This window comes from Neolamprologus brichardi, chromosome 23, assembly GCF_056152115.1.
Source record: "Neolamprologus brichardi isolate AB-2024 chromosome 23, ASM5615211v1, whole genome shotgun sequence".
Classification (NCBI taxonomy): Eukaryota; Metazoa; Chordata; class Actinopteri; order Cichliformes; family Cichlidae; genus Neolamprologus; species Neolamprologus brichardi.
In genome coordinates this window covers 29,790,855-29,935,033 of record NC_142125.1, presented here as the reverse complement: position 1 = coordinate 29,935,033, position 144,179 = coordinate 29,790,855, and the positions used below count along the sequence as shown (strand labels likewise).

At 39.4% G+C, this 144,179-nt stretch overlaps 2 protein-coding genes across 4 annotated transcripts; one reads left to right on the top strand and one right to left on the bottom strand.

The window, feature by feature from the left end:
• The first annotated feature begins 49,602 nt into the window (after positions 1-49,602).
• On the top strand, positions 49,603-76,393 carry hectd1 (HECT domain containing 1). The gene is given in 30 exon segments (XM_087836380.1): positions 49,603-49,757; positions 50,307-50,456; positions 50,557-50,791; positions 52,210-52,437; positions 52,984-53,265; positions 53,358-53,672; positions 53,735-53,996; positions 54,300-54,474; positions 54,769-54,907; positions 55,943-56,113; positions 56,197-56,419; positions 56,502-56,765; positions 56,932-57,143; positions 57,240-57,386; positions 57,794-57,888; positions 58,622-58,727; positions 58,835-58,969; positions 59,344-59,483; positions 62,152-62,364; positions 63,963-64,073; positions 64,158-64,324; positions 64,575-64,751; positions 67,852-68,859; positions 70,571-70,792; positions 71,832-71,965; positions 72,105-72,261; positions 75,093-75,163; positions 75,609-75,760; positions 75,841-75,895; positions 75,986-76,393. Coding segments are annotated over 29 exon segments (6,144 nt in total). The 5' UTR covers positions 49,603-49,757; positions 50,307-50,316.
• Positions 76,394-77,511: 1,118 nt separating this feature from the next.
• On the bottom strand, positions 77,512-139,400 carry LOC102779054 (dedicator of cytokinesis protein 9-like). 3 transcript variants are annotated; one of them, XM_087835916.1, is made up of 53 exons: positions 138,881-139,400; positions 116,135-116,251; positions 113,556-113,645; positions 111,827-111,909; positions 110,476-110,545; positions 108,623-108,718; positions 105,737-105,871; positions 105,417-105,591; positions 105,070-105,128; positions 103,787-103,861; positions 103,550-103,690; positions 102,648-102,992; positions 102,475-102,557; positions 101,767-101,889; positions 101,595-101,674; positions 101,312-101,499; positions 100,681-100,746; positions 99,946-100,038; positions 99,299-99,410; positions 99,011-99,129; positions 98,584-98,670; positions 98,379-98,468; positions 98,120-98,235; positions 97,937-98,006; positions 97,714-97,839; positions 97,254-97,325; positions 97,008-97,154; positions 96,704-96,787; positions 96,501-96,612; positions 96,230-96,408; positions 95,962-96,075; positions 95,710-95,821; positions 95,333-95,463; positions 94,573-94,827; positions 94,150-94,264; positions 94,003-94,069; positions 93,409-93,456; positions 92,812-92,948; positions 90,079-90,194; positions 89,866-90,003; positions 89,552-89,734; positions 89,260-89,373; positions 88,797-89,012; positions 88,639-88,696; positions 86,324-86,430; positions 86,053-86,175; positions 85,796-85,909; positions 81,854-82,000; positions 80,860-81,070; positions 80,293-80,483; positions 80,093-80,193; positions 79,782-79,920; positions 77,512-79,158 (listed from the first exon to the last, which is right to left on the bottom strand). In XM_087835916.1, the coding sequence occupies exons 1-53, from the start codon at positions 139,040-139,042 to the stop codon at positions 79,024-79,026; spliced, it is 6,567 nt and encodes a 2,188-aa protein (XP_087692042.1). In that variant the 5' UTR covers positions 139,043-139,400; the 3' UTR covers positions 77,512-79,023. The 3 variants fall into 3 exon arrangements, with proteins under 3 accessions (XP_087692042.1, XP_087692040.1, XP_087692041.1); XM_087835914.1 differs by lacking the exon at positions 94,573-94,827 and having other exon boundaries at positions 138,881-139,399; XM_087835915.1 differs by lacking the exon at positions 94,573-94,827 and having other exon boundaries at positions 105,070-105,125; positions 138,881-139,399.
• Between the last annotated feature and the right edge of the window lie 4,779 nt (positions 139,401-144,179).

Sequence of the window (144,179 nt, the reverse complement as noted above, 5' to 3'; positions counted from 1 at the left end):
CTATACTTTGTTTCGGGCGAGCTCCCCATTCAAATGCATGTAATCGTAAGAAAAGCACTGGCTTGACGAAAAAAAGCGTTTTTTTACAACTTCATATAAATAGCTGTAACTTTGGATAGAAGACTCAGACACACATATTTATGGCTTTATCTAATAGACTTCTATATCCCCGTGCTGGGCACACAGGTTTTGAAGCTGTTTGAGCTAAGATTTTCAAGTTATTCACATAATGAAAACCTATACTTTGTTTCGGGCGAGCTCCCCATTCAAATGCATGTAATCGTAAGAAAAGCACTGGCTTGACGAAAAAAAGCATTTTTGTACAACTTCATATAAATAGCTGTAACTTTTGATAGAAGACTCAGACACACATATTTATGGCTTTATCTAATAGACTTCTATATCCCCGTGCTGGGCACACAGGTTTTGAAGCTGTTTGAGCTAAGATTTTCAAGTTATTCACATAATGAAAACCTATACTTTGTTTCGGGCGAGCTCCCCATTCAAATGCATGTAATCGTAAGAAAAGCACTGGCTTGACGAAAAAAAGCATTTTTGTACAACTTCATATAAATAGCTGTAACTTTGGATAGAAGACTCAGACACACATATTTATGGCTTTATCTAATACACTTCTTTATCCCCGTGCTGGGCACACAGGTTTTGAAGCTGTTTGAGCTAAGATTTCCAAGTTATTCACATAATGAAAACCTATACTTTGTTTCGGGCGAGCTCCCCATTCAAATGCATGTAATCGTAAGAAACGCACTGGCTTGACGAAAAAAAGCGTTTTTGTACAACTTCATATAAATAGCTGTAACTTTTGATAGAAGACTCAGACACACATATTTATGGCTTTATCTAATAGACTTCTATATCCCCGTGCTGGGCACACAGGTTTTGAAGCTGTTTGAGCTAAGATTTTCAAGTTATTCACATAATGAAAACCTATACTTTGTTTCGGGCGAGCTCCCCATTCAAATGCATGTAATCGTAAGAAAAGCACTGGCTTGACGAAAAAAAGCGTTTTTGTACAACTTCATATAAATAGCTGTAACTTTGGATAGAAGACTCAGACACACATATTTATGGCTTTATTTAATACACTTCTTTATCCCCGTGCTGGGCACACAGGTTTTGAAGCTGTTTGAGCTAAGATTTCCAAGTTATTCACATAATGAAAACCTATACTTTGTTTCGGGCGAGCTCCCCATTCAAATGCATGTAATCGTAAGAAACGCACTGGCTTGACGAAAAAAAGCGTTTTTGTACAACTTCATATAAATAGCTGTAACTTTTGATAGAAGACTCAGACACACATATTTATGGCTTTATCTAATACACTTCTTTATCCCCGTGCTGGGCACACAGGTTTTGAAGCTGTTTGAGCTAAGATTTCCAAGTTATTCACATAATGAAAACCTATACTTTGTTTCGGGCGAGCTCCCCATTCAAATGCATGTAATCGTAAGAAACGCACTGGCTTGACGAAAAAAAGCGTTTTTGTACAACTTCATATAAATAGCTGTAACTTTTGATAGAAGACTCAGACACACATATTTATGGCTTTATCTAATAGACTTCTATATCCCCGTGCTGGGCACACAGGTTTTGAAGCTGTTTGAGCTAAGATTTTCAAGTTATTCACATAATGAAAACCTATACTTTGTTTCGGGCGAGCTCCCCATTCAAATGCATGTAATCGTAAGAAAAGCACTGGCTTGACGAAAAAAAGCATTTTTGTACAACTTCATATAAATAGCTGTAACTTTGGATAGAAGACTCAGACACACATATTTATGGCTTTATCTAATACACTTCTTTATCCCCGTGCTGGGCACACAGGTTTTGAAGCTGTTTGAGCTAAGATTTCCAAGTTATTCACATAATGAAAACCTATACTTTGTTTCGGGCGAGCTCCCCATTCAAATGCATGTAATCGTAAGAAACGCACTGGCTTGACGAAAAAAAGCGTTTTTGTACAACTTCATATAAATAGCTGTAACTTTTGATAGAAGACTCAGACACACATATTTATGGCTTTATCTAATACACTTCTTTATCCCCGTGCTGGGCACACAGGTTTTGAAGCTGTTTGAGCTAAGATTTCCAAGTTATTCACATAATGAAAACCTATACTTTGTTTCGGGCGAGCTCCCCATTCAAATGCATGTAATCGTAAGAAACGCACTGGCTTGACGAAAAAAAGCGTTTTTGTACAACTTCATATAAATAGCTGTAACTTTTGATAGAAGACTCAGACACACATATTTATGGCTTTATCTAATAGACTTCTATATCCCCGTGCTGGGCACACAGGTTTTGAAGCTGTTTGAGCTAAGATTTCCAAGTTATTCACATAATGAAAACCTATACTTTGTTTCGGGCGAGCTCCCCATTCAAATGCATGTAATCGTAAGAAAAGCACTGGCTTGACGAAAAAAAGCGTTTTTGTACAACTTCATATAAATAGCTGTAACTTTGGATAGAAGACTCAGACACACATATTTATGGCTTTATCTAATACACTTCTTTATCCCCGTGCTGGGCACACAGGTTTTGAAGCTGTTTGAGCTAAGATTTCCAAGTTATTCACATAATGAAAACCTATACTTTGTTTCGGGCGAGCTCCCCATTCAAATGCATGTAATCGTAAGAAACGCACTGGCTTGACGAAAAAAAGCATTTTTGTACAACTTCATATAAATAGCTGTAACTTTGGATAGAAGACTCAGACACACATATTTATGGCTTTATTTAATACACTTCTTTATCCCCGTGCTGGGCACACAGGTTTTGAAGCTGTTTGAGCTAAGATTTCCAAGTTATTCACATAATGAAAACCTATACTTTGTTTCGGGCGAGCTCCCCATTCAAATGCATGTAATCGTAAGAAACGCACTGGCTTGACGAAAAAAAGCGTTTTTGTACAACTTCATATAAATAGCTGTAACTTTTGATAGAAGACTCAGACACACATATTTATGGCTTTATCTAATACACTTCTTTATCCCCGTGCTGGGCACACAGGTTTTGAAGCTGTTTGAGCTAAGATTTCCAAGTTATTCACATAATGAAAACCTATACTTTGTTTCGTGCGAGCTCCCCATTCAAATGCATGTAATCGTAAGAAACGCACTGGCTTGACGAAAAAAAGCGTTTTTGTACAACTTCATATAAATAGCTGTAACTTTTGATAGAAGACTCAGACACACATATTTATGGCTTTATCTAATAGACTTCTATATCCCCGTGCTGGGCACACAGGTTTTGAAGCTGTTTGAGCTAAGATTTTCAAGTTATTCACATAATGAAAACCTATACTTTGTTTCGGGCGAGCTCCCCATTCAAATGCATGTAATCGTAAGAAAAGCACTGGCTTGACGAAAAAAAGCATTTTTGTACAACTTCATATAAATAGCTGTAACTTTGGATAGAAGACTCAGACACACATATTTATGGCTTTATCTAATACACTTCTTTATCCCCGTGCTGGGCACACAGGTTTTGAAGCTGTTTGAGCTAAGATTTCCAAGTTATTCACATAATGAAAACCTATACTTTGTTTCGGGCGAGCTCCCCATTCAAATGCATGTAATCGTAAGAAACGCACTGGCTTGACGAAAAAAAGCGTTTTTGTACAACTTCATATAAATAGCTGTAACTTTGGATAGAAGACTCAGACACACATATTTATGGCTTTATCTAATAGACTTCTATATCCCCGTGCTGGGCACACAGGTTTTGAAGCTGTTTGAGCTAAGATTTTCAAGTTATTCACATAATGAAAACCTATACTTTGTTTCGGGCGAGCTCCCCATTCAAATGCATGTAATCGTAAGAAACGCACTGGCTTGACGAAAAAAAGCGTTTTTGTACAACTTCATATAAATAGCTGTAACTTTGGATAGAAGACTCAGACACACATATTTATGGCTTTATCTAATAGACTTCTATATCCCCGTGCTGGGCACACAGGTTTTGAAGCTGTTTGAGCTAAGATTTTCAAGTTATTCACATAATGAAAACCTATACTTTGTTTCGGGCGAGCTCCCCATTCAAATGCATGTAATCGTAAGAAAAGCACTGGCTTGACGAAAAAAAGCATTTTTGTACAACTTCATATAAATAGCTGTAACTTTTGATAGAAGACTCAGACACACATATTTATGGCTTTATCTAATACACTTCTTTATCCCCGTGCTGGGCACACAGGTTTTGAAGCTGTTTGAGCTAAGATTTTCAAGTTATTCACATAATGAAAACCTATACTTTGTTTCGGGCGAGCTCCCCATTCAAATGCATGTAATCGTAAGAAACGCACTGGCTTGACGAAAAAAAGCGTTTTTGTACAACTTCATATAAATAGCTGTAACTTTGGATAGAAGAATCAGACACACATATTTATGGCTTTATCTAATACACTTCTTTATCCCCGTGCTGGGCACACAGGTTTTGAAGCTGTTTGAGCTAAGATTTCCAAGTTATTCACATAATGAAAACCTATACTTTGTTTCGGGCGAGCTCCCCATTCAAATGCATGTAATCGTAAGAAACGCACTGGCTTGACGAAAAAAAGCGTTTTTGTACAACTTCATATAAATAGCTGTAACTTTGGATAGAAGACTCAGACACACATATTTATGGCTTTATCTAATACACTTCTTTATCCCCGTGCTGGGCACACAGGTTTTGAAGCTGTTTGAGCTAAGATTTCCAAGTTATTCACATAATGAAAACCTATACTTTGTTTCGGGCGAGCTCCCCATTCAAATGCATGTAATCGTAAGAAACGCACTGGCTTGACGAAAAAAAGCGTTTTTGTACAACTTCATATAAATAGCTGTAACTTTTGATAGAAGACTCAGACACACATATTTATGGCTTTATCTAATAGACTTCTATATCCCCGTGCTGGGCACACAGGTTTTGAAGCTGTTTGAGCTAAGATTTTCAAGTTATTCACATAATGAAAACCTATACTTTGTTTCGGGCGAGCTCCCCATTCAAATGCATGTAATCGTAAGAAACGCACTGGCTTGACGAAAAAAAGCGTTTTTGTACAACTTCATATAAATAGCTGTAACTTTGGATAGAAGACTCAGACACACATATTTATGGCTTTATCTAATACACTTCTTTATCCCCGTGCTGGGCACACAGGTTTTGAAGCTGTTTGAGCTAAGATTTCCAAGTTATTCACATAATGAAAACCTATACTTTGTTTCGGGCGAGCTCCCCATTCAAATGCATGTAATCGTAAGAAACGCACTGGCTTGACGAAAAAAAGCGTTTTTGTACAACTTCATATAAATAGCTGTAACTTTGGATAGAAGACTCAGACACACATATTTATGGCTTTATCTAATACACTTCTATATCCCCGTGCTGGGCACACAGGTTTTGAAGCTGTTTGAGCTAAGATTTTCAAGTTATTCACATAATGAAAACCTATACTTTGTTTCGGGCGAGCTCCCCATTCAAATGCATGTAATCGTAAGAAAAGCACTGGGTTGACGAAAAAAAGCATTTTTGTACAACTTCATATAAATAGCTGTAACTTTGGATAGAAGACTCAGACACACATATTTATGGCTTTATCTAATACACTTCTTTATCCCCGTGCTGGGCACACAGGTTTTGAAGCTGTTTGAGCTAAGATTTCCAAGTTATTCACATAATGAAAACCTATACTTTGTTTCGGGCGAGCTCCCCATTCAAATGCATGTAATCGTAAGAAACGCACTGGCTTGACGAAAAAAAGCGTTTTTGTACAACTTCATATAAATAGCTGTAACTTTTGATAGAAGACTCAGACACACATATTTATGGCTTTATCTAATAGACTTCTATATCCCCGTGCTGGGCACACAGGTTTTGAAGCTGTTTGAGCTAAGATTTTCAAGTTATTCACATAATGAAAACCTATACTTTGTTTCGGGCGAGCTCCCCATTCAAATGCATGTAATCGTAAGAAAAGCACTGGCTTGACGAAAAAAAGCATTTTTGTACAACTTCATATAAATAGCTGTAACTTTGGATAGAAGACTCAGACACACATATTTATGGCTTTATCTAATAGACTTCTATATCCCCGTGCTGGGCACACAGGTTTTGAAGCTGTTTGAGCTAAGATTTCCAAGTTATTCACATAATGAAAACCTATACTTTGTTTCGGGCGAGCTCCCCATTCAAATGCATGTAATCGTAAGAAAAGCACTGGCTTTACGAAAAAAAGCGTTTTTGTACAACTTCATATAAATAGCTGTAACTTTGGATAGAAGACTCAGACACACATATTTATGGCTTTATCTAATAGACTTCTATATCCCCGTGCTGGGCACACAGGTTTTTAAGCTGTTTGAGCTAAGATTTTAAAGTTATTCACATAATGAAAACCTATACTTTGTTTCGGGCGAGCTCCCCATTCAAATGCATGTAATCGTAAGAAACGCACTGGCTTGACGAAAAAAAGCGTTTTTGTACAACTTCATATAAATAGCTGTAACTTTTGATAGAAGACTCAGACACACATATTTATGGCTTTATCTAATACACTTCTTTATCCCCGTGCTGGGCACACAGGTTTTGAAGCTGTTTGAGCTAAGATTTCCAAGTTATTCACATAATGAAAACCTATACTTTGTTTCGGGAGAGCTCCCCATTCAAATGCATGTAATCGTAAGAAACGCACTGGCTTGACGAAAAAAAGCGTTTTTGTACAACTTCATATAAATAGCTGTAACTTTTGATAGAAGACTCAGACACACATATTTATGGCTTTATCTAATAGACTTCTATATCCCCGTGCTGGGCACACAGGTTTTGAAGCTGTTTGAGCTAAGATTTTCAAGTTATTCACATAATGAAAACCTATACTTTGTTTCGGGCGAGCTCCCCATTCAAATGCATGTAATCGTAAGAAAAGCACTGGCTTGACGAAAAAAAGCATTTTTGTACAACTTCATATAAATAGCTGTAACTTTTGATAGAAGACTCAGACACACATATTTATGGCTTTATCTAATACACTTCTTTATCCCCGTGCTGGGCACACAGGTTTTGAAGCTGTTTGAGCTAAGATTTCCAAGTTATTCACATAATGAAAACCTATACTTTGTTTCGGGCGAGCTCCCCATTCAAATGCATGTAATCGTAAGAAAAGCACTGGCTTGACGAAAAAAAGCGTTTTTGTACAACTTCATATAAATAGCTGTAACTTTTGATAGAAGACTCAGACACACATATTTATGGCTTTATCTAATAGACTTCTATATCCCCGTGCTGGGCACACAGGTTTTGAAGCTGTTTGAGCTAAGATTTTCAAGTTATTCACATAATGAAAACCTATACTTTGTTTCGGGCGAGCTCCCCATTCAAATGCATGTAATCGTAAGAAAAGCACTGGCTTGACGAAAAAAAGCATTTTTGTACAACTTCATATAAATAGCTGTAACTTTGGATAGAAGACTCAGACACACATATTTATGGCTTTATCTAATAGACTTCTATATCCCCGTGCTGGGCACACAGGTTTTGAAGCTGTTTGAGCTAAGATTTCCAAGTTATTCACATAATGAAAACCTATACTTTGTTTCGGGCGAGCTCCCCATTCAAATGCATGTAATCGTAAGAAAAGCACTGGCTTTACGAAAAAAAGCGTTTTTGTACAACTTCATATAAATAGCTGTAACTTTGGATAGAAGACTCAGACACACATATTTATGGCTTTATCTAATAGACTTCTATATCCCCGTGCTGGGCACACAGGTTTTTAAGCTGTTTGAGCTAAGATTTTAAAGTTATTCACATAATGAAAACCTATACTTTGTTTCGGGCGAGCTCCCCATTCAAATGCATGTAATCGTAAGAAACGCACTGGCTTGACGAAAAAAAGCGTTTTTGTACAACTTCATATAAATAGCTGTAACTTTGGATAGAAGACTCAGACACACATATTTATGGCTTTATCTAATACACTTCTATATCCCCGTGCTGGGCACACAGGTTTTGAAGCTGTTTGAGCTAAGATTTCCAAGTTATTCACATAATGAAAACCTATACTTTGTTTCGGGCGAGCTCCCCATTCAAATGCATGTAATCGTAAGAAACGCACTGGCTTGACGAAAAAAAGCGTTTTTGTACAACTTCATATAAATAGCTGTAACTTTTGATAGAAGACTCAGACACACATATTTATGGCTTTATCTAATAGACTTCTATATCCCCGTGCTGGGCACACAGGTTTTGAAGCTGTTTGAGCTAAGATTTTCAAGTTATTCACATAATGAAAACCTATACTTTGTTTCGGGCGAGCTCCCCATTCAAATGCATGTAATCGTAAGAAAAGCACTGGCTTGACGAAAAAAAGCGTTTTTGTACAACTTCATATAAATAGCTGTAACTTTGGATAGAAGACTCAGACACACATATTTATGGCTTTATCTAATACACTTCTTTATCCCCGTGCTGGGCACACAGGTTTTGAAGCTGTTTGAGCTAAGATTTCCAAGTTATTCACATAATGAAAACCTATACTTTGTTTCGGGCGAGCTCCCCATTCAAATGCATGTAATCGTAAGAAACGCACTGGCTTGACGAAAAAAAGCGTTTTTGTACAACTTCATATAAATAGCTGTAACTTTTGATAGAAGACTCAGACACACATATTTATGGCTTTATCTAATAGACTTCTATATCCCCGTGCTGGGCACACAGGTTTTGAAGCTGTTTGAGCTAAGATTTTCAAGTTATTCACATAATGAAAACCTATACTTTGTTTCGGGCGAGCTCCCCATTCAAATTCATGTAATCGTAAGAAAAGCACTGTCTTGACGAAAAAAAGCGTTTTTGTACAACTTCATATAAATAGCTGTAACTTTGGATAGAAGACTCAGACACACATATTTATGGCTTTATCTAATACACTTCTATATCCCCGTGCTGGGCACACAGGTTTTGAAGCTGTTTGAGCTAAGATTTTCAAGTTATTCACATAATGAAAACCTATACTTTGTTTCGGACGAGTTCCCCATTCAAATGCATGTAATCGTAGGAAACGCACTGTCTTGACGAAATAAAGCGTTTATACAACTTCATATAAATAGCTGTAAGTCTTGATAGAAGAAGCATACACACATATTTAAGGCGTTATCTTATACAGTTCAAGATCCCCGTGCTGGGCAAACAGATTTTGAAGCTGTTTGAGCTTTGATTTTCAAGTTATTCACATAATGAAAACCTATACTTTGTTTCGGACGAGTTCCCCATTCAAATGCATGTAATCGTAGGAAACGCACTGTCTTGACGAAATAAAGCGTTTTTGTACAACTTCATATAAATAGCTGTAAGTCTTGATAGAAGAAGCATACACACATATTTAAGGCGTTATCTTATACAGTTCAAGATCCCCGTGCTGGGCAAACAGGTTTTGAAGCTGTTTGAGCTAAGATTTTCAAGTTATTCACATAATGAAAACCTATACTTTGTTTCGGACGAGTTCCCCATTCAAATGCATGTAATCGTAGGAAACGCACTGTCTTGACGAAATAAAGCGTTTTTGTACAACTTCATATAAATAGCTGTAAGTTTTGATAGACGACTCAGACACACATATTTAAGGCGTTATCTTATACAGTTCAAGATCCCCGTGCTGGGCAAACAGGTTTTGAAGCTGTTTGAGCTAAGATTTTCAAGTTATTCACATAATGAAAACCTATACTTTGTTTCGGACGAGTTCCCCATTCAAATGCATGTAATCGTAGGAAACGCACTCTCTTGACGAAATAAAGCGTTTATACAACTTCATATAAATAGCTGTAAGTCTTGATAGAAGAAGCATACACACATATTTAAGGCGTTATCTTATAGAATTCAAGATCCCCGTGCTGGGCAAACAGGTTTTGAAGCTGTTTGAGCTAAGATTTTCAAGTTATTCACATAATGAAAACCTATACTTTGTTTCGGACGAGTTCCCCATTCAAATGCATGTAATCGTAGGAAACGCACTCTCTTGACGAAATAAAGCGTTTATACAACTTCATATAAATAGCTGTAAGTCTTGATAGAAGAAGCATACACACATATTTAAGGCGTTATCTTATAGAATTCAAGATCCCCGTGCTGGGCAAACAGGTTTTGAAGCTGTTTGAGCTAAGATTTTCAAGTTATTCACATAATGAAAACCTATACTTTGTTTCGGACGAGTTCCCCATTCAAATGCATGTAATCGAAGGAAACGCACTGTCTTGACGAAATAAAGCGTTTATACAACTTCATATAAATAGCTGTAAGTCTTGATAGAAGAAGCATACACACATATTTAAGGCGTTATCTTATACAGTTCAAGATCCCCGTGCTGGGCAAACAGGTTTTGAAGCTGTTTGAGCTAAGATTTTCAAGTTATTCACATAATGAAAACCTATACTTTGTTTCGCGCGAGTTCCCCATTCAAATGCATGTACTCGTAGGAAACGCACTGGCTTGACGAAATAAAGCGTTTTTGTACAACTTCATATAAATAGCTGTAAGTTTTGATAGACGACTCAGACACACATATTTAAGGCGTTATCTTATACAGTTCAAGATCCCCGTGCTGGACAAACAGGTTTTGAAGCTGTTTGAGCTAAGATTTTCAAGTTATTCACATAATGAAAACCTATACTTTGTTTCGGGCGAGCTCCCCATTCAAATGCATGTAATCGTAGGAAACGCACTGGCTTGACGAAATAAAGCGTTTATACAACTTCATATAAATAGCTGTAAGTCTTGATAGAAGAAGCATACACACATATTTAAGGCGTTATCTTATAGAATTCAAGATCCCCGTGCTGGGCAAACAGGTTTTGAAGCTGTTTGAGCTAAGATTTTCAAGTTATTCACATAATGAAAACCTATACTTTGTTTCGGACGAGTTCCCCATTCAAATGCATGTAATCGAAGGAAACGCACTGTCTTGACGAAATAAAGCGTTTATACAACTTCATATAAATAGCTGTAAGTCTTGATAGAAGAAGCATACACACATATTTAAGGCGTTATCTTATACAGTTCAAGATCCCCGTGCTGGGCAAACAGGTTTTGAAGCTGTTTGAGCTAAGATTTTCAAGTTATTCACATAATGAAAACCTATACTTTGTTTCGGGCGAGTTCCCCATTCAAATGCATGTAATCGTAGGAAACGCACTGGCTTGACGAAATAAAGCGTTTTTGTACAACTTCATATAAATAGCTGTAAGTTTTGATAGACGACTCAGACACACATATTTAAGGCGTTATCTTATACAGTTCAAGATCCCCGTGCTGGACAAACAGGTTTTGAAGCTGTTTGAGCTAAGATTTTCAAGTTATTCACATAATGAAAACCTATACTTTGTTTCGGGCGAGCTCCCCATTCAAATGCATGTAATCGTAGGAAACGCACTGGCTTGACGAAATAAAGCGTTTATACAACTTCATATAAATAGCTGTAAGTCTTGATAGAAGAAGCATACACACATATTTAAGGCGTTATCTTATAGAATTCAAGATCCCCGTGCTGGGCAAACAGGTTTTTAAGCTGTTTGAGCTAAGATTTTCAAGTTATTCACATAATGAAAACCTATACTTTGTTTCGGACGAGTTCCCCATTCAAATGCATGTAATCGTAGGAAACGCACTGTCTTGACGAAATAAAGCGTTTTTGTACAACTTCATATAAATAGCTGTAAGTCTTGATAGACGACTCAGACACACATATTTAAGGCGTTATCTTATACAGTTCAAGATCCCCGTGCTGGGCAAACAGGTTTTGAAGCTGTTTGAGCTAAGATTTTCAAGTTATTCACATAATGAAAACCTATACTTTGTTTCGGGCGAGTTCCCCATTCAAATGCATGTAATCGTAGGAAACGCACTGTCTTGACGAAATAAAGCGTTTTTGTACAACTTCATATAAATAGCTGTAAGTCTTGATAGAAAAAGCATACACACATATTTAAGGCGTTATCTTATACAGTTCAAGATCCTCGTGCTGGGCAAACAGGTTTTGAAGCTGTTTGAGCTAAGATTTTCAAGTTATTCGCATAATGAAAACCTATACTTTGTTTGGGACGAGTTCCCCATTCAAATGCATGTAATCGTAGGAAACGCACTGTCTTGACGAAATAAAGCGTTTTTGTACAACTTCATATAAATAGCTGTAAGTCTTGATAGAAGAAGCATACACACATATTTAAGGCGTTATCTTATACAGTTCAAGATCCCCGTGCTGGGCAAACAGGTTTTTAAGCTGTTTGAGCTAAGATTTTCAAGTTATTCACATAATGAAAACCTATACTTTGTTTCGGACGAGTTCCCCATTCAAATGCATGTAATCGTAGGAAACGCACTGTCTTGACGAAATAAAGCGTTTTTGTACAACTTCATATAAATAGCTGTAAGTCTTGATAGACGACTCAGACACACATATTTAAGGCGTTATCTTATACAGTTCAAGATCCCCGTGCTGGGCAAACAGGTTTTGAAGCTGTTTGAGCTAAGATTTTCAAGTTATTCACATAATGAAAACCTATACTTTGTTTGGGACGAGTTCCCCATTCAAATGCATGTAATCGTAGGAAACGCACTGTCTTGACGAAATAAAGCGTTTATACAACTTCATATAAATAGCTGTAAGTCTTGATAGAAGAAGCATACACACATATTTAAGGCGTTATCTTATACAGTTCAAGATCCCCGTGCTGGGCAAACAGGTTTTGAAGCTGTTTGAGCTAAGATTTTCAAGTTATTCACATAATGACAACCTATACTTTGTTTCGGACGAGTTCCCCATTCAAATGCATGTAATCGTAGGAAACGCACTGTCTTGACGAAATAAAGCGTTTATACAACTTCATATAAATAGCTGTAAGTCTTGATAGAAGAAGCATACACACATATTTAAGGCGTTATCTTATACAGTTCAAGATCCCCGTGCTGGGCAAACAGGTTTTGAAGCTGTTTGAGCTAAGATTTTCAAGTTATTCACATAATGAAAACCTATACTTTGTTTCGGGCGAGTTCCCCATTCAAATGCATGTAATCGTAGGAAACGCACTGTCTTGACGAAATAAAGCGTTTTTGTACAACTTCATATAAATAGCTGTAAGTCTTGATAGACGACTCAGACACACATATTTAAGGCGTTATCTTATACAGTTCAAGATCCCCGTGCTGGGCAAACAGGTTTTGAAGCTGTTTGAGCTAATATTTTCAAGTTATTCACATAATGAAAACCTATACTTTGTTTCGGGCGAGTTCCCCATTCAAATGCATGTAATCGTAGGAAACGCACTGTCTTGACGAAATAAAGCGTTTTTGTACAACTTCATATAAATAGCTGTAAGTCTTGATAGAAGAAGCATACACACATATTTAAGGCGTTATCTTATACAGTTCAAGATCCTCGTGCTGGGCAAACAGGTTTTGAAGCTGTTTGAGCTAAGATTTTCAAGTTATTCGCATAATGAAAACCTATACTTTGTTTGGGACAAGTTCCCCATTCAAATGCATGTAATCGTAGGAAACGCACTGTCTTGACGAAATAAAGCGTTTTTGTACAACTTCATATAAATAGCTGTAAGTCTTGATAGAAGAAGCATACACACATATTTAAGGCGTTATCTTATACAGTTCAAGATCCCCGTGCTGGGCAAACAGGTTTTTAAGCTGTTTGAGCTAAGATTTTCAAGTTATTCACATAATGAAAACCTATACTTTGTTTCGGACGAGTTCCCCATTCAAATGCATGTAATCGTAGGAAACGCACTGTCTTGACGAAATAAAGCGTTTTTGTACAACTTCATATAAATAGCTGTAAGTCTTGATAGACGACTCAGACACACATATTTAAGGCGTTATCTTATACAGTTCAAGATCCCCGTGCTGGGCAAACAGGTTTTGAAGCTGTTTGAGCTAATATTTTCAAGTTATTCACATAATGAAAACCTATACTTTGTTTCGGGCGAGTTCCCCATTCAAATGCATGTAATCGTAGGAAACGCACTGTCTTGACGAAATAAAGCGTTTTTGTACAACTTCATATAAATAGCTGTAAGTCTTGATAGAAGAAGCATACACACATATTTAAGGCGTTATCTTATACAGTTCAAGATCCTCGTGCTGGGCAAACAGGTTTTGAAGCTGTTTGAGCTAAGATTTTCAAGTTATTCGCATAATGAAAACCTATACTTTGTTTCGGACGAGTTCCCCATTCAAATGCATGTAATCGTAGGAAACGCACTGTCTTGACGAAATAAAGCGTTTTTGTACAACTTCATATAAATAGCTGTAAGTCTTGATAGAAGAAGCGGACACACATATTTAAGGCGTTATCTTATACAGTTCAAGATCCCCGTGCTGGGCAAACAGGTTTTGAAGCTGTTTGAGCTAAGATTTTCAAGTTATTCACATAATGAAAACCTATACTTTGTTTCGGACGAGTTCCCCATTCAAATGCATGTAATCGTAGGAAACGCACTATAACTTCATATAAATAGATGTAAGTCTTGATAGAAGAAGCATACACACATATTTAAGGCGTTATCTTATAGAATTCAAGATCCCCGTGCTGGGCAAACAGGTTTTGAAGCTGTTTGAGCTAAGATTTTCAAGTTATTCACATAATGAAAACCTATACTTTGTTTCGGACGAGTTCCCCATTCAAATGCATGTAATCGTAGGAAACGCACTGTCTTGACGAAATAAAGCGTTTATACAACTTCATATAAATAGCTGTAAGTCTTGATAGAAGAAGCATACACACATATTTAAGGCGTTATCTTATACAGTTCAAGATCCTCGTGCTGGGCAAACAGGTTTTGAAGCTGTTTGAGCTAAGATTTTCAAGTTATTCACATAATGAAAACCTATACTTTGTTTCGGACGAGTTCCCCATTCAAATGCATGTAATCGTAGGAAACGCACTGTCTTGACGAAATAAAGCGTTTATACAACTTCATATAAATAGCTGTAAGTCTTGATAGAAGAAGCATACACACATATTTAAGGCGTTATCTTATACAGTTCAAGATCCTCGTGCTGGGCAAACAGGTTTTGAAGCTGTTTGAGCTAAGATTTTCAAGTTATTCACATAATGAAAACCTATACTTTGTTTCGGACGAGTTCCCCATTCAAATGCATGTAATCGTAGGAAACGCACTGTCTTGACGAAATAAAGCGTTTATACAACTTCATATAAATAGCTGTAAGTCTTGATAGAAGAAGCATACACACATATTTAAGGCGTTATCTTATACAGTTCAAGATCCCCGTGCTGGGCAAACAGGTTTTGAAGCTGTTTGAGCTAAGATTTTCAAGTTATTCACATAATGAAAACCTATACTTTGTTTGGGACGAGTTCCCCATTCAAATGCATGTAATCGTAGGAAACGCACTGTCTTGACGAAATAAAGCGTTTTTGTACAACTTCATATAAATAGCTGTAAGTCTTGATAGAAGAAGCGGACACACATATTTAAGGCGTTATCTTATACAGTTCAAGATCCCCGTGCTGGGCAAACAGGTTTTGAAGCTGTTTGAGCTAAGATTTTCAAGTTATTCACATAATGAAAACCTATACTTTGTTTCGGACGAGTTCCCCATTCAAATGCATGTAATCGTAGGAAACGCACTATAACTTCATATAAATAGATGTAAGTCTTGATAGAAGAAGCATACACACATATTTAAGGCGTTATCTTATAGAATTCAAGATCCCCGTGCTGGGCAAACAGGTTTTGAAGCTGTTTGAGCTGAGATTTTCAAGTTATTCACATAATGAAAACCTATACTTTGTTTCGGACGAGTTCCCCATTCAAATGCATGTAATCGTAGGAAACGCACTGTCTTGACGAAATAAAGCGTTTAAACAACTTCATATAAATAGCTGTAAGTCTTGATAGAAGAAGCATACACACATATTTAAGGCCTTATCTTATACAGTTCAAGATCCCCGTGCTGGACAAACAGGTTTTGAAGCTGTTTGAGCTAAGATTTTCAAGTTATTCACATAATGAAAACCTATACTTTGTTTCGGGCGAGTTCCCCATTCAAATGCATGTAATCGTAGGAAACGCACTGTCTTGACGAAATAAAGCGTTTTTGTACAACTTCATATAAATAGCTGTAAGTCTTGATAGACGACTCAGACACACATATTTAAGGCGTTATCTTATACAGTTCAAGATCCCCGTGCTGGGCAAACAGGTTTTGAAGCTGTTTGAGCTAAGATTTTCAAGTTATTCACATAATGAAAACCTATACTTTGTTTCGGGCGAGTTCCCCATTCAAATGCATGTAATCGTAGGAAACGCACTGTCTTGACGAAATAAAGCGTTTTTGTACAACTTCATATAAATAGCTGTAAGTCTTGATAGAAGAAGCGGACACACATATTTAAGGCGTTATCTTATACAGTTCAAGATCCCCGTGCTGGGCAAACAGGTTTTGAAGCTGTTTGAGCTAAGATTTTCAAGTTATTCACATAATGAAAACCTATACTTTGTTTCGGACGAGTTCCCCATTCAAATGCATGTAATCGTAGGAAACAAACTATAACTTCATATAAATAGATGTAAGTCTTGATAGAAGAAGCATACACACATATTTAAGGCGTTATCTTATAGAATTCAAGATCCCCGTGCTGGGCAAACAGGTTTTGAAGCTGTTTGAGCTAAGATTTTCAAGTTATTCACATAATGAAAACCTATACTTTGTTTCGGACGAGTTCCCCATTCAAATGCATGTAATCGTAGGAAACGCACTGTCTTGACGAAATAAAGCGTTTATACAACTTCATATAAATAGCTGTAAGTCTTGATAGAAGAAGCATACACACATATTTAAGGCGTTATCTTATACAGTTCAAGATCCTCGTGCTGGGCAAACAGGTTTTGAAGCTGTTTGAGCTAAGATTTTCAAGTTATTCACATAATGAAAACCTATACTTTGTTTCGGACGAGTTCCCCATTCAAATGCATGTAATCGTAGGAAACGCACTGTCTTGACGAAATAAAGCGTTTATACAACTTCATATAAATAGCTGTAAGTCTTGATAGAAGAAGCATACACACATATTTAAGGCGTTATCTTATAGAATTCAAGATCCCCGTGCTGGGCAAACAGGTTTTGAAGCTGTTTGAGCTAAGATTTTCAAGTTATTCACATAATGAAAACCTATACTTTGTTTCGGACGAGTTCCCCATTCAAATGCATGTAATCGAAGGAAACGCACTGTCTTGACGAAATAAAGCGTTTATACAACTTCATATAAATAGCTGTAAGTCTTGATAGAAGAAGCATACACACATATTTAAGGCGTTATCTTATACAGTTCAAGATCCCCGTGCTGGGCAAACAGGTTTTGAAGCTGTTTGAGCTAAGATTTTCAAGTTATTCACATAATGAAAACCTATACTTTGTTTCGGGCGAGTTCCCCATTCAAATGCATGTAATCGTAGGAAACGCACTGGCTTGACGAAATAAAGCGTTTTTGTACAACTTCATATAAATAGCTGTAAGTTTTGATAGACGACTCAGACACACATATTTAAGGCGTTATCTTATACAGTTCAAGATCCCCGTGCTGGACAAACAGGTTTTGAAGCTGTTTGAGCTAAGATTTTCAAGTTATTCACATAATGAAAACCTATACTTTGTTTCGGACGAGTTCCCCATTCAAATGCATGTAATCGTAGGAAACGCACTGTCTTGACGAAATAAAGCGTTTATACAACTTCATATAAATAGCTGTAAGTCTTGATAGAAGAAGCATACACACATATTTAAGGCGTTATCTTATACAGTTCAAGATCCCCGTGCTGGGCAAACAGGTTTTGAAGCTGTTTGAGCTAAGATTTTCAAGTTATTCACATAATGAAAACCTATACTTTGTTTCGGACGAGTTCCCCATTCAAATGCATGTAATCGTAGGAAACGCACTGTCTTGACGAAATAAAGCGTTTATACAACTTCATATAAATAGCTGTAAGTCTTGATAGAAGAAGCATACACACATATTTAAGGCGTTATCTTATACAGTTCAAGATCCCCGTGCTGGGCAAACAGGTTTTGAAGCTGTTTGAGCTAAGATTTTCAAGTTATTCACATAATGAAAACCTATACTTTGTTTCGGGCGAGCTCCCCATTCAAATGCATGTAATCGTAGGAAACGCACTGGCTTGACGAAATAAAGCGTTTATACAACTTCATATAAATAGCTGTAAGTCTTGATAGAAGAAGCATACACACATATTTAAGGCGTTATCTTATAGAATTCAAGATCCCCGTGCTGGGCAAACAGGTTTTTAAGCTGTTTGAGCTAAGATTTTCAAGTTATTCACATAATGAAAACCTATACTTTGTTTCGGACGAGTTCCCCATTCAAATGCATGTAATCGTAGGAAACGCACTGTCTTGACGAAATAAAGCGTTTATACAACTTCATATAAATAGCTGTAAGTCTTGATAGACGACTCAGACACACATATTTAAGGCGTTATCTTATACAGTTCAAGATCCCCGTGCTGGACAAACAGGTTTTGAAGCTGTTTGAGCTAAGATTTTCAAGTTATTCACATAATGAAAACCTATACTTTGTTTCGGACGAGTTCCCCATTCAAATGCATGTAATCGTAGGAAACGCACTGTCTTGACGAAATAAAGCGTTTATACAACTTCATATAAATAGCTGTAAGTCTTGATAGAAGAAGCATACACACATATTTAAGGCGTTATCTTATACAGTTCAAGATCCCCGTGCTGGGCAAACAGGTTTTGAAGCTGTTTGAGCTAAGATTTTCAAGTTATTCACATAATGAAAACCTATACTTTGTTTCGGACGAGTTCCCCATTCAAATGCATGTAATCGTAGGAAACGCACTGTCTTGACGAAATAAAGCGTTTATACAACTTCATATAAATAGCTGTAAGTCTTGATAGAAGAAGCATACTTTGTAGAAGCTATACTTTGTTTCGGACGAGTTCCCCATTCAAATGCATGTAATCGTAGGAAACGCACTGTCTTGACGAAATAAAGCGTTTATACAACTTCATATAAATAGCTGTAAGTCTTGATAGAAGAAGCATACACACATATTTAAGGCGTTATCTTATACAGTTCAAGATCCCCGTGCTGGGCAAACAGGTTTTGAAGCTGTTTGAGCTAAGATTTTCAAGTTATTCACATAATGAAAACCTATACTTTGTTTCGGACGAGTTCCCCATTCAAATGCATGTAATCGTAGGAAACTCACTGTCTTGACGAAATAAAGCGTTTATACAACTTCATATAAATAGCTGTAAGTCTTGATAGAAGAAGCATACACACATATTTAAGGCGTTATCTTATAGAATTCAAGATCCCCGTGCTGGGCAAACAGGTTTTGAAGCTGTTTGAGCTAAGATTTTCAAGTTATTCACATAATGAAAACCTATACTTTGTTTTGGGCGAGTTCCCCATTCAAATGCATGTAATCGTAGGAAACGCACTGTCTTGACGAAATAAAGCGTTTTTGTACAACTTCATATAAATAGCTGTAAGTCTTGATAGAAGAAGCATACACACATATTTAAGGCGTTATCTTATACAGTTCAAGATCCCCGTGCTGGGCAAACAGGTTTTGAAGCTGTTTGAGCTAAGATTTTCAAGTTATTCACATAATGAAAACCTATACTTTGTTTCGGACGAGTTCCCCATTCAAATGCATGTAATCGTAGGAAACGCACTGTCTTGACGAAATAAAGCGTTTTTGTACAACTTCATATAAATAGCTGTAAGTCTTGATAGACGACTCAGACACACATATTTAAGGCGTTATCTTATACAGTTCAAGATCCCCGTGCTGGACAAACAGGTTTTGAAGCTGTTTGAGCTAAGATTTTCAAGTTATTCACATAATGAAAACCTATACTTTGTTTCGGGCGAGTTCCCCATTCAAATGCATGTAATCGTAGGAAACGCACTGTCTTGACGAAATAAAGCGTTTATACAACTTCATATAAATAGCTGTAAGTCTTGATAGAAGAAGCATACACACATATTTAAGGCGTTATCTTATACAGTTCAAGATCCCCGTGCTGGACAAACAGGTTTTGAAGCTGTTTGAGCTAAGATTTTCAAGTTATTCACATAATGAAAACCTATACTTTGTTTCGGGCGAGTTCCCCATTCAAATGCATGTAATCGTAGGAAACGCACTGGCTTGACGAAATAAAGCGTTTATACAACTTCATATAAATAGCTGTAAGTCTTGATAGAAGAAGCATACACACATATTTAAGGCGTTATCTTATACAGTTCAAGATCCCCGTGCTGGGCAAACAGGTTTTGAAGCTGTTTGAGCTAAGATTTTCAAGTTATTCACATAATGAAAACCTATACTTTGTTTCGGACGAGTTCCCCATTCAAATGCATGTAATCGTAGGAAACGCACTGTCTTGACGAAATAAAGCGTTTTTGTACAACTTCATATAAATAGCTTAAGTTTTGATAGACGACTCAGACACACATATTTAAGGTGGTATCTCATACAGTTCAAGATCCCCGTGCTGGGCAAACAGGTTTTGAAGCTGTTTGAGCTAAGATTTTCAAGTTATTCACATAATGAAAACCTATACTTTGTTTCGGGCGAGTTCCCCATTCAAATGCATGTAATCGTAGGAAACGCACTGTCTTGACAAAATAAAGCGTTTTTGTACAACTTCATATAAATAGCTGTAAGTCTTGATAGAAGAAGCATACACACATATTTAAGGCGTTATCTTATACAGTTCAAGATCCCCGTGCTGGGCAAACAGGTTTTGAAGCTGTTTGAGCTAAGATTTTCAAGTTATTCACATAATGAAAACCTATACTTTGTTTGGGACGAGTTCCCCATTCAAATGCATGTAATCGTAGGAAACGCACTGTCTTGACGAAATAAAGCGTTTATACAACTTCATATAAATAGCTGTAAGTCTTGATAGAAGAAGCATACACACATATTTAAGGCGTTATCTTATACAGTTCAAGATCCCCGTGCTGGGCAAACAGGTTTTGAAGCTGTTTGAGCTAAGATTTTCAAGTTATTCACATAATGACAACCTATACTTTGTTTCGGACGAGTTCCCCATTCAAATGCATGTAATCGTAGGAAACGCACTGGCTTGACGAAATAAAGCGTTTATACAACTTCATATAAATAGCTGTAAGTCTTGATAGAAGAAGCATACACACATATTTAAGGCGTTATCTTATACAGTTCAAGATCCCCGTGCTGGGCAAACAGGTTTTGAAGCTGTTTGAGCTAAGATTTTCAAGTTATTCACATAATGAAAACCTATACTTTGTTTCGGACGAGTTCCCCATTCAAATGCATGTAATCGTAGGAAACGCACTGTCTTGACGAAATAAAGCGTTTTTGTACAACTTCATATAAATAGCTGTAAGTCTTGATAGACGACTCAGACACACATATTTAAGGCGTTATCTTATACAGTTCAAGATCCCCGTGCTGGGCAAACAGGTTTTGAAGCTGTTTGAGCTAATATTTTCAAGTTATTCACATAATGAAAACCTATACTTTGTTTCGGGCGAGTTCCCCATTAAAATGCATGTAATCGTAGGAAACGCACTGTCTTGACGAAATAAAGCGTTTTTGTACAACTTCATATAAATAGCTGTAAGTCTTGATAGAAGAAGCATACACACATATTTAAGGCGTTATCTTATACAGTTCAAGATCCTCGTGCTGGGCAAACAGGTTTTGAAGCTGTTTGAGCTAAGATTTTCAAGTTATTCGCATAATGAAAACCTATACTTTGTTTGGGACGAGTTCCCCATTCAAATGCATGTAATCGTAGGAAACGCACTGTCTTGACGAAATAAAGCGTTTTTGTACAACTTCATATAAATAGCTGTAAGTCTTGATAGAAGAAGCGGACACACATATTTAAGGCGTTATCTTATACAGTTCAAGATCCCCGTGCTGGGCAAACAGGTTTTGAAGCTGTTTGAGCTAAGATTTTCAAGTTATTCACATAATGAAAACCTATACTTTGTTTCGGACGAGTTCCCCATTCAAATGCATGTAATCGTAGGAAACGCACTATAACTTCATATAAATAGATGTAAGTCTTGATAGAAGAAGCATACACACATATTTAAGGCGTTATCTTATAGAATTCAAGATCCCCGTGCTGGGCAAACAGGTTTTGAAGCTGTTTGAGCTAAGATTTTCAAGTTATTCACATAATGAAAACCTATACTTTGTTTCGGACGAGTTCCCCATTCAAATGCATGTAATCGTAGGAAACGCACTGTCTTGACGAAATAAAGCGTTTATACAACTTCATATAAATAGCTGTAAGTCTTGATAGAAGAAGCATACACACATATTTAAGGCGTTATCTTATACAGTTCAAGATCCTCGTGCTGGGCAAACAGGTTTTGAAGCTGTTTGAGCTAAGATTTTCAAGTTATTCACATAATGAAAACCTATACTTTGTTTCGGACGAGTTCCCCATTCAAATGCATGTAATCGTAGGAAACGCACTGTCTTGACGAAATAAAGCGTTTATACAACTTCATATAAATAGCTGTAAGTCTTGATAGAAGAAGCATACACACATATTTAAGGCGTTATCTTATACAGTTCAAGATCCCCGTGCTGGGCAAACAGGTTTTGAAGCTGTTTGAGCTAAGATTTTCAAGTTATTCACATAATGAAAACCTATACTTTGTTTCGGACGAGTTCCCCATTCAAATGCATGTAATCGTAGGAAACGCACTGTCTTGACGAAATAAAGCGTTTTTGTACAACTTCATATAAATAGCTGTAAGTCTTGATAGAAGAAGCGGACACACATATTTAAGGCGTTATCTTATACAGTTCAAGATCCCCGTGCTGGGCAAACAGGTTTTGAAGCTGTTTGAGCTAAGATTTTCAAGTTATTCACATAATGAAAACCTATACTTTGTTTCGGACGAGTTCCCCATTCAAATGCATGTAATCGTAGGAAACGCACTATAACTTCATATAAATAGATGTAAGTCTTGATAGAAGAAGCATACACACATATTTAAGGCGTTATCTTATAGAATTCAAGATCCCCGTGCTGGGCAAACAGGTTTTGAAGCTGTTTGAGCTGAGATTTTCAAGTTATTCACATAATGAAAACCTATACTTTGTTTCGGACGAGTTCCCCATTCAAATGCATGTAATCGTAGGAAACGCACTGTCTTGACGAAATAAAGCGTTTAAACAACTTCATATAAATAGCTGTAAGTCTTGATAGAAGAAGCATACACACATATTTAAGGCCTTATCTTATACAGTTCAAGATCCCCGTGCTGGACAAACAGGTTTTGAAGCTGTTTGAGCTAAGATTTTCAAGTTATTCACATAATGAAAACCTATACTTTGTTTCGGGCGAGTTCCCCATTCAAATGCATGTAATCGTAGGAAACGCACTGTCTTGACGAAATAAAGCGTTTTTGTACAACTTCATATAAATAGCTGTAAGTCTTGATAGACGACTCAGACACACATATTTAAGGCGTTATCTTATACAGTTCAAGATCCCCGTGCTGGGCAAACAGGTTTTGAAGCTGTTTGAGCTAAGATTTTCAAGTTATTCACATAATGACAACCTATACTTTGTTTCGGACGAGTTCCCCATTCAAATGCATGTAATCGTAGGAAACGCACTGTCTTGACGAAATAAAGCGTTTATACAACTTCATATAAATAGCTGTAAGTCTTGATAGAAGAAGCATACACACATATTTAAGGCGTTATCTTATACAGTTCAAGATCCCCGTGCTGGGCAAACAGGTTTTGAAGCTGTTTGAGCTAAGATTTTCAAGTTATTCACATAATGAAAACCTATACTTTGTTTCGGGCGAGTTCCCCATTCAAATGCATGTAATCGTAGGAAACGCACTGTCTTGACGAAATAAAGCGTTTTTGTACAACTTCATATAAATAGCTGTAAGTCTTGATAGACGACTCAGACACACATATTTAAGGCGTTATCTTATACAGTTCAAGATCCCCGTGCTGGGCAAACAGGTTTTGAAGCTGTTTGAGCTAATATTTTCAAGTTATTCACATAATGAAAACCTATACTTTGTTTCGGGCGAGTTCCCCATTCAAATGCATGTAATCGTAGGAAACGCACTGTCTTGACGAAATAAAGCGTTTTTGTACAACTTCATATAAATAGCTGTAAGTCTTGATAGAAGAAGCATACACACATATTTAAGGCGTTATCTTATACAGTTCAAGATCCTCGTGCTGGGCAAACAGGTTTTGAAGCTGTTTGAGCTAAGATTTTCAAGTTATTCGCATAATGAAAACCTATACTTTGTTTGGGACGAGTTCCCCATTCAAATGCATGTAATCGTAGGAAACGCACTGTCTTGACGAAATAAAGCGTTTTTGTACAACTTCATATAAATAGCTGTAAGTCTTGATAGAAGAAGCGGACACACATATTTAAGGCGTTATCTTATACAGTTCAAGATCCCCGTGCTGGGCAAACAGGTTTTGAAGCTGTTTGAGCTAAGATTTTCAAGTTATTCACATAATGAAAACCTATACTTTGTTTCGGACGAGTTCCCCATTCAAATGCATGTAATCGTAGGAAACGCACTATAACTTCATATAAATAGATGTAAGTCTTGATAGAAGAAGCATACACACATATTTAAGGCGTTATCTTATAGAATTCAAGATCCCCGTGCTGGGCAAACAGGTTTTGAAGCTGTTTGAGCTAAGATTTTCAAGTTATTCACATAATGAAAACCTATACTTTGTTTCGGACGAGTTCCCCATTCAAATGCATGTAATCGTAGGAAACGCACTGTCTTGACGAAATAAAGCGTTTATACAACTTCATATAAATAGCTGTAAGTCTTGATAGAAGAAGCATACACACATATTTAAGGCGTTATCTTATACAGTTCAAGATCCTCGTGCTGGGCAAACAGGTTTTGAAGCTGTTTGAGCTAAGATTTTCAAGTTATTCACATAATGAAAACCTATACTTTGTTTCGGACGAGTTCCCCATTCAAATGCATGTAATCGTAGGAAACGCACTGTCTTGACGAAATAAAGCGTTTATACAACTTCATATAAATAGCTGTAAGTCTTGATAGAAGAAGCATACACACATATTTAAGGCGTTATCTTATACAGTTCAAGATCCCCGTGCTGGGCAAACAGGTTTTGAAGCTGTTTGAGCTAAGATTTTCAAGTTATTCACATAATGAAAACCTATACTTTGTTTCGGGCGAGTTCCCCATTCAAATGCATGTAATCGTAGGAAACGCACTGTCTTGACGAAATAAAGCGTTTTTGTACAACTTCATATAAAAAGCTGTAAGTCTTGAAAGAAGAAGCATACACACATATTTAAGGCGTTATCTTATAGAATTCAAGATCCCCGTGCTGGGCAAACAGGTTTTGAAGCTGTTTGAGCTAAGATTTTCAAGTTATTCACATAATGAAAACCTATACTTTGTTTCGGGCGAGCTCCCCATTCAAATGCATGTAATCGTAGGAAACGCACTGGCTTGACGAAATAAAGCGTTTATACAACTTCATATAAATAGCTGTAAGTCTTGATAGAAGAAGCATACACACATATTTAAGGCGTTATCTTATAGAATTCAAGATCCCCGTGCTGGGCAAACAGGTTTTGAAGCTGTTTGAGCTAAGATTTTCAAGTTATTCACATAATGAAAACCTATACTTTGTTTCGGACGAGTTCCCCATTCAAATGCATGTAATCGTAGGAAACGCACTGTCTTGACGAAATAAAGCGTTTTTGTACAACTTCATATAAATAGCTGTAAGTCTTGATAGACGACTCAGACACACATATTTAAGGCGTTATCTTATACAGTTCAAGATCCCCGTGCTGGGCAAACAGGTTTTGAAGCTGTTTGAGCTAAGATTTTCAAGTTATTCACATAATGAAAACCTATACTTTGTTTCGGGCGAGTTCCCCATTCAAATGCATGTAATCGTAGGAAACGCACTGTCTTGACGAAATAAAGCGTTTTTGTACAACTTCATATAAATAGCTGTAAGTCTTGATAGAAAAAGCATACACACATATTTAAGGCGTTATCTTATACAGTTCAAGATCCTCGTGCTGGGCAAACAGGTTTTGAAGCTGTTTGAGCTAAGATTTTCAAGTTATTCACATAATGAAAACCTATACTTTGTTTCGGACGAGTTCCCCATTCAAATGCATGTAATCGTAGGAAACGCACTGTCTTGACGAAATAAAGCGTTTATACAACTTCATATAAATAGCTGTAAGTCTTGATAGAAGAAGCATACACACATATTTAAGGCGTTATCTTATACAGTTCAAGATCCCCGTGCTGGGCAAACAGGTTTTGAAGCTGTTTGAGCTAAGATTTTCAAGTTATTCACATAATGAAAACCTATACTTTGTTTCGGGCGAGTTCCCCATTCAAATGCATGTAATCGTAGGAAACGCACTGGCTTGACGAAATAAAGCGTTTTTGTACAACTTCATATAAATAGCTGTAAGTTTTGATAGACGACTCAGACACACATATTTAAGGCGTTATCTTATACAGTTCAAGATCCCCGTGCTGGGCAAACAGGTTTTGAAGCTGTTTGAGCTAAGATTTTCAAGTTATTCACATAATGAAAACCTATACTTTATTTCGGACGAGTTCCCCATTCAAATGCATGTAATCGTAGGAAACGCACTGTCTTGACGAAATAAAGCGTTTATACAACTTCATATAAATAGCTGTAAGTCTTGATAGAAGAAGCATACACACATATTTAAGGCGTTATCTTATACAGTTCAAGATCCCCGTGCTGGGCAAACAGGTTTTGAAGCTGTTTGAGCTAAGATTTTCAAGTTATTCACATAATGAAAACCTATACTTTGTTTCGGACGAGTTCCCCATTCAAATGCATGTAATCGTAGGAAACGCACTGTCTTGACGAAATAAAGCGTTTATACAACTTCATATAAATAGCTGTAAGTCTTGATAGAAGAAGCATACACACATATTTAAGGCGTTATCTTATACAGTTCAAGATCCCCGTGCTGGGCAAACAGGTTTTGAAGCTGTTTGAGCTAAGATTTTCAAGTTATTCACATAATGAAAACCTATACTTTGTTTCGGGCGAGCTCCCCATTCAAATGCATGTAATCGTAGGAAACGCACTGTCTTGACGAAATAAAGCGTTTATACAACTTCATATAAATAGCTGTAAGTCTTGATAGAAGAAGCATACACACATATTTAAGGCGTTATCTTATAGAATTCAAGATCCCCGTGCTGGGCAAACAGGTTTTTAAGCTGTTTGAGCTAAGATTTTCAAGTTATTCACATAATGAAAACCTATACTTTGTTTCGGACGAGTTCCCCATTCAAATGCATGTAATCGTAGGAAACGCACTGTCTTGACGAAATAAAGCGTTTTTGTACAACTTCATATAAATAGCTGTAAGTCTTGATAGACGACTCAGACACACATATTTAAGGCGTTATCTTATACAGTTCAAGATCCCCGTGCTGGGCAAACAGGTTTTGAAGCTGTTTGAGCTAAGATTTTCAAGTTATTCACATAATGAAAACCTATACTTTGTTTCGGGCGAGTTCCCCATTCAAATGCATGTAATCGTAGGAAACGCACTGTCTTGACGAAATAAAGCGTTTTTGTACAACTTCATATAAATAGCTGTAAGTCTTGATAGAAAAAGCATACACACATATTTAAGGCGTTATCTTATACAGTTCAAGATCCTCGTGCTGGGCAAACAGGTTTTGAAGCTGTTTGAGCTAAGATTTTCAAGTTATTCACATAATGAAAACCTATACTTTGTTTCGGACGAGTTCCCCATTCAAATGCATGTAATCGTAGGAAACGCACTGTCTTGACGAAATAAAGCGTTTATACAACTTCATATAAATAGCTGTAAGTCTTGATAGAAGAAGCATACACACATATTTAAGGCGTTATCTTATACAGTTCAAGATCCCCGTGCTGGGCAAACAGGTTTTGAAGCTGTTTGAGCTAAGATTTTCAAGTTATTCACATAATGAAAACCTATACTTTGTTTCGGGCGAGTTCCCCATTCAAATGCATGTAATCGTAGGAAACGCACTGGCTTGACGAAATAAAGCGTTTTTGTACAACTTCATATAAATAGCTGTAAGTTTTGATAGACGACTCAGACACACATATTTAAGGCGTTATCTTATACAGTTCAAGATCCCCGTGCTGGGCAAACAGGTTTTGAAGCTGTTTGAGCTAAGATTTTCAAGTTATTCACATAATGAAAACCTATACTTTGTTTCGGGCGAGTTCCCCATTCAAATGCATGTAATCGTAGGAAACGCACTGTCTTGACGAAATAAAGCGTTTTTGTACAACTTCATATAAATAGCTGTAAGTTTTGATAGACGACTCAGACACACATATTTAAGGCGTTATCTTATACAGTTCAAGATCCCCGTGCTGGGCAAACAGGTTTTGAAGCTGTTTGAGCTAAGATTTTCAAGTTATTCACATAATGAAAAGCTATACTTTGTTTCGGACGAGTTCCCCATTCAAATGCATGTAATCGTAGGAAACGCACTGTCTTGACGAAATAAAGCGTTTATACAACTTCATATAAATAGCTGTAAGTCTTGATAGAAGAAGCATACACACATATTTAAGGCGTTATCTTATACAGTTCAAGATCCCCGTGCTGGGCAAACAGGTTTTGAAGCTGTTTGAGCTAAGATTTTCAAGTTATTCACATAATGAAAACCTATACTTTGTTTCGGACGAGTTCCCCATTCAAATGCATGTAATCGTAGGAAACTCACTGTCTTGACGAAATAAAGCGTTTATACAACTTCATATAAATAGCTGTAAGTCTTGATAGAAGAAGCATACACACATATTTAAGGCGTTATCTTATAGAATTCAAGATCCCCGTGCTGGGCAAACAGGTTTTGAAGCTGTTTGAGCTAAGATTTTCAAGTTATTCACATAATGAAAACCTATACTTTGTTTTGGGCGAGTTCCCCATTCAAATGCATGTAATCGTAGGAAACGCACTGTCTTGACGAAATAAAGCGTTTTTGTACAACTTCATATAAATAGCTGTAAGTCTTGATAGAAGAAGCATACACACATATTTAAGGCGTTATCTTATACAGTTCAAGATCCCCGTGCTGGGCAAACAGGTTTTGAAGCTGTTTGAGCTAAGATTTTCAAGTTATTCACATAATGAAAACCTATACTTTGTTTCGGACGAGTTCCCCATTCAAATGCATGTAATCGTAGGAAACGCACTGTCTTGACGAAATAAAGCGTTTTTGTACAACTTCATATAAATAGCTGTAAGTCTTGATAGACGACTCAGACACACATATTTAAGGCGTTATCTTATACAGTTCAAGATCCCCGTGCTGGACAAACAGGTTTTGAAGCTGTTTGAGCTAAGATTTTCAAGTTATTCACATAATGAAAACCTATACTTTGTTTCGGGCGAGTTCCCCATTCAAATGCATGTAATCGTAGGAAACGCACTGTCTTGACGAAATAAAGCGTTTATACAACTTCATATAAATAGCTGTAAGTCTTGATAGAAGAAGCATACACACATATTTAAGGCGTTATCTTATACAGTTCAAGATCCCCGTGCTGGGCAAACAGGTTTTGAAGCTGTTTGAGCTAAGATTTTCAAGTTATTCACATAATGAAAACCTATACTTTGTTTCGGGCGAGTTCCCCATTCAAATGCATGTAATCGTAGGAAACGCACTGTCTTGACAAAATAAAGCGTTTTTGTACAACTTCATATAAATAGCTGTAAGTCTTGATAGAAGAAGCATACACACATATTTAAGGCGTTATCTTATACAGTTCAAGATCCCCGTGCTGGGCAAACAGGTTCTGAAGCTGTTTGAGCTAAGATTTTCAAGTTATTCACATAATGAAAACCTATACTTTGTTTGGGACGAGTTCCCCATTCAAATGCATGTAATCGTAGGAAACGCACTGGCTTGACGAAATAAAGCGTTTATACAACTTCATATAAATAGCTGTAAGTCTTGATAGAAGAAGCATACACACATATTTAAGGCGTTATCTTATACAGTTCAAGATCCCCGTGCTGGGCAAACAGGTTTTGAAGCTGTTTGAGCTAAGATTTTCAAGTTATTCACATAATGACAACCTATACTTTGTTTCGGACGAGTTCCCCATTCAAATGCATGTAATCGTAGGAAACGCACTGTCTTGACGAAATAAAGCGTTTATACAACTTCATATAAATAGCTGTAAGTCTTGATAGAAGAAGCATACACACATATTTAAGGCGTTATCTTATACAGTTCAAGATCCCCGTGCTGGGCAAACAGGTTTTGAAGCTGTTTGAGCTAAGATTTTCAAGTTATTCACATAATGAAAACCTATACTTTGTTTCGGGCGAGTTCCCCATTCAAATGCATGTAATCGTAGGAAACGCACTGTCTTGACGAAATAAAGCGTTTTTGTACAACTTCATATAAATAGCTGTAAGTCTTGATAGAAGAAGCATACACACATATTTAAGGCGTTATCTTATACAGTTCAAGATCCCCGTGCTGGGCAAACAGGTTTTGAAGCTGTTTGAGCTAAGATTTTCAAGTTATTCACATAATGACAACCTATACTTTGTTTCGGGCGAGTTCCCCATTCAAATGCATGTAATCGTAGGAAACGCACTGTCTTGACGAAATAAAGCGTTTATACAACTTCATATAAATAGCTGTAAGTCTTGATAGAAGAAGCATACACACATATTTAAGGCGTTATCTTATACAGTTCAAGATCCCCGTGCTGGGCAAACAGGTTTTGAAGCTGTTTGAGCTAAGATTTTCAAGTTATTCACATAATGAAAACCTATACTTTGTTTCGGGCGAGTTCCCCATTCAAATGCATGTAATCGTAGGAAACGCACTGTCTTGACAAAATAAAGCGTTTTTGTACAACTTCATATAAATAGCTGTAAGTTTTGATAGACGACTCAGACACACATATTTAAGGCGTTATCTTATACAGTTCAAGATCCCCGTGCTGGACAAACAGGTTTTGAAGCTGTTTGAGCTAAGATTTTCAAGTTATTCACATAATGAAAACCTATACTTTGTTTCGGACGAGTTCCCCATTCAAATGCATGTAATCGTAGGAAACGCACTGTCTTGACGAAATAAAGCGTTTATACAACTTCATATAAATAGCTGTAAGTTTTGATAGAAGAAGCATACACACATATTTAAGGCGTTATCTTATACAGTTCAAGATCCCCGTGCTGGGCAAACAGGTTTTGAAGCTGTTTGAGCTAAGATTTTCAAGTTATTCACATAATGAAAACCTATACTTTGTTTCCGACGAGTTCTCCATTCAAATGCATGTAATCGTAGGAAACGCACTGTGTTGACGAAATAAAGCGTTTTTGTACAACTTCATATAAATAGCTGTAAGTTTTGATAGACGACTCAGACACACATATTTAAGGCGTTATCTTATACAGTTCAAGATCCCCGTGCTGGGCAAACAGGTTTTGAAGCTGTTTGAGCTAATATTTTCAAGTTATTCACATAATGAAAACCTATACTTTGTTTCGGGCGAGTTCCCCATTCAAATGCATGTAATCGTAGGAAACGCACTGTCTTGACGAAATAAAGCGTTTTTGTACAACTTCATATAAATAGCTGTAAGTCTTGATAGAAGAAGCATACACACATATTTAAGGCGTTATCTTATACAGTTCAAGATCCTCGTGCTGGGCAAACAGGTTTTGAAGCTGTTTGAGCTAAGATTTTCAAGTTATTCACATAATGAAAACCTATACTTTGTTTCGGACGAGTTCCCCATTCAAATGCATGTAATCGTAGGAAACGCACTGTCTTGACGAAATAAAGCGTTTATACAACTTCATATAAATAGCTGTAAGTCTTGATAGAAGAAGCATACACACATATTTAAGGCGTTATCTTATACAGTTCAAGATCCTCGTGCTGGGCAAACAGGTTTTGAAGCTGTTTGAGCTAAGATTTTCAAGTTATTCACATAATGAAAACCTATACTTTGTTTCGGACGAGTTCCCCATTCAAATGCATGTAATCGTAGGAAACGCACTGTCTTGACGAAATAAAGCGTTTATACAACTTCATATAAATAGCTGTAAGTCTTGATAGAAGAAGCATACACACATATTTAAGGCGTTATCTTATACAGTTCAAGATCCCCGTGCTGGGCAAACAGGTTTTGAAGCTGTTTGAGCTAAGATTTTCAAGTTATTCACATAATGAAAACCTATACTTTGTTTCGGGCGAGTTCCCCATTCAAATGCATGTAATCGTAGGAAACGCACTGTCTTGACGAAATAAAGCGTTTTTGTACAACTTCATATAAATAGCTGTAAGTCTTGATAGAAGAAGCATACACACATATTTAAGGCGTTATCTTATACAGTTCAAGATCCCCGTGCTGGGCAAACAGGTTTTGAAGCTGTTTGAGCTAAGATTTTCAAGTTATTCACATAATGAAAACCTATACTTTGTTTCGGACGAGTTCCCCATTCAAATGCATGTAATCGTAGGAAACGCACTGTCTTGACAAAATAAAGCGTTTATACAACTTCATATAAATAGCTGTAAGTTTTGATAGAAGAAGCATACACACATATTTAAGGCGTTATCTTATAGAATTCAAGATCCCCGTGCTGGGCAAACAGGTTTTGAAGCTGTTTGAGCTAAGATTTTCAAGTTATTCACATAATGAAAACCTATACTTTGTTTCGGACGAGTTCCCCATTCAAATGCATGTAATCGTAGGAAACGCACTGTGTTTACGAAATAAAGCGTTTTTGTACAACTTCATATAAATAGCTGTAAGTTTTGATAGACGACTCAGACACACATATTTAAGGCGTTATCTTATACAGTTCAAGATCCCCGTGCTGGGCAAACAGGTTTTGAAGCTGTTTGAGCTAAGATTTTCAAGTTATTCACATAATGAAAACCTATACTTTGTTTCGGGCGAGTTCCCCATTCAAATGCATGTAATCGTAGGAAACGCACTGTCTTGACGAAATAAAGCGTTTATACAACTTCATATAAATAGCTGTAAGTCTTGATAGAAGAAGCATACACACATATTTAAGGCGTTATCTTATACAGTTCAAGATCCCCGTGCTGGGCAAACAGGTTTTGAAGCTGTTTGAGCTAAGATTTTCAAGTTATTCAAATAATGAAAACCTATACTTTCTTTCGGAAGAGTTCCCCATTCAAATGCATGTAATCGTAGGAAACGCACTGTCTTGACGAAATAAAGCGTTTATACAACTTCATATAAATAGCTGTAAGTCTTGATAGAAGAAGCATACACACATATTTAAGGCGTTATCTTATACAGTTCAAGATCCTCGTGCTGGGCAAACAGGTTTTGAAGCTGTTTGAGCTAAGATTTTCAAGTTATTCACATAATGAAAACCTATACTTTGTTTCGGACGAGTTCCCCATTCAAATGCATGTAATCGTAGGAAACGCACTGTCTTGACGAAATAAAGCGTTTTTGTACAACTTCATATAAATAGCTGTAAGTCTTGATAGAAGAATCATACACACATATTTAAGGCGTTATCTTATACAGTTCAAGATCCCCGTGCTGGGCAAACAGGTTTTGAAGCTCTTTGAGCTAAGATTTTCAAGTTATTCACATAATGAAAACCTATACTTTGTTTCGGACGAGTTCCCCATTCAAATGCATGTAATCGTAGGAAACGCACTGTCTTGACGAAATAAAGCGTTTATACAACTTCATATAAATAGCTGTAAGTCTGGATAGACGACTCAGACACACATATTTAAGGCGTTATCTTATACAGTTCAAGATCCCCGTGCTGGGCAAACAGGTTTTGAAGCTGTTTGAGCTAAGATTTTCAAGTTATTCACATAATGAAAACCTATACTTTGTTTCGGACGAGTTCCCCATTCAAATGCATGTAATCGTAGGAAACGCACTGTCTGGACGAAATAAAGCGTTTTTGTACAACTTCATATAAATAGCTGTAAGTCTTGATAGAAGAAGCATACACACATATTTAAGGCGTTATCTTATACAGTTCAAGATCCTCGTGCTGGGCAAACAGGTTTTGAAGCTGTTTGAGCTAAGATTTTCAAGTTATTCACATAATGAAAACCTATACTTTGTTTCGGACGAGTTCCCCATTCAAATGCATGTAATCGTAGGAAACGCACTGTCTTGACGAAATAAAGCGTTTATACAACTTCATATAAATAGCTGTAAGTCTTGATAGAAGAAGCATACACACATATTTAAGGCGTTATCTTATAGAATTCAAGATCCCCGTGCTGGGCAAACAGGTTTTGAAGCTGTTTGAGCTAAGATTTTCAAGTTATTCACATAATGAAAACCTATACTTTGTTTCGGACGAGTTCCCCATTCAAATGCATGTAATCGTAGGAAACGCACTGTCTTGACGAAATAAAGCGTTTTTGTACAACTTCATATAAATAGCTGTAAGTCTTGATAGAAGAAGCATACACACATATTTAAGGCGTTATCTTATACAGTTCAAGATCCCCGTGCTGGGCAAACAGGTTTTGAAGCTGTTTGAGCTAAGATTTTCAAGTTATTCACATAATGAAAACCTATACTTTGTTTCGGACGAGTTCCCCATTCAAATGCATGTAATCGTAGGAAACGCACTGTCTTGACGAAATAAAGCGTTTTTGTACAACTTCATATAAATAGCTGTAAGTTTTGATAGACGACTCAGACACACATATTTAAGGCGTTATCTTATACAGTTCAAGATCCCCGTGCTGGGCAAACAGGTTTTGAAGCTGTTTGAGCTAAGATTTTCAAGTTATTCACATAATGAAAACCTATACTTTGTTTCGGAAGAGTTCCCCATTCAAATGCATGTAATCGTAGGAAACGCACTGTCTTGACGAAATAAAGCGTTTATACAACTTCATATAAATAGCTGTAAGTCTTGATAGAAGAAGCATACACACATATTTAAGGCGTTATCTTATACAGTTCAAGATCCTCGTGCTGGGCAAACAGGTTTTGAAGCTGTTTGAGCTAAGATTTTCAAGTTATTCACATAATGAAAACCTATACTTTGTTTCGGACGAGTTCCCCATTCAAATGCATGTAATCGTAGGAAACGCACTGTCTTGACGAAATAAAGCGTTTATACAACTTCATATAAATAGCTTTAAGTCTTGATAGAAGAAGCATACACACATATTTAAGGCGTTATCTTATACAGTTCAAGATCCCCGTGCTGGGCAAACAGGTTTTGAAGCTGTTTGAGCTAAGATTTTCAAGTTATTCACATAATGAAAACCTATACTTTGTTTCGGACGAGTTCCCCATTCAAATGCATGTAATCGTAGGAAACGCACTGTCTTGACGAAATAAAGCGTTTATACAACTTCATATAAATAGCTGTAAGTCTTGATAGAAGAAGCATACACACATATTTAAGGCGTTATCTTATACAGTTCAAGATCCTCGTGCTGGGCAAACAGGTTTTGAAGCTGTTTGAGCTAAGATTTTCAAGTTATTCACATAATGAAAACCTATACTTTGTTTCGGACGAGTTCCCCATTCAAATGCATGTAATCGTAGGAAACGCACTGTCTTGACGAAATAAAGCGTTTTTGTACAACTTCATATAAATAGCTGTAAGTTTTGATAGACGACTCAGACACACATATTTAAGGCGTTATCTTATACAGTTCAAGATCCCCGTGCTGGGCAAACAGGTTTTGAAGCTGTTTGAGCTAAGATTTTCAAGTTATTCACATAATGAAAACCTATACTTTGTTTCGGGCGAGTTCCCCATTCAAATGCATGTAATCGTAGGAAACGCACTGTCTTGACGAAATAAAGCGTTTATACAACTTCATATAAATAGCTGTAAGTCTTGATAGAAGAAGCATACACACATATTTAAGGCGTTATCTTATACAGTTCAAGATCCCCGTGCTGGGCAAACAGGTTTTGAAGCTGTTTGAGCTAAGATTTTCAAGTTATTCAAATAATGAAAACCTATACTTTGTTTCGGAAGAGTTCCCCATTCAAATGCATGTAATCGTAGGAAACGCACTGTCTTGACGAAATAAAGCGTTTTTGTACAACTTCATATAAATAGCTGTAAGTCTTGATAGAAGAATCATACACACATATTTAAGGCGTTATCTTATACAGTTCAAGATCCCCGTGCTGGGCAAACAGGTTTTGAAGCTGTTTGAGCTAAGATTTTCAAGTTATTCACATAATGAAAACCTATACTTTGTTTCGGACGAGTTCCCCATTCAAATGCATGTAATCGTAGGAAACGCACTGTCTTGACGAAATAAAGCGTTTATACAACTTCATATAAATAGCTGTAAGTCTGGATAGACGACTCAGACACACATATTTAAGGCGTTATCTTATACAGTTCAAGATCCCCGTGCTGGGCAAACAGGTTTTGAAGCTGTTTGAGCTAAGATTTTCAAGTTATTCACATAATGAAAACCTATACTTTGTTTCGGGCGACTTCCCCATTCAAATGCATGTAATCGTAGGAAACGCACTGTCTTGACAAAATAAAGCGTTTTTGTACAACTTCATATAAATAGCTGTAAGTCTTGATAGAAGAAGCATACACACATATTTAAGGCGTTATCTTATACAGTTCAAGATCCCCGTGCTGGGCAAACAGGTTTTGAAGCTGTTTGAGCTAAGATTTTCAAGTTATTCACATAATGAAAACCTATACTTTGTTTCGGACGAGTTCCCCATTCAAATGCATGTAATCGTAGGAAACGCACTGTCTTGACGAAATAAAGCGTTTATACAACTTCATATAAATAGCTGTAAGTCTTGATAGAAGAAGCATACACACATATTTAAGGCGTTATCTTATAGAATTCAAGATCCCCGTGCTGGGCAAACAGGTTTTGAAGCTGTTTGAGCTAAGATTTTCAAGTTATTCACATAATGAAAACCTATACTTTGTTTCGGGCGAGTTCCCCATTCAAATGCATGTAATCGTAGGAAACGCACTGTCTTGACGAAATAAAGCGTTTTTGTACAACTTCATATAAATAGCTGTAAGTCTTGATAGAAGAAGCATACACACATATTTAAGGCGTTATCTTATACAGTTCAAGATCCCCGTGCTGGGCAAACAGGTTTTGAAGCTGTTTGAGCTAAGATTTTCAAGTTATTCACATAATGAAAACCTATACTTTGTTTCGGGCGAGTTCCCCATTCAAATGCATGTAATCGTAGGAAACGCACTGTCTTGACGAAATAAAGCGTTTATACAACTTCATATAAATAGCTGTAAGTCTTGATAGAAGAAGCATACACACATATTTAAGGCGTTATCTTATACAGTTCAAGATCCCCGTGCTGGGCAAACAGGTTTTGAAGCTGTTTGAGCTAAGATTTTCAAGTTATTCACATAATGAAAACCTATACTTTGTTTCGGACGAGTTCCCCATTCAAATGCATGTAATCATAGGAAACGCACTGTCTTGACGAAATAAAGCGTTTTTGTACAACTTCATATAAATAGCTGTAAGTTTTGATAGACGACTCAGACACACATATTTAAGGCGTTATCTTATACAGTTCAAGATCCCCGTGCTGGACAAACAGGTTTTGAAGCTGTTTGAGCTAAGATTTCCAAGTTATTCACATAATGAAAACCTATACTTTGTTTCGGACGAGTTCCCCATTCAAATGCATGTAATCGTAGGAAACGCACTGTCTTGACGAAATAAAGCGTTTATACAACTTCATATAAATAGCTGTAAGTCTTGATAGACGAAGCATACACACATATTTAAGGCGTTATCTTATACAGTTCAAGATCCCCGTGCTGGGCAAACAGGTTTTGAAGCTGTTTGAGCTAAGATTTTCAAGTTATTCACATAATGAAAACCTATACTTTGTTTCGGGCTAGTTCCCCATTCAAATGCATGTAATCGTAGGAAACGCACTGTCTTGACGAAATAAAGCGTTTTTGTACAACTTCATATAAATAGCTGTAAGTCTTGATAGACGACTCAGACACACATATTTAAGGCGTTATCTTATACAGTTCAAGATCCCCGTGCTGGGCAAACAGGTTTTGAAGCTGTTTGAGCTAAGATTTTCAAGTTTTTCACATAATGAAAACCTATACTTTGTTTCGGGCGAGTTCCCCATTCAAATGCATGTAATCGTAGGAAACGCACTGTCTTGACGAAATAAAGCGTTTATACAACTTCATATAAATAGCTGTAAGTCTTGATAGAAGAAGCATACACACATATTTAAGGCGTTATCTTATACAGTTCAAGATCCTCGTGCTGGGCAAACAGGTTTTGAAGCTGTTTGAGCTAAGATTTTCAAGTTATTCACATAATGAAAACCTATACTTTGTTTCGGGCGAGTTCCCCATTCAAATGCATGTAATCGTAGGAAACGCACTGTCTTGACGAAATAAAGCGTTTATACAACTTCATATAAATAGCTGTAAGTCTTGATAGAAGAAGCATACACACATATTTAAGGCGTTATCTTATACAGTTCAAGATCCCCGTGCTGGGCAAACAGGTTTTGAAGCTGTTTGAGCTAAGATTTTCAAGTTATTCACATAATGAAAACCTATACTTTGTTTCGGACGAGTTCCCCATTCAAATGCATGTAATCGTAGGAAACGCACTGTCTTGACGAAATAAAGCGTTTATACAACTTCATATAAATAGCTGTAAGTCTTGATAGAAGAAGCATACACACATATTTAAGGCGTTATCTTATACAGTTCAAGATCCCCGTGCTGGGCAAACAGGTTTTGAAGCTGTTTGAGCTAAGATTTTCAAGTTATTCACATAATGAAAACCTATACTTTGTTTCGGGCGAGTTCCCCATTAAAATGCATGTAATCGTAGGAAAACGCACTGTCTTGACGAAATAAAGCGTTTATACAACTTCATATAAATAGCTGTAAGTCTTGATAGAAGAAGCATACACACATATTTAAGGCGTTATCTTATACAGTTCAAGATCCCCGTGCTGGGCAAACAGGTTTTGAAGCTGTTTGAGCTAAGATTTTCAAGTTATTCACATAATGAAAACCTATACTTTGTTTCGGACGAGTTCCCCATTCAAATGCATGTAATCGTAGGAAACGGACTGGCTTCACGAAATAAAGCGTTTATACAACTTCATATAAATAGCTGTAAGTCTTGATAGAAGAAGCATACACACATATTTAAGGCGTTATCTTATAGAATTCAAGATCCCCGTGCTGGGCAAACAGGTTTTGAAGCTGTTTGAGCTAAGATTTTCAAGTTATTCACATAATGAAAACCTATACTTTGTTTCGGGCGAGCTCCCCATTCAAATGCATGTAATCGTAGGAAACGCACTGTCTTGACGAAATAAAGCGTTTTTGTACAACTTCATATAAATAGCTGTAAGTCTTGATAGAAGAAGCATACACACATATTTAAGGCGTTATCTTATACAGTTCAAGATCCCCGTGCTGGACAAACAGGTTTTGAAGCTGTTTGAGCTAAGATTTCCAAGTTATTCACATAATGAAAACCTATACTTTGTTTCGGACGAGTTCCCCATTCAAATGCATGTAATCGTAGGAAACGCACTGTGTTGACGAAATAAAGCGTTTTTGTACAACTTCATATAAATAGCTGTAAGTTTTGATAGACGACTCAGACACACATATTTAAGGCGTTATCTTATACAGTTCAAGATCCCCGTGCTGGGCAAACAGGTTTTGAAGCTGTTTGAGCTAAGATTTTCAAGTTATTCACATAATGAAAACCTATACTTTGTTTCGGGCGAGCTCCCCATTCAAATGCATGTAATGGTAGGAAACGCACTGGCTTCACGAAATAAAGCGTTTTTGTACAACTTCATATAAATAGCTGTAAGTCTTGATAGAAGAAGCATACACACATATTTAAGGCGTTATCTTATACAGTTCAAGATCCCCGTGCTGGGCAAACAGGTTTTGAAGCTGTTTGAGCTAAGATTTTCAAGTTATTCACATAATGAAAACCTATACTTTGTTTCGGGCGAGTTCCCCATTCAAATGCATGTAATCGTAAGAAACGCACTGTCTTGACGAAATAAAGCGTTTTTGTACAACTTCATATAAATAGCTGTAAGTCTTGATAGAAGAAGCATACACACATATTTAAGGCGTTATCTTATACAGTTCAAGATCCCCGTGCTGGGCAAACAGGTTTTGAAGCTGTTTGAGCTAAGATTTTCAAGTTATTCACATAATGAAAACCTATACTTTGTTTCGGACGAGTTCCCCATTCAAATGCATGTAATCGTAGGAAACGCACTGTCTTGACGAAATAAAGCGTTTTTGTACAACTTCATATAAATAGCTGTAAGTCTTGATAGAAGAAGCATACACACATATTTAAGGCGTTATCTTATACAGTTCAAGATCCCCGTGCTGGGCAAACAGGTTTTGAAGCTGTTTGAGCTAAGATTTTCAAGTTATTCACATAATGAAAACCTATACTTTGTTTCGGGCGAGTTCCCCATTCAAATGCATGTAATCGTAGGAAACGCACTGTCTTGACGAAATAAAGCGTTTTTGTACAACTTCATATAAATAGCTGTAAGTCTTGATAGAAGAAGCATACACACATATTTAAGGCGTTATCTTATACAGTTCAAGATCCCCGTGCTGGGCACAAAGGTTTTGAAGCTGTTTGAGCTAAGATTTTCAAGTTATTCACATAATGAAAACCTATACTTTGTTTCGGGCGAGTTCCCCATTCAAATGCATGTAATCGTAGGAAACGCACTGTCTTGACGAAATAAAGCGTTTTTGTACAACTTCATATAAATAGCTGTAAGTTTTGATAGACGACTCAGACACACATATTTAAGGCGTTATCTTATACAATTCAAGATCCCCGTGCTGGGCAAACAGGTTTTGAAGCTGTTTGAGCTAAGATTTTCAAGTTATTCACATAATGAAAACCTATACTTTGTTTCGGGCGAGTTCCCCATTCAAATGCATGTAATCGTAGGAAACGCACTGTCTTGACGAAATAAAGCGTTTTTGTACAACTTCATATAAATAGCTGTAAGTTTTGATAGACGACTCAGACACACATATTTAAGGCGTTATCTTATACAATTCAAGATCCCCGTGCTGGGCAAACAGGTTTTGAAGCTGTTTGAGCTAAGATTTTCAAGTTATTCACATAATGAAAACCTATACTTTGTTTCGGACGAGTTCCCCATTCAAATGCATGTAATCGTAGGAAACGCACTGTCTTGACGAAATAAAGCGTTTATACAACTTCATATAAATAGCTGTAAGTCTTGATAGAAGAAGCATACACACATATTTAAGGCGTTATCTTATACAGTTCAAGATCCCCGTGCTGGGCAAACAGGTTTTGAAGCTGTTTGAGCTAAGATTTTCAAGTTATTCATAATGAAAACCTATACTTTGTTTCGGGCGAGTTCCCCATTCAAATGCATGTAATCGTAGGAAACGCACTGTCTTGACGAAATAAAGCGTTTTTGTACAACTTCATATAAATAGCTGTAAGTTTTGATAGACGACTCAGACACACATATTTAAGGCGTTATCTTATACAGTTCAAGATCCCTGTGCTGGACAAACAGGTTTTGAAGCTGTTTGAGCTAAGATTTTCAAGTTATTCACATAATGAAAACCTATACTTTGTTTCGGGCGAGTTCCCCATTCAAATGCATGTAATCGTAGGAAACGCACTGTCTTGACGAAATAAAGCGTTTTTGTACAACTTCATATAAATAGCTGTAAGTCTTGATAGAAGAAGCATACACACATATTTAAGGCGTTATCTTATAGAATTCAAGATCCCCGTGCTGGGCAAACAGGTTTTGAAGCTGTTTGAGGTAAGATTTTCAAGTTATTCACATAATGAAAACCTATACTTTGTTTCGGACGAGTTCCCCATTCAAATGCATGTAATCGTAGGAAACGCACTGTCTTGACGAAATAAAGCGTTTTTGTACAACTTCATATAAATAGCTGTAAGTCTTGATAGAAGAAGCATACACACATATTTAAGGCGTTATCTTATAGAATTCAAGATCCCCGTGCTGGGCAAACAGGTTTTGAAGCTGTTTGAGCTAAGATTTTCAAGTTATTCACATAATGAAAACCTATACTTTGTTTCGGGCGAGTTCCCCATTCAAATGCATGTAATCGTAGGAAACGCACTGTCTTGACGAAATAAAGCGTTTTTGTACAACTTCATATAAATAGCTGTAAGTCTTGATAGAAGAAGCATACACACATATTTAAGGCGTTATCTTATAGAATTCAAGATCCCCGTGCTGGGCAAACAGGTTTTGAAGCTGTTTGAGCTAAGATTTTCAAGTTATTCACATAATGAAAACCTATACTTTGTTTCGGACGACTTCCCCATTCAAATGCATGTAATCGTAGGAAACGCACTGTCTTGACGAAATAAAGCGTTTTTGTACAACTTCATATAAATAGCTGTAAGTCTTGATAGAAGAAGCATACACACATATTTAAGGCGTTATCTTATAGAATTCAAGATCCCCGTGCTGGGCAAACAGGTTTTGAAGCTGTTTGAGCTAAGATTTTCAAGTTATTCACATAATGAAAACCTATACTTTGTTTCGGACGAGTTCCCCATTCAAATGCATGTAATCGTAGGAAACGCACTGTCTTGACGAAATAAAGCGTTTTTGTACAACTTCATATAAATAGCTGTAAGTTTTGATAGACGACTCAGACACACATATTTAAGGCGTTATCTTATACAATTCAAGATCCCCGTGCTGGGCAAACAGGTTTTGAAGCTGTTTGAGCTAAGATTTTCAAGTTATTCACATAATGAAAACATATACTTTGTTTCGGACGAGTTCCCCATTCAAATGCATGTAATCGTAGGAAACGCACTGTCTTGACGAAATAAAGCGTTTATACAACTTCATATAAATAGCTGTAAGTCTTGATAGAAGAAGCATACACACATATTTAAGGCGTTATCTTATACAGTTCAAGATCCCCGTGCTGGGCAAACAGGTTTTGAAGCTGTTTGAGCTAAGATTTTCAAGTTATTCATAATGAAAACCTATACTTTGTTTCGGGCGAGTTCCCCATTCAAATGCATGTAATCGTAGGAAACGCACTGTCTTGACGAAATAAAGCGTTTTTGTACAACTTCATATAAATAGCTGTAAGTTTTGATAGACGACTCAGACACACATATTTAAGGCGTTATCTTATACAGTTCAAGATCCCCGTGCTGGGCAAACAGGTTTTGAAGCTGTTTGAGCTAAGATTTTCAAGTTATTCACATAATGAAAACCTATACTTTGTTTCGGACGAGTTCCCCATTCAAATGCATGTAATCATAGGAAACGCACTGTCTTGACGAAATAAAGCGTTTATACAACTTCATATAAATAGCTGTAAGTCTTGATAGAAGAAGCATACACACATATTTAAGGCGTTATCTTATACAGTTCAAGATCCCCGTGCTGGGCAAACAGGTTTTGAAGCTGTTTGAGCTAAGATTTTCAAGTTATTCACATAATGAAAACCTATACTTTGTTTCGGGCGAGTTCCCCATTCAAATGCATGTAATCGTAGGAAACGCACTGTCTTGACGAAATAAAGCGTTTATACAACTTCATATAAATAGCTGTAAGTCTTGATAGAAGAAGCATACACACATATTTAAGGCGTTATCTTATACAGTTCAAGATCCCCGTGCTGGGCAAACAGGTTTTGAAGCTGTTTGAGCTAAGATTTTCAAGTTATTCACATAATGAAAACCTATACTTTGTTTCGGGCGAGTTCCCCATTCAAATGCATGTAATCGTAGGAAACGCACTGTCTTGACGAAATAAAGCGTTTTTGTACAACTTCATATAAATAGCTGTAAGTCTTGATAGAAGAAGCATACACACATATTTAAGGCGTTATCTTATAGAATTCAAGATCCCCGTGCTGGGCAAACAGGTTTTGAAGCTGTTTGAGCTAAGATTTTCAAGTTATTCACATAATGAAAACCTATACTTTGTTTCGGACGAGTTCCCCATTCAAATGCATGTAATCGTAGGAAACGCACTGTCTTGACGAAATAAAGCGTTTAAACAACTTCATATAAATAGCTGTAAGTTTTGATAGACGACTCAGACACACATATTTAAGGCGTTATCTTATACAATTCAAGATCCCCGTGCTTGGCAAACAGGTTTTGAAGCTGTTTGAGCTAAGATTTTCAAGTTATTCACATAATGAAAACATATACTTTGTTTCGGACGAGTTCCCCATTCAAATGCATGTAATCGTAGGAAACGCACTGTCTTGACGAAATAAAGCGTTTATACAACTTCATATAAATAGCTGTAAGTCTTGATAGAAGAAGCATACACACATATTTAAGGCGTTATCTTATACAGTTCAAGATCCCCGTGCTGGGCAAACAGGTTTTGAAGCTGTTTGAGCTAAGATTTTCAAGTTATTCATAATGAAAACCTATACTTTGTTTCGGGCCAGTTCCCCATTCAAATGCATGTAATCGTAGGAAACGCACTGTCTTGACGAAATAAAGCGTTTATACAACTTCATATAAATAGCTGTAAGTCTTGATAGAAGAAGCATACACACATATTTAAGGCGTTATCTTATACAGTTCAAGATCCCCGTGCTGGGCAAACAGGTTTTGAAGCTGTTTGAGCTAAGATTTTCAAGTTATTCACATAATGAAAACCTATACTTTGTTTCGGGCGAGTTCCCCATTCAAATGCATGTAATCGTAGGAAACGCACTGTCTTGACGAAATAAAGCGTTTTTGTACAACTTCATATAAATAGCTGTAAGTCTTGATAGAAGAAGCATACACACATATTTAAGGCGTTATCTTATAGAATTCAAGATCCCCGTGCTGGGCAAACAGGTTTTGAAGCTGTTTGAGCTAAGATTTTCAAGTTATTCACATAATGAAAACCTATACTTTGTTTCGGGCGAGTTCCCCATTCAAATGCATGTAATCGTAGGAAACGCACTGTCTTGACGAAATAAAGCGTTTATACAACTTCATATAAATAGCTGTAAGTCTTGATAGAAGAAGCATACACACATATTTAAGGCGTTATCTTATACAGTTCAAGATCCCCGTGCTGGGCAAAAAGGTTTTGAAGCTGTTTGAGCTAAGATTTTCAAGTTATTCACATAATGAAAACCTATACTTTGTTTCGGGCGAGTTCCCCATTCAAATGCATGTAATCGTAGGAAACGCACTGTCTTGACGAAATAAAGCGTTTTTGTACAACTTCATATAAATAGCTGTAAGTTTTGATAGACGACTCAGACACACATATTTAAGGCGTTATCTTATACAGTTCAAGATCCCTGTGCTGGGCAAACAGGTTTTGAAGCTGTTTGAGCTAAGATTTTCAAGTTATTCACATAATGAAAACCTATACTTTGTTTCGGGCGAGTTCCCCATTCAAATGCATGTAATCGTAGGAAACGCACTGTCTTGACGAAATAAAGCGTTTATACAACTTCATATAAATAGCTGTAAGTCTTGATAGAAGAAGCATACACACATATTTAAGGCGTTATCTTATAGAATTCAAGATCCCCGTGCTGGGCAGGGGCGATTTTAGCCCATTTTTGGGGGTGCTTCAGCACCCCCAAAATGAATCAAAGCACCCCCAAAGATTTCTTACTTTTTTTGACAATATTTGCTGTTTGTGTGACACCCTACTAAAAATATAAAAAGCATACAGTATGTACGTGTTTGAGACGAAACATTTTAACAACAAAAGTATAGATAACCCACCCCCCCCTCCCAAAATGGTTTGTTCCAGCTCTCTCCAGCTCTGGCTCTAGCGCTCTTGCTGCCAGAGCGATGGTGGCTGAGACACAGCGGAGCGGAGGTGTGAGTGCCTGGCTTAAAACAGGACATATTAGCTGCATTTAACCTTCAGTTACTCTTTATATAGTTAGGTAGGAGTCAGACCATGTTTCTTTTTAACTGAAAAACATTACACCCAGGTAACCTGCAGTGTTGAAAACGTGTTTTCCGACAATGTTTGCTACCCTACAATCCGTCCTGCTCTGTAGTAAATTCAGCGACATTTCACCGTCCTGTTCCTCCCATTGAAATGTATACAGCCTATTTAAAAATCTAAAACTTTAAATTTTCCGTAGCCTAAAGTTGTTACCACTGTCCTGTTTTAAATGGATACTAACTAGGTAACTGACTGAATGCCCATTAACCTTATAACTCCTGTTGTGTGTGTGTGTGTGTGTGTGTGTGTGTGTGTGTGTGTGTGTGTGTGTGTGTGCGTACAGAGAGACAGCCAGGTTCATAATGGATATGAAGAAGTTTTTTCAAAAAAAAGGAGCCACATTCAGGTAAAAGTGTAAAATCAAATGATCCGTCAATCAAGAATAATGTTGGATCAGTGTTTCAATATTTATATCTTTTATTAGATGTTCATGTGGTTTGGTTATTTGCCTTTTGGTTGAAAGTACACTGAGAGAGGACTTTTTTATTAGTGATCTTAATAGTAATTTTTTCATATTAATTTAATTTTCATCTAATTTAATACAATCTATTTGTGTATGATTGTCAGTTCAAAGAGGGAGAGAGGAAAGAGGGGAACATGAGGAGAAAGTACAAGGTCAGGAAGAACCAGGTAAGAAAACAGACAGGGAACAGTGACAGGCACAACAGAAACTCACACAATCTGGAAGTTGTGTCCTCCCTATATTAAAGCTGTTATACAGAATCTGCAAAACAAACTGGGTTGAAACATTTTGACCCTCTTTAACAACATTCCAACATAACATTATAATTGATTGGGGAGATTAAAATTAATGATATATTTTATGTGGTTCAGCCACAACTCTACTAAAACCTCAGCCAGTAATAGGTAGGCCAGCTTTTGGACCGTCCAGTTGTCTGTATGACTGCCACAGTACGTACATCACATTTGCACACTATCAGAAAGTGCCAAACAGCCCTGGTGGAGTGAGGAGCTGTAAAGAGAAGCAGATGCTCTGTTTATATTCTAAAAATGTTTTAAGCTTGTTTCAAAGATTCTGTACAGCAGCTTTAAATGTTTTCCAAAAGCACACATACACTTCTCAGTGTTTCTCAAACTTTTTACAGTGTGTACCACCTGATAAAATGTCAAGCTCTCCTAAGTACCACTATGAAAGCATGAAACTCATAAATCTTACAACAGAAAATTAGTATTATTAAATTAGTAAAATTAGTATCTGCATACATTGTACACATTGTATACATTCTGCCACAGGCAAAGTTGCCTCCATTTTTATAGTTTTTATTAATATTATGTAATAATTTATTTGTAACAATTTATTCTGTTTCGGGAGTGTTTTTTATGTATCTGTATTATATTATACATACACATTAAATGTGAATCTCTGTCCAAAAAATGCACTCAGTTTACTTCTTACTCACTATGAGCATCATTCATTATTCTCACCCAGTAATTAAGGTTAGAATATGTATTTTTTTTATTCCAATCCATTCTTCTTTAGCAGCATTTAAATAACCTTGATCAGATTTGATGGTTTTGTTACAGACTTTTCAAAAAAGTGTTTTGCTTTTCTTTCACAAATGTGGGGATTAAATTGTGTTAAAATGTACAAAACAGTGATGTCATGTTTTGTGACGAGGACCCAGGCACAGAGAGACTTGATGAATTTAAGAATCTTATGATTTAATAAAGAAATTTGCAGACTTACACAGAGATGGTAAAATTATGATGACTGATAATGGAGATGAATACAACAGACGATGAGGACAGGGAGGAACAGGGGTTTAAATGCACCAAAGTGACAGTCAGAGAAACTCGGGACAACATTTAAGGATGCAGGGACTGACAGAGACAGGTTTATCTTGCCTGGCTGGGCAGCTTTCTGGGTGCTCAGCACCCCCAAAGCTCTGATTCTAGAATCGCCCCTGGTTTGAGCTAAGATTTTCAAGTTATTCACATAATGAAAACCTATACTTTGTTTCGGACGAGTTCCCCATTCAAATGCATGTAATCGTAGGAAACGCACTGTCTTGACGAAATAAAGCGTTTTTGTACAACTTCATATAAATAGCTGTAAGTCTTGATAGAAGAAGCATACACACATATGGTCTTGGTTGTTATATATAGTGGATTTCACTATCTAATGTTTTGAACAGTAACCAATGGTTTTAGACTAAAAAGTGGTTTCTATGAGGCATCCTTCCAATTCTCAGCTACACTCAAAGAGCCTAGACAGACTCCACAGGGTAAGCTTTGGTCATGAACAGGAAGAATGAGAAAGTGTTTTCTATCACACTGTGTAATTCCCAACTTCTGTCTGGACTTGGACAATAGAAACACTATCAGGGGTTAAAAGGTGTTAGAGGGAGGGCCAGCCAAATTATGTCTTGCTGTGGTTGCCCCATGGTGGTGGTGGGGGTTGAGAAGAGGTCAGGATGCACAGGATGCCAGTTGTGATGATTAATCTGTGGATAAGAGGATCTGCATCAGCACAGCCTGTTTATATCCAGACAGTCAAACAAGCAAGCAGACTTCAAATTAGCCACTAATCAACTTAGGGTGCAACCAACAGACTCTCAGCAGGGACTGATGCATGGTAATGCTTCTGAACAAAGCCTCTGGTTTGAAGACGTATTTAACAATAAAAAATTCTAACTTGGTATTGAGTTTTGCATTGTCACAGTAAACTTAATGTTTATAGGCTGCTGCTTTCAGTCAGTGGCTGGTAGGAGTATAGTTGCAACAATAGTCAAGATTTCAAAGCCTTAATATAAGTGCTTTGGCAGCTGCCATTTGTATTTTTTTCTTTTTTTGGGAGCCACAAGTGACCGCGAATGAAAGGGTGGAGTGCCAAGTTTATCAAGCTACATCCAGAAACCTATTTGGATACAGTGTACAGATACAAGTAGCTGCTGGTGGGTACTAAATAACAGACTAATGAAACTGAAAAGTTTCACTCACCAAAACAGAAGTACAAATGTGGATGGTCTGTACCTCAAAGGTGGCCTTAATATCAGTCAGTCAGTTCCATTTAAAGGCACCAACATCACAAATGCTTTTGAGAGGTCCAGTAAATCAAAGCAGCCACAACTGTTATCCAGATGGATGAGTTGTAAAAACATTTAACCTCCCACTTTAGTTATAAAATAGTAAATATATAAATGGATGAAAATATGTGTTGTTGTATTTTTTGGGGGTGGGGGTTAATGCTGTAACATGGGACTGACATGGGAGTTGGTGTGGCTGGACCCCAATTTGTGTCCATTAGATGAACTGCAGTTTTTCTTTTTTTTGCCACCTTTACTTTAGCATTGGTTTTCGGCCCTTCTGTTTTTCTAAATGTGGATCAGATAATCATTTTAGTGTGTTTCATGTACAGACAGATGAATGTCAATTGAGCCTTTCTCCTCTGTTCTTCCTGTTTGCAGGTAGAGAGACTTCATGTCCCAGAAATCCCTGTGAACGTCAGCACTTCCTCTTAAGTGTGTTCCCTTTCCCATTCTCTCTCTCTGGTTGGTTGGATGAGTCCCAAACAGCGACACAACTGAGTGGGTGTTGAGCCAGACCGGGTAGCCAACGGGAAGCTAGGTGAGGCTTTCATTTTGTTTGTTGGTTATTTGTTTTTAAATTATAATAATTTATTTTACTTCCAGCACACTGATTGCACACAAAGTCCACATAACAGACACCAAAAAACTGATACGATGCAGATCGTATTTCACTTAGTGACATCATTGTCAAGTAAGGAAAGCGTTGAAAAATGCTGTTACAAATGAATGGCAAATTGATACAAACCCCCAAAGGTGATATACCTGGCAAGTAAGTTTTTTGTTACCCCCCCATTGGTACAAATTAAAACATGATCAGGATCATATAGCTTGGGTAAGTTACAGCGAGCTGGCCAACAAAATCACATTTAATAGGAAGTGCTAACACTTTTAATTATATCTAACAATAAATAAACCATCCAAATCAGATTTGTTTAAGCATTAGTACAGTAATAGCTTACACGGGGGCTCGGTTAGCTACTTAAATGTAGCTAAATTATGCATCTTTCATCTCTGCTTTGATTGCTTGCTCATAAATGACAGCTGTGAGTGACAGTAATAAGATTTCTGTATATTTCTGTTGCTTTAGGCTAGCCATCATGGCCGATGTGGACCCAGACACCCTGCTGGAGTGGCTGCAGATGGGTCAGGGTGATGAGCGTGACATGCAACTCATTGCTCTGGAACAACTCTGCATGCTACTGCTCATGTCAGATAACGTCGACCGCTGCTTTGAGACGTAAGTTTGTGTATTTGTCTCACAAGCATTCAGTTGGTGGTCATGATTTCAGAATTCAGCATTCTCTCTTCCTCACTGTCATCCCTCTCTTATCTGCCAGATGTCCTCCTCGGACATTCCTTCCAGCGCTCTGTAAGATCTTCTTGGATGAGAGTGCTCCAGATAACGTGCTGGAGGTTACAGCCCGAGCAATAACCTACTACCTGGACGTGTCGGCAGAATGTACCCGCAGGATTGTGGGGGTGGATGGGGCCATCAAAGCGCTGTGTAATCGACTGGTGGTAGTGGAGTTGAACAACAGGACTAGCAGAGACCTGGCTGAGCAGTGTGTCAAGGTAGGAGACAACTGACTATAAGAGAGAGGCCCATTTCATTTGTCTGATCTGTTTCTTGTCTTATGGTGGTTGTTGACAGCTTTTAAACATAAGCCAAAAGCCTCAGTCCAGCTTGCTTTGCTGGGCTTTCAAATAAATCCTCAAAATTGGAACGTACTTCCTTATATAAGAGGAAGTCTTGTGATCTGACATGACATCTGTCACACATTGAAAGTCCATATGTGAAGGAAAGTTGTATACATAGTTGCTCATGTAATATAGTAATGTATTAACATTTGGAACAATCATTGAAGTCAGTTAATTTCTCAGAAAAAGTGGACTCTGTAACTGACCAGATCACACCTCCTCACTTCACCACTAAAATCTTGTATCACGACATGAATTGACTGAAAGTATATGTTCTGTTATAGTTCTAACACACTACCCTGGCTCATCAGAACAAGGGTAATATCAGTCGTATGCAGCTGATCCCACTGCTGTACAGGAGAACCAGACATAATGCACAGCATGTGCTGTTACATATGTCTTGGTTAAACTTGATTATTGCTGTTGCAGCAGTTGATGAAATAGTTACAACCTTTAATCTATTGAACTAAATTACAGTTTCATGTTTTCCTACTGGGCTGACTGTCAACACGCTCTTCAGTGTCTCCAGCTGTTTCCTGCACACAATTGTCACAGATTTTCTCAAAGCATTGGGCTGTGTGACACGCATGTGATTTTTACACTTTAAGCGGTATGATAGTGGAGCAGGTAAAATTTGTGGAAAATAATAATACTAATACAAAAAAGCCAAATACTTGAGTATTTAAAACCTCAGAGGGGTTTAGTTTCTTTTTTCTTTTTCTTTTTCCTCAATGGAGTCTAATCAGAGAGGAGGGCATCTCCCTGATCTGTTGCTGTGTTATTGTCCTGAACAGAAAGCTAACACATGAGATGAACTTTTGATCAGCTCAGGCTGCTTCTCTGTTTGGGTGGGGTTCCTTGGGGTTTGGCGACAGGGCTATGCCATAGACATGAGATCACAACAATCTGCTGCCAGATGTTTATTAATTATTTTCCCAAACAGTGGTGTTTATTCAGGCCTTACTTTGTCACCAGTCTAATGTGTTAGATCAGACTTGTGCTAGAGGCCCAGAGGGGTTCTTTATCCACTAGATTTTCTGTTTTTCTGTCATTTGATCCTGTTATTTTCAATTTTTCAAATTCTTTTTTTTGATCTTCTGAGAAAAGGTAGAAATATCAATTAGTGAGGATCAGTCTCTATGTTGAGTGCTTTAAATAAATCATTGACTCACCCAAAAAATTTTATCTAATGGCATAGTTTGGAGAAGTCTGTGATTCAGGTACACCAAGATTTGGAGTTACATATTCCTTCTAGAGATTAAGTTTGAACATATGTTTTCGTGTTTCTCCAGGTGCTGGAGTTGATCTGTACCAGAGAGTCTGGCGCAGTGTTTGAGGCAGGCGGGCTGAACTGTGTGCTGAGTTTCATCCGAGACAGTGGGCACCTTGTTCATAAAGACACTCTGCACTCAGCCATGGCTGTTGTGTCCCGCCTTTGCAGCAAAATGGAGCCCCAGGACTCTTCGCTGGAGACCTGTGTGGAGTCTCTGTCTAGCCTCCTCAAACACGAAGACCACCAGGTAAATATAGAACAGGGGTTGCATCCAGTTAATGCATTTTTCTGATTACAAATACATGGTATGAAAGAGACTTTGAAATAGTTGCTGCCCTCCCTTCTTATTTGTGTTATTTGCCACTTTTCCTAAACTGAGGGTGGTCATAAAAGGGGTGGAGCTAAAACTGCTTCTTTCTACTATATGAAGAGGGTGCACCAAGTATTGAGATAACTGAAGTTTCAGAGTTTGGATTGTCTCTTTCTCTATGAATAGATATTACAATGAAAGATTAGGTTTTTGTTCTCTCCTAATGCTGTAACAACTCCTAGCTTCAACACAGAAACTATAGCTTTGTGCCTGTGAGAAAAATGATTTAAAGAAAGAAGCAGTGGGACTTTTAGAACTAATTAAATTATAATGTTTTGTTTAAAAGGTACCGTGTTGGAACATTAATAACTCGAATTTCCTTTTAGAAGCTCATTAAAGAGGGAAAATTGTGAAAAGCATTGCTAGATCTTTAACCTTGTTCAGGCTGAATATGCTATAACTCAAAACTCTCCTCTCCTGCAGGTGTCAGACGGTGCTTTGCGCTGCTTTGCCTCACTTGCTGACCGGTTCACACGTCGTGGTGTAGACCCTGCCCCTTTAGCCAAACATGGCTTGACAGAGGAGCTGCTGTCCCGCATGGCGGCTGCTGGAGGCACAGTGTCAGGCCCCGCCTCTTCCTGCAAGCCAGGCCGGCCTTCAGCAGGTGCAGGCCCCTCGGCTTCTGACTCGAAATTGAGCAACCAGGTGTCTACCATTGTCAGCCTGCTGTCAACACTCTGCAGGGGGTCTCCGCTAGTGACACATGTAGGTCAAAACACCTTGAATGAAGACGTATTTATTACTTTATTAAGTAAGAAGTCTGATCAACATTAAATGTTCTCTTTCTGGGTGTCCAGGACTTGTTGCGTTCAGCACTGCCCGATTCGATGGAGTCAGCACTGGGAGGAGATGAGCGCTGTGTACTGGACACCATGCGGCTGGTTGACCTCCTGCTGGTGCTCCTGTTTGAGGGGCGAAAAGCGCTGCCAAAGTCCACAGCAGGGTCGACGGGCAGGATCCCAGGGCTGCGACGTCTGGACAGTTCTGGGGAGAGATCACACCGACAGCTCATCGACTGTATCCGTAGCAAGGACACAGATGCTCTCATCGATGCCATTGACACTGGAGGTAATGATGCAAACTAATAAATATTACAGAAGCCATGAGTCTGAGTGTTGATAGTTTGGAAAAATTTCATCACACTTCCTTTTAACTTTTTAATCATATCAGCTAGCTCCTAAGGATGAAATGCACGTTTAGTCCTGCAGTAGTCCAGTTTTCTGAAACATTTTTTTTTCTGGAGTAATGTGTTTTGCTGACTGATTTTTTTTTTTTTTTTTTTTTTTTTTTGCATTGCTTCCTTTGTAATGTGTGTGTGCAGACTCTCCTGCGTCATGGGGCCAACCCTGACCTGAGGGATGAGGATGGAAAAACACCTCTGGACAAGGCTAGGGAGAGGGGACACAGTGAAGTTGTAGCTATACTGCAGTCTCCTGGTAAGTAAACCAGGACTATGCAAGACCACTACTGCTATTGCTGGTTCAGCTGCTATATCATTTCATTGTAACGTGCCTTTTCTGTCTCTGACTTGTGTTAATTTTGCACTTTTGCCTTTCTTATGCCAAAAAGTGAAGTTTCCTTGCAATGTCTACAAAAAAACTGAAATTAACCCAATTAACCAGGCCCTTTGCACCTACAGTAGATGTGCTTTATGCTTACCTGCACTTGGTTTTGCTGTGAGTGAGAGTGATGCACAAATGTCTATCGGTCTCAAAAGGCAAACCATCTGTGTGTTTCAGGAGACTGGATGTGTCCAGTGAACAAGAGTGATGACAAGAAGAAGAAAGATCTTAACAAAGAGGAGGAGGAGGGCAGTGAACCCAAAGGAGACCCAGAAATGGCTCCTATCTACCTAAAGAGACTTCTGCCTGTTTTTGCACAAACATTTCAGCATACCATGCTGCCTTCTATTAGGTAAATGACAGTGTCTAAGCACTCTGCAGCAGCCATTCATTCACCTTAATTTACCATTGTTTACTGGGCTACATCAGATAAACTGTAAATATTGTCGAATTTACATGAGTTAATCAAATCATATTACATTGTGTTCTTTCTGTTCTGAATCAAACTTCACTACTATGTCCAGTGCAAATCTTAATTAAAGGAGCAGAAGTGGACATAAAAGGAACTGCTGTCTATAATTAAAACCAGGCTGGGAGTTCTCACTAGAAAAATGAAGTTGCATGTTTCTATTTTGATGGTTTTCAGGAAAGCTAGTCTGGCTTTGATCAGGAAAATGGTTCACTATAGCAGCGAAGTGCTGCTGAAGGAGGTGTGTGACAGCGAGGCGGGACATAACTTGCCCACGGTGCTGGTGGAGATCACAGCTACTGTCCTCGATCAAGAGGTACAAACACTCAAATACACAGACACAGACATGCTTTTGGGTCTTATTTGTCAAACCTTCCAAAACCCAGAATCTTAGCAGGACATACCTAGTTAGAATAGATCTAATTTTAGCCCAACAGAGAATGAACACTAGCTTAAGCAGATGCTTAATATGCCATTAATTAATTACAATTATTAAAACGCTGCCGTGTATATACTACAAAGGCCCAAAGGTGATGATCACATTGACTTACATGGTTTTGGTTTTGGGTGCTTGAGTGCCACACAGCACAGTGGTCCAGTGGTGAGCATTTCTCCTTCAGCTGATTAAGGCTGTGTGAATTTTCTCAACGAAGCTGGGCTACCTCCCACAGTTAATTACATGTTATGTTAACTAACTCTAAGTTTTAAATCTTTTTTTTTTTTTGGCTACACCATAGATCTGGAGGTTATTTTTTTCCATCACAGTTCTTCAAGTCCGCTATCTTATCCTGCATTTCAATGTTCTGTTTCAGCAGTGTATGTTTCATTTACAAGGAGCTTGCAAAGAAGCTCCTTTGACTACGATGACCTGGATGACTGAGAACCTTCACAGACATATTTCATTTACAAGCAGTCTGATTCCAAATCTGTTGTCCATGTTTGTGTTTTTGAACAGGGAAAGGTTTTCCTTTGTAGTTTTTGTAAATTTAATTTAATTTAATTTTTTGTAATAAGTAAATTCACTAATGTGGCATCCCAGATATTGTTCAAAGTCTCTCAACTCTTTATAAAGTAGTGTCACATTTCTGAGCAGTGTGTTATGGTTAACGCAGCTTCTTCCCCACTCTAGACAGCCTGAGGAAAAAAGAGATGCAAAGATGTGCAACACAGGGATGATAAAGACTAAGGAACCACTTTAGTGTTTTGAAAAAAACACAACATTTTTCACCATAATGTCGTACTGTTATGTGACAGTCTAAGCATGCCTACACACTACATGCATTTTTTTTTCTTCTTTTAAGGAGGGATGTGATAACAACATGTTTTCTTGCTTTCTCTCTCCCTGTGTCAGGACGATGACGACGGTCACCTTCTGGCTTTGCAGATCATAAGGGATCTGGTGGATAAGGGTGGAGATGTTTTCCTTGACCAGCTGGCTCGACTAGGCGTCATCAACAAAGTGTCGACTTTGGCTGGACCAGCATCTGATGATGAGAACGAGGATGAAGCAAAACCTGAGAAGGTATACACTGAGGGGACGATGAGATGAAGCTTAAGATTTAGTCTTCAGTATGTGTATATCATATACATACATTTTTCTCGTAGGAGGAAGAGGTGCAGGAGGATGCTAGAGAGATCCAGCAGGGGAAGCCATACCACTGGAGGGACTGGTCCATCATCAGAGGCAGGGACTGTCTCTACATCTGGTCTGACGCTGCTGCCCTTGAGCTCTCCAATGGCTCCAATGGCTGGTTCAGGTTCATCCTGGATGGGAAACTAGCCACCATGTACTCCAGTGGAAGTCCAGAAGGGGGATCGGACAGCTCCGGTATGAGTTAACATGCTTATAATGCACTTGCATAGCTGTCATTTTGTTCTGCTGACAATGGTCCATCTCTTTTGGGCTGCAGAGTCTCGCAGCGAGTTCTTGGAGAAGCTACAGCGGGCACGGAGTCAGGTGAAGCCAGTAACAGCCAGTCAGCCCATCTTGTCCAGTGTTGGCCCCACCAAGCTGACCGTAGGGAACTGGTCTCTGACCTGCCTGAAGGATGGAGAGATTGCTATCCACAACTCAGATGGGCAGCAGGCCACCATCCTGAAGGAAGACCTGCCTGGCTTTGTCTTTGAGTCTAACAGAGGAACCAAGCACTCTTTCACAGCAGAAACATCCTTGGGTGAGTCTCATTGTCTAATAAGCAAAATGTATACAGGTAAGCTATCAAACAAAGGAAAATATTCTTCCAGTTGAAATTTACTAAACAGTACAAACGTGTTCAGCAGCATTGTTAAATGTCTCATTTTCGTGTGTGTCTTTGTGTGTGTGCGCATGTACCTGAGTAGGCTCAGAGTTTGTGACTGGTTGGACGGGGAAGCGAGGCAGGAAGTTAAAGTCAAAACTGGAGAAGACAAAGCAGAAGGTGAAAAGTATGGCAAGAGAGCTATATGATGATCACTTCAAAGCTGTAGAAAGTATGCCCAGAGGAGTGGTGGTTACTCTCCGGAACATTTCAACACAGCTGGAGTCTGCTTGGGAGCTGCACACCAACAGACAGGTACACAAGTACACATTAGTAGACAGACTCTCATTGGATTGCAGTAATAAACAGTAATGTAAATGCTTACATGCTTATCACTTATATTGTTAACAGTGTATTGAAGGGGAGAACACATGGAGGGACCTGATGAAAACCGCTCTGGAAAACCTGATTGTAGTTTTGAAGGATGAAAACACGATTTCTCCGTATGAGATGTGTAGCAGTGGCTTGGTCCAGGCTCTGTTTACAGTCCTTAACAATGTGAGCTAATTCTAAATCTCTCATTCATCTGATTATTTATTCTTTATTGAAATATTCTAAGGTACTGGTTTTCAAATAAAGGCCTTAATTAGGAGATATATATATATATATATATGAATTTATGCTAGTTCTAGAGGTGAAGGGGGACCACCCTTGTAGTAGAAAGTTGTACCTAATAAAGTGACATAGTGTAAACAGCAGTAAGTGTATATTGATAATGGCTGTGTTGGACAAAGGCTGTGTTTTTCTTGAAGAGCTCTGTATAGCTGGCATTGAAACTTGAAAGCCTTAACAATCTGTGCCTTCTACTAATAGTTCATTAGAATCTAGTGTACATCATATATTCATCTCTTACATAGCACTGTCCTTAAAGATGAAAATTTGACATGCCTTATGCTTCTGTGTAGAGTGTGGAACTGGACCTGAAACATGATTGTAAGCCTTTAATGGAAAGAATCAATGTCTTTAAGGCGGCTTTCAGCGAGAATGAAGATGATGAAAGGTAATGTCATGCTCATATTCTGAATTCGATAAATGAAAACAAAGCACTCTTATGCATAATGATTTATAGGACAGTATACTTGTTTTGTTCAAAGAGAGACAAGGAAAAGAAAGATGGGGATAAATGAGGACATTTCTACATGAAGTAGACCCAAAAAATTTTATTTAAAGAGAAACGATATACAGAGAATGACAAAGGGCAGACAAAGTTAGTCAGAATGACAACTATAAAAGTGATAGCTTAGTCACACTAGAGTACAAATAGGATGGCAACCTCCTTCGGACTAGGACAAAGTATGTGGTTGCCTGGTGATCACGAGAACAATTGCAAGTAGTTGAGGTAACCAGCTGGTTGCCCAGAGGTTGAGGGTGTTGACTGCTCAATCACTTCTGATTGTAAGGCAATCACAAGGTTTACTAAACGCATAAACGCAGACAGTCAGAGTTGGTCTGCACTGAACAGTCTAAATGTGTACATTTTTCAAAGCAAAAATGACAAATGCAGTGAAATCCCAAGTTCATTACACACAGTTGCTGTAATTTTGTTTGCGCTGTAGTGTCCAGCCTAGTTTGACTGAAATATAAAATCATTATGAAGAACTGAAGGATCCTTTAGTCTCCTTAGTTATCACTTGGATTCTACTCGGTCACATAGCACTGTCGAAGATGTTTAAACTGCCTATGTTTTGTTTGAACTGATTAAAGTTGATAAATGATTCTGTGTGTGTGTTTAGCCGACCAGCTGTTGCCTTAATCCGTAAACTGATAGCTGTCCTGGAGTCAATAGAACGCCTACCTCTGCACCTGTATGACACTCCGGGATCCTCATAAAACCTGCAGGTGAGTCAACGTGTGTTCAAGGTCCTGGTGTGTTATTTGGAGAAGCTCTCAGTAATGTTGCTTGCCATAATCACAGCGTGTGATTAAAATATGTTTCTGTGCTTTAGATTCTTACACGGAGATTGCGGTTCCGGCTGGAGCGAGCGCCGGGAGAGACGGCCCTGATCGACCGGACAGGTCGTATGTTGAAGATGGAACCACTTGCAACTGTGGAGTCTCTGGAGCAGTACCTGCTGAAGATGGTGAGGAGACACTAAAAATGCATTCAACCAAAATACACCTAGGTCTGGAAATACTTGGACAGTGGGGTGGGGGGGAAATCACAACTTTGGTACTCTAAGTCAAGTTTATTTATGGCCGTTCACAGACAGCATGCCCAAGTCTGACTTTCGTTAAATCTTTTTTTCATAAGAAAAATTATTTTTTTTCTTATGAAAAAAAATCATTTTCATATTTTTTTTCTTTCTTATGAAAAAGAACCAAAGGATGAAAAAGAACCCCCAACCCCTTTGGGAACCAATGTGTTTTGATCTTACTTTTTTTTTTAATGTTGTGTATCAACCTGATTCCAGATGATTTTTGACTTCCCTTCCTCTTTGGCCTCTTCTTCCTCTAGGTGGCAAAGCAGTGGTACGACTTCGAGCGCTCATCCTTTGTCTTTGTGCGGAAGCTGAGGGAAGGGCAGACCTTCACTTTCAGGCACCAACACGATTTTGATGAAAATGGTATCATCTATTGGGTCGGAACAAACGCCAAGTAAGAGCAACTTCAGCTAGCTATAAATTTAACATGAGGCTTACTGGTCGCTGATTTGCATAAATGATTTGCATCTTGCACTGCAGGTATAAATTTAATGTTATCAAATTTGTGGTTATATCATGTTAAACTAGTGTTCCTCTTACATTTTATTCAGCATACACCTTTTAGGATGAATTTAGCAGATTTTAAAATGGTTTATGTTACTGTCTTGATAGCTTGCTCAATCATCCAGATAAAGAAATCCTAGAAAGTTGATTCTGTTCATCTAGACCTAGCTTTTTCAGTATGAGAAACGTTTCGTCACTCTAAGACTACATACACACTAGCCCGGATAAATTTGAAAACGGCATTTTCGTCTGAAAACGCTCCACGTCCACACTAGCGGTTTCAGAGAGTTGTGCGTTCACATTGAAACGGCCGAAAATGCTAATGTTCCAGTACTGCGCATGCGTGAAGCACAAGAAGATTTGACCTACCTCATTTCTGTCTGCCGTTTATTTACTTTCCGGCTCGTTGAAACGTTGCGGCAAAAGGTCGAGAAAAAGCACAGAGTTTTTTAAATGGACTAACAATGAGGTGGAGTTGTTGCTGCGAGTAACACAAAAGTACAAAGTTGCCAAAGCGAGTGAGAATTAAATAATTTAAAGAAAAGCTATCTGGAGCATGTATAAACTAATATTAAATCTTTAATAGGGCTGTCAAAATTTGAGCAAACAAAACAACTGCTGTATAATGTCCTCTGCTATCTTTGTTTAATTGGTCACATGACTGCATCACATGACTAAAATGCATCATTGTTTTAGAAAGTCTGCCTTTTCGAGTGTCCACAATGCGACGAGACAGCTCCGTTTTGAAATGTATGCATCTTCGAGAGCGTTTTCAAAACGCTGCGTTTTTCCTTGGGGAAAACGTCAGTGTGGACGGGGGGCCAAAACGGAAAGAAAATGATGGGTTTTCAAACAAAAACGCATTAGTGTGGATACCTAAGTGACTTCTTCAGTCTCCGCTGACTGCAGGTTCCCCCACACTTATAGGGGTTTGGAGTTGATGTCACGCCGCAGTGCATTGTGGGATCGGGGCGCCATGCCAGAAGGCCACAAATCAAAACAAACACACTGTGTTGGAAGCAGGACTGTCAGAACCATGCTTAAAATCAGCACAAAAGACAAAGGGCTGTATCGCGACCGATTACACCAAGAGACGGTACTTGGAAAAAATAGCGTGCATCCGTAATGTGGACCCGTATGAAATAAGGCAGTGGAGTGGAAACCCAGACAGCCTACCGCCGTTGTCCTATTCTGATATTTTCGTGTACCTTGTCCGTGGAGTCAGCGCATAGCCGCATACACGGCGAATAAATAAATTATAAATTCCTGCACATAACATTGACTTCTCCTCAGCAGCTGCCCCCCAAATTGCTCTAGATGAACGATTCACGATTGATGCCAGCTGTGCGTTGCCATGTAAATAGTTTGCATTTCACGTGTACCTGCACATGTACTTGCTAAGTACATGTGAACAGGTCTTGAATAAAAAATAAATAAAATAAACATACTTTTCATTTCTGTTTTATTGAAACCACTTTACAGAAAGTACAATTATTTACAATGAACTGTACATGCAACACAGCAGTTTTATGAATATTCAACAAGAGCAAGTTTCATTTGGCCCTGGTTTGACAACCACACTGGGGCACATATTCACCAAAACACAGCACACCTTAACATTCCTATCAAGCAGTGTCGTGTCTTCACCCTCACATAATATGAGTAACTCCTGTCCACAGCCTCCGTGACATGGTGATTTTGTTGTTGGTCTTCTGTCAGATCTTCATCTATTACTTCTGCACTGGGCACACCTTCATACTCTGCAGCTGCATAATGAAAGCATGTAAAATAAAATTAATGCATACACATAAGGTAAATGTACACCAGTATTCCAGGTGCGTGATTCATCTGAAGGTTATGTGCAGATTAGCGTACAATGATCGCAATTTTGTATGTTTTTGGGGCGGGGGTTACCTCCAATGAGGTAACCCCAATTTTTCGCTTTCGTTGCACTCGCCTTGCGTGCTGGTCCGAGTCTCACCGCTTCAATCCAAGCCTGACGTCTTTGTTTAGTAAAATCGGATAAATGAGATCCCTCCCGTTGCCTCCAGGAGGGGAAACGATGAAAAGAGAGCCCATTTCCAGCTGCTTGCCTTCCCTATCGTGTGATCTAACGTTGCAACCAACAACACAGTACGTACGAATCATAGCTGACGCTTCCGTGTGCTCCGTTTGGCCTACTGTCATGGCGGGAGGGGGCGCTCCAAAGCCCTATAGACGGTACATTTGCATAATGACTGAAACTAGCACCACTGACTAACAGTGGGCCATCAGGTCAGACTGAAGGAAGTCACTTGGATGAGTAATGAAATGTTTCTCCCAATGAAAACTATATGTCCAGATAAACAGAATCAAGTTTCTAGGGTTTGTGATCATTTTTCTGTATACTTGCAATCAATGTAAAATGCTATATTTCACACTTTTCTGTTCAGTCCTTCGGTTCTTTTAAAAAGTAATGCAACGTTTTAGATGTTTACATTTAGAGCTAGGGGAGCTTTAGTGGAGTTTTGTTTTGTTTTTGTTTTCTTTCTCAGTAAACCAATATTTGTTTTCTTCAGGACTGCCTACGAGTGGGTAAACCCCGCAGCTTATGGCCTAGTGGTGGTGACCTCTTCAGAGGGCCGGAATCTCCCCTACGGGAGACTGGAAGACATTCTCAGTCGGGATAGCTCTGCTCTGAATTGCCACACGAATGACGACAAGAATGCCTGGTTTGCTATCGACCTCGGCCTGTGGGTCATTCCCTCAGCATACACTCTGAGGCATGCCAGGTAATAAGATGGGCGCATCATATGATGTAACACATATATCTAGATGGTAATATAGAATCTGAAATATCATGAAGGTGTTATTTACTCTCCAGATCTAACTTTGGTTTATCTAGGAATGTTGGGTGTTGGCAACGTCTGATTGCCTCTAACTGGCGTAAATTATCCTAAGCTAATCAGTTTAGATGCAAGATATTCAGTTAGGTGTTTACTTGTGTCTGGCACCAGATTACAAGTGTAAAAACTGAGCCAAATCTTGAGCTGCACAAGGCGGCTAAAAACGTAATCCAGGCTAAAAAAAACAACAACAAATGGCTGGGTAAATTGTAGTTTTGGTCACTGCCACGGCATTAATGCACAAGTAGATCTGAATGTAATTACAGTTGTGTACTCTAAGAGATTACATTTTCTTTTATCTTTTCTTATGCCTTGATGGCAGTTTCAGCATTACTCTTTCAGGCATTCACTAGTATCAGTGCAACATTAAAATCTATAAACTAGGTCCAGAAAAATGACTTGAATTCATTTAAAATTGTCTGAGGCAAAGTTAAACACTGACCTTCTGTTTGAGCAATCTAAAAAAAATGTTTAAAAAAAATCAATGCAGAGTCCTCTGTGAAATACACAGAAGATCTACACATAGTTCAAAGGTTATTCATGATGGTGCCATATATGTGCAAGTTATCCATGCCAAAATCACCCCGTGTATATATTTGTTTTGGAGTAACATGTGTGTCATCCAGATAAAGCCATTTTTAGAAAAAAAGGCCCTGCTAATTTCAGCAAGTTATTGCCAAAAAGCCATTTACATGCAATTCTAATTATGGCTTTGTAGCAAGAGTCTGTCTGCTAACCCACTAAGTATTTGCTGTGATAAAATCAATAAAAAGTCTTCAAGCAAGAAACTAAGCATACCAATTAGTAATCTTAACAGAGGAGTTGATGAAACCTTGTGAGAAACATGCTCCTGTCTCTTAATTTTTTCTAACATACCGGCATCAATATCGCCATCATCATCGTTTTTCAGGATTATTTCGTATAGAAAAATAAAACGTTGTCTGCCAGTTATTACCTCACGTTGTAGTGTAGAAACTACTGAAGACATCTGGAAATAAAACCAATATACCACCTGACCAAGTTGTGTGGTAACAATTCTACACCTCTTGGGGGTTTAACGGCAGCTGGCATCCTTGTACATGCAGTGCTGCCATCTTCTGTTTCAGTCCGTTATTACACTCTTAAATCCTACTACTTATTCCTGCGTCTTTTGGGATCTTACAAAGCTTCAAACGACACGTCAACTATTAAATTTGTCGTCGACGATTTTAATAGTCGACGTAATCATGACTAGTTGACTAATCGTGGCAGCCCTAAACAGAATGACACAATGAGACATTATTGAATAGAATGGGCCTACCTCCTGAGAGATATTGGATGATAAATATAATCCATTCCATGCAATAAAACACTGAAACTGCAGGGGGGAAGAAACAAGTAGACTTTAAGACATTATGCATCCTATAACTAACATACACAGATCCTGACAAATGGCAGATATGAAATTAGCATGTCTAATTTTTAAAATATTAATCCTCCTGCAGGGGTTATGGCCGCTCTGCGTTGAGGAACTGGGTCTTTCAGGTGTCCAAAGATGGTCAGAACTGGACGACTCTTTACACCCACGTAGATGACAGCAGCCTAAATGAACCCGGGTAAGACTTTTCTCTAAATTCATTTAAACTGCTGAAAAACCAAAGTCCATAGATGGTTGAAATTTTATCTAACTGTTTTCACAGGTCGACAGCCACGTGGCCTCTGGACCCATCTAAAGAAGAGAAGCAGGGCTGGAGGCACATCAGAATTAAACAGATGGGAAAGAACGCCAGCGGCCAGACACACTATCTGTCACTATCTGGACTTGAGCTGTATGGCAATGTCACTGCAGTCTGTGAGGACCAGTTGGGTGAGAACTTTGCTTCAGTTGCAGTTTGCTTCTAGTGATTGACAACCAGAGGATTTTAGTTGTTGGTATCATTTTTGAAAATTATGTCAGTAGCTTAACATTTTATGAACCTTATCTTAAAGCCTTGCATTACTGCTCCTCCTCTATCAGGGTTTGATTTGTTTTCTTTTGCTGTTTTGGCTTTTTGTCTAAGTAACTGTCAAATTGGTTAAATGTGAGATTTTAATTTGGCTGCCTCTTTGTCCTACAGGTAAAGCTGTGAAGGAGGCAGAAGCAAACCTTCGCCGCCAGCGCCGCCTGTTTCGTTCTCAGGTGATGAAGTACATCGTACCAGGGGCACGGGTTGTTCGGGGCATCGACTGGAAGTGGCGCGACCAGGATGGAAACCCACCTGGAGAGGGCACAATTACTGGAGAGGCTCACAATGGTAAGCAAACACACAAGACCAGATGAAACAGAAAGTGATGAACAGAAAAAAAAACAAACCAATGCACCGTTTACCCAACAGCTGGTGGATCCCGGCCGGTTTAACTGCTGTAGTGCATTTTCCAAAATGTTTTGCAGGAGTCCAGGGCCTGTACTATGAAGCGGGCTCAACCTGTTATTTCTCCTGTGCGTCCGCATGAAAGGGGTGGCGATAATGTCTGACCAGTCTAAAAGGGAGGTTTCATGGGTCGAGTGACACCTGATGAATACAGTTAAGACACGCAGTGCTACTGTGAGCTATAAATTGCACAAAAAATGCCAGATGTAGCAAAATGATACATATTAAAACTCAAATATGCACTTAACTAATAACACTTAAAAAAAAAAATCAGAATGTTCAATAAACACTCCAGTTTCCAAATAATTAGGATATTCTGGCAATTATTTCAGACATCAGGCTTTACAGGGTTATTGATTAGACAGGTATTCTTGATTTGTGTTCTGTGCTCTATGGCTGCAACTCCACTAGTGTAAGATGACTTAAAATTAGAATAAAGTACAACAAGATTTTACACATTTTCGAAATGGGTAAAACACTTAAACATACTTACGACATGCTGTAAAGGCATCAGTGAAAATGTGTCACAAAACCTTAGACCCTTCTTCTAGCAGCACACGTTGATAGTAGAAGCTGCTATTATCTGAGGACTTGATTGATCAGTGGATAGTGACTTTATACATGTTGATCTCCACCTTTGTGGTGCAGAAAACCCAGGATTAACCCTGAAGATACCTGGATAAGATGAAATCCTGCTTTGTAGTACAGGCCTCAGCCCTGTTGTTTCTGTCTTCAGGAACTAAAATCTAAACCCTGGCTTCAGCCTCCCCACCCAGGTTTTTGTACTGTGTAAAATATGTTTTAACACAGCAGGTTACTGAACAACTGTGTTTACACTTTTCTCCCTGCTCCCTTCTTCACCTTGAGATGTCAGAAGGATGATGTGTCAGCGGTGTCTTTTTTTTTTTTTCTTTTCTTGTATTTAGCTTCATGTTCACAAGGCACATGTCACTGGTTTAATTGATCTCCACAGGGGACTGTGGTTACAGTAAAAGGTAAACAGCCAAGTGGAATCTGCATTTAGGAAGTGGTCTGTGGATAAATACCTTTCAGTTTAAATCTGTCTGTGATAGGCTGGTAGAATGAAGGGTTGAGTGTGAATTGTTGAATCTAGGATAATTGGACAGCTCCCTGATTGTGGTGACTTATCTTATTGGCTAAAGTAGGTGAAACTTACGCATGTACACATCATTAGTCAGTTTCCCTAACAAAAACTGACGTGATGAAGCTGGCAAGTGAGTTATAACTTAATTAGATTGTAATGTTTTTTGTAACTTTAAGCAACAACATTATATCCAGCTGAGTGTTTTTTGAAAGGGCCAAATGGGGAGGAATGGTTAGTGTTGGAGTGGATAGATTATGGAATGTCTAGTCATACTGAAAGAAATGGGTCCTTTTCCTTCTGTAAGGTGTGAAATTAGTGAAAAATGACATAAAAATTTTAGAGATAATTTTGTTTCAGGATTTCTGGAGTCTTCCCTTTTGGCTTCAAAACCAGAAATTGCAATTCTACAATTTAACCTGGAGAGTCAGATAAGGGCAAACATACTCTCCTCCTCCTCCTTCTCTTCTTCTCCTCTTCTTTTCCTCCTCTTCCTTTCTCTTCCTATCCCATTTGTGCTTCTCACGTTTATTTTTTACCCAGATCTGATGCCATCTCAGTGAGCTGAACAAATGGATACACCACCAGCAGCTCCATTTTTTTCCCCATTTCTTTTTCTTTAAAAAAAATCATTACAAGCCAAGATGACTGTCATTATTTGAGTTTAATTCCTTTCATCTTTGATGCTTTGCATTTGCCAGAAGTATTTTCTACTTTTGCTTTGTCATTTTCTATGATCATGTCCATATTCTTCTCTCTTGTTGCTCCACCTGCACCCAGAACCCCACATTAGAAATTTAAACAGACAACATCAATGAGTGTGCTGTTCTTTAAAATCAAATGAAATGGCACCCTTATAGGGAATTACATGATATTTTTGCAATGTTATTTTATGTTCTGTACATTTTGTTTGTACAATACACAAAGGAAGGAACAGATGGGTTCAATAGGTTTATATTGCATGAACTCTACTCAAGAAACATCACTTAAATATTTAGTATATTTATCAGGATAAAGTAAAAAACAGTACAGCAAATATTCACTTATTATTTATTTATTATTTAGTTAATGTTAATTATTTTATTTTTTAAAGTTTTATTTATTTATTTTTGAGGAATGTAGTTAAAACTGTTCAATCTGTCTTTAAAAAAACTCTTGACCAAACCCAGAGCCAATGCTAGAGCTAGTGCTCTAAAGAGCCAGTACGTGGTTTGATTCAGTTTCCTGCCCATTATTCCTAGTTGTGACATGTAAATGATGACCCCGCAGGACCAAGGAAGCATACTGACAGAGCTTGGAGGAAGTGTAACTGTTGTGGAGTGTAGCTCAGCAGATGCTTGGCTCTCAACTCCTAAAACTGCAACAACAACAAAAAAACAAAACAAACAAAACTGAAAACCATATGATGGCACAGGTACTTGTCAGTGTTGATTTAAAAAGAATGGTATATTAATGAAAATCTGTTTATGTATAGTTATTGGTTAGTTAAAATAACACCCCTTCCTCTTTAAAAATTGGTTATTTGGACACATTGTTGGATCTAAGATGGGAATGTGGTAGTCAGTTAACAACTCTTTTTATCAGGCAAAAGATGTTTTAACACCCACACCCACAAACCCCCCAAAGCCAAACACTCAAGTATAGTAATTTTCTCTCACTGTACTATACTATATTTTCTCTCAGGCTAGTTAGTGCTTTGTTTCATTGTGACTCTAAAGCAATATTTCATGTAAAGTATTTGATCTGGCCCAGTGTGGAGCTGCTCTGACTGTAAGCTGCTTCTCTGCTGTCTACTTCTCTTACTGTCTCTCTTTCTCTGTCTCTCTCTCGGGTCTCTGACATCTATCCGTCCGTCTCCCTCCCATCTCTCTGTCCATCCAGGCTGGATTGATGTAACCTGGGATGCTGGCGGCTCTAACTCTTACCGTATGGGCGCTGAAGGGAAGTTTGACCTCAAGCTTGCTCCAGGGTACGACCCTGAGTCGGCTGCCACAGCGCCGTCACCCAAACCTGTCTCATCCACTGTTTCAGGCCCCGCCTCCACCACGGTGGGACCCTCTGTGACGCAGGCGGCGAGCGGCAGCGGTACCACCACCACCACCTCATCATCTTCCTCCTCCACATCGTCATCCTCGCTTCAGCAGTCATGGAGCAGTCTGGTTAAAAATAACTGTCCTGATAAGGGCGGGGCCTCATCGCTTGGGGGTGCCAGCTCCTCCAGCAGAAAGGGGAGCAGCAGCTCTGTCTGCAGTGTCGCCTCCTCCTCTGACATCAGCCTAAGTTCCTCCGCTGGTTTTCCAGGTGCAGGAGGTCTGCGACTGGAGAGAAGAACTGACGGGCTAGTGCTTGACCAAGGAACCGGGATAGGAGGAGTAATGGGAGGCGGGGTTGGCTCTGATGGACATCAGCAAGAGCCAATTGTCGTTCTGTCCTCTGCAGAAGACGGCGGATCTGGTTCAGCATCCAGCTCAGGCACACTTACTGGTGATGCATCCACCACAGCAGATGAAACCAGAAACAAAGACTCATCCACAGCAATGGCCACCACTGACCCGGCAACAGCGATCTCCATGGGGCTAGTGAGCGTGAGCTCCCCTGATGTCAGCTCGGTGTCGGAGTCATCTAGCAAGGACACGCCTTCCCAGAGGCCTATGTGCTCGGTGGCTAATGCCCGGCTATCGGTCAGCTCCCTCTTGGCTGCCGGCGCTCCCATGAGCTCCAGTGCCAGCGTCCCTAATTTGTCATCTCGCGAGGCCAGCTTGATGGAGTCCTTCGTCCGCCGCGCACCCAACATGTCGCGCACCAATGCCACAAATAACATGAACCTGAGCCGCAGCAGCAGCGACAACAACACCAACACGCTGGGCAGAAACGTCATGAGTACTGCCAGTGAGTACAGCAGGATTACTGCACTAATACTACAATATTCTTACAACATACCATTAAAAGACTGGTATTACACCTCAGTCCACTATCACGGAACATCACGGGTACTGCCAGCAAGTAAATAACTTGAGTATTACAATCTAATTATCTTTTGAGTTGGAGCTGGGGCGTATGGCAACATCGTTCAGCTGAATGGTGATACATGGTGCATATAACTTATTAAATATTTGCCACAAAAGCAATATATGAGTCGTCACAGGCACCGATTCTGAAATGCACTGATCGGTATAAAATGCAAAAAACAAACTCATGGGTAATACTTCAAAACATTTTTTTTTTTTTTTTGTCTGGACCTTCTTCAATTTTTAGTAATCTTGGTAAAATTATTTTCCGTATTTCATTCTCATGTTTAAAATGTTAATCATTTCATTGTTTTAAAATTCAGGTCCACAGTTGGTGTGTTACCTAGAGTCGACGATAATAGAAACCACCACAGCAGTCAGCCCAACCACAGCCTACTGCTTTGAGAATAATCAGTGGCAGTACTTCTTCCACTAAAACGTTGCACAAAGTAGACCAGGAGATGCCTGTGAAGGTTCTCAGTCATCCAGGTCATCGTAGTCTAAGGAGCTTGGAAAGAAAAGCGTCTGGACTTCTTTAAGTTGCTTGAAGACGTTTCACCTCTCATCTGAGAAACTTCTTCTCAAGACGCTTTTATTTCCAAGCTCCTTACACTAGACCAGGAATTTAAAAATCCTTTTTTCTCTCTCTCTCTCTCTCCTTTTTTTAATTTTTTCCTTCTAGTTAAGTGCACTTTCCATGAGTGTGGCGTACGTGTTAATGTGTTAGTATGTCATTATCACAAATCAGCAAATTTATAGTAAAACATGCAACTCTAGCATTTACTTAATCCATTGTCCATTGCTGGACTGGCACTGTGTAACCCACCATAGTGCATGAGAGAAACCTTAAAAAAATAAATAAACTGGGTCAACATGGCATGTTTGTTAATACAGAGATACATACGTTATGAGTTATTGACTTGAGTTATTTTTACACATCGGCCAGCATCTAGCCAATCCACCACCTTTCACTGTTTATACCGTTACCCCCCCCCCGCCCCCCCCAAAATAAATAAATAAATAAATAAATAAAATAAATAAATAAATAAATAAAAATCAGCCCATAAAAACGAAAAAACACCCTATAGTCGTGCCATCAGTTAACCCTTGGCGTGCCAGCTGTGGCACGTGTGCCCAGGTTTGCCGACCCCTGTACTAGATGAATAATGGAGTGGATTAGAGTTTTACACAAAGTAATAATGACACTTGGTAACAAATAAAGTTCCCAAACTGGGTCAGTGAGACCACAGGATGTGTGTTTAGAATTGATTTTAAAATTAGGAACGGATGCACTATTTACTCAGAGGGCACGATTCAGTAAGCTGAGTTTGCTGTTTGAATGGCTGTGTGAAGATGCTTGTTCTCAGCTTCAAATATTATCTCGTAGTATTTTTAAGTCCAAAGTTACTCAGACCACATGTGGAGGATCATTCCTCTGGATCACTGGGTAAACCGCATGAGCTGCCTCCAGCCAATCAGCTGTTTCCAGTTAGATGACTGGAGCATAACGAGCTTCACCTGCTGCTTTGTTTCTTTGGTTTCTGACAAACTAACCACCATTTGTTTGTTTTTGTGTGTGTGTTTGTTTGCAGCTTCTCCTCTCATGGGTGCTCAGAGCTTTCCTAACCTCACCACCACTGGCACCACCTCCACCGTTACCATGTCCACCTCCATAGTAACCAGCAGCAATAATGTAGCCACAGCCACCACGGGTTTGTCGGTGGGCCAGTTACTAAGCAACACCCTTACAACCAGCCTGACGTCTACATCCAGCGAGAGCGACACGGGCCAGGAGGCCGAGTTCTCTCTCTATGGTTGGTGACCACACTCTCACTCACTCACTGAGCCTGCTTCAGCTAACTTGTGCTGCCTATTGTCTCTCATATAAGTCAGCACACTGGTTACCTGAACTGTGTAAAAGTTAGCAGATAGGAACTTAGAGCTTAGCCTTAATTTTATTTGTAAATATAACAGAAAATAAAAACATAGAAATCATTTTCAGCTTGATGGTGAAAATCCCCTTGAAAATCTTAACAACTGGCATCTTGGAGACGGGTTGTTTCGCTCTCGTCCTGTGATGCCCTTACAATGCATATCTTGACGCAAATCTTTAAACCAAGTAGTTTTGCTTTTAAACATAATCCTATATTTAAGCAAAGTTATTAAAGGCAAACGGTGACACTAACACGATCCCAGGTTCACGATCACGTTACTACAGCGGTCCCCAACCCCCGGGCCTCGGACTGGTACCGGTCCGTGAGTCGTTTGGTACCGGGCCGCGAGAGTTGAGGCTCAGGTGTGAAATGTATGGTTTTCAGGGTTTTTATCGGTTTTCAGCATTAGTTTTGTTATCGTTTTTATCGTTAACTCGGTTTTCCTGGGTCTTTTCATGTGTGTTATGAATAAATCTTCTTTTTTTCGGTACCGGTACTAGTTTTACTTTGTTGTATTTATCCGCGACACCTTAAAGGCCGGTCCGTGAAAATATTGTCGGGCATAAACCGGTCCGTGGCGCAAAAAAGGTTGGGGACCGCTGCGTTGCTACCTCCCTGCTTGTGTGTGTACATGCTCTTTAGAACAAGTCATAACACCAGCTACATCTTTATTATAGAAAACGTGCAGAGATCATTAAAACACATAAACATTGATCATTTAAGACTGTCTTTGCATGTCTTTGTATAATATGTATAGTAACTGGTTGGATTTGGATAAACCGGACCAGAATTAACCAAACCTAAGCTCATGTTTCTAGAGTTTATCAACATGTGTGCCAAGCGCCATCTTCCCCTCTTTCCCTTATTCTCAGTTGTTTAACCGACTTCATGTCCATCCGCTCATTTTCTCTCCCTTTAGACTTTCTGGACAGCTGCCGTGCCAACACACTGTTGGCTGAGCTGGACGATGAGGAGGACCTCCCAGAGCCTGATGACGATGATGACGAGAACGAAGATGACAATCAGGAGGATCAAGAGTATGAGGAGGTCCTGGTACGTAAATCGATCTGGGCTTATTTTAAAGATTTGGGGTTTTTTCCCCTGATGATTCAAAGATGATCTCTCGCTGTAGCTGTGGATGTTTTGTACGAAAGCCCTTCAGAGGGGTGACTGTGTCACTGCTGTTCTGCAGGAAGAGGAGGAGTATGAGACCAAAGGAGGACGCAGGAGGACATGGGATGACGACTTTGTCCTAAAGAGGCAATTCTCTGCTCTGGTTCCTGCCTTTGACCCCCGACCAGGAAGAACCAATGTCCAGCAGACCACAGACCTGGAGATCCCTCCTCCAGGTAAAAAAAAAAAAAAAATGAAAAGGAGGAAGTGTTCGCTCATCACAGGACTTTCAGCTAGTTTCTGTAAATGCTGTTGTTGGCATTTATTTGTTATTTTGTTAGTTGTCAAAGCTTTGACATCACGGCAACATAACTGATTGGTGATAGTTCTGCAGCAATGCTAATATCATCATCATCGTTTATTTATATAGCACTTTAAAAACACACAAGGCTGACCAAAATGCTGAACAATAGAAACATAATAGATACCATAAGAATAATAAATACGATAAAATAATAAACATAGCGAAAACAATAAAATACAAGTCAGTCAACCACTGAGTCAAAAGCCAGTGAATAAAAATGCGTTTTCAATCTGGATTTAAAAAACCAGCACTGATGTCGATTGCCTAATGTGAAGAGGAAGATTATTCCAAAGCTTAGGAGCCACGATAGAGAACGATCGGTCTCCTCTCAGTTTCAGCCGTGATTTGGGGACTGAGAGCAACAGCTGCTCAGCTGACCGGAGCGAACGAGTGGGGACATCGGGCTTCAGCAAATCAGACAGATACACAGGTGCCAGACCATTTAAAGATTTAAAAACCAATAAAAGAACTTTAAAATGAATCCTAAATTCAATTGGAATATATGATTTTATTTAAACAACAATTAATATTAGAAAAATATTACTTCTAATGTCACATATCCTATTCTTCTGTGGTGTTTTAATGACACAGACTGGTGATCAGTTAAATGGCAGGTGCCTCCCGTTGTTTATCTGACCAACTACTGAACTAATAATTGCATTACAGGAAATTAGTTTTAAGTTCATTTTTCATTTTGTTGAATAAAAGTTCTATGTTATGATGGACCCAACTGATACGTTTCCTCTTGTTTTCTCAATGTAGCATATTCTGTTTAACACCTTGTTGATGTTAAAGGCTGAAACGGGTAGAGAAAGTATTTATGGATATTAATGGAATAGTATAAATAGAAGATACAGTGGGGCAGAAAAGTATTTAGTCAGCCACCGATTGTGCAAGTTCCCCCACTTAAAATGATGACAGAGGTCAGTAATTTGCACCAGAGGTACACTTCAACTGTGAGAGACAGAATGTGAAAAAAAAAATCCATGAATTCACATGGTAGGATTTGAAAAGAATTTATTCGTAAATCAGGGTGGAAAATAAGTATTTGGTCAATAACAAAAATACAACTCAATACTTTGTAACATAACCTTTGTTGGCAATAACAGAGGTCAAACGTTTACTATAGGTCTTTACCAGGTTTGCACACACAGTAGCTGGTATTTTGGCCCATTCCTCCATGCAGATCTTCTCAAGAGCAGTGATGTTTTGGGGCTGTCGCCGAGCAACACGGACTTTCAACTCCCGCCACAGATTTTCTATGGGGTTGAGGTCTGGAGACTGGCTAGGCCACTCCAGGACTTTTAAATGCTTCTTACGGAGCCACTCCTTTGTTGCCCGGGCGGTGTGTTTTGGATCATTGTCATGTTGGAAGACCCAGCCTCGTTTCATCTTCAAAGTTCTCACTGATGGAAGGAGGTTTTGGCTCAAAATCTCACGATACTTGGCCCCATTCATTCTGTCCTTAACACGGATCAGTCGTCCTGTCCCCTTGGCAGAAAAACAGCCCCATAGCATGATGTTTCCACCCCCATGCTTCACAGTAGGTATGGTGTTCTTGGGATGCAACTCAGTATTCTTCTTCCTCCAAACACGACGAGTTGAGTTTATACCAAAATGTTCTACTTTGGTTTCATCTGACCACATGACATTCTCCCAATCCTCTGCTGTATCATCCATGTGCTCTCTGGCAAACTTCAGACGGGCCTGGACATGCACTGGCTTCAGCAGCGGAACACGTCTGGCACTGCGGGATTTGATTCCCTGCCGTTGTAGTGTGTTACTGATGGTGACCTTTGTTACTTTGGTCCCAGCTCTCTGCAGGTCATTCACCAGGTCCCCCCGTGTGGTTCTGGGATCTTTGCTCACCGTTCTCATGATCATTTTGACCCCACGGGATGAGATCTTGCGTGGAGCCCCAGATCGAGGGAGATTATCAGTGGTCTTGTATGTCTTCCATTTTCTGATGATTGCTCCCACAGTTGATTTTTTCACACTAAGCTGCTTGCCTATTGTAGATTCACTCTTCCCAGTCTGGTGCAGGTCTACAATTCTTTTCCTGGTGTCCTTCGAAAGCTCTTTGGTCTTGGCCATGGCGGAGTTTGGAGTCTGACTGGTTGAGGCTGTGGACAGGTGTCTTTTATACAGATGATGAGGTCAAACAGGTGCCATTCATACAGGTAACGAGTGGGGGACAGAAAAGCTTCTTACAGAAGACGTTACAGGTCTGTGAGAGCCAGGGATTTTCCTTGTTTGAGGTGACCAAATACTTATTTTCCACCCTGATTTACGAATAAATTCTTTACAAATCCTACCATGTGAATTCATGGATTTTTTTTTCACATTCTGTCTCTCACAGTTGAAGTGTACCTCTGGTGCAAATTACTGACCTCTGTCATCATTTTAAGTGGGGGAACTTGCACAATCGGTGGCTGACTAAATACTTTTTTGCCCCACTGTATTTAACCAAAAATACAAGTCAGGAAATGAGGACTGAAAGAATCCTTGAGGCTATAGAACTTGCACAGAAATTTTGACTACTGGTGTAGAAATCTTTTTCAGAGTTCAGTTGTTTATTTGAGATCTTAGTTATGCTGAAATCATCATTCTTTCAAAGAAAAATAAACTCTTTTAAGAAAGGTCTGCAGTGTAATGTTCCATCCATGTTTTTAAAAAGGGGTTTCTCTGTCTCCCTTGGTCCAGGGACTCCTCGATCCGAGGTTCAGGAGGAGGTGGAGTGTGCTCCCTCTCCTCACCTCGCTCTCACCCTTAAGGTAAGATAAATTACTTGGTGCTCAAATGAAATGTTTTTTTCCCCTTAAAATAATTATTTCAGATTAATCAGCAGAAGACTTTGAGTATATTTTGTAGGATACAGTCAGTTCCTTTCCCAGCTGTCATTGGTGATTCATCCACAGAATACTCTTCCTTTTGCCCAGTCTATCAGTCTGTCTGTGCGATCACAGGATGGTCACAATGTTTAAGCACGTTTGTATCCTCAGATTTTTGCAGTGCTGTGCAAAAATTGCCATGGTAGCTGATTTAACAAACAAACAAACAACAAACAAAAAATACCCTCATGTTGCATTTAAAATGAAAGATAATTGGTACCAAAATAATTTTAGGAACATATTCAGTTTTATATAATTTATCCTTTTCCTTCATTGCGTGTATATTTTTGGAAAACAGTTGCTGTATCTGTCCTGTCTGTGTGTTCAGGTGGCTGGGCTGGGTACAACCCGGGAGGTGGAGCTTTCTCTTACCAACTACAAGTCCACCATCTTCTTCTATGTCCAGCGGCTGCTGCAGCTCTCCTGCAACGGAGCTGTCAAGACGGATAAACTGAGGCGCATCTGGGAGCCCACGTACACGTAAGAGAGGAGACATCTGATGCAAACTTTACTGCATTTGACAGGTCTTGGACAATTTTTGACTTCTGTTTTTAATGCAGGATAATGTACAGAGAGCTGAAAGACTCTGATAAAGAGAAGGAGAGTGGAAAGATGGTGAGTCTATCCAAGTTTTCTCTTTATGTCTGACGGATGTCTGGATGTCTGATGTCTCTTCATTGACCTCGATTCTGTTCCCCTTGACAGGAGTTTTGTGAACACAGCATTGGGGTCGGGGGCCGTTCTGGTGGCCTGAGCCCCAGTTCAGTTTCAGCCAATCACAGCAGTGAGATTCTGGGTGGTGCCAGAGAGGTTGCGCAGGCGAAGGCAGGATGCAGCCAGAATGCCTGTGGAGTGGAGGATGTCCTGCAGCTACTGCGGATCCTCTACATCATCGGAGGAGACTCGGCTGCTAACACGCGCACGTTGCAGGAGGGTACGAAAACACTCAGTTGCACACTGGAACACACTGCATTTATGCTACTGGGTCTAATGTACATGCGCATTTTCCTTAAATCTGTAGCATCTTTGGGGACTTTTGGGACTGCAAAATATATGAAAACAAAACAGTTTATTCAACATTTCCACTTTAACCACATTAATGATTATATGTAGTACCTGCATTTGGAACGAAATTGGGTAAATGAGAACGGAGCGTTGGACAATCCTTAGGCAAATGAGAATTTGTTGCTTTGCTCACTTTGGTTTGGTAGTCAAACCAAAACACAAAGCAAAAAATGCTGGAGAAAAAGCCGAATTAGAACTCAGTGGGAAATCCACATGCCAGCTAGTGGTGGCTAAGAACAACGTGGACAATTAAGCTTAGCTTTAATTCAGCAGACAAAAGAGCTAACTAGCAGCAGTGATCTAGCCTGACTTGGCAGAGGACTTCTTAGAGAAGTGACGAACGTAAGAACTGATGGAATACTGTGATGACAGAGGTGTATGGGTGCAGACAAGGCTGTACATATGTCATCACAGGTCATCAGGTGTGAATTAGAAGCACAAAGTTACCATTTCTGTATAAAAGTAAAAACAACAAAAAGCATATAGAAAGGACAAAGAAGTATGAATCCCTGCACTTCATTAAAGACAATCACACACAGCATGAAACATTAGCAGGACTCACAGCAGACACATGATGCTCAGCTGCCCAAATCTCTGAATGACACCATGAGGAGTTTGTTCAGCAAACAAATGAGAGGTTGTTTTTGTGGGGGGCGGGTTTTTTTTTTTGGGTTTTTTTGGTGTGGTGGTAGTGTTGTTGAGGGGATGGGGGATAGTAGTGATTACAGGTAGGATTAGTTGGCCTTTTACAGGGCAGTGTGGATTTTACCAGAGTCGCATCCTAAATTCACTATGAACTCTTCAATGAGCGTGCCACCAACTGCAGCACAGGCATCCATTCACTTTCACACTGAAAAACCTGGAAGAAAATTTAAAGGGTGAAGGCATGAAAATAAGAAGTGTCAGTTTCATTGCTTAAGTAATGACCCTATGAAATTCAATTATATTTTATTAGTACCCTACTACAACACTTACTTCCACTGCTGTAACAAAAGAATTTCACAAATATGGTTAATATATAGTGTTTTCTTATCTAGCCAAAATACAACGGAGTAGAAAAACTACTGTAACTGTAGAGCGATGTTACATCCCCAAGATAGAAGTATAGGGGTGGGTATATATATATATATATGTGTGTCTAGAATAAAGTTGAACCATTGTTGCATTTTTTGCTTCTTTATTCAGTAATAGTCATGATAGGACAAAACACAGGTTGTGACAGCCTTAACATCTTGTTGGCAAATATCTCAGATGTGACCTTTGCAATCAGACAGCAAAAGAGTTCCAGCAACACTGGTGCTAAGTCATCACATCAGATACAGATGGAATTATTTAGGTAATTATTTTCTTAACAGCTGTAAACTTTGATGAAATTTGATATGCTGCAGATACAGGAGTGTGGTATTTCAGCACTGATCTGTTTTTCATACAATAAAAAAACAATTAAAGGCAAAGCAAGGAAGTAGGCATTATTATTATTACATGTTTTATTTATTTGTCTTAAACATATGAATGAATGGATGAATCATCATCTAGTAAAAGTCTTGTGTTTCTTTTTAAATTTGAATTCACAGATAATAAAAGGCGTCATGACAAAGAAACAAAGGGGTAGCTTACAAATTGTTACACTCTTGGCTTGCATTGCATTGTCTTTTTCTCTCATGTCTTTGGCAAGAGGGGATAGACTTGGTAACTGTAAAAAAAAATATTGCACATAATGTTGTTACAGAAAATAGGTTAAAACATTTTGGTTCATCTGGCTTTATAAATAGTTTCTATAAATGCCCAATGGCCTAAAATAGAGTGAATAATTCTTTGAAAAGATCAAAGATAAACTCTGATGCTTCTGCACTTTACAAAAAAAGCTCCTGCTATAGCTAGACATGGGGGGAAAATGAAGAAAGAATACTGTGCACCATAGGAATGTATGAATGGTTACAGCGGCACTGATGTCTCACTGTCTTAAACACTCTTTTACAAACACACTATTTGAATGAGATCCCCACAGTTAAAAACAGATCAAGTAGTCAAATACAAAAACACTTAACTTCCTTGTCTGTAGTTTTAACCCCATGATAGTATCCTTTGGGTTGGGCTCTGGACAGAAGAACAAGATAAGACCATGTTGTAAACTGAAGTACTAATACATGCTTGTTAAGTTACATGTGGTTTAACCCTCTTAGAACACAGAAAAGAATAAACAACACATGAAAATGTAGACAGATGATGATATTACAATTGTTGTAAAGGTTTGAAAACCATCTGTATTTAATGGAGTCTCCATAGGAAACAAGAATAATGGGGGGCACACGTGACTTCACTTTATGGTCGCAGCAGGTGGGTGCCCCTCCCTGAGCTTGGTTTTGTCAGAGGTTTTTCCTTCCCACTGTCACCAAGTGTTTGCTCAGTGGGGTTGGGTTTTTCCTCTGTATTATTTTATGGTCTCTGCTTTACAATATAAAGCACCTTGTAGTGATTTGGCGCTATATAAATAAAACAGAATAACATTGAATTGATTTTTCAGGTTATGACCTGGAAAATTTTGAAATCAGATAAAATAGGAGGAAAAACGGTAACAAATTATGTTTTTAGGTAGTGTTACATTCTTTGAAGGTTTTCAGCTGATCCTTCAGGTAGTTTGAACAGTCATTAGTAGTGATGGAGCAGCAATTTTGATGTCAAATATCTCTGTCAGAATATGGTGGTCGAGCCATGTACTGTAGGTTGGCACTGGTTGGTGTGCCAGTGATGGTGTTGAAGATGCCCATAGAAGCAGACAGATTGCTCCTTGGACCATCATCCACTGGGTTTATCTGGAAGAAATGGACTGTTAGGAAGCTTAAAATATACTGTTTGGTTTGTTTTATGTTTAAAAGGAGGTGGGGGATGGAATTAGTGAGGAATGGTCTTTTAAAATTTTCCTTAATCCATGGAAAATCATAAATATCAGGCTACACATGAAGCTGATTCAAGAGGGCATTACATTTCATCTTTGGGAAGGCAGAATTGGGTGCAAATACTATGTCCATGAAGCTGTTAGTCAGTTGCTGTCTATAAATCTTTTACAGTGTAAATAGTTACTTTATTCAATGACACAATCATTATTACCATCCAAGCTGCTCAGGACAGCATAAATAAAGGAGATAGGAAACATGGTTAGTAAAGGTTAGAGTAAAAGAACTGCAGCACAGGACAGCACTTTTTGTCATGCAATTAAATATAAAATTACACATTGACAAACACCCTCATAACAAAATATATGTGTAGATAAGTGTAGATGAAGCGTGCAGATGTGAATACAAGTAAAATCTGACAGACCAGGTGCAACTTGATTCTTCACACGGAACAAAACTTTATAAATAAAATATTTAGCAGTTATGAGGTATCTCAGAGCCATCACATGCTGTGATTATTCATCATTCTTCAGTGTTTCCACCTGTTCGTGCATGATGTTCGACAGCTCCCTCGTCAGATTCCTGTAGTTGGCTTTCATCTCATCATGATACTCTTGCTGGTCTTCTTTAATCAGCCGCTCATTAACGCTAAGCGCTTGACCGCAGGCGTCCACAAACTGCCTGGAAAGAGAGGCATGAAAAAACTCAAAGCAAAGCAACAAGCGCAAAATAGTAATATGCAATACAGAAAGACGAGCATCCAACCTCTGTAGCCAAGCTCACTAAGGCACAATGTAATCATAGTAATATTGGGCATGTTATAGTGTGTGGGAAGAAGGTTTTCTGTGAGTACCTAAAGACCTCTTTGAGCTGTTTGACTTTGTTGTCTGGATATTTCTTGGCACTGCTGCTGTCTAGGAAGGCTCTGGCATAAGCAAGAGGACCAGCATTTACCTGAAAAATCAAAATCAAAGACTGTTAATTCTAGATTAAAGGAATAAAATAATTAATGATAAAGTAAAAATGATTATAACCTTGTGATTTTGACTCTACCTGAACACTGATGCTGCCTTGGAGCTTGAGCTGCAGGCGTATCATGTCCACTTCAGAGGCCGAGCACAGCTGTCGCAACTCATTCACCTTGGCACTCATCTCATCTATGGCCACTTCTATGGGGCTCAGGTCAGTTTGGTGTTGGTACATGACTGCTATACGCTTCTTTACGTATGGGAAACAGTGGGTGGCTGAGTGAACATAGGATTGGAAGAGAAAAAATATCTGTTTTTAGCAGCAACATACAAATGTGATTTGAACACAGGAACAGTAGATTCCGCAGTAATGCTGGTAACCAGGATATTAAACACTGTAAATGGCCACAGCGGAGTCTCCGCTATAGCCAAGTCGGTTAGCATAATTATTAATAAGGCACAGTAAGAGCTGAACTTACTGGTACACTAATGAAACAGAACTAAATTCATCTACATAATTTTTTAAGTGATTTGCACTAAAGTGAGACACAGGCGATTGTAATCAATAACAGCTGACAATCAGGAAGATATAATTAAACTTTGGTTAATCTACTCTACATTTACAAATAGTTTCCATGATTGTATGACATACTGGTGAGAACAGTCCGCCGTTTACATTGCTCTTCCACCCCGCCCTGCTTTTTGCCTGACATTGTGAACGGTGTTTCAAACACAAAGCGCCAGATGTTGTGACTCTTCTCAAAGTCTGTCCTCCTGTCCTCCAGCTCCTTTTCGTCGAGGTAGGGCGTGACGTGAGTTACCTGGATATAGGCGTACTTTGAGTCCAGATCTTTCGGATTCACCTGTGGATGCAGAAGAAGTTTTTCAACATATTTTTTTGTGTTCAATCCATAATATTTATATAAGCTTACATGAAAATAAATTAGTGTGTTAACCAACCAGTAACGGTATTTCCCAATAGCAGTTGACATATAAAAGGTATATATTACATTTGATTTCTTCCCAACTGGCTTTGTATGCTCTCATGTTAACATTTTAACAAAGGTATTTGCAGCTACACAACTTCATTTTTTTTGAGGTTACAGGTTATACTGGCAAAAAAAAATAACATTCACAAGTCAAGTTCGTGCAAGCTGAAAATAAATCAAAAGGTTAACTTTAAAAAATTGAGATTTCTTTTTAGAATTCATATAATTCTTAAGCAAGATGGGTCTAGTCATTTCAGCACTTCAAAAGTAACCCTAAGCATGTGGTATGTGACCCAAAATCAGATTGAGGCTCATCAACAGTTGTCATAGTTATGGGCTTTGAATACAAACATTCACAGTGGTGGAGAGGGGAGGGGGGTTGCCTTTGGGGCTTAGGTTACCAGGAGATATAGCATAAACAGCAACAAAGTACATTGTAGTGGATGAATAGGGGAAAATGTATTCATGCAGGAGAACGAGGTTTGTCTCCTATGTGAAGCCAAAAATTAAAAAAACTTCATATATTCATTGTGAATTCTCTGAATGCAATGTGTACGTCAAACCTACAATAACGTTTTCTCAAGATTATTGCACAGTTACTAAGGTCTACCATTTACTGTCATACTGTCATCCAAACATACAAGAATGTGATCACACCTTGCCAGAGTCCTGAATAATCTTGACATTTTCTTGGCCAAATTTGTCAGAGTATAGCTTCAGGAGCCTCTGGGAAATTTCAGACAGTGGAGTGAACTTTGGCTCCTTGTAGATGTATTCTTTTCCATCCTCATCCTCAAAGAACCCCTGCAAAATGGAAAGATCAAAACTGAAATAAGATGGTTAAAGAAAATATCTGTGCACTAAAGTGGACCTATTGTGCTCATTTCAAGCTCCACATTGTTAGTATTGCACTGTCTCCTTATTGTATGACTTGATGGTGGATTTATTCTTTCAATAACAAGATGTATGAAGCAGTCTGTATTTGTTTAAAGGTGTTAACAATGACATACGCAAATTTAGCTCTCAAAGCCAGTGACACAAACATTCATACAGCCCTTTATGTATGCATAAACACTGTTTAGCATTGTCATGCTAAATGACGTGCCAATGGACACATTCGGAGAAACTCAGGATTGTAACCCAAGGCCAGAGATTGATCCACCAAGCTTCCAGTTGGTAGACGACCTGTCAACCACCTGAGCCACACCAATTCAATTCAGTTTTATTTATACAGCGCCAAATCACAACATTCACCTCAAGGCGCTTTGTATTGTAAGGTAGACCCTACAATAATACATACAGAGAAAAACCCAACAATCATATGACCCCCTATGAGCAAGCACTTTGGCAACAGTGGAAAGGAAAAACACCCTTTTAACAGGAAGAAATCTAGAGCAGAACCAGGCTCAGGGAGAGGCAGCAGAAACCCAAGAAAGAGGAGGAAGGCGAGGAACCATCATGGAAGGACAGGCTCCTGCATGGTATGTACCACCAGCAGATAGAGGAGGTGGCTGATATCCAGAAATCCTACCAGTGGCTGGACAAAGCTGGACTGAAAGACAGCACAGAGGCACTAATCATGGAGCACAGGAACAAGCTCTGAGTACAAGATCCACAGAGGCTGGGGTCTATCACACCAGGCAAGACCCCAGGTGCAGGCTGTGTAAAGATGCCCCAGAGACAATCCAGCACATAACAGCAGGGTGCAAGATGCTAGCAGGCAGGGCGTACATGGAACGCCATAACCAAGTGGCCGGCATAGTGTACAGGAACATCTGTGCTGAGTATAACCTGGAAGTCCCGAGGTCAAAATGGGAGACGCCCCCAAGGGTGGTGGAGAAGGACCGAGCTAAGATCCTGTAGGACTTCCAGATACAGACGGACAAAATGGTGGTGGCTAACCAACCGGACATAGTGGTGCTAGACAAACAGAAGAAGACGTAGTGATCGATGTAGCGGAACACACTGAACAGAAGGAACACGAGAAGCTGGAGAAATACCAAGGGCTCAGAGAAGAGCTCGAGAAGATGTGGAGGGTGAAGGTGACGGTGGTCCCAGTGGTAATCGGAGCACTAGGTACAGTGACTCCCAAGCTAGGCGAGTGGCTCCAGCAGATCCTGGGAACAACATTGGAGATCTCTGTCCAGAAGAGCGCAGTCCTAGGAACAGCTAAGATACTGCGCAGGACCCTCAAGCTCCCAGGCCTCTGGTAGAGGACCGGAGCTTGAAGGATTAACCGCCCACAGGGACAAGTGGGGAATTGATATATATATATATATATATATATATATATATATATATATATATATATATATATATATACAGCGTTGGGGAGTAACGGAATACATGTACCGCCGTTACGTATTTAAAATACAAAATATGAGTAACTGTATTCCGTTACAGTTACCGTTTAAAAAGGTGGTATTTAGAATACAGTTACTTTGTTGAAATAAGTGGATTACACGGCGGTACTTCCCTGTTTCATATTGTGGCGGGTCAGGACTGTTTGGGTTTTGTCTGACAGCTACGTTCTGTTCAAGCGGCAGCGTTATGGTTGCCATGGTTACAGGGTGCCGCTCTCTCTCTGCGTGTTTCCTGGGTGAGAGAGCGCCTGTTGTTGTTGTGCTAAGCTAATAGGCAGAATGCTACAGGTATAGCTCTAAAGAATGTAGCATCATGGGCAGTGTAGTCCGTGCTGCAGGGAGAATGGACTGCCATACCTGTTATGTGTCTGTGAGCGAGGGAGGGAGAAAAAGGAAAAGTACGAGCTGTCATCGAGCAGAAACGGGAGCTGGAAGCATGTAAATATAATAATAACCACTGCAGCCAAGAAGAGTGCCTGACGAGCCCAGCTGTAAGTAAGCTATTAAGACTCGACTGTACACCGTGTTCGTGTTTTCCTCCGAAACAATAAGTTCTGTTGGAGCAGCCTTTCAACGCCTCTCTCTGTCTCTGCTAGCAAAGTTGACCCAGACAACAAAGTAAAGCTAGTTTTCAGCTACGAGCCCGACACAGAACCCACCGTATTAGCCAGAGGTCCCTTTACTACGGTTCGGAGCCGCGGACCTTCAGTAACAGTAATAAATCACAGCAATAGTACATTCACGTAGTTGTAAACAGCATGATAATATATTAAGTAATCCAAAGTATTCAGAATACGTTACTCTCATTGAGTAACGTAACAGAATACGTTACAGAATACATTTTGGGGCATGTAATCTGTAATGGAATACATTTTAAAAGTAACCTTCCCAACACTGTGTGTATATATGTATGTATGTATATATATATATATATATATATATATATATATATATATATATATATATATATATATATATAGGCTATATAGGCTGGAGGAATCTCTTCAGCCATCAGAAACAGGTCTACACGCAGCTCGCTGAGGACGACAAGATTCGCTACAAGAATGAGATGAAGTCGTTGGAGGACCACATGGTGGACATCGGGAGAGAAGACCTGATCCGAGAGCGGACCCGGTCTACCAGGAAGAAACCTGCTGCGAGAGCCAAGAAGGCAACAAAGAAGGTAACAAAGAAGGTAACAACGAAGGCTATATATATATATACATATATATATATATATACACATATATATATATATACACATATATATATATATATATATATATATATACATATATATACATATATACATATATATATATATATACATATATATATACATATATACATATATATATATATACATATATATATATATATACATATATACATATATATATATATATATACATATATATATATATATATACATATATATATATATATATATATATATATATATATATACATATATATATATACATATATATATATATACACACACACACATATATACACACACACACACACATATGATATGAGCAATAGGTCCACTTTAAGTGATTGTCATTATATACAGAAAGTTATCAAACACAGCAAACATTAGCTGATCACTACAGAGTCAAACGGATACAATCTATTTAATTTAATATATTCATACATGCGTAACAGTTACACTGTGGTTTATTTGTATAAAAGTAAAAGTTGGAAAGGCTTCATCAATTAATCAAAAGAAACTTTCAGGGGAAAAAATCAGAATGGAGTTTCTGGATTTGCAAATGAAACAGAAAAGAGATAAAATGATATAAAAGTCACACAACAGCTATTGTTTTGTGACCATGTAACCATGTTTTATCCACTACTGGTCAAAAAAAATCATGAAGCAACAAAAGCTTAAAAATCTACAGATACTTGATAGTAATTTTACAAATACTCATTAGCCCTTAAACAACGTAAAAAGGCACTGACATAGAGGAGGACTCCTCTACTCACTTACCGCAGCCTTAAAAGGAAAGGGAAAAGAAGAGAAATCTCAATTAAAAAAATAGTAGTGTTCCATTTAGATTCAAAGGTTCAGCTGTATCAGAGAGTGTATGTGTGTATGTGGTACTGTACTGCAAAAAACAATAAGATAAACACCATGCTTTTATGAAAACTGTGGACCGAGTCAAATTTAAGCTAAACCGAAAATTTTAATTATTATCATATTTATTTACTTTTTATTTTATAAACTTACCTGTCCAAAAAAGGCCACTCTGAAGTATGTGCCAAGCAGTCTCTTGCCAGAATGCATTACTTCCATCACTTTAGTATACGCACGGTGGAGTGTATCATACAGGTGTGCCAGTTTCTGTTTGACAAATTCAAAAACAAATTGCAATAACAGTCACGCAGATGTTTTTATTTACAAACTGTTGTTGTGAATTGGCATTATATAAACAGAACAGAACAATTCACACTTTGTCTATAACTTGTGCTCAGTGTGCAGCTCACCTCAAAGTCTCTGCGCTGTTCATAAATGGGAATGATGAGCCTATAGACATCAGCAATGAGCTCATAACGCTCTGCCTTCCAGAGGCCATCAGCACACTCCTCCAAAAGCTCCATCAGCACCTCCTGAACACAAACAATTATCTTATCTTTAGAAAAGACACTAAGAAGTGGGAGTAATGTTACTGCCAAAAAATATTCCTGAAGCCAATGACTAATTTTAAAAAGACATTCTATAGGCTGACATTCAGAAAAGATCGAAACAAAGTCTGACCTCACTGAAGTGAACATCCTGCATCCCAACATCCTCCATCATGGCTGCTTCCTCGTCAATGTTCGGAGTGATGACACGGAAAGCTGAGCAGCCCTGCCTGAACATGCCTGGCATAAAAGAGGTACACAGAGAGACCATACACTGATCAAGCATAAAACTATCACCACTGACATGTCAACCCTGTCATAGAAATGATATTCCCGGTTGGCTATGGCCTCTTTATGTAGGATAATGTGCCCTGCCATGATGCAAAAAATAGTTCAGGAATGGTTTGAGGTTGGCAAGATCTCAGTCCAAGCGGATCTTGTGGGATGTGCTGGACAAACAAGTCTGATCCATGGAGACCCCACAACTTACAGGATTTTAGAGATTTAACATGCGGTTATGTGCTAGACTGTCTCAGGGGCATCTTTGCACAGCCTGCGCCTGGGGTCTTGCCTGGTGTAATAGGCCGAGCCTCTATGAATCTTGTGCTCAGAGCTTGTTCCCGTGCTGCCATGATTTGTTGTCAACACTCTGTGTTGTCTGTCAGTCCAGCTTTTAGGATTTGGTAGGATTTGTTAGTATCAGCCAGTGGTACATGCCATGCAGGGGCCTGCCCTTCCCTGATGGTTCCTCTCTCCTTCCTGCTCTTCTTTGTTGGGCTTCTGCTGCCCGAGGTATTCACTAAGCACACTATCAGTTGCAGATAAATTCCTGATGTACTCGTGGACCTTTGTTTGTTCTTTCATCCTGGTTGTGACACTCACTAATTATCAGCCACGTTTCTTCCGCTTTGTGTGTGTAGTAAGAGAGAGAGAGAGAGAGAGACGTGAAGGGTGAAGGCAACAGTAGTCCCAGTGGTAACTAATAGGGGTGCAACAATATTCGTATCGATATTGAACCTTTCGATACAGTGCTTTCGGTTAGGTACGCATATGTATCGAACAATACAAAATTTATTTTATCAACTTTCCTTCTGACGAAGCTGTCTGTGTTGAGCGATCAGTGGATCTGCGCTCGACAGTGCAGCCTAGGCGGAGTAGTCGAACGCAGATTCACTGAGCGCAGGGCAAGCTAGCGAGACAGAAGCTAAGCTCTCGTTGCAACATGGCAAATTGAACCTCCCCCACCCTCATTCAGATCTGGCGTTTGGAACTATTTTGGTTTTCATGTGACGTATGACCCTGAAGGTAAGCCAGTCATGGACAAAAGTAAAACAGTATGTTGGATGTGCCACGCAATGCTCAATTACATTGGTGGGAACTAGTGTGTTAGCGCACTTAGCTCGTTAACGTGTTGGCCGTCCAGCCCCACGCACGAGGCGATCCGCGGTAGCTTGTTAACGGAGATTTGCCGTGTTGTGGCGTTAACGTCATTTCAGATTAACGCTGACAGCACTAGTGGGAACACAACGAATATGACTGCACATTTACTCCGACATCATCCTCGTGCAAAGACAAGTGGAAGCAGACAAAAACAACAAGCACGCATACAAACGTTACCCGAGTCATTTAGACAGCCGTTAGCACATGATTCTCCTTATGGGGACCTGATATGTTTAATATGCTGCTGAGAATATAGCCCAGAAGAAGCGTATAGTATAGCTTTTATTTTGGAAAGAGACATTTCTCTGTAATAAACTCTCTTTTCCAAAGATGAGTGATTCCTCAATCAGATAGATTTATTTTTTTATTACTTTGTTGTTTCAGCAACATTAAATGTAAAAACTGTACTTTTGAGTTAAAATATATATTTATAATTTTAATAAATGACAAATTAAAAAAGCATGAACATTTTTTTTTGTATCGAAAAAATATCGAACCGTGACACCAAAGTATCGAACCGAACCGAACTGAACCGTGAATTTTGTGTATCGTTGCACCCCTAGTAACTAAAGCACTTCCCAGGAACAACATCTGAGTTCTCTGTCAAGAAGAGGGCAGCAAAAACACGGCACAGGACCATAAACTTGAAGGATAACGACGAAGGAATATGACTCACACTGTTTATTTTTTACAATTATTGATGATTTTAGAGTTGGAGGAATTTGCAGTGTATACAATTTACAATTTCAATTGCAGACATCCCCAGCTCTGATATGTGTAAGACGTATAGCTTTTTATCACGCTCCATAAATCTTTCATCTGAAAACAACAAGAGAGTTGACAGGCTTTATTGAGTTTATCAATCAATCTCTCCAGGATAATGTTCCTCTACTGCTGTAATGTTTATCAGAGATTCATTTTATGGCTTCTGTAAATGAGGATCATAAAAACATGTTGGAGTTCAAATAGTTAACTGCCAGGAGACCTTACATTATATCCTCAACTTACCTTTCCTCCAGAGATACTCAGCCACCAGAGCGGCAACATGCACGTAACACATAGCTGCCTGCAGGTGAAAAGCACAGACACAGTCACGAGTCAGAGGCTAACACAACAATGCCTTACTGCAGAAAAAAAGTCAAGGTATTCAATGTGACGTAAAATACCTCTGAAAGATCCCCATTTTTGTTGTGGATGCGAGCCATACTGTCCAACCAGGTTTTACGGAGCTCAGGGGTGCTGGTGTAGGACTTGGCTAAGCTGTATTGGAGATCTACCAGCATTTCCGGGTCATTTTCGTGCTCCTTCATTTGCTCTGTGGCCATCAACACTGTCCTGATGCGTTTTGTTAGGTCCTTCACATCTGAAGGAAACGCTGTGTGCTGCCCAAGCACAACAACAAAGTGAATGTTCAGGATTACATAAAGCAAGAAGTGGGTACTGAAATGTGTTTGCCCCAAAACAGGAGAAAGGCTGAAATGTATCTATTTAGCCACCTAGTAATAGATAGTATTGCTACATGTATGATCTGACCAAGTGTTAATCAACCAGTTTGGGACAGGAAATAACTAAAATTATTCAACAGTTCTCCTGGTAATTTATTTTGCCTACCAAACTCTCATTCCTCACCTTGATGGTCTTGTCACTGTTGGCATAGTTGTTGATGATGGAGAGAGACTGCTGGAAGCGCATACCCCCTATGCCGATGACGTCAGCAATCAGCTTACTGACAGCAATTACCACCTGGGTGAATATCAACAAGTAAAGAGAACCTTACATTTAAGACTTCCTGTATAATACAGAGATACATCATTAACATGGTTAGCAGATACATCATAGATATTGTATGTAGATAGAGACTAGAAAAGATAACTAAACATATAAAATGTCAAATTTAGACGGACACAAATGAAACGCTTACCTGCAGATGTGTTCGTACAAAGGATCTGCGACCTGTGTAGTCGAAATTGCTTTTCATAAGAAAGTAGAGAAGGTGGGCAGCATCGCTACGGATGGAGCTCAGCTTGGAGTTACAGCACTTGAGAATTTCGTAGCAGAGAGAGGCACACATGTCGGCCCGGCCATCAAAGAAGGTGCAAGGGAACTAGAGGACATGGAAATGCAGCTGTGGGGTCATTTCAAGTCGATTTGTGGATATCAAAAAATCACAACCACATGGGTTACAACCCAATTCAGCCCAACCCAAGTCAATAAACATGGGGCCAGATATTTCACCTTGTAAATGAAAGTCCTGAGTGAGGTGAAGACCTGTTTGAGAGCGGCCTCAGACTGAGGTATCTGCAGAAAACACAAGTGCACCTGGAAAACCTTCTTCATCAGGGGATTGTGACCGAGATCTGAATTCAGCTGGGTCTGAAAACAGGGAAGGTGAGCTTATTGGCTGAGCAAGAAAATAAAGGGTGTCATGTTGGCTGTCTCTGTTAATACCTTGAACCCCATGATGAAAGTGCTGAGTGTGTCCAGCACAGTGAGACAGACCTCTGTAGACACACTGGCCTCTAGAAGGCACTGGCTGCTCACATCTGCTTCCGTACAGGAGTACGCTGCACAGAAAGCACATACGCAACGTCTCCGATAGGGATAATGTTTTATTAGAGCCATAAAAAAAGTGCATACCGTTAATTGCTTTATTGATTTACATCTAAGACCAATAACGATTTGCCATGTGCTTGTATGGCAGACCTGTTGTTGATTTTGTCACCATTACCAACTCCTCGAAGGAGTCAGTAAAAGACAAATCCGTTGCCGCCAAGAGCTCGGGAAAGCATGGCTACATTAATTCAGATAAACACAATATTATTTAGGTACAAAAAATAAATAAAAACAATAATATCCTACTTTAACTACAGCAACATCTGCTTCATGACCACATTTTAGCACAGTACAACTCACCCCAGCTACACACAAAGTACTTTAAGTATACTCTTAAGCAGAGATGGGCAGTAACGCGTTACTGTAATCCGATTACTTTTTTCAAGTAACGAGTAAAGTAAGGGATTACTATTGCAAAAACGGTAATTAGATTACCGTTACTTTCCTGTAGGAACGCTGCGTTACTGCGTTACTAAAACCGTGATTTTTTTTTGCGAGAATGTCTCATGACAGTGACGTAAGCGAGTGCGACGTTCGTGACAACAGCTGTGTGCAGATCAACAATGGATCATATATCGAGTGCAGAGAGAGTATGAGCGTGCAGCGTTTAAAGCGTGGAAGTACTGACCTTACTTTGAGTTTGATTCCATAAAAAGTGACAAAAACATTAGTGTCCGTTGTGTGTGGGAAGAAAACTTCTTTTTACAGCGAAAAACCCCCCTAAACTTCCGAGCAAGCACCGAGTAGCTACGACGTAATGGGAAACTCACAGAGAAACTCGCGGATTCTTCCACTGACCGCTGCAGCACACCTGCACCAGGATAAACCTCCGCCTACCCCACTCCTGCTTTACAGGTGAAAATAGAGCAACAGGACCGCTGAGTCTTTGACTTTATTTATTTTCTGCTGTGTTTTACTTGCATCTATTTGAAAGACTGAGTGTAAACACACAAAAAAATTATTTTATGTGCTGGAATGTGCAGAAAATAAGTTTAAATATTAAACAAATTTCTTCCAGTCAGAAAATGTTGCATATAATTTAATTTTTGCTTGATGCATAAAGTTAAAAGACTAAAACTAATAAAACAAGTTTTAAAAAGAGACTTTTCCATTTGATTACATTTTGTATGATGGATTATGTAGAAAAAGTAGAATTGGGCTGAAAGATCTATCGCTTTATCACCTATTCAGGTTGTAAATCGTGTTTTTAAAAAGTAACTAAGTAACTAAGTAATTAATTACTTTTGAAAATAAGTAATCAGTAGAGTAACGGGATTACTTTTTGGGGGAAGTAATCAGTAATTAGTTACTGATTACTTTTTTCAAGTAACTTGACCAACAATGCTCTTAAGTATGTTGAAATTCAACCTGAAAGAAGGAAATAACATTTCATACATACTCTAAGTATATACAGTACATTCTTGCCCAAATGATTACAAATAAAACATCAAAGTGTGCTATTAAAAATGACTAGATAAAAATAATACAAATGTGTATATTTTCAGTTCGTCCTTATTAGGAGACGTGTCATTATTACTGAAATTAAATGACGTAAGAAGTTTTAGTTTAATAGTCTTGGTTGTAACCCAGTTAACTCTTAATAAATCAATTTTTTGAAGGTTAGGGGTGTTTTTCTACAAGAACAGTTGTAGTTCGTGTACTTAAAAAGTATAACCTCATATGCATCATCATGCTATCTCAAAATCTGTTATGTGTGCTTTGCCTTCATACTGATTCTGTCTCGTTAATGATTTACTTTTATATGCTGGTAACCCTACATGTAGGTTTCACCGAACATCAAACACTTTGTCGGTATTATGCCATTCTTCAAATGTTTTTAGAGAATAAAAGCGTTACCTAATGATTCAACAAAATAAAACGACTTCCTCATCTTTTTTGAAGATGGAAACTTCTTACAGTTCTGTGCCGTTTGTTTTGGTGAATAATTATCACATCAGTGATCATTTAATTTGTTACCTGTAATACTTTAGATGTATGTGTAGTTTCTGCTCATGTTCAAAACATTCAAAACAGATGTGGGACGATTTTTAGGAATCATGTACATCTGTACTTGGAAAAAATTCTGACTGAAAACACAAAAAGAACACAAAACATTGCCTTAAGATTAGTTATCAAATTAGCAAACAAGACCTCTAAACTCAAAAAACGTCGATCACAAATTCTTCCTTTTGGTTTTGCCAAATGGTGGGACAGAATTCCAAGACAGATGGAAAAAACCAGATCATTAGTGACATATCTCATCCAGCATATCACCGATTGCAATTCATAGATTATTGTCTATAAAACAAAAAAAAGAGAGACGTTGAGCTTGACCTTGACAATTTAGGTGAAGAGCCATTAGGTGATCACCATGTGCAAGTTTTGCTAAACCAGTAAAGTAAATTGTGGCCGGTCAACTAGATGGCTAAGTCGGATAAACTAACAAATATAACTACATTACCAAATTTAGACTAAATTAATGGGTATTTTTATTTATATGTTTATTTGTTTTTTGTTGACATGTGGAAAGCATCCATTTAATCATCCATTTCAGGTGGACAGGCCTACTGTTGTTAAAGGTGTGAGCATTCTCCAGAGATCCCAGCTGCTGCAGACGGGCGTGGAGGATCCCAGCTCTGTTACGAGACACAGGGAGAGTCAGTGATTTCCTGTCAGGACCTACAGGCCCCGCCCCCTCATGGATCCTGTTGGAAAACGGAGAAGTACTATTAACTTCAAGCTTGAATGACTTACTTACAGCTAAGTCAAAATAAAGACACACAAAAGGGTATAATACTGTTATTTTAAAGCACCACTTACGGAGGGTGTTAATGGTTGTACGAAATAAACCATGGACACATGAAATAAATAAATGTCTAATATGTAATGTGGTTTTAAACTGACAGAGGCAAAAAGAATGTCATGCATTTTGTTAAGCAACCAGCGAATGTAAGATCGCAATCTTACCCAGGGAGGGGCCATAAAACAACTTGCCAGCAATGTTAAGGATCAAAGAACAAATCAAAATCCAACAGTTAAAACATTTACAGAAGATTCGCTAAGAGTCTCTGTTTAGATATGAATCATTAATTGCATGGAATGCCGGCAAAATTAGTTTAAGTTCAAGAATTCAGAAATCAGCAGACAGAACAATATTGACTCTACCTGGCGATGAATCTCTTCCCCATGTATCTGAACTGATAAAGGCAGACTCTGCAGGAAAAACACAGGTATTATTATTCACAAGTTATTACTTCTAGTACCCATTTGACCCCTGCAGAGCTGGATTTGTATCCGAATCTCCAAACGACCCTTGGATTTGTTGCTGCAAACTCGAGATGTTACACCAAATGTCTTAAGAATATGATAAAGGCAGACAGAGTTTGGGTATGGTCTCATTCCCTCTTCAATCCAGGAAAGTTCTTTGCGGTCAAGCTAACTAGCAGATGGCAAGGTCCAGCAGACTGGTGCAAACAAACATGGTCAATTATGGCTCTAAACAAAAAAATCCCAAATGGCAACAAATGAAATTCTAAACTGAAGGCAGAACAGTAGTCCACAAACTGGCGCAGGCGTCCCTTTGTCAATATCTTTTAGTGAAGCTAGCGAAGTCAATGTTCATTAATTTGCTTACTATGACATCTAAGGCTTGCTAATACAATCTATCTTGTTTATGTTATCTATAAAAAAAAATTATTTAGAAAATGTTCAGTCACTCTTACATGTATGTAATAATAAAAAGGTTCTTTCTCTACTTACTCTATCAGTGTGAAGAAGTCCATTAGCTCTGAGGAAGCAGCTTTGCTCCAGTAAGTAAATAGAGCCTCTGAGTATGATGAAATTACATGAAATTAGATTATTAGACCACAGCACGTCAAAATCACATATGAATCGCATGGCTCCTACCCTCTGACATGTTCTTGAGGATATGCAGAAAACACATAAGTAGGTTTTTGATCTCATCCTGGTCCAGTTTGTCAGAGCGCAGCAAAGTGCTGCCCAGGGCTGATGCACACGGATTCTGATGCACAGGAACAAAGTAGAGAAAACTTTTACTTATCAACCTTTGGAGTACTGAAAAAAATCAACCTTTTAAGAGATATAACCCATCACTCAAACAAACCAAACTTTAAAGATGAAAAATGTCAAATACTTTCTTTAAAAACCTGTCTACTGCTGCAGACAGTAACAACAACTCCAGGTTTTAAAAGCATAGAAGAAAAAAAAGTGAAAAAGCAACAAGGTCTGCCAATCTTACAAATCCTAAATTTGCAAGACTCTGTAATATGAAAAACACTCTGAAGGGGTCACACATGTCAAACAGAATACTTGTAAAGTTAAGTTTTCCTCATGATTTGCATCCACCCTCTGGGCTGGAGCTGCCTTGTTATAATCACTGTCATTGTCCTGCAGTAGGTCAGGCAGGGGAACAGTGAGGAGAGAGAAGTCCATGGTGACCCGCTTGGTTGCATGATTAAGATGAGGTGCGACTTGGTGTTCGGGTTCAAAAGAGAAAGGGAGCACATTGATAGAATGCCTCCTGGTAGATCTCTTCTTTTGGTGGAGTTGGGATGTGATGGAGCACTGGTGGGAGGAGGGTGTGGGTATGAAAATAATAGAAAATAAAGACACATCTCAAGAGACCTTGAATCTTACGATGCTGCTTTTGCTTTGTTACTATTATGACTCCAACAGAGTAATGTAGTCTGTGTCATGAAACAAGGCTTTTATTTCCCCGTCTCTGGATATTTCTGGGAGGTGGGGCAATTTTAATATTATATGTCCAGGTTTAATCTAGTCTACCTGAGTAGTTCTCAAATAGTTATATTTTTGTTAACCTTGAGAAATGTTTTCTATGTTGCAGACTATATCTTTTTCAAAGTTCAAATAAGGCCAGAATTTCCACTACCAGTAAATATTTTATTCTCCTTATCAATCAACCCTTATTATCAATCCCGATCCTAATCATGTTAGTCTGACTTTTTAAGAGTGATGTTAACATTCCTCTATGCCACTGACTCATCTTTATTTCATCAAGAACAACAACAAATGTGCCTAAGGAACTGCCATGTCACAAGTGGTGACCTACCTTTTCCAGAGAGTTGGTCCTGTCACTGCTCTTGTCCAGCAGGCTGTTCCCAGAGTCGGTAGAGACCAGAGAGCCTCTGGAGTCTGCATGGTGAACTGAGCTGGCATTGGTAGTGGAACTTTGAGGAGAGGCTGCAAAGGGACCGTAAAAAAAAAAGAAGTTTTTCACCAAAAGTAAAACCACAAAAACACATTTTTCATTTGTGATCATGGTGCAAGATCAGTAAACTATGATTAAAGATACAGTTTATTCATTTTAAATGATATTAGAAAATTATTTACAAATTTTATTTTATTTTATTTATTTGAAATTATTTAAATTCGACACATTTTTATTACTCAGTAATGTCCTTATAAGACAGAGAAGAAAGGAAACACCTGTTCCAGAGATGACCCCAAACACATCTTTGTGGAGAGCATTCTCTATGCAGCTGCCAGGTTTCTGAGGAGTCACCATAGAGGTCTGTACCGGAGAGTCCTCTCGTGGGTTCTGGGACAGAAACTAAAATTACTATTGTGAAGTGCTCTAGTTCTCACTTAAAAACAATAAAGAGAGAAACTGCAGAACTGAGGCGTGCATTACAGATGCAAGCTACCATTCAGTTTACAACCACTAGGTGTCAGGCTTACATTTACATTACGATTGTCGAGAGGCAACGACTCTTTGATGTCAAGCCTATAAACATTTTCCTGAAGCAGGCCAAACAGAGGGAGGTAGAGAGTGGCAAGTCTGGCCTGCTGGCTCTGCAACAACAAACCTTGAGTTAAATCATTTAAAGCTGTCAAATTGAAAAATTATTGTGTACCACACTGGTTAAGCTACATCTAACACGTACTTTTATGGAAATGCAGCAGATGGCCAAAGAGAAGGATAATGGCCAAGAGCTGCAGAACTTACTTTGGAAGCATAGCGGTCATCAAACGTGTGTTTGATCATCAGTCCCTTGAGCACCTGGATGGCAATCTGACGAATCTCTCTGGACTCCTGAAGTGCACCACTCACCTCCCTGAGCAGCAGTCCCACCAGGAAGTGGTTTCGACAGAAGTCATCAGTCAGCAAGTAGTCCAGCTGGAGATCTGTAGCAGGCATTTATTATCAGGACAAGGCAAGACCAAAAAAAGATGCAATGTACAGATGAAGTCAGTGCAAATTGTGGGTTTTTTCTTACCCTGGAACCTCTGTATTCTCCCTTTCCAAAAAGGCATGGGCAGATTTAAAGGTACATAGTGCTCGTGGTTGCAGACCTCCCGCAGGAACTCAAACTTGAATTCATATAAGGTCTATAAGAACCATAAGAGAATGTACATTTTAGGGTTTTATATTAACTTCAACAACCTGTATCAAATCTTTAGAGACAATATGCCTGCTAACCTTGGGGTCTCCAGGAACAAAGCAGTTCATGTAGTTGTTGATCTGCTTAAATACAAAGCCTCTGTTCATGAAGGTGAAGCAGCGCTGTGTGGAAAAGGGAACAAATATAATGAGCGAAGATGCATAAAAAAAAAAGTCCACTTAGTTTTCTGAAGCTGAATTAACTTATCATTTCAGTCTTTTTATAAACAATAAGTAGTAAAATGTTTTAATGTTTAACCTCAAAACAAAGAACATTTGAGATATATTTCTATATTTCTACATAAATATAATATATAAACTAAAATAATCAGCTGGTGGCAACCTTAATGAAAACTGCCAGGCTGTGGTTGGCATTGCGAGCTGCATCGAGATTGTCCTTATATTTCTGGGTGATGTGTGGCATGAGCATATTGACCAGAGTCTCTACTGCATGGTAGTAGGATGCAGAAAAGCGCTGGTTCCTGGAGACCTGGACATAGGATGGGAAAACAAGAAAAAGAAAAGATTTGGAGGAGTCACGTTTGTAAGAAAATGGCTTAAGGACAAAAAGTTTTAACAACAGATCTACCTTAACCTTCCCGTGCTCTATCAGATAATGAGCCATGGATTTCACCAGACCTTCAAAGAAGTACCAGGAGTGCTGCAACCCAGAACACAGTGTCAGTGAAAGAAAGAAATACGATGAATGTACAAAATGTGAATTATTTTGAAAGTGAATGTTGCATGGAACTAGAAAATGACATCATAAATATGTCAACAAGAATTTATTCATTTATTTTCTCAAATTTCAGTAACAGATGTAAATTTTGGAGAACTCATAGCAACAGAATATAATGTTTGTAGATCTACTATCATGTATTACCTATTTATGTTGTTTCATTTAATTTTAATTTATTTTTTTACAGGTAAATTGAAAAAAATAATTATTTTACAAAGATTTGTGGATTAGTTTAAAAATATTATTTTCTTTTTCTTTATAAGTCTCCTTCAATTAGCTTCTGCTGATTGCCTTTTGACAGATGAATTACCTTTAGAAGCTTGTTGCTAGTCAGGAAGTCTGTTGATGGTTTGAGAATGGCTGTCATGGCTTTTGCCAGCTCCTCATGAACAGTTTTTACATTGGTGAAAGAATAGGGTTCTGGCTTCAACACAAACTGGGTGCAGAGAAGGGGGCGGGGAGTGTCAGACTCTGAAACAGTGAATATCATCATTGTGATAAAATTGTGATAAAATTCATAAGACAATAAGCACCTTGACATACGATCTCAGGTAATGCTCAAGTCCCTCTTCGTGGCACTGTGCTACCACATGAACCATCACCCTACAAAGATAATGAAATAAAAACAAAACACAGTTCAAAAGTGGCGCTGAAAGGCAGACGTTCCATGTATTTGGATGTGTGTGTGTGTGCGTGTGTGTGTGTGTGTGTCTTGCCTGGTCACATTTACAGCCACATCCTCATGTGTGGTTCTGGTCAGGACACAGAATAGCTGGTTGAGAATGGTGGGCAGAAAGTTTACCATCACGTGACCTTCCATTGCATGGAGACTCTTTAAGAGGGAAGTAAGAAGAAAAAAGTCAATAACTGTGGACTCTTCCTGTCATGATCCCTTAAATGCTAGATGAAAAGATTGTTCAACAGTGTGTGTTCTATTTTCCTCAGGGTATTAGAAGTAAATGGAGCTCTGAATACCTTCAGGTATTTAACAAGCTCTCCCTCCGAAGCTTGTTCTGACATCTCCATGCTTTCGCAGTGGTGAAAGAAGTTATGCAAGTGCTGATCCTAATAGAAACATGTCATATAGATGTTTAGAGTTTTTTTATTCTATAAAACTGTTGTGAGTAGGCAGCTAACATTAACTGCATATCATGGATATATGTGCTATTTGTGTACACACCTGAGTGTTAACTGTGGATACAAGATGAGTTGAGACTATGAAAAGGGGTTTTCCTCCATCCACCCATTTGATCTCCAACCCAGAGTGCTGCAACAAGTACACAACTATTTACTGCACTAGATATTAAGTATAAACTGCAGGATAAGGATATGTTTAACAGATCTGTCTTGGTTGTCTTGGTTGATACTAAAATTAGCTTTAGGAAAATACAAACAAAATATATAAAATTAAACAAGACACCAGAAATGAAAGGATGAAAGGATGCCACGCTGTTTGATGGAAATGAGACTACCTACAGAGTGCTGAATCAAAGAATTATGAAAGAATTATGTGGCAGGCTAGTCCACTACCTATCTATAGTCTACACCATACTACCTACAAAAAAATAAAAGTTCATTTTTGTTGTTTTGTTGTTGTTGTCTTTTACCTTGTTCACACCATCCTGGGAGCTGAGGTACCCAGCAGGTAGATTGGCAGCCACAGGAAGTTGTTGTTCATTTGTGATAACTCTGCCATCCTTTAGTAGAGGCAGCCATACTTGGCCAACTGAGGGTTAAAAAAAACAGCACCATTAACATAGCACCACTACTGGAATAGAGGCAGCATAAGGATTAAGATTTGAATATTAAATCACTGTGTATCTGAATCAAACTGCTACACACACAAACAGCTTCGTATTCACTGAGGGTTGATGTGACTTAAACTGATGGCCCACCTGGAGTTTCCACCACATCTTTCTTCTTGCTGGTGCTGTCACAGCTCACATGATAGAAGGTGAAGAGAAGGTGATGCTTCTCATGCAGTTGAGTAGGCAGCTCTATCTTTATCTAGAGAGAGCACCAAAACATAGTTTGCTAATACCGAAGAAGCTTTGCAGTTGTAGAGTTCAAATTTGCTCAAGCAACATGAGAGGCAATGAGAAGTATTTTGTTATTTCAAAAACAAAAAGGTTTGAGAAAAAAATCGTTTAATCATGCAACATATCTGACTCTCTGCTGGTAGTTTGTAGCTATTTTTAATCCATCCATTTACTCTCTTCCACTTATCCATATCAGGGCCGTGGGAGGGACTGAACTCTATCCCAGGTACCACAGGGTAGGTCACCAGTTTGTCACAGGACAACAGATACAGACAGACAATCATTCACACTCACATCCACACCTATGGGCATTAGTATCACCAATTTACCAAACCCTACTAATTGCATGTCTTTGGACTGTAGAAGGAAGCCGGAGTACCCAGGAATCAAATTCCACTCTGATGGTGGAGGCAAACTCAGGACCCTCTTAATATGACATGCTGCCCTATTAAGCCATTGTATCTACTAAACTCTGATTGTGAATAACATGAGCAGAGAAATACCTCGTCATAAAACTCAGGGTTCTGCTGATGGTGGAGCACTGCTGCATATGCCTGCTTAGTAAATAGAGGCCCTCCAGGACAGCCATAGATGCACTGCAGTAGATTCAAAAAGTAGGAGCAAGAAATCATGTGAGGACAGGCGGATATCTTGTCATGCTCATCGCGTGGTTTAATATGTTGTGGTTGTTGGTTTATCAGTTAGTTTGAGCTGTCAAGATGAACAATCCAAAATCAAGATTACAAAGCCCTAAGATTAATTCTAAGTCAAGGCAAAGAAACCCAAGTCAAAACAAACTAGTCTGTAGTCAATACAAAGCAGATTTAAGTTAAGACCTAACATTCAACACCAAGTCAAAGAATAAAGGCTTCAAAGCCATACTATTATTAATTATTATGATTAAGATGATGATAATGATGATTATTACATAAGTGTTGCAAGAGAACATTTTGAGATCTGCTTAGTAATTGTTTAAATAGCCAAATGTGATAATATCTGTGCAAGGCTTGTGCAATGTAATTAGCTAATATCTATTTTAGGAAATTAAAGTACCCTCTCTTGGAGAGGACATCAATTAGTCTAAAGTGCACCCGTGAACCCTTGAGTGTTGATGTCTTTTGTCTTCTTGTTTAGAGCTTGCCGGGTGTCTAAATAAAGTGACCTAAGTATATGACTCTATTACATCTCGTAGTTTTATGTTCTGCCTTGGAAGTATGCTATATAGCATGTAAATGCACCTTCAGCGGCTGGGCTTCATCCTCATCAGAATCCTTAAATTCAATGCAAACAGCAATATTTCTTGCCTGAAGAGGGAAGAAACAGATAGAACGTAAGAGAAAAGTAAGACACATTTCCACGATGTGCAGGTCACATAGAAGCAATTTACCAGCAAATACTTTTCCTACTTTGCCTCTCTGAGTCTATTTCAGACTGTGAAATAGACTTACCCGCTTGTTACAATAAAAGGAGGGAGAAATCTGTAAAGATCTGAGAGCTCGCAATAAATTGAAAGAGAGTAAGAAAGCGCAAGGGAAAGAAGATCGGTCGGTTTCCTGTTTGGAGCTGACTTAGTAAAAGTAAATGTAACAATCTTGTATTGATGCACTAATCAGAAGCAGCTGCTGTGCATTATGATAACTATCCAGCTCTGCAGCTTGACTGGAAGAGCTTGAAAGAGATCCCAGTTAGTTTCATAGGCTAAACAGAATATCTGCCAAACAAAACCATTTATTTCCTAAAATGATTTGTCTTAGAAGTTTCTCTTTAAAAGATGAAGCAGTATTTGTGAGGGTCATGCATCGACCAACAGCTCAAAATCAAAGGTATCTTGTATTATTAGTTATTTTGATGCAGCCTTGTTGTGAGTACCTTAGCAAAGCATTTCTGCCCATCGTACTTGAGGTGTTTTGGATAGACATAAAGGTGGTTTTTATAGATGGTGAATGGTTGGGAACACTTAGCAATACAGGGAACAAACTCCTCCACTTCCAGAAGAGCACTGCTTTGCCCGTTTCCTTCAAAGTTCCCCACAGGGATGTAGGAGGCAGTGACACAATCTACAGGAAGGAATGATAGTCAGAATCCTTGTGGATACAATTTGATAACTGTAAATAGATACTCAGAAGTTATGTTATAAATTTGAAGATTTTACTGGTTAGATCTGGGGGCACACTGTCAATTGTTACATCCAAGTTCCCTAAGAGCACAGGGAGCTTAGCCATTTTCTCTGGTCTGTTGGGAACAAAGAAACAAAGAATTTTTTGTAAAACTGTATCAAAACATGTTACAGAGAAACAAGTGACTAGATAAGAGAAAGAACGTACTTTCTGAAGTCGGTAAGCAGTTTGAACATGTCCTCATCTGACAGCTTGCTGCTGTCCTGTCTGTAAAGAGCTGAGAATCGTGCACTTTTGTCTAAAGTGCCTGATGCATCTTTAAACACAGGCCTGGGGAGATAGACACACCCAAAAAATAAAAATAAGTGAAATTACTGATGAGCACATCTAAGTTCCACAATACTGGTTTAATAACGTGTGTTCCTATAGAAAGTCTTTCCTTTAGTCACACTTTTCACCTGGTTTGGATGCTGTATTTCAACTATAACTCCCTATTTTCCTCAACTACAACAACTCATCAGCAACATTAGAAACAGGAACACCGTTATACTAGCAAGTCAAGCCAAAGTTAACAAAATCCACAAATCCTCAAAGCAAAAACAAAAAAAACCTCCACCTACCATTAATGTTGTACATAAAATATAAACTCATAGCTGGATTACATTTTTTAAAGAAACCAGACTACTTATCGTCTCCTATTTCCAACCCATGAAGGCATAGCACGAGGGTGAGCAGTTGTTTGTTATAAGCCCTCTCTCATCACACATTTAGATCAGCACCAGGGACTGTCTTTGATGGTATTATATACACCAGCATCTCACTGAGCGACGGTTTCTGCAACCTGAGATCAAGACTATCATCTAACACTGAACTGAATAGATAAATAGATGGTTTAAGTATAAGGTGGCTTTATACCTTGCAGCCCAGCCAAATGGCATCCTGTACTGCCCCAGTCGGCCGCAAGCTGTCCTGGCATTCTTTAGCACCTTTTGAGCCATCTACACAAGAAAACAGGGGATTTATTTTGGCAATTATCAGCATAAGACAAGAAAAATACACTTCATATCCTCATCTTCATATAAATGTACCTTAGCAGAGTCGGAGCTCTTCATGTAGGGTTCAGTGCAATGGGTGATCCCTCCCTGTAGGACCTTCTCAATCCTGGCCACTAGGAAGATTTCTGGATGGGGGCAGGTGACTGAGAATATACCCTGTTTGGGATACCGGACAGCCCCCTCTGGGAGCCCACTAGCTAACCTGTGTTCCAAAACACTATCATTACTGCTGCCACTGATTTGCTGGTTGGGTCCACTACCATGACTGGATGTCATCTGTCGAACCAAAGGGTGGTTGAGATCCACGTGGAAGTTGGCCGAGATCTTTCTGTTGTTCTGGACGTCAAAGAGGGACAGGATCACATAGAACGGCTCCACCTTTGACGATAGAGGACAGGAGGGAAAATGTTTTGAGATAGAGATGCAGTGTAAGAAAAAAGTAAAGAAAGAAAGCTGCAATTTAAGGGATAGTCATTCTCCTAATGCACTTCTGATTTTCCATTAAGACTAAATGTACCATTGAGGTAATTTATCTTCCCTTTCACTCTTTCCACCAAGCTTTTCCATTACACAACACCATTTGTGTGTGTGTGCATGCATTCAGAGCAGCTCAAGAGCTAATGGCTGTATTGTCCCAGCTGAGCGTTGAGTGTTAGAGTCAGAGACAGAGACCTTGGAGTGACGACAGGAAACCAGCCTCAGACTGGTGCTAATGCATGGTAGGAGGCCAAAGCTGGTTTCCATGGTAGAGAACACTGTGGGTTTTGATGGGGGCCAGCCAAGTGGGTCATGTGAATTGTCTGTGATCTTCTTAAGTGATTTAAAACTCACCCTCATTTGCCAAAGGATATTTGTCTGTTAAGCTGAAAGTTTGTGTGCAAATACAGACACATCCAGCAGCTGCATTTGACTGCTGGGTTTTCACTGATACATACATTAGTTGTTGGCCTTTCATCATTCTCAGCAACACAGCCCTGCAGGTTAAACAGCAGGTCATGACAGCTGACCAGGACTCTTTTCCCAAACTTCTCTTCAAACTGTTGCACATTAGGCTCAATGGCAGAAAAGTCTAGTTTCTGTGGAAATAAGAGTTGCTGTCAGAAGGCTTAAATTATCTGCTGCCACAACAAAAATATCAGTCACAGCGATGCTACTGAGAAATCAGACAATACCTGAGTGTCAGGGTCCAGAGTGAACAGCTTGAGGCGAGCTTCACTTCTCATCTTAGATTCAATATCTCTGGCAGTCTGTGAAAAACAAAGCAAAATATGAATGCATTCCCAATTATAAAGTAGTAACAAACAAATTATGTTGTCCATTTTAGACATCTGGAGATCTTGAAGATGTGGCATCAGTTGAGTATTCTCTTGATACTGTATGTTTTTTCTCTTTTGCTTCACTCCCAAGCTTGCCTTGGGTCCAGTTTGGATCTTCTTTCTTACTATTACCAAGTGCTTTCTCATAGAGGGTTGTTGTGGTTTTCTCACCAATATTGCAGACTGTTAGTGAAATATCACTAAATGCACAGTGTAGCAATGTTCTGCATCTACTTCCCCATTATATCGTCTTTTGAAAGGGAACTATCATCGTAACGAATATCATACCTAATTCCTTAGTGATTATTAAAGTATTCCGATTCTGATCATTTATCCTTCCAAAAGATTTTTAATTTAACTGATATTGGCTAAATACATTTTATACAGCATATACAGTACCTAACAACACAGTGCTTTTAAATTAGGGGCAATGCAAAAACCTGTAAAGGCAATGCTAAGACATTACTTAATGTAAAACTACTTTACCTTCTGTGTTAGCAAACCATTAGGATTTATTTGAAGTTGTGTTTCAGTGTATCGAAGAAGAGCTCTATCTCCATCTGAATCAGGAATCACAATGCAGTCTGGGTAGCTCCCACTATGTTGTTGTTCACATAAAACTAAAGCAAAGAAATCCCCACAGATCTCAGAATTCTGAGATTAAAGTCAGCCCAGAAACACCAAGTGGCTACAACCAACAGCGAAGATCAAAAAGCAGTAAACACCTGCATACCGATCCCCAAACATTCAGGAAGATCTCCATCAATGCCCAGGGCCCCCACCGGGCAGGCAGCACCGGCACCCATAAAGAGGAGCTCACAGCATATGCTATAGTGTCACAAGTGCTAGAGTCCCAAGTGTGATCCCAGACTACTAAATCCCATTTTTAGAGATCTAGCACATTATATTGGATGTTTCCTTGGTAAGCACAAAGAGGAAAATGTGGGGGTCTGGATCCTTGAAACAGCTGGCCTAATGGTCAGGCCATAGTTACAATACAGACAGGCTCCAAGTGATCTCTCAAACATCAAAAATTCAGTATACATCCACAGTATGAGGACTGGTACTGTACATGCTTGTTAAATGACCAATTTGAGATGCCAACCATTAATATTATTTCTGATGGACTAACAAGATACCTGAAAGGTTTCTTGAAAATCTCCAGTGGAAAGTTCTGTTTTTCCATGTTCCTCATCTGCTGGAGAGATCAACATAAGGTCTGTTAGCTGTGGCTGCTGCATAAAACATAGTAATGCATTGGTCTCTTGTATTCAGAAGGATAACTGAAAGGAAGTAAAAACATGGGTTATAAAGTTTATGAAGTACATTTGAGCTACTCCCGGGAGTGTGGGCAAATCGAAGAATCCCACAGGTGCAGCAAGCTTCAAAAAATATAATCAGATGAAAACAAATGCAATTACAAACACAAGGCAGGCAGACAATAAAACATATAAATAATTCAGACAAAGTGTTAAAAAATACATACATTCATTCAGATTGCCATTTTTTTTCTCCTGCATGGCCTGTTCAAAGCTGCTGTGGAGAATCTTGTTGAGGGTAGTGATCCACTCCTCCATCTCTGCTTCACTGTCTGCAGCCAGCAGAAATGTGCTCTTATCCTGCATCTTCAACTCAAAGGCAAATCGACGCACTTTAATGTTCTAAAAGAGAAGAAACACAAACACAGCTTCTGTAAAAGTGGTTTTAATCTTTTTGTTTCCAGTGGACAGCTAACAGAATGCTAACTTTCCTTTTGCTGCATTCAGTTTAACCACCATCACTACCACCACCACAGCTCACCATTACCTGAACAACTCCCATGCATGAGTCAAGGAAGATGGTTCCTTTGGGATCTTTGGAGGTGTTCTCATCCTTGTAGAAGTTGAGGTTGTAAGACCCATCCCCCAGCTGAGCCAGATGGAAGTACCTCCTCTTGAAGGACTATGATGACAATAAAGAATGTTAACATTCCTAATGGACTAATTTTCTCTAAAAATACTACAGAACGGAGAGAGAGCATGGGAAAGCTTGTGGGTAAACTGAAAAAGTAAGCAAAGTTTTGAGCTATCCTACAAAAAGACTAATCTGAGTTCCATATGTTCACAGGGAAAATGCTGCAGGGAAAAGTAGTTCGGTAGGGTTACTGAAACGTCATTATGCACTGAGTATTTTTTTCTTCAGTCGCTTTTCTCATGCACTGTGTGACTATACACCTCTCTGTATTGGATCATCACTTATTATTCATCTCTGGCTCTCTTCCACAACATGTCTTCCACAACTTCAAATCCACCTCCATCGTCCCGATACCCAAAAACTCCAACCCATCTTGCCTCAATGACTACCGCCCAGTAGCACTCACCCCCATCATCACTAAGTGCTTAGAGCAGCTGGTCCTAGCACACTTCAAATCCTGTCTCCCCCCACCCTGGACCCCCACCAATTCGCATACCGCCAGAACAGGAGCACAGAGGATGCAGTCTCCATCGCACTACACTCTGTCCTCTCACACCTGGACAACAACAACACATACGCCAGAATGCTGTTTATAGACTTCAGTTCAGCATTCAATACAATCCACCCCTCACAACTCATCAGGAAACTGACAGACCTGGGCATCAGTTCCCTCATCTGCAAATGGTTACTGGACTTCCTGACCAACCGCCCCCAACATGTTCGGCTGGATAACCACTGCTCATCTACAATCACAATGAACACCGGTGTACCACAAGGCTGTGTGATGAGCCCTTTCCTCTACTCTCTCTTCACCCACGACTGCAGACCTGCTGATGGTTCCAACACCATCATTAAGTTTGCAGATGACACCACGGTGATTGGCCTCATCAGTGACAACGATGAGGCCGCCTACAGGGAGGAGGTGGATCGTCTGGCTGAGTGGTGCGACAGAAACAACCTGCTGCTTAACACAGAGAAGACCAAGGAGCTCATCGTGGACTACAGGAGGAATGCTGACCCACATCCACCAATCCACATTAAGGGGACGGCTGTGGAGCGTGTGAGCAGCTTCAAGTTCCTGGGAGTCCACATCTCCGAGGATCTCATCTGGACGACCAACTGCTCCAAGCTGGTCAAGAAGGCTCACCAGCGCCTCTTCTTCTTGAGGACTCTGAGGAAAAACCACCTGTCCTCAGACATCCTGGTGAACTTCTATCGCTGTACCATCGAGAGCATCCTGACCAACTGTATAACAGTCTGGTACGGGAACTGCTCTGCCTCGGACCGGAAGGCGTTGCAGAGGGTCGTGAAAACTGCCCAGCGCATCGCCGGAGCACCACTTCCTGCCATAAAAGACATGTACAGGAAGCGGTGTCTGAAAAGGGCTGGGAAAATCATCAAAGACCCCAGTCACCCATCACATAGACTCTTCACCCTCCTGCCCTCTAGGAGGCGCTACAGGAGCCTCCGGACTAAGACCACCAGGTACCGGAACAGCTTCTTCCCCACAGCTGTCAGACTCCTGAACTCTGCCTCCTGACATCTGACCCACGTTAAACTCATGGACTGAACATACACACACCCACAACCACCTACACACACACACAATGGACAACCGTACCCTCAAACACACAATAATAACATGGACTGAACCACCATTCACAATCACTAGCACTTTATAGCCTCTGTAGAAATTATCCACATATCTCACTGATCTTAACTGCACTACTGTATAGCTCTGTGTAAATAATCATTCTGTACATACGATAATTTTTAATGCTACAACTGTTTATAACCTGCATAGTTCACATTTCTGTATAACTGTATATCTCAGATTTCTGTATAGTTTTTTTTTTTTTAATTTCATATTTATATCCTGTTCATAGCCTGTACATAGCTTGTACTCACTACAGCCTGTACATACTTATAGTTATAGAATATTCATAACATACTTCATACCGTGTACATTATAACACACCATAATAGACCCATTTCTGTAACATACTTACATATCTATATTATTGCTAATATATATTGTAATATATCTATATCACTAAAGCACTTCTGGATGGATGCAAACTGCATTTCGCTGCCTGTACCTGTGCATGTGCAATGACAATAAAGTTGAATTCTATTCTATTCTATTCTATGTCTTTGTCCTGTCTTGCCCCCCCCCCCACCCCCCACCCGGACCCCAACTGGTCGCTGCAGATAGCTGTCCCTTGCTGAGCCTGCTGGACGTTTCTTCCTGTTAAAAGGGAGTTTTTCCTTCCCACTGTCGCCAAAGCGCTTGCTCATAGGGGCTCATATGATTGTTGGGGTTTTCTCTGTTATATTTGTATTTTGTAGGGTCTTCCTTACAATTTAAAGTGCTTTGATATATATAAAATATGATTTGTTTTTATATACAAAAACATCATGGCTGGATATTAAGACAATTTTTTTTTTTTGATCTTCCACTTGACGTTTTTGTTCCTTAACCCTCAGGATCATTTAAGAAATTCCAAATGACCGTTTTACTGCGTCCCACCTCAACCTGGTTTTCAATAAATTGCATGCTCAAAAAAATGTTTTGTCTCACTTCCATTTCTTCTTGTTGCATGTTGAAGCTCTACTATATCCAACCATTCAAAATATAAATTTTTGTCATTTTTCAAGTGGTCTTAAACTTCTAATCCGGACTGTATATATAAAGAAAGAAAATGTAAATTTCTGTCATTTTCAGTCTGCTGTACTCACCCGCATTGTAACAGTGATTGCACCGTTGACGTTGCCTTTAAAAAGCCAGCCATGCTTAGACACTCCTCCTTTCTGAGATCTCAGAGAGGCTGTGTCCTGGAGGAGGAGATTAAGGGGAAAATAAAAAATTTGTCTGGTGTTGCTATCCTTGTGGGGATATCTCATTGACATAACCATCAAAAATGTATGCCTAACTCTAACCCTTACCCTAATCCTAACCATAACCCAATTGTAACAGTGACACTAAAACCACATTTTGTCATGGTCCTGAGTCTCAGTGTTTTGTGTTTCCTTATATTATTCTATGTTCTTGTTTATTCTGGTTATGTCTTTTGTTAAGGTTTGCCATTTACTAGGTTTCTGTTCTGTGCCTACCTGCTCCCACTTCTCTGTGTTCCCTCTGTCTGTCCATGGTGTCACAGTGTCTACTCGTGAATCTGTTACGTTCAGTGTCTTGTCTGGTTCTGTGTCTGTGAGTTTCCTGTTTTATTTTGAAGGTCTCTGTCTCATGTGAGTGTTCTCAGCTTTATGTCTGTGTCTCGTCAGCCCTGATTTCTCCCAGGTGTGTTCCCCTCCTGTCTCCCATCCCATGATAACTCCTGAGAGTATTTAAGCCCTGTGTGTTCTGCTGCCTGTTGCTGGTTCTTCTGTGTTGCTTCCCCGAGTCTCCATGTGTCTCTGTTCTGGTTTCAGGTTAGTTTTCCCAGTTTAAGTTCTCTTAGGTTTTGTTTTGTGCCTGCTACATTCTGGTTTGTGTGTCCATCCTTATTAATAAAGCTCACTCGCATCTGAAGCTGCCTGCATCTTGGGTCCTCTATTAAAACTCACACGGCTTGCCTGCTAGCCGTGACAGCACGAACCAGCCAACATGGACCCAGCGGCATTCAACCCGTCAGAAGACCTTTGCCGTGACATTTACTCCGTGGAGAAACTCTTTCAACTGTGGCTCGATCATGAGGGAAAGGAGTTTCATCACGCTGTGGAAACAAGGCTACAGCGATTAATTTCCAGGCTCCCCTGACTACTGGATGCGCTTCACCCGCTCGTACGGAATTTCCTCATCAACGCTATACGCTACACCTTCACCCAGCCACAACTGCTTCGCTGCCCGGCCCACCGGAGGATGTTCTGCCCGGCTCAGCAGCAGCCGCTAGCTCAGTCTCCAGTGTCCGCCTTCCGTGCGGTCAGCCTCCGGATTTCCTTTGCCTGTGTTGCCGCCACTGCTTTTCGCACGGTTGGCCTCCTGAACTGCTTTGTACCTCTGTGCTACTGGCCTCCCGGTCAGCCCCCTGAACTGCTCTGTTATGGACTCCTGTGTTGCCGTCCTCTGGGTCGGCCTCCTGAACTGTTTATGAACTTCTCCCTGTGCTCCAGTGTTTTTGTGGATGTTTTGTTTTCGGACTGATGCCTTCAACCCCGTGGGGACCTGAATTTTAGTCCCCACAAGGGCTGTTGGTCCCCACCAGTATCGTAAGAACCTGTACACACATTAAGATAAACAGTGCTGTTGTGCGCCTGTTAGGGTCCAAAGTTGAAATCGTTGTTAAAGTGTCATAATTATTGGGAAGAGATGTGCCTTTAAATGCTACAAACAGTGTGGATCTAGAGCAGTAAAGACATTTAGCTTGTAAAAGTACTGAAACTAAACAAATACAATGTTTAGTAATAAATTAAAAGCTAAGTGCGCTCTGTTACACCTTGTATTTGAGTTTCTTTGAAGAGCGTTTGGTCAGTCCTAAAGGAAGGATGCAAAGTCACACTTATAAGCTCTGTATCCTACAGGAGCAGAAGCGGATCACAAAGAAACTATGGGAACAAGCAGCTGAAGACGAGTCTGGAATTAGTAATCTTACCTCATCTTTTTCCACATCTTCATCCACCTCAAACACATGAGCCACCAGTTTTTCAGGTCTCAATACCTTACTGAAAAGTTTTGGAAAAGTTAATTCAGCCTTGGCTCACTTAATTCAATTTCACGTTAAACCATCTCACAAACATATGTAAGAACTCTGAGACTATTAAGTTTGAAGTTAAACACTCAATGAATGTTTAACTCTTTAGTTTAGTTTTAATGAACTATACTAACCTTTATCCCCACAGCACATTAATAACCTCACCACCACTTCAGCCACATCTTGTAAGGTAATTCTTCTAGCAAGATGTTGATAAAATCTGCAGCTGTTTCTCTACTCTAGCTCAAACACCAGTGGCTCTGGGGAACTATAACTATAAACAGTGTCAAAACCAGTTCCGGGGCTTGCTGTTACTCTGCAATGTCTTAACCATGACATACATCTGTAATACTCTTTTGTGAAGTGAAGGCTCATCCAAGGGCACATATGCATTGTGGTATTTTCTTTTTGTTATGATGCTATTGGGCAACAACTATCCAAAAATAGTTCTACTTTTCCTTGGTAGGAAAACATCGAAAGTGTTCTATTTTTACTGTGGAGCTTAGAACCACCAAAAGAGATTCCAGCGTTTGATTGAAATAGCCATTCCCAAATCTCATGGGGCCACCCAATCTTAAATCTTCACTCTAACCAAAATACAAGAGAAAGAAATGTATATCCTAAATATTTTATTCAAACTTGACCAATTGCAGGTTACAGGTATTTCCCATTTTATATAAATATAAATAAATGATTTTTTTTATAAATATGTAACTTCAATTTCAAACTGAAATTCTGTTATTACCGAATAATGGGTTGCCAAGGTACCTTCAGTATCTTGGCAAACCACCAGGAGGCACCAGTTCACACTTTGGGACTTGTACACAAAGGGCAGTGCCACTGAACACAGTGAGATTTACAATATGTAAGGAGGCTTTCAGAACCATAGGGCAAGCAGTACAGTAAGAATATATGCACACACACACACACACACACAAAGTGTGATGAGCTAAACAAATTTTGCTACTCTGCTATTTGTATATAGATGATTTGTTCTAACAGCAGTGTGCTTAAGACAAATCAGACTTATAAAGACAACATGCTTTTACAAGACTCCCTGAGAATGATAAAATCAGATGTGGTGGAGTGCCCTTCTACCAGCAACACTTACATACTGTCTTTATTAATTTCACTGTAGTGTTTGAAACAGAGTCAGTAACACTATCATTGGCTACATGAATGCAGCATTGATAGACTGTTGAGAGCGTGCAGTCTGATGGACCTGTTAGCAGAAGCCTTGCAGCATACTCACTTCGGAAGCTGGCGGAAGTCTCCAGAATACTCGTCATACTTGTAGTTGACCACGTGCCAGTCAGACTTGTAGGTCGTGATACACTGCAGGTACATGAAGTAAAGAGGTGGTGAGGGGTCTCTTTAACAAAGCATATTCAGATATGTAATTAATTACATACAAAGAACAGACATGGACAGGCTTAGATTTATTTAAAAAATAATCTAGGAAAAGTATGGAGATGTTTAACAACATTACAAAAATTCTTCTTCTGTTATTTACTAACTAAATATCTCTAGTTTACTAAATGTCTTACTTTACTATGTATAAATGGAATATCTTTGATTTTGGGCCATTCAATGATTAAAAGGAGTCAGTATAGTAATCACCTGGTTCCTCTCCCCTCATCACTTCTTGTGTATCTTCCTTTGTCCTGTCTTGGGTCGTCTGTATTGCTACGTGTTCTTGTAGCAAAGTATTACTTATATTGGTATTCCAATGATTTCCGATCTTGGACTGGTTTGTCCTCGTTTTATTCCTGGACTTTGTACACCCATTGCTAATCAGCATTAAAAGTTTATTTATGACTGCCTATGAGTCCTACATTTGGGTCCTCAAAACTAATTCACCTTTACCTCTGGCAACATTTAGGAAACAATACTGAGATATGGTATTTCTAAATATCATATCATAGTTTACATCCAAATAACATCTGACCTCTGTTTACTGCATTACAAACAAGTACAGCTATTCCCCTAAAAGTAACCCAGCGAGGTATCTGCCTTGGTGGAAGAAGATCCCTCCTTTATACTTTAACACAGCCAATCTGTGGCTGGGTTGTAGGGAATTAAATACTTATTTCACTCAACAACATTTTGTTTCTTTTCAAATGAGCAAACCTATAATTTTAGCAGAGAATCAAATCATTCAAAGTAAACTTAAAGAATGAATCCTTTCAGAGCACTTGAATGTTTTAATTAAAACACTGTTATATAAGTTTATAGTTAATATGCAGAAAAAGAACATGATTCAATAAAAAAAAAACAGCTATTCAACATAGCAAAGCATAAAAGAACATGTTTTTGAGGTAAAGAGCAGTTTAAACATAGCTTTATTATTTTAATGTGTGCTCATCAGTTCTGTGTTCACAAAATGTGAGGGAAAAGGGGGTCATTAAAATGTAGAATAACAAATTATGAAACAAAACATCCCATGTGTAAGGAGCACAGCTGCTCCAGATGTACTTATGATTTCACTCTTGGCTGCAGCTGTGGGGGAATATCACCTATCAGGCTCTATCAGGCTGCACCCAAACCAATCTCAACACACAGCTCTTCTGAAACTACATGAACCACCAATGAACTGTAGACTCCATCTGTGGCCAATCTACTGGACTGTTAGCAAGCGTGTAAGGGCGGGGAACATGAATGGAAGTTCATCTGAAGGGGAGCAGAAATAAATTCCAGCACACATGGTATGACTTGTTTCTAGTGGTCAGATAACATTTGTCTTTTTCATTTAGATTTGACTGAAATATAATTAGCTCTCTCGTTGCCAACCTGCCACAAACAAATCAGAGTATGTCCCTGCATGGATTTGTATCTGAAAATACAAGCCCCATTTGATGAGTCTTCAAAGAGTGAGATCCAGATACACAATCTGGATGCCTGCTTTTGGCTGAAAGGTGAAATCATGGTGGTGCTAAAGAACGGACAAAGCAGGCTTGCATCCAGATATGTATTAGTTTTACCTCTTGGACAAACAGTGAGTGAGCTTCTTTCTCTGCAGTCTCTGGCACAGTGGAAAACAGAGTCCGGCCCTGGCGCTGCAGGGTGGAGATCTGAGGGGAGACACAGAAGGCAGGCCTGAAAATGAGGTTGGCACAGCATATCTAGGTTTAGGTTTTTATAAGACCGAAAATTCACTTTAGTCTTGTTTGAAATATTGATCCCTATTGGAGGCTTCTCTTTGTACTCTTTTTCAAAAGAAGGTAGGCAACATTCTGGCCTCCTTAGAGCCAAGAAGGTTCACTGCTGTGCTCAGTTACCCTACAGCATAGTGGCTGCTACTTCCTATGCCTCTGTGATTTTTTTTATTTCATATGGATGATCGTATTATACTTCATTGTGGCTCCACTGTGTATTGGTTTACACATTTCCCTAACAAGTGAGCATCCCCGGTTTGATCCAGAGAGGAGACACAAATCCCTCAGGGGGGCTGTGTCAGGAAGGGCATCCGGTGTAAAAGAGTGCCAAATGAAATGTGCTGAGCTAGCCATTATGCTGACTCCTTGTGAATAAGGGAGCAGCTGAAAGTAGCTTGGTAAACTTGGACAATATTAAAATTGCATTTTAATAATGAAGTGAAAGGAATCATAATGATTACTCAGAGAAATCCTCTGCTACAGAGGATTTATGGCAGCCAAACGTTACTCTAACCTAATTCATCTTTGCCAGCCTTATTAGAGTGAGACATCCAGACACAGATGACGAGTGATAATCCAGAGCAAAGGAGCAAAAAGCACCTCGGGCCAGAAAAAGACTGGCAAGACTTTCAAGCTACTGGAGGTTCTGCTACCACTTAGTCTTCTGTTTTTCTGCTCAACCCACAAAGATGAGTAGGCAGCTGTGGCACAATGACCTAGTTTCTTCATTCCTCCATTAGCAAGCATGTCTGACCAGCTCACGTTCACATCAGCCATCAAAGGTACGCCAATAGATAAACTGGGCTCACTTGAATCTTCCTGTGTGTAATCCTGCATAGAGGTCCAATATAGTTCTTATATTTATAATGTGGAAAATTCAGATTATTCAGACTGATATTTCAACTGTTCAGCTTCATTTCCTCTATGACTCTACTCTCTCTGTATGAATTTATTAATGGATGATATATGATTTGGAAAGAGAATATATTAATACAGAGAAATATTATAAATATAGTTCCCAAAATATCCATCTGCTGCTGTAACATCCATAATGTATAGACAAGCATAAAGGATAAGTTGCTCTTTAAAGGTGGCTAAATTTAAATTTTTGACTGCAGGAACTACTGGCAGCCAGTTAACATCATTCCTTTCACAGTCATTAAAACAGGGCTTTGATGACTTCCACCAGACCAAAGGAGTGTTTCCACAGCACTAATGTAGGAGGACAGACATGATTTAAAAACTTATAGGGCATAGAGATCACAGAGGCCAGAGTGGTAAAGGGTAAGAAGAGAGTCTCCTGAGGTCAACCTTCTTCTTTGGAAACTCAAGGTACCAGTAAGGTGACAGCTGGAGATCTGCAAAGCTGCCCATGAAAGTACCATTTTCACGTAATCCCATTTAATTTTGTTGTTTTTAAAATACAGGCATTACCGTATTCTGCTCGTTTGTGCATGCAGAGATACAGACCAGCATTCTTAGCTGGCTGATAAATGTGAACGTGGGCGTGTGCTCATATGTGTTCATCTGTGCAGCACGTGCACATGCTACACCCACATGTCTGGCTAGCTCCCTCCCTTCTCTCTGGGCCCAGTGATGTAAAACATATGGCAGGTTAGATGGACATACTGGGCGAGACCATGAAAACACACACACACATTCACTAATCACTATGCGCTGCAAACGGCCTTGTAATGAAACCCACCCATCATCTACTAGTTACGAAAGAGTCCCACCACATACTATTGTTGCTATGAATTTTTAATTAATTTATATTTTTTACTGTATGTGGCATGAGACAGTGAGTGAGCCTGCACAAAACTGCTCATAAAATGTATTTTCGTGTAATTAATTACTATACATTTTACCCAAATTTATTCAAATAGGAAGAAATGGTGTCTCTGTTAGAGATTCATTTTAGCCATGGATTAATCCACATTAATCCAGCAGGAGAGTATATGTGGGTTTGAGTCCAGCACAGCAGTGTGCCCCATGGTTGTGTTTGTTTTCATCTCTTCTTTGTTGGTTTGGTGTTTTTGTCAAATTTATTGTGCAGTAAGAAAAGAATAAAGTTTGGTTTATTGCCAAGGAGACTGATTGACAAGTGGCAATTATTTGAGCATGACTTGTTCCAAAAGTGGGAACAGGCCAAACTAACATCAATCTCAGCACTACTGTGATGTCATGTTGATGCATTCTTTAAGCTCCTTTGATTGGAAGCAGCAGATGTAGATGCTGTACAGACAGTGTACACAATACAGTAAAAGTCCAATGTATGACACATACTTGTTTATACATACTTACTTTTCCTTTTTGTACTTGGTTTACCAGCTCACATTTATGGATTCTCTACATTTCCCTAAAAGGTAGTGCAGCATGGCTTTCAGAACTCTCACTTTTCTTACCTGGAAGTCGTCTGTGGGGAACTGCAGCATGTCTCTGAGAACATCACTGATGATCTCAGTTTTCCTCTGTAGGAGCACATTCTCATAATCCAGAGGCTCAATGATCTTTGGCTTTACCTGAAGGAACAGATGACTGAATTAATCCAGCTCTTCACATTTTGTTGTAGTCATTTACAGCATAAGCGCACAACCTTAATGGCAGTCTTTTACTGTAGAGTTGTCAAGGGTATTATTATTGCACGGGATGTGAGATAAGTTACAAAAGGAAATCTGTCACAGTGCATGGACAACAAGTTGCCATTGTCCTTTCACAGCATTACTGATTGAAAGCTACAGATGTAGAAACAGAAACAGAGATGGCAATGAATGTGGGTTACGGTAGAAGACACTGGTGGGTGTGGGTGTGTGTGTGTGTCTCACTGTACCAGTCACAGTGGGCTGAGCTCAGATTTAAAACCTCAACAGGAGGAAGATACACCCTGACCAGGAGTTTTAACTTAGAAGTAGACCGTGCTGTATTATAACAAAGATTACTTTAAAGCCTTGATGCCAGACAGTAAATAAGATAGCAGAGCCCAGTTAGTGAGGTTAAATTCTCCTGTCACTGCAGACATCAGCTGTAACATACCACAGAAAAGACCCAAGGGGTTCCCCCCCCACATGTCCTCCCTCACAAAGTCTGATGTTCACCAGTGATACACGCCATCTCTGTGGACATGGATATTAGACTAAACCAAGACAGTTCTGTGTTTACAGAACCAGTTAATTAGAAGGAAATAGCTGTTCTGAACAGCTACATTTCTCTACACATTAAGGCCAACAAATGTATTTGAGTGTTCTTTTGCAGTTTCAGCCCTTGTAGCTAGATTAAGTAGCTATACTATGTTTTCTGTGTGGGAACTGAAGCTTAAAACTGTAGGTTTGCCTTTGTTTTTAAACTCCATTTTACTAGGATACCTGCCAAGTATTGTGAAGTAAAACATGAGAATGAAGAAAAGAAGGGGTTTTCCAAGCAAAATCACTAACAGGCACCTCAGTGAAAAAAAAGTTATGCCTTGTGTGCAAAAAAGAAGAAAAGGCTAAGTTTGCAGTTTGCAGAGGACAAGGACGAAGAGTTACCCCAAGAACAGTTGACATAATAGCAAAATACCCTGTCCAGAAACTTTGTAGCTCAGGACACAGAAAAAACATGTGGCTAAGGTGACAAGGAGAACCATGGCATTTATCACATTTATTTTCCACTTCTGGATACAATTCAGAAAGTCTAGACTTAGAGAAATGCACCCTGTGTATGACCTTAAATTGAGTAAGTCCAAGACAAGCACAGGAGGTGGAAGATCGTACCCTCGCTATAGCCTGTTCCCAAGACTCATCATGTATTTGAATTCCTAGTTCTCCTTCCCACGTACACTTAAGCTTAACATTAGAGTGGTTACTAAAAGACAGGATAGCATCATAGAGTTTGGAAATGGTTCCTCTGTGATGAGGAATAAATGATAACGTAGTTTCCCACTGCTGTTCTGGAGGTAAAGAGGGGAAATTTGGGAAACACTTGGCAACAAAATTTCGAATTTGAAAATAGCGAAACAAATGGGTAATAGGGAGATTATAACGAGAAGACAAGTTGGGAATACTATCGAAAACAGCATTCACATATAAATGTTTGAACTGTTTTATACCCTTGTCACACCACACTGAGAATGTCGAGTCCAAAAGTGAAGGGGGAAACAAATGGTTGTCGCTTAGAGGACCCGAGGAAGACGGCATTACAAAATTAAAGTGACGTCTAAACTGAAACCAGATTTTGAGTGTGTTAAGAACCACCTGATTATCAGTGTACAGAGAGGGTTTTACGGGTAAAGAGGAATAGAGCAAAGCCGGTAAAGAAGAGCCCTTACATGATGATAGCTCCAATTTACACCATGAGGAACCAGAAGATTTTAGCCAGTAGCAAAGTTTATGGATGTGAGCGGCCCAGTAGTAGGCTAAAAAATTAGGTAATGCAAGTCCTCCACTAAATCTGCATCACTGCAGCAAAGTTTTAGAAACCCTAGGTGGCTTCCCTCCCCAAATGAAAGAACCAATAATCTTGTCCAGTGAAACAAAAAAAAGTTTCGGCAAAAATAAGGGAATTGACTGAAATAAAAATAAAAATTTTGGTAAGATGTTCATTTTAACAACATTAATCTTACCGATTAAAGAAAGGGGGAGATTACCCCATCTTTGAATATCAGATGTGATCCTTGATATAAGAGGAGACAAATTTGCTGGTTTAAGGCCAGCTAGAGAGCGAGTCACGTTAATCCCTAAGTACTTAAACCCAGATGGACTGAGACGAAAGGGTAGATAGGACTGTTGAAGTCGACGTGCTGCCGTATTAACAGGAAAACACTCACTTTTCCCCAAATTTAATTTATAACCTGAAAACGAACTGAAGTTCTCCAGAATACTTAAAACAGCAGGGATGGAGCATGCAGGGTCAGTCACATATAATAACAAGTCATCCGCATACAATGATACTTTATGTGTAATTCCATTACGGATGATTCCCCTGAATACAGAAGAAGATCTCAATGTAATAGACAGAGGCTCGATGGCAATGGCAAAGAGTAAGGGAGACAAAGGGCAACCTTGACGACAACCATGACCCAGCGCAAAATAATCAGAGTAAACATCATTAGTATGAACACTGGCCTTGTCATTTTTGCGAAGGAGCGCTATGGTTGCTTGTGTGAAAGTAGGTGATAATGAACCCGTTTCCAAGGATTCGTTAAACACAGACAAAAGCAATGGAGCCAATTTACCAATAAATGTTTTATAAAATTCAATTGGAAACCCATCCGGGCCCGGGGCTTTATTAGACTGCATAACTGTAATAGCTTTTAATACTTCTTCAACAGATAATGGGGAGTCCAATTGCCCCGCATCATTAGCACCAATAACAGGGTTTGAAAGATTATGAAGAAATGCATTCATTTTAGCTTTATCTGTGGGAAATTCGGACTTGTACAACAAAGAGTAAAATATTTTAAAGGTAGAATTAATTTCCAAGGGATCTGTAGTAATATTGTCATAAGAGTTTTTAATACTGGGTATCACATGCAAGGAGGCCTGACGTCGTAACTGATGTGCCAACAAGCAACTAGCCTTGTCACCATATTCGTAATATGAGCCACAACTGCGTAGTAATAAGTGCTCAGCCTCTTTAGTTGACATAAGATCAAATTCTGCTTGCAAATCAAGGCGCTGCTTCAGTAATTCTGAAGAAGGGTTCAGTGTATAACTTTGATCAAGGTTACTAATTGCAGCTACAAGTTCTTTAAGCCTGGCATTAATCTTTTTATTAGCACGGACAGAGTAAGAAATAATTTGACCTCTCAGGTAGCATTTAAGAGTCTCCCATAGCAGAGAATATGAAACAGAATCATCCTGATTGAAGGACAAGAACTCCTCAATAGAGCTTGAAATAAATTCACAAAAGTCTTTATCCGCCAGAAGGAGAGAGTTAAATCTCCAATGTGGAGGACTACGTTTATGGGTAGAAAGCTGAACATCCAATAGCAGAGGAGAGTGATCAGATATTACAATACCAGAATAGTCGGAAGAATTAACACACGAATTAAGAGTTCTGTCGATGAAAAAATAATCAATCCTGGAATAAGACTGGTGGACCTGAGAGAAAAACGAAAATTTTTTGATTGAAGGGTTGCGAAATCTCCATGGATCAACAAGATCATTCTGTTTCATAAAATCTGAGAATGTTTTAGACATAGATGATGGAGTCAAATTACGAGGACTAGATCGATCCAAAATTGGATCAAAAACACAATTCAGATCACCACCAAGGATAAGCAAATGTGTATTCAGAAAGGGGATGTTACTCAGCAATTAATTAGCGAATTCAGCATCTGATATTCCAACTAGTGAATCTAAGAGGCATGCCTGACCCAGCAATGCTGGGGTCTATATTGCCATTAACCATTCATAAAAAGGAAGAAGAAAAAGACCAAACCAAAATGCCAGTGGCCATGAAGAGTCGAAATGGGACAGACCCCCCCCCCCCCCCCCCCCAAACCCAACCCTGAACACAAATACACCCCAAGTCTCCACAGAACAAAGGAGACAGCAGTGTACCCCCAAAGTAGCAAAAATGATTCACCAAAGTGACTGGACTAATTGGAGTCTAAATAAAAATAAAAGCGAGAGAGGGAAAAACAACCTCTTGCCAACTTCTCTACAGTATAACAGTGTGCGCGTAACAGTAAACATGTTTGTTTTTTTTAAAAAAGGGGAAAAAGAAAAAGAAAACCAACCAACCAAAAAAGATCTCTCAGTACCAAATATGACTTCCTCAGAAGGAGAACTTTCCAACAAATCACCGAAAGTGCATAAAAGTAAAAAATAAATAAATACATACATAAAAACAACCAAACAAAAAATAAATAAATAAAAATTTAACAGAAACTAAAAACAACCCAGTCCTATGCAAATCAATGCAGCAAGCTTGGAGAAGATTGTGCCGGACTGGTCCGAAGTTCAAGAGTATATTATATGATTCAGTTTCAATAAATAACAATGAAAATAAAAGGAACCAGCACACCAACAATACAATAACTAGCACAACGGCCTAAGAAAACAATGCACAGGTGGCGTTAAACCTAACAAGAGCGTGAACCCTTAGCAGCATTACAGCATCAAACTGAGGGGCTATTGAGGCTCACCCAGAGATCAAAGTTTTGACATAATCACTGGCCTCCTCTGCTGAAACAAAGTCCTTCTCGACACCCTTATATGTGATGCAGAGTCGCGCTGGATGAAGCAGGCCATACCGAACACCTTCAATGCCACGGAGTTGCTGCCTGACCTAGTGATGGGTCGTTTGCGAACGAAATGGCTCTTAGAGCCCGGTCTTTGACGTGAACGACGCGAGCCGGCTCCTTATCGCGAGCCGTCACGTGGGGTTTTGTTTTTCTTTCTCTCAGCCTCTCGCACTTTTTTTTCGCTTCACTCCACACGCGAGCCTTGTGCTTTACGCTGGGCAGAGGGGGGAGGGGCGGTAGTTACACTCAGTAGCACAGGAACAGAGCCCGAGGGAGAGAGAGAGAAAGAGAGCCAGGGACAACAACATCACATTAGAAAGGTATAGTCAGTGTTGGGAAGGTTACTTTTAAAATGTATTCCATTACAGAATACAGAATACATGCCCCAAAATGTATTCTGTAACGTATTCCGTTACGTTACTCGATGAGAGTAACGTATTCTGAATATATTGGATTACTTAATATATTATCATGCTGTTTACAACTACATGAATGTACTATTGCTGTGATTTATTACTGTTACTGAAGGTCCGCGGCTCCAAACCGTAGTAAAGGGACCTCTGGCTAATACGGTGGGTTCTGTGTCGGGCTCGTAGCTGAAAACTAGCTTTACTTTGTTGTCTGGGTCAACTTTGCTAGCAGAGACAGAGAGAGGCGTTGAAAGGCTGCTCCAACGGAACTTATTGTTTTTGGAGGAAAACACGAACACGGTGTACAGTCGAGTCTTAATAGCTTACTTACAACTGGGCTCGTCAGGCACTCTTCTTGGCTGCAGTGGTTATTATTATATTTACATGCTTCCAGCTCCCGTTTTTGCTCGATGACAGCTCGTACTTTTCCTTTTTCTCCCTCCCTCGCTCACAGACACATAACGGGTATGGCAGTCCATTCTCCCTGCAGCACGGACTACACTGCCTATGATGCTACATTCTTTAGAGCTATACCTGTAGCATTCTGCCTGTTAGCTTAGCACAACAACAACAAAAAGGCCTCTCTCACCCAGGAAACACACAGAGCGAGAGCGTCACCCTGTAACCATGGCAACCGTAACGCTGCCACCTGGAACAACAGAACGTAGCTGTCAAACAAAACCCAAACAGCCCTGACCCGCGACAATATGAAACAGGGAAGTACTGCCGTGTAATCCATTTATTTCAACAAAGTAACTGTATTCTAAATACCACCTTTTTAAACGGTAACTGTAACGGAATACAGTTACTCATATTTTGTATTTTAAATACGTAACGGCAGTACATGTATTCCGTTACTCCCCAACACTGGGTATAGTAATCATCCACAACTATTTTCGGTTGCAGATGATAAAGGATTCAGAAAGTTTATTCATGCAGGCCCATATGACAGAGAATATGCATGTTCTTTTTGTTTTCATATTTTAATTTATATTTAATTGTGTTGTGGTTTGCAGTGTTTTGTGTTGTTTCACTTTAAATTTGTAAAAGGAAAAAGCTGAACATTTAAATAGTTAAAATTTGAAATGTGAATAGTTGATTTTTGTATTATATGATTTATTTATTACATTTTCTGTGGAGTGAATAAATAAAAGTATATTTACGGTGGCCCCTAGAGACAAAGCACGTACAAACTTCAAATCACGTACAAACTCCAAAACACGTAAAAACACGTACAAACTCCGAAGCACGTAAAAACTCAAAACACGTACAAAAGACAACAGAAGTGCTCCAGGATGCTGGGCGCAGTGTTGAGCTTTTGTTACCTAGTGGCTACTAGGGTTGCCAACTCCCTGAGAAATAAATAAGGGACACCTCGTGGCCAGGGCCGGGCGACCCAGTTGTCTTCACCCTTCCCAGTGTGGTGAATTTTTTAGCTCTTTTTTTGTGTGTGAAATTATTTTTTTTAACCATTTGACTTGAATTTGATTTAAGTAGATGCGTATTCTTTGTGATATCAACACATGGGAAACAAAAATCATTTAGCCATTTATTTTTAGCTCAAAATGACAACATTAACACAATAAAACAGGTCTCTTTCTTAAACAGAAGCCTGTCATGCTTAACTTTTGATAATAAAAGTAAATCTTTCTTTAAAAGAACTCTGTCCTGCTTAACTTAAAATTATATAAATTAATAGAAAACAATAGAAAGAAAAATATTCTTGTAACAGTGCACATTTAGTGCATTTAGTGCAATTGGCTTCAGCAGAGGCATTATTTCAGCTTTTGCTCCCGTTTGTAAACCCACTTGTTCCCATGATTACGCATCATAACTCATCATCATTATTCATCTATGTATTACTTTTATGTATTACTCATCTATTTGTTGTAATCATCTATCCTTGCAGTTGTTTATTACACAAAATAAATTATATTATCACACTTCTGGCCACATAGCGCTGATATTCACTGCACATGCCCATTTTAACCTTAACCAGAGGGTTTAAAAACAAACAAACCAGTGTTTACCATATCTGCTTCTGCCGTGGCCTGGTGGACAACAATTGGTTAAGGGTTCCCTGAGCTTTCACGCCCCATCATGTTCTTCATGTGCCCACCATTAGAAGCAAGCCTGTGGAAAAAGTGCGCCGGCACACAGTGCAGTGCGCTTTATAGGTGTTATCGTGCACTTTTCCAGCCAGGTGTTTTCCTTTTCCCATTCTTCCCTGCACTTTTGCAGCCTTTTTTTCTTTCTCTGAGAGGAACAAACATTGCTGGTCTAATGCTGGGCTCACACTGTGCGATTTTTTGGCCCATTTTGAGCCGATTTTTGAGTCGTGCGACCAATTTGGTGATCGGCCCGATTTTGGCCTTCATCGTGCATCGTGTAGTATATGTCGGGTAACGAGAAGCGATTAACACCTCACGACCAACTCCCGATCATCAATCGCTCGTGAGGGTGTCACCGCAGCAGCTCACACTGCTCACACGCAAACACGTAAACGTCGGTGAAAAAGACGGAGCAGCACGGCTGTGCAGCGTGTGATCTGGACACAAGCGATGGAGGCACAACTTGTAGAACTTTGGAAAGCTCATCCGAGCCTTTTCGATGTGGCATCACCAAATTATCACGACCACAACAACCGTGAAAATAGTTGGATTTACATTGCTGCTCAATCACAGCTGCCTGATCAGTGTTTGTCATTAGTAATTTAGCAAAGTTGATGGCGGTGTGTGTCTGTGTGAGTGAAAGACAGAGAGGGAGAGCGAGCGACAGATTTTCTGTTATAACCTTAATTTTATGAAGGCACAGTGTGACTCAGGTCGCATCAGAGCATCGGGCGGTATAGTGTGAGACCTGCATCGTGACCTACGAACTTATAACCCATGCGAGCCAATCGTGCAGTTTGAAAATCGCACAGTGTTTGCCAGCTTCAGGTGTACTGTCGTCTGAGACTTGCACCGCAGTGTCGGCGTTTGTTTCCCTGTTGGCCATGCTTTTTGTTGTGGTCATCTGTTGTCTTCCGGTATTTTCTCCGCAAGCGACCTTTCCTCAACCAATGAGATGAGCGGTAATCTGAATTGTCATACTCGTCATAAGTGTGCTGTCAGCTCATTGGTCACAAAGCAGGGGCGAGGCTGGGAATTATGTTTTCAAACAAAGCGTTAATTACATTAAAACTTATAGACTACTTTTGATTCTCACTGTATTACGGGACAAAGTGCGTCCCTTATTAGCTCAATACGGGACGTGTACTTTTGTTTCTAAATACGGGACGATTCCGTTTTTTAAGGGACGGTTGGCAACCCTAGTGGCTACACAAGCCAGCAAGTACCGATGACCGGATTTGGTGTGTGGTAGTAACAGTTAAATGAACTTTTTTAAAAATTATTTGAATATATATGAGTGCCTGTGTATAAATACACAAACAATACACACATGCTTTCAATTGTGTAATTTAAGTGATCTAGTAGCTCTGCTTTGGAAGTTCAGTTCATGCTAGAAATGTGTTTTGGAGTTTGTACGTGTTTTGTCTCTAGGGGCCACCGCATATATTTATATATAAACATATATAAATAAAACCACTTTTTTTTTACGTTAGTAATTCCTTTTGTGCATAATTTTAAATTATTGTTAATAATAAATTAATTAAAGCAACAAAACAACCTGAAGAGCCGGTTCGGAGCCGAAAGAGCCGGCTCTTTTTAGTGAGCCGAACCGAAAGAGCCGGATCTCTAAAAAGAGCTGGAAATCCCATCACTAGCCTGACCGTGTTGAATGCAGCACGAGCCCGTGCCACCCTGGCGGTGTAGTCGGGAAAGACTGAGATGGTCTGGTCTCCAACTTTAATCTGTCGGCGTTCTCTAGCACGTCGTAAAATGTCAACACAGTCAGTGTGGTAATGAAACCTGCATACAATGGCTCGTGGACGGTCGCCAGGCTTAGGTGCGGGCTGGAGGGTCCTGTGCGAACGATCCAAAAGCGGCTCCTTCCCCAGATCAAATGCTTCTTTTAGCAAGGAAGCTACGGCAGCAGTGGTGCACGTGTCAGGGCCCTCTGGTACTCCCACTATCCTAACATTGTTGCGCCGAGACCTGGACTCCAAATCTTCACACTTACTTTCCAGCTTGGCTACATGAGCTGTGAGGCCCTTGATAGTGTTTTTCATCTCAGCTACATCATCAGAGCAGACAGTAAGTGCGTGCTCCATCTCCTTGACCGTACCTTTTAGCTCAAACATGGTAGCATCATTGGCAGCTTTATCGATCGCCAGCTGCGTCTTCACCGCCTGCAGGTCGAACTTAATGGTAGACAAAGCATCACTCAGAGTATCCTGAAGTTCCTTTTTAAAGATGTCGGCGATATCTTTCCTCAGCGAAGCCAGCAACTCGACCTTGAGAGCCTCAATATCAGGATTAGCTTGACATGTGGGGGGCATTGCAGGAGACGACGGCTCACTCGAGGGTGTGGTCGCGGTTTGCAAACTAGGCCTCAGTTGTGTTTGAATAGTACTGCGGGTTTTAACGTTTTTTGCTGCCATTTTACGCCGGCCCGAGTAAAACTTCTCAACAAGACAATCCACAAACCAAAACAGGACTGGAAATATGGCCAAAAGCGCGAATAAATAACAATTTAATCGAAATCGGCGGGAGCTCCCAGACTCACGTCCTACTCCATCAAAGCTCAACCGGAAGTCAGATATAACACAAATTCTAACATCAATGTATGAACATACTCACTGTAATAAAGCTAAAGTGCTGATGTTTCGCATATGCAGAGTATTTACTACTTTGCCACCTCCATCAAACCACACTTCAGTCTTTTAAACCTGCTCTTTCACTCTTGTTGCTATCCTTAATGTCACAGATCACACACCAACACTCATCTCCACCCACTCCACCCTTGCCGCACTCTCTCCTTCACCTCTGTTCTTAATGTTCATAATTCAGTTCAGCACAATGTTATTTAAATAGCACCAAGTAACAGCACCTAGTTTTTTTGGATTTACTTAAAAAAAGATGTTAAGTAGATCCACCCAACTGTGTTAGCTCCTAAATCACTGATAAAGTTATCAACCTGACCATCAAGAGACCAACGCAGGTCACACGCAGCCTTTGTGACCGAAGCCATTGGCCTCTTGCCATCTGCGCCCCAACAATAAGACCTCTATCAAGAGTTTTCCTCTTACCCTCTTGACACAAAATAAGACACAACTGTCTGCTCAGAGCACGACTGGATGTTAAGTGCTAAATTGTAAAATGCAGTTTACCAGTGTGGAAGGATCTGCATTTGACATTTTTCGACGGATTCATTCAGAATTTTTTTATCCATCCGTATTTGACAAAAACACTGACTTCCCAGCATAGCTATGTACCTGCTTTAGTATGGATTAAATTAGTATTGAGAGCAGTTAGGAACTGATTCAACATCATTTCAGTTCCTAAACTGCTCAGTTACATGTCTAAAAAGCGTTTAGCTGTCACTAATAGCTGTAAAACTGTAAACTGAGATTTCTGGTTTCAGAGTGACCACTAGAAGTACACATGATTCAAACTATTTGGATAAGCCTCTTTGTCTGAATCCAGTGAATACATTAGAAAAATAAACAAATGTCTGCTCACAGAATTACATTTACATTAATCCAACCAATACTTTTGATGATACAGTGCAAATAGCTCTTAGTCCCTTGGATCTATAACAGCATGACAAGCAAAAAAACTTCAGTTCAAATTTCCAACTGAATGTTTGCCAGTGAGATCGAAGATAACAGCAAGCGGCTGTAAACTGTGTGACTTTCAAGTAATTCGTTCCCAGGCTATGGTGCTTTTTACTATTTTCTTCAACAAATGAGCTCTCTATCAACTCTGCATTTAACTTCTCAAACTCGCTAAGGCACAGGAACAGTTCATGAAAAAAGGGACTCACAAGTGCTTCATATCCTAAAAAAGATTGACATTCAACCCCCTGGAGAGGTGTGACCTACTATTTCCAATTTCCTTCAAATGCCCTTAAAAAAATCTTCAAAGTAGCTGTTAAAAAGAATCTATGCACTAAAAAGTAACAATCACATCTCTTCCATTTAGCAAGAAATTTCCAGATTAAAAAAAAACAACTTGTGATTTATTTCTGAAATATGGCATAAGTGCAACTCACCGTTGCTACCTGTGACCCTGCCTCCACCTCTGCCTCAATCTCAGCCAGGCTCTTGTACTGCTGTGGAGACTCTATCACCATCTCCTTTCTGGGTGTTTTTCCTGCCCGTCCCTGCATGGCGATCAGTCTTGTCTGTGCCTATAGCCAGATGTACGATTCTGACACTGGGCTACTGCCTTTAGTCTGTGAGTGCTGCCGGGGTCCAGTGACATTCCCTCTATACTCAGTCGCAACCGTCAAGCTTCTCTCTCCTGTTCTCTATTCCAGTCTGTGAGGGTGGGAGGGGCTCACAGCTGTCTGTGTGTGTGTGTGTGTGTGTGTGTGTGTGTGTGTGTGTGTGTGTGTGCATTTGTATATACAGTATGTGATTTGTGTGAGTAGGAGGGGAATATAATCACATCCCCATTAAACATTCGGAAGAGGCACAAATACTCGCCGGTCCCACCTACTACTAAGCTGAAAACTGAACCCAGCTAAAAAGGTAGGAAAAAAGAAGCAATAACTCAGATATACTATACTTACTTTCATTTCGAACACACTTAAAAGGCTATCTTAACTCTTTAAAATAAGGTGCAGTAAATTCCTAAACACTCGTCTCAAAAGACAATGCTATCAAAATGCATTGTACAGCAAACCATTACTTTATAGACCTTACCATTTATTCTAAATTGTTTGTCCTTCTTATACTGTAGTGCACTTCAATAATACTGAGGTCATTGAGGTTCATATTTGAAATGCCAGAAAATAAAGTTGGCTTGTCATTTGTTTGGTTGATCAACACCTCAAAGGAGGCATCTGAATTACTTTGTTCATGATGTGAACACATAAAAGCTACAAGCTTTAGTTTTACAGATGGATCCTACATTGGTTCCAAAACACTAAAGCTACTGTTGATATGAAAACACAGTCAATGGTCACAGTTACAGTATTTCAACAGTCTGCATTGAGAAAGTTCTACTCCCCGTTGCTGTTTTGCTCTGCTTTGAACTGTTCTTGTGCTGTATCCACTGCAGCAGGCACCCACAGCAGGGTCTACTAAAAACACACTCCCCCCTTATCCGGGTCTCAGATACAGCACACGCTCTCCTGCTGCTTCAGGAACACTTTGAGTTGCCCCTTGCTTATCCATACAGTCATCACTCTCTCTGAGGACAACCACTTGCCTTTAATCTTTAAGCAACAGAGGCGCCTCAGCTCAGCTCAGTTTTCCATCGAAGGCTGTGTTTCAGAAAGATGACATTTAAAGTTTTCAGTGAGGAATTACTTTTGCTAAATTTATGCAAATCCTTTATTTTGGAGGCTTTCTTTTCTCTATTAAGCTATAATTCACACAACTCCAAAACACACTGCTGTTTATGAGCCATGGAGTCTTACTGAGTCACACACACACAGTTAATAACTCATCCAATTATCTCCATGAGGTGTGAATTTATGGCTCCCTAGTGCAAACAGACTGTAAGAGGGGGAGGTGGGACATCACAGCGCGGAGATGACATGCCATGGGTCAGAATGACTTCAAAGGCCATCATTTCTCCACTGCAGTTTCAGATCCATCGCTCCTAACAAAATGTAGCACACAGGCAGGCAAGCGTGTGTGAGTTGTGTGAGCGTGTGAGACTTTTTTGTGCTGCAGTTTCCTTTGATCATTTGCATAACTTCTTTTAACTGTACAAGCTTCAAAGAGACTTGCTGAAATGTAGCATGCAGAGAAATTATTTCCTCTAAAAACAACGGAAAAGTGCACCATTTATTATCCAATAAGGTGCAGAAGAGCTTCATTATGGTCCAGCAAAAACAGTAAAAGAAAGAGCAAGTAACTGCTGGAAGGATTTTAGTTAAATGTGGTTCATACACTGGTTTATATCAATTAGGGTGGTTGTGCAGAAATATAGGGAGGGTAACATTCAATTCAATTTTATGTATACAGCGCCACATCACAAAAACAGTTGCCTCAAGGCGCTTTCTATTGTAAGGCATACCCTACAATAATACATACAGAGAAAAAAAACAACAATCATATAACCCCTATGAGCACTTTGGCGACAGTGGGAAGGAAAAACTTCCTTTTAACAGGAAGAAACCTCTGGCAGAAACAGGCTCAGGGAGGGGCGGCCATCTGCTGCGACCGGTTGGGGAGAGAGAAGGAAGACAGGATAAAGACATGCTGTGGAAGAGAGACAGAGATTAATAACAGATATGATTCAATGCAGAGAGGTCTGTTAACACATAGTGAGTGAGAAAGGTGACTGAACAAGAAATACTCAATGCATCATAGGAATCCCCCAGCAGCCTACACCTACTGCAGCATAACTAAGGGAGGATTCAGGGTCACCAGATCCAGCCCTAACTATAAGCTTTAGCGAAAAGGAAAGTTTGAAGCCTAATCTTAAAAGTAGAGATAGTGTCTGTCTCCCGAATCCAAACCGGAAGCTGGTTCCACAGAAGAGGGGCCTGAAAACTGAAGGCTCTGCCTCCCATTCTACTTTTAAATACACTACGAACAACTTGGGTTGTAAAGAGGGGGGTAATCGGGGTGACTTTGAAGAGGGCTGTTCATCCAGTTGGAAGTCAGCAACAGTAAACTCTGTAACAATAAAGGTGCTATTTTTTCACTGGCTTAAGAAAAGCTTTTTTTTTTCTAATCACACATGCCAGACAGCTTTCAATGAATCCAGTCGTTAAGTCTGACGTCACTAGCCGTGTCTGGGCCTAAACTCCGCTGCAGGTCCATATATCAAACGATCACTATGGCATCACTGAGAGTTGAAAAACTGTCTAAAGTCTTTCATCTTTAATAAAATGATCAGCGTTCTGCTCTACCAGGTGTAACAATTGAGTTTAACATCCAGGCATCCATGAAAACGGAATTTATGACATTTAACGGAGTTAGAAGTTAGCAGGAAGTTAGCTCGCTAGCTTCTATCTAAACACAATATAGCATGTCCTGACTGCAGGGTTTTGGAAACAAATTCAAACGTACAGCTCTGTTATCACTTCCAACATAAATGAATACAGAAAACGGCAGTGATGTTTATAGGATTACTGAAGTTTGGCTAGCTGGTATATAATGATGTGCTACGTGACCGCTAGCGACACAGCTATGTCAGCATAACAAGCTCACTTTTTTTTCCACTCGATAAAAGTAAACATGAGTGTTCTCGGTGGTCAGGTACAAATGTAATCGCATGGCAGGATGCTGTAAAAGGACCAAACTTCAGCCAGGAGAACAACTGAGATAATCCATTCACAATACGAGGTTAGTCATTCATATACTGCTGCATGGGCTGTGCTGTAGTTACATCCTAAGGTTTTAAAAACTGAGCTTAAATAAATGATTAGCGGTAAAATAAAAGCCGAGGGAAGTCAACAGTGATCACTGACTGTTTTAGGAGCTTTTTGAGATTAAATAGAAGAAAATACAAAACATTAAACATGTTAACAACACAAAAGCCATATTAAACACAGACTACTTTAGGCCCGGAAATAGGATTCGTCATGTCATCACTTAACGACCGGATACACCAATTTTTTTATTATTATTTTTTTTTTATTAACAAATGGAACAATACAGTCACAAACAACATAACACAATATAGTGCAAATGAACTCCCGTGGAGGATAAATAAAAAAAGAACAGTCAATACAACAAAACTAACAGCAAGGATATGGGCAGAGGGGGCTAGACAAAAATTCACAGTATTAACGGGAAAGAATTTTAAAAAAAGAGAGCACAGGTTGACACACAATAGAGGTAATGATCAAAACAGTAGCAAATGGGAAATGTCATCATAGATTGTGGCAAATCTGCTTGACTTCAGTTTTTTAAGTGACATGAAATAATGTTTGAAGTCATTGATGAACCATGTAAAGGATGGGTTTTTTTCCTCCATTTACAACAATGTATATGGTATTTACCTAACAGGATGACAATATTAATCACAGTAGAGACAGATGGATGTTGTTTAGCCATATAGAAAATAATATCAGAAATATTAAACTGGGGGATATCGTTGATCTTGAGGGATAACCAGCTGTGTAGTTCTAACCAAAAGGCAGCTGATGCAGGACATGAGAAAAACAAATGGTGTAATGTTTCACAGGCTGAATCAGAAAATGCACACTGATTAACCTCAAATTTGAACCTCCTCTTTAGAAATTCAGACACAGGATATATATTATTAATTATCTTGAAATGAGTTTCTTTTACTTTTGGGGAGACAGGCCACTTGATGAATTTTGAGAACGCCTTTTCCATGAGTGACTGATCCCCATGAAGGGCCTGCAAATATTTACCTGAGTTAACCTCTTAAGCCCCAACGCCCTTTGATACGGGGGCAAAAGGCAGGAGATCAGGTAGGCTTGGGGCTTAAGAGGTTAAACCCCTGTAAAAGAATAGATTTGAAATTCACACTGATAAATTTATTGTTACATTTACTATCATTTAGGTTGCAGTTACCAATTTTTAAGTTTGGCAGCGCTGGATTGACCTCAGAATGAAGCATTGTGTTGCGTATCAGCTGCCTTAGGGCCAAAGGGATAGCACAGCAAACTTTTCTGTATTCTTTTAATGGTCGTGTCTCTTCGAGAAAGACATGTAATCCAATAAAGCACCACTCGAATCCAGCAAGTCAGTTACAAACAAGATACCACTCTCAAACCAGTTCCTGTTAAATAATGTCTTTTTGTTAGCAGTTATCACTCTATTGTTCCATAAGGTCGACATGTGAGGAGAAAAGTTGTGTGTAAACACCATTTTCCAAAAATGAAAAATCTGTTTGTGAAAATTAGAGAGTGTAACAGGTATTTTACTAGTTTCAAAGTCACATCTTAATAGAAAATCAATTCCTCCTAGTTCCTTAAATAAAGATCTGGGTATATGAAACCACATGGAATCAGACTGAGATAAACAAGCTCTGAGCCAGTTGATTTTAAAAGTTCCGATCATTGATTCAAAGTCTAAGGCTCTGACACCACCCTTCTCATAGTCTTTAACCAACTGTGATCTCTTAATATAGTGGGTTTTGTTTTTCCACAGGAATTGAAAAATAATTGAGTTAGCTTTTCTAATATTTTGGGGAGAAATATAAAGAGAATGACATGGGTAAATTAATTTAGAAATACCTTCAGCTTGGGAAAGGATGACTCTGCCAAATATAGTGATATCCCTGGTCGGATACACCAATTTTTGCACACGTAGTAATTTTCCCTGGGCCTTTCTCAATGGTTGTATCCCAATTCAGGGTCTGCAGCCTTAAAGGCCGATTACGTCACCGCGACGCGACGAAGGCTGTCCCAATTCGAAGGCTGCTCGAAATGCGGCCCTCAAATGCGTCCTTCATTTCAAGGACGTGGCGGTGTAGACTTCGTGGCCCAACATATCCCAGAATGCATAGCGCACCGGTGGGTGTGGATAATTTTGCCGAAAAAAAACGGCGGATGAGGGACGCCCGAAGAGTAAACTTTAAGTAAGTACTGAATATTATGTCACTTATTTATGTGCAAATGTTTAATAACGAAGAACATTAAAACATTACTGTTGGTCACATGTCGGCAAAGTTATGTGACATTAGTGACGTTTGTACTAACTTGGTTTTAAAGCCTTTACTTTAAAATATACGCCGTTCAATAGCTGAGCTTAATCAGAGAATGATCAAAGCTCATGTAGAAACAAACAATAACAAAGTAAAGGAAATATCTTTTAAAGTTATTCATCGTTTTTACCCAACCAGATCTTTTCTTGTACGTTATAAAAAGGACTTTGATATTAACTGTACATTTTGTAATTGTGTGAAGGAAGATATTTCTCATTTATTTTGGTCACGCTTATACACGAATCTTTTCTGGCAAGAATTTTGTGTTTTTGTTGTTTCCTTTATCTTTTCTGAGTTCTCTCTTTGTTACGAGAAAATATTGTTTGGTTTCTTTAAGTACCCCATGCACAGGGCAAATGAATTTTATTTGATTAATTTATTGATATTATTAGCTAAATTGCATATACATAAGTTGAAATTTTCTAACGTAAAACCATCTTTTCGGTGCTTTTTAAATGAAACCAAACAATATGTTAAAACCATACAACATTCTCAAAATCAAAAAGCTGTCAAAACCATAAACTTATGTTCCCTGTTCAATATCATGTGATTCTTTAATAGACTGTGTCTATTTTGTTTTTTTATATGAACCCCCTGACATTGTGTTTGCTATTTTGTATTTGTATATCTGTATTTTGTGCTTTGTCAATAAAACGTATAAAAAAAAAACCCAAAAAAAAAATCGCACAAGTACGCATATTGGCTGTATCCCAATTCAGGGTCTGCAGCCTTAAAGTACACAGCTTCAACGATCCTCGAGGGCCGCATACTTAAAGACCGCTAAGGCCGGAAGTGCGAGGCTTGTGAAATGGGATGGTCTAGCCTCCGTTGCGCTGCCCAGGTTGCCTAGCAACCATGATACTAACAGCTGGAAACGTTTCTTACAGCTTTGTTTGACAGAAATGAAGGAGAAAATCTTTTGTTCATTTGTGTGTTTGTTTCTACATGAGCTTTGATCATTCTCTGATTAAGCTCAGCTATTGAACGGCGTATATTTTAAAGTAAAGGCTTTAAAACCAAGTTAGTACAAACGTCACTAATGTCACATAACTTTGCCGACATGTGGCCAACAGTAATGTTTTCATGTTCTTCGTTATTAAACATTTGCACATAAATAAGTGACATAATATTCAGTACTTACTTAAAGTTTACTCTTCGGGCGTCCCTCATCTGCCGTTTTTTTTCGGCAAAATTATCCACACCCACTGGCGCGCTATGCATTCTGGGATATGTTGGGCCACGAAGTCTACACCGCCATGTCCTTAAAATTCAGGGAAATGACTTGGCAAGCTTGACTATGAAAACAGGAACTTTATGAACTGAGTGCGAACAAAACTTTTGGCTTACAATGCTTTGCAAGTTATTTTCATTCACGTATGAAGACACAATGAAATATCTATGAAGACAGACAAACAGAAAGACAGTCCCAGTGGAAAGTAGGTAGGTTCCTACCACAAAAGCTGCAGAAACTGTAATATAGAGTGACCTGAAAGCCCACCTAGCAGGCGACTTTTTAAAAAGCAGCTGTACTGATAACAAAAAGACAAATAGAGGTAGCAAAACAGGCAATGCATGTGAAAGCCTTTAAAATAAACAAGAGCAAGTATAATACACATAGGATGAAGACTTAAAACTAATGTTGACCAAAACAAATTATATAATGTATAATATAATGCTCAAAGTTTTAAACAGAAGTAAGAACTCATCTAGTTGGCATTTACTTAGTTTTGACCCATATTGAAAACACTGGATTCTGATGTTTCCCTTTAAACCTCAAAGCTTAGGTGAAGCAAAATGGGCAAAACAACTGTCTTCAACAAGAGTTTGAGGTAAAACATTTACTGTACACTGAATCTAATGCATGTTAGAGACTTGGCTGTCCTTTGGTCTTATGCACTGCTGACTGCTGTGTCCCTGTCATCCTACGGAGGCTGCAGTGACGGTGACACCAGCTCAGTATAATAATCAGCCCCTTGTCAATAGACTGGCTGCACTGAGGTCATTCTGCTTCATTCACCCACATCTCTGGAGCACTCTCATACACTTCCACAGGGTATCACGGATACCATAACAGTCACACCACAAGTGACTTTGGCTCTGAATGTGTGTTTGAAGGGATTGCAAATCAGTTTATAGGGCCATCTGCGTAAGAGCCTGTAAAAAAAAATCATAGAAAAAGCAGAGGAGGAGGAGGTGGAGTGGGATAGTGTCCACTTGCTTTTATTCAGCTTGAACCAATTACGGCATGTGAGCCTTTCACAAAGTTCCCAAGGGGAGTATATATACACACACACACACATGCACATGTGCGCACACACAAACATATACATATAAAGACACAGCACATCACAAGAGTCTGTGGAGTATTGCATAAGGCCAGATTGACATAATGTTTGAGAGCTACAGTTAGCCTGGGGAGTCAAAGTGTGAGGGTGTTGACTGAAAAGAAGTGAAACTTCCCCTTCAGACTGATCTTATATGTCATACACAGATTTAAAACACATTTTGCCACTGTCTATAACAGTCAACAACAATTCAGAATGAGGTTAAATTAAACTAGTAGCTGAGTTTCATTCAGTCTTCAATCTGTAACCTAATAAGATAAGGGGGTAATAATAAGATGCTGGGTATTCTGCATCACACGAAAACTAAAGCTGGGCTTAATGTGACTCAATGTTTGTGCAGTTATGTTTTGTTTGATTTTCTTTAAGTGGCACTGTGCATTATTGGTCTTGTCTGTCCAGAGGACATTGTGCAATCTTGCAAAGCTATTTCAGGTCCTAAGTCTGGGACCCAGTGTTCTGAGTTTTTTGGAATTTGAATTCTCTTTTACTATAAGGTATTCTCTGTTTGTTTTTTAGTTATTTTTTATATTTTGATTCTATCATTTATATATATTAGATTTCCTTTGTATTTTGAGTCTTCAGTTCTTAGTTCCAGCTTCTGTTTGTATTTATAGATTTTTTTTATTGTGTTGTCTTCTAATTGAACATTAATATTGACTATACTAATTGAGTTAGCATGATAAATGAGTCTGAGATGTAGCTCTTAGATGTCCTTTCAGTCAATTCACTTGTTACAACACATATAGTATGGCATATAATGCCTCCGCATGTTGTGGCTGAAGACAACTCTGTTCAAGCTTTTAATGCAGATGATCTGCAATGACTAACCAGAGTTCGTCCGCTAGTCAAACCTCAGATACAGGAGGAACAATGCTGCGGTTTTCGTCCTGGCCATGGAACACTGGACCAGCTCTTTATCCTCTCAAGGATACTTGAGGGTGCATGGGAGTTTGCCCAACCAGTCTACATGTGTTTTGTGGACTTGGAGAAGGCATTCAGCCGTGTCCCTTGGGGTGTCCTGTGGGAGGTGCTACGGGAGTATGGGGTGTCTGGCCCATTGCTACGGGCCATTCGATCCCTATACAACCATTGCAAGAGCTTGGTTCGCATTGCCGGCAATAAATTGGACTCATTCCCGGTGGGTGATTGGATCCACCAGGGCTGCCCTTTGTCACCGCTTCTGTTCATAATTTTTATGGACAGGATTTCTATGCGCAGCTAAGTGGCGGAGGGCTATGACTTCAGTGGCCTCAGAAACTGATCTCTGCTTTTTGCGGATGATGTGGTTCTGTTCGCTTCATCGGGTGATGGCCTCCAGCTCACACTGGAAAGGTTCACAGCCGAGTATGAAGTAGCGGGAATGAGGATCAGCACCTCCAAATCTGAGGCCATGGTTCTCAGTCGGAAAAGGGTGGAGTGTCCACCCCGGGTCGGGGATGAGTTCCTGCCACAAGTGGAGGAGTTCAAGTATCTTGGGGTCTTGTTCACAAGTGATGGGAGAAGGGAGCCGGAGATCGACAGATGGATTGGTTCTGCGGCCGCAGTGATGCGGACGCTGCACCGGTCCGTCATGGTGAAGAGGGAGCTGAGTGTAAAAGCGAAGCTCTCAATTTACCGGTCAATCTACATCCCTACCCTCACCTATGGCCACGAGCTGTGGGTAGTGACCGAAAGAACGAGATTGCGGACATAAGCGGCGGAAATGAGCTTCCTCCGAAGGGTGGCTGGCCTCTCCCTTAGAGATAGGGTGAGAAGTTCGGCCATCCGGGAGGGGCTCAGAGTAGAGCCGCTGCTCCTCCACATCGAAAGGAGCCAGCTGAGGTGGTTCGGGCAAGGATGCCTCCTGGGCACCTTCTGGGTGAGGTGTTCCGGGCATGTCCCACCGGGAGGAGGCCCCGGGGCAGACCCAGGACACGCTGGAGAGATTATATCTCTCGGCTGGCCTGGGAACGCCTTGGTGTTCCCCTGGATAAGCTAGAGGAGGTGGCTAGGGAGAGGGAGGTCTGGACTTCTCTGCTTAGGCTGCTGCCGCCGCAACCCGGCCCCGGATAAAGCGGAAGAAGATGGATGGATGGATGGATCTGCAATGACACCTGGGACCTGCCTGCACATATACACCCCTGTCATCACAGTCATCTGTCAGTTCTTGCCCTCTTAAAACACCTCTGCCAAGTTGAACTAGCTAGTTCTGTTGTCTGCTGACTTGAAGTTAGGCTAACACCAACTTCGGGGCGGTTAAGCTATGCTCAGTTAGTGTGTAGGCTATCCCAGCAGAACCCAAGTCCCAAGGACAGAAGTATTCAGCCAATGCTCCTGCAACTAGCTGGGGTGATCACATGAAGATCCATGGTTTTCAAAGGATACACTGAAGAGCCTGGCTACCACAGCATTCTGCAGCACCACGCAATGGTGGTCCCTCTGGTATGCTCTTAGTTGGTCAGGTTTTCATCCTACAGCAAAATAATAACCCAAAGCATAAGTCTAAGCTATGCCAGAACTACCTCAGGAAAAAAGAACAAAATGGTAAGCTTAAAAACAGTCTCCAGACTTAAACCCCATCGAGATGGTTTGGAATGAACTGGAATGAAGAGTGAAAGCAAAGCAACCTACAAGTGCCACACATTTATGGGAACCTCTGCAACAGATACGGGAAGAACTTTCTGGAGAATATTTGACTTCTGTTATAGAAAGACTGCATTGGTGGTATGTTTTGGGTCATTATCATGCTGGACGACACATCAATGACCCATCTTCAGTGTCCTAGTTAGGGAAACGGAAGTTCTCGCCCAAGACTTCACAGTAAATGGCCGCATCCACTGGCCTCTCAATGCAGTGATGTCGTCCTTAATCCTTAGTACTTAGTAATGTTATAGTTTTGGGCTAATGCACCACCTTTCTCATGATCATCAAATGATGGCTATTTTGATTCCATTCCCATTTTCAAATAATTGAACACCAACAGCTGTGATCTTTTCATCACACTTTTTTTCTGATGGTCTTGTAGCCAAATTCCAGAATTCCAGCCTTGTGCTTGTCTATGATCTTGTCCCTGACATCCTTTGAGAGCTCTTTGGTAATGTGGGTTTTTTTTTTTTCAGGGTTTTGGTTGATATTCTGTTCCTGTCCATTAAAATGAAACTATCATAAAAATAGACTGTTTATTTCTGTGATAAGTGAGCAAACTTAAAATTCAGCAGATCAAACATTTTTTACCCAACTACACTGGACAGATTATTTACTAACCAGTTATTAACCAATTAGTAAACATTCATTTTTGTGTTGTTATTAGTTACTGATAAATAAGTATTAAGTGCAGTTTAACTATCAATTTGCTTTTTATTTGATGATGGTTAATATGCTGACCGTGTTACTGACTTCTTGGAAAATATACCTAAACACAAGACTAATATTTAGTGGTAGTTACCAGTGTGCTGGTGGGAATCCACAGTTGAGATCCCCTTAGACTTGATGTTTCCACTTGCTCCTCCAGAACCACCAGCTCCACCTCCCCCTTGATGTAGCCACAGTTTCTCTCAAGGATGGAACGCAGCACCTCCAAGAGAACCACGCTGGTGGTGCATCCCATGGTGCTCCCAGATGCTCACAGGCACCATGCAGGAAAAGCTGAATTTTTGCGACACACAGATACAGCAGCCCCAACTTTGTCTCTCAAACTTGACCTCTTTCCCACAAAGTCCTGTTGCAGATGAACTGACAGGTATCAGATGATCCCCCGTAGCTTACAAGGATTCCCAATCATTCCATTTGAAACACATTCACCATTTTGAAAAGCAAATCCAGCAAATCTCAGCCTAAGGGTCAGGCTGCTGAGTGGCATCCTTCTGTTTGCTGCTCAGTGGGGATGAACGGCATGAGGCTACTGAGCTGCTCTTTCAGTCAGAGCAGGGCGTTGACTAACAGCCTCCTCTTCCTTCTGCTGGGGGATGAGGATGCTCAGTTGCTCTTTCCTTCTCCCTCTCTCTCCCCTTTCTCTTTCCCCCTTTTGTCAACCTCGAATCTCACTCATTCTTGTCACTCCCCCGCCCCACCCACTCCTTCTTGCTCTCTCAGCAGCCCCCCACCCCCAACCTACAGTTATGCAGCTTAGTCATTTATCTGACTCTGCATGCTTTGTCAACAGTACAAGCAGACTAATACTAACAAAAATGCAAACACAGACTCACCCACACATAAATCACCTCCTGCAAACAACATTTTACTCTTTCTCTTTCCTCCTCTCGCTTGATATTCTTTTTCCCACTGACACTGGAATTATAGCAGATGCAGTAATCTTTGATGTCATTTAGTCTTAAAAGGAATGACTTAACTTCCCTTGATCTTGTGTGGCAGTCACATGGTCACTAACACAAGCCTGGTATTACTTTTACTGTTATTTACTGGTCGCTGTCCTACTGCGTCATAGAACAAGCTATAAAATATACAGGTGTGTTTATTTACAACAATTTAAATGTATATTCTTCATCTTGTCTGTGGTTGCTGGTGTAAATATTTGATCAGTGGTTGACATACTCACCTACTTTTAAGTGGATGATGTAGCACAATGGGTAACACATGGGTAACGCATCTGATTCTGATAGGAGATATACATAATTGTCAGGAAGTCACAGTCTCCCTTGGAGACATGGGTTCGAATCCCACTTCTGACACAAATTATTTATGGCAACTGGATAGTGTAGTAGTAAGAGTACATACCTTTGAAGCGGGAGTCACAAGTTCGAATTCTGCCCAGTATCCAGTAAGATACTGAATGACGTTATTTAAATAAATTCACATGTACTGCAATCATTTTTTTTCTATTAAACTAGTGTGTGCATGAGAATAATTGTAAAAATACACACATACAGTTAAGACTTTTGAGAGAATCTCATATAGTAGTGTCGGTTACTGGAACCTCAACTTTATTCCTACAAAAGGAGTTTCTAGGTCTACTGTACACCTCGGAAATCTTAGGGTCTCACAAGCCAGCGTTGTCCTGGTAATGATCTACCTTCAAGAAAAGGTAAAGGCTAATGTATACCATTGAGGCCTGATCTCAAAAACTGACATAGAGGTAACTCTGTCTGTGAAGCTGGATTTAAGAAATAAGTACTTAAACTTTTAAAAACATGTTTAGCACCATCTTCTGTCAGTATGGAACCTTACGTCACCGATTGGTTGGTCGCTGTCAATAGACTTAAACTAGCAACAGAAGCAATAACTCAGGGGAATATAAAGAGAGCAAACTAAAAAAAAATCTGTTTAAGGGGACCACTTTTGTGCTGCAACAATAAGTTTTATGTTAAAATCAAAGCTATACTGCCTACTTTCTGAAGCAGTAAGTGGTTGTACGTTGTTTAGCTAACTGCACTGACACAGGAACATCCACCTGTTAGCCATAATGTTTGTGTTTGTAAAGCACTTTAAAAATAAGGGCTATGTGGAGAAGAGTCTGTTTGAGTCAGGTGAAAGCTGGTTCAACCCACTGTTACAGTCAGAGGCAGCACAAATGTGACCCCCTTAAACTGATTTTTAGTTTTAGTGTCCCTTTTTTCCCAAAATAAATAACTGCTGTAACAGCAGTTACTGTAGTTATTGGTTGTCTTATTAGTAAGATTTCCATTAGTTTATGTTAGTTATGTCAGTTTTTGAGAGCCGGCCTCAATGGTGTAATCAGCCTTTATAAATTTACTGTTTCATTTCTACTTCAAGCACAGTGAGGGGATCGTTGTTCCACTGCTTTATAATCCTGCTATATGAATAGATTCAGACTGAATTGAAAACAGTCAGTTGTGGTGGAAAATAACATCTATGAGCATTAAATTCTATAAAGCTATAGAGCAAAAACTAAACAAAATAATGAACTGAAAAACGATAAAATGGTCTTTAGGCCTGCACAGCAGAGCTTCACAGTTGACATTATTTCTCTATTCTGCAGGATATTTTTGCTACTAAATTCTCAAATCACTCGCAACAGGCATTCTGTTTTCACTTTTGAAAGCTCCCTTTAGAAGTAAGGACAATAACCTGCATGTATATATTCATTTGAGTTTCCCTGTCAACAAATACATTTTTTTTTTTTATCTTTTTCCATGTGTTGTAAAGCAGACTGCAAAACAAAAATAGAAAAATTGCCCTCAGTCAGCAAAGCAAACATTATGCTTTTCTCATGTGCACATCCTTGAATAAGTCTTTATTCTAAAGTAACTTGAAGCCTGTAATGCCAGGAGACATGGACCAATGCTGCCTCCCAGAGGCTGATACTAACAGTGCAACAACCCCAATAACTTGCTGAAAAAGGCCAGGAGATATATCTAACCTGAATACATTCTGAAAAAGCTTTCTATGAAACAAAACAAAACAACAAAAAAGCTCCAGATATATGGTCACTAAAAGCTTTGCCCAAACACTGTAACACTGCCCAGTGTGAGCAAGTAAACGAATGGTTTCACTAATGTGGTTTGATTTGATTTAATCACTTCAATTACACACAGCATCTCTTAACCACCTAGGATGAAAAGAGGAATGGAATTTTTCCATTTTAATGGGATAAGACTATAGGCTGACAGGCAAAATCAGGAAGATAATATGGTAAATACGGTACAAAATATTAAGGATATTATATGATTATCCATCCATGATATGGCTCTCGTTAAATGAATACAAACAATAAAACACAGGTACTTTTAAGTTAGTTGAGGTTATGGGTACCCCGCAGAGGGACCCTATAGGGGTCCAAGCAGGGCTGGACCAGGACAAAAAAATCAGCCTAGGCATTTTGACTACAGACCAGCCCACCAGGTATTATAGGAAAAACCATAAAGCCTTTGAATGAAAACAAACGTCGTTGTGACAGTGATGTACACTGTCTTGTTGGTATATATCTATCACTCTAAAACTTAAACCTACACTCCTTATTCTGGTATTCTAAATGGTATTCTACTTAGCCAAAACCCAAAGACTGCTTGGTCGAGTTAACCTCCTGAACAATCTACAACACATGGTGGAAACCTGACATAAAGACAGAGAAGACTAGAGGTGACACATGACCATTACTGAATATTAAAAATAATAAATGACAGATTTAGTGATGTTTTCATGAACTATTTATTTACCACATCAATTAACATCATGGCAGGGCAAAATATTTTTTCTAACATGGCAACCTTTAAAAAGTGAAAGGAGACAGAAAGACAGGTGAGAAAGAATAAAACGTAATTGACTTTTTGATGGCAGAAAATGTGGGAAAATACTGGCATCATATACATACTTACTTCTGAAGAAATTATGTTGGGACCCTGAAAAAAATGACTATGGACAATAATGGATTTCTATACATTTTACATCAGATGAAAACTTTGGTTGTAAGGTTCAGATAATTATTTGCTAGACGTTTTAAATGAGAATAAGAAAGAAAAGTATTTCTTTGTGCCCCCCTTTCCCTGTTAATGCCCTATCTGCCCTCCTGGCAAAACTTTGCTAGACCCGCCCCTACACAGTTACCAGCTGTCAGCTAAGTAAAAAAGGATCCTGATATTATTTGTCTCTCAGAAACAGTTCATAACTTCCCTTCAACTCATTCATGTCACCTAAAAGGTAAACCTGTTTGTCCATCACCTGTTCAGCTCTGATGATTCAGTAAGGACGTCTCCTGGTTTCATCTTCATGTTTCCCTCTCACTACATATCCAAACCGACATAATGACAGCAGCTTTTACAGCTGTGGCTCCAGCAAACATCAGCTGATACTAGAAAGTAATATTAAATAAATTCTAACAACAGCTGATCAAGCTTAAACGTGCTGCTGCCACTGGTTTCCTCTTTCTGGTGCAAAGTGGGCGATAAACAAACAAGACAGACGGGACTTGTGACAGAAAAGCCAATCAGCTGATCATTGATCAGTTTCGTGATTGAAGTAGCAGCAGCTGCCTCGCCTTTCCCTCATCCACCTGCTGGCCTCCACCACTTTCTAATTTTACTGAATCTGTGGAAGCTCCGCCATAGCCACCATCAAACAATTGAGTTATTTTTACACATCTGCCAGCATCTGGCCAATCCGCCACCTTTCATTGTTTACTCCGTTACGGGGAAAAAACACAACAACAAAAAATCAGCGCATAAAAACGAAAAATTACCATCGGCCCACCGGACAAATTCCCAGTATGCCCAATGACCAGTCCAGCTATGGGTCCATTTTTTGCAGACACAAGTGACTACACAGCTGATTGAAATAGCCACTGGGTTTTTTCATGATGGTTATTTGAAAGTATTTATTTAAAAGAGACAGTGCATGTTAATGAACATCAGTGTCAGTATGCCAGAGTTAACCAAAAGTCTACGTGTCACACTTGACCTGGCAGGTCAGACAAAAACAATAAATAAGAAATTTAACAACAACATCAAACAATTTATAACGATCCAGTTCAGACAACAAATACATAAAATTACATGAAATATCATACTTACAAAGTGTAACTATTTACAATTTTACATATAAAAGATAAAACTTTTCATGAGTAATTATCATGTTTAGCTCTACAATGTGTTTTATGGCTTTGCCGATCACGATGGCAGGAAAATCTGGCTAAACAAAGAAGAAATCTTAATTTGGGATTATCTTAGTCTTGTTTCATTTGTTCACAGAATAATTAAGATTTGTTGAGTTCTGCAAAAGACTCTTCAGTTGAAATGCAATAAATGCTTCCTGCAAAATCTGAGGCAAAAAAC

Bases quoted from the DNA above. Each gene is read 5' to 3' on its own strand.
- LOC102779054 (XM_087835916.1), bottom strand. From the start codon at position 139,042: ATGGGATGCACCACCAGCGTGGTTCTCTTGGAGGTGCTGCGTTCCATC. The intron at 105,129-105,416 runs GTATGTATTTTT...TGATCTCTCCAG, and splicing joins AAATGGCAATCTGAATGAAT to CAGATGAGGAACATGGAAAA. The intron at 102,558-102,647 runs GTACATTTATAT...TTTCTTGTGTAG, and splicing joins AGAGCTCCGACTCTGCTAAG to ATGGCTCAAAAGGTGCTAAA.